We start from the raw sequence: 121896 nt of genomic DNA on the forward strand, positions 1-121896 counted from the left end.
AATTAATTTGGAAGTCTCGAAATTCAACAAAATTCCAAAAGTCAAAATCTTCGTTGCCAATACTATAAATCATTTGTTAAAGTGACCTTGATCAAGAAATTCAATTTATCAATCACAACTGAACATTTAAAGTAATTTCAGCAATTTATGGAAATAAATATTAATTTTAATAAAATCAAATATACATAAATCCTAATTGAAATCACAATTCTTTACTATTCAAAAATCGTTCTTTATCTCACTAACTCTACAAGACTAATTCGAAAGGGCCATATTCGGGGAGATTCTAACTCCCTATGGTCGAGGAGGTCGAATCATTGTGCACAGTACACAACATAATAATGAAACTTCCAAAAAGGTCAATGAAAAACTTAGATCTAACATTTAATAAGAGGAGAATCTAAGCCTGTGCACATACCATGGTATTTAAGACAAAACAAATCTAACTCCATTGTCTCCTCAACAAATGAGAGAGACAGGTAATAACCTAGTCAAGCATCTATAGTGAGATATAAAATAATATCATAAATCTCTTTGTCCTTTTTGTAAGCATAAATCATAACACAATTCAATTCAATGTCAATTTCAATATCCCATAATTTTATGCTCATTACAATTCAAAACAAATTTTATCCATTTCCCATGTCAAGTATATTTCAATCAAAATTTTTCTAAAGCTAACTTTATTCAATTTATGACAAAATGAAATCATAACTAGTTTCATTTTCCAAAACTAAACTCATTCATACTATAACACATTTTAATAATTATTGAGATAAATTCAATATTTGATAAACATAATACAATAAGAAATAAAATCATTTAGTCAAAAGACATATAAAGAAACATAATCAATAAAAACACTAGTTGTGCACAAATCTCTTTATTGAGTAATTTACTCCACCTTTTGGTTTTTCCTTGAAGATCCCTTTCCAGTCTCTTTTTCAACTGAAACACACAATTTACAGTATTTCAGTACCATATCTCATAGTAAATCCATTAATTTATTTCATGCCTACTTAGTTGTAGCCTTAATTTTGCTTAAATTGGTATCATTTGAATTTTGTATTTTAGAGTTACTATTTATTACACTATTCAAGTCAAAATGTTGACTTTTTCCTACTAAATAGGTTTATTAATTCTAATTGCACTCATATACCACATTTTGAGTCATGTTTTTGTTGGCATTGCTTGCCAAATTCAATTCAAAGTCTATTAGGGTTAAATATCAAAATTTCAGTTTTGGGTTACTTGTTTGTACTGTTCCATTGGTCTATCTACAGTGAAATTTTGGCCAACTTTCCTTCATCAAAGTTGTTCCTTAATGTCTCTTCTTAAATTCTCTTTTTGAATCACTCTATTTGGAGTTTTGTAGCTCAAGTTATGGCCATTTTCCTAAGGCTAGCCGGATTTGTATCTACCCATAATTCTGGGCAGGTTTTTGGTTCTGACAGTTTTAGGCAACCTAATTTGGGTGGCAAAATGACTTGGTTATAAGCAGAATTTGGGTTGGTGTTCTTCATGAAAGTTGTAGTACTATGTCATAGATTTCTAATAGTTTAAAAATCAAGTCATTTGGACCTGCCTAGACCAAGTTACGGCCAAATGAATAAATACTCATTTGGTCATTTTTGTACAGTGGCAGTGTGCCAATTCTAGATTTGACCTAATCATTCACTAACTTAGAGTCACTTTCTGGGCATGGTTTCCACATGAAAATTGTGTCATTATGTGTCTATTTTCATTCTCAATTGGCCTCACACCAATTGGATTAGTAAAATTTCAATTTTGATCCCTGAAATGGACCTAGGTCAAACTGCCAGATTGGGACCCCTAACCAATCCGAATTACATTTCATTTCTACTCATTCAAACACATCCCAAATGACTCCAAATGACCATTTCAAACCTCAATTAGGTTCCATTACATCAATTACCAATTTTCTCTAAATTTTTCCCTAAACCCTAAGTGCCAAGAACCCTAATTACGTAATTCATGCAACTAATGAGATTAAAGTGCATAATCTTAATCTACATACCTAATTCAACTTCTCTATCACTTTAATTTTATCAAACTCAAGCAATTTCTACCTCCCTATAGGCTGGCCGAAATTCACTACTAGTCCCCCATAATATTTTTGTTTATATTTTCCATAATTTCTAAGTCTATTCAACTAAATAAACATAAATTTAACTAAAGATCACAAGTTTAAGTCACTAACCTTACTTTGGATTTCAATTCTTCAATTTCTTCACTTTCGTCCTTTCCTTTCTTCTTCAAGCTTCTTTTCAAGTTGCCAAAGTAAGGAAATTCAAGAATTTAGGAGAATTTATGGGAAATTTTTAGGGTTTGTGAAGCTTGAAATCAAGCTTCAATAGAGGTTTTGGAAGAGAGATGGGAGAGAGAGGAAGTGAACGGCAACTATGGTGAGGAAGACAATAATTTTTTCTTTTAATTTTATGTATTTATTTGCTTTTTGACTTAGTAAAAAATTAGAGAAATTAAATTCCATTTTTGACATCATTGGTGATGTCACCAAGGTGATGTCATAAATCTTTTTCTTTTCTTTTTCTTTTTTCCTTTATCTTTCCATAGTTCTTTAATTTAATTCTATTTTTCGAAATTTTTAATTCTCCGATTTTATTGGGTAGTTAGGTCAGGAGTCACCTCTAGGGGTGAATTGACCAATTTGCCCCTCGCCAGTTTGATCCAGTTTGCAAATAATTCAGTGTTTCTTCTGGAACCCTGACCTAATTATTTGATCTGGTTCTGCACCTTTTTCTGTGATTTTCACATTTCCTCTAGCTTCATAATTTTTCTTAGGACTGCGGTGTCATAATGCCCCATACGAATTTAGGGTTTTGACTAATCTCGCAGTCACTTCCCGGTGCGGTCACCCATCGCTGTGACCCCCAGCTCATTTAACCTTTTATGTTCTATTTTTCTGATCTGTATTTAACCTTTTGATAATCACTACTAATTTTCATTCAGGGCTTTTTTAGATGTCTGAAGCATAGTTCTAATGCTCTTAATTGTCCAGACCGACACCGGTCTCCGGAACAGTAATTTGCACAGGACTATGCCTGTAGAGGTGTTACAATTCTCCCCCCCTTAAAAGAAATTTCGACCTCAAAGTTTTGCCCACTGTCAGTCCTTAATCATCCATACGTGTTGTTTTCCCATGTCTCTCTCATCTTTCCATATAGCCTCATAGTCTGAATGATGGGTCCGTAGCAATTTAGCCAATAATATTTACATATCGATTGCTCACCTTTTGTGCCAAGTTTCTTATGAGCTTCTTGTTAGAAGTTAAATTTGAATTCCTTTTTATTCTAAAGGTAAGCAAATATGTGTGCTAATGGATCTACTTTTTCTACGACTTCGTGTGATCCAAGGTAATGAGAACTTAGTTTTCCTTTTCTTATTGAATCTTATGATCTCCATATAGTCCACATTATATTCATATCTATTTATTTTAAGTTTACATAAAGCTCTTAACCATTTGATGCAACCTTCAATTTATCTTGGAATATATTAGTCTTTTCTTACTGTTGTCCTAACAATTATTTTTCTTTGCAATTCCCTTTTAAAATGACCTTGTTGGCCATATATGAAATGCTTATCTCCATATTGGCCATAGGTCCATAACCATTACCTTACCATCTTCATTTATGACCTAGGCCTATATGCCATGTTGCACTGTCTTGTTTGCCTTTTGCTTAACATATTTTGATGTTTACACTTTTATACCATAATAAATATTTTTCCTTAATATCATTCCTCATTTTTACTTTCTATTTACTTCTTTTTCCGTTCCACAACTTAACTTGACTTAACTTTAATTAATTCCTTTCTCAGTTTTATCTTCTTCCTTGACTCGACTGTTGAGTCAAAGTTTAGCACCTCTTATCACCCTTAATAAATCCGCAATACTTCAATATTACTTTGACTTATTTCTTCGACTATTTTAGTCAATACTTTAACTAATATTTATAACGTTTCTTTATTACATTTGCACCAACTATTCTAATTTTTACTTCTACAACTTCTTTCTTTTTTTTTCCTATCAATATTCTATAACTATTTTGCACTGATATGCAATTATTATTTTTTTTTGTGCTAAACTATAATATTTCGATATTCTAACTTTAGAGTTTTAAATCCTGGGTTAGGATTTTCAAACTCATTTCCAATAAGAAAACTTTATCTTGTCATAATTATACCAAAACAAATGCCGTTTACAACTATTATTATCTTGGTATACTATCGGGTAGTACGTAGTTCTACACAATAATCTCAAGTCAGTACTGTAATCTGCAGCTTACAGTACAAACATTAAGAACATTGCATAGTTACTACGATACATCCCAATAGACCAAACTTTACTATATTTTTATCTTTTTCGAATCCACTAATATCTTAGACTTATTCTGTTTACAATATCTATTAATCATTACTAACAGTAACATCTTTGCCATCATCTATAGCAATTCTATTACTGTAACTTACTTTTAGGTCCTCTTGCCTTATTTTAAGTAGGCTCACTAATTAACTTTATAATTTATTGTATGCTAGAAAATTCTTTTCGCTGACAAACTCTTCCAAAACTAATTTCAATTACCCTTATTATCATAATCCTTATCTTAAAGGACTAATAACTGATGCATCAAAATTTATTCCCTTGTAAAGGAATAGCAGCAAAACATATAATTCTAACACTAACATACAAATAAGTAGTGCTGAGGTCAAATAATAACTAATTGTTTCTTTCAAAATTAAGAACTTACCAGTAGCTACATCTGAAATTTATGCTATTTCTCTCTGGCGCATAGTGGACGCTCTGACTGATGCGCTACTATGATTGGGTGGATTCGCTGCGCTTGGATTGCGAGGAGTACCAACTCTATTTCTAGCTTGGCCCTGAACGACAGTCTGTGAACTCCGAAGAGTAGGCTCTAGTGGCCTTACAACACATACCCCCGTGTAACTTGCCACATACCTCACAGACACGGATAGGGTAGGAACTTCTTATTCTTTGCCGATTGGTTCTCGATTGCTTCTACCCTGAAGATCCGCCTCTGTCATATCCATGAGTTCAAGGTTCCTCAAATTCTTTTCTCTTCCCTAAACCACTACTCGAACTCTGACCCATAGGTCTCTCACTCTTCTCTATTTCATACTGCCCTTGTGGGGGTTGAGTCTGTACTTGGGCTTGAACTAACAGACTATCAACCATTTGTTGAAAAAAAGTGGCCATTTGTTGGGCCATTTGCGCAATAATTTGTACCGGTGAAACTGGTACAGTCAGATTTTTAACACTCAGAGAAGCTGGGGACTTCCCTTGTGCCTCAACTGTAATTGGTTGTCCTACTAGTTTATCTCCCCCTTCCATTTCTATCCACAGAATCTTCTTTTCCCGAGATAACCTACATAAGGAGATTTCTCTTTGTTAGTTCATATTTATGATGCAAATGTGCTATATGTATCAAACATTTTAGCAGTTGTATTTACCGATAAAATATTTCAAATTCACAGTTCAAAATTTACTTTAAAACCATTGCTCTGATACCACTAAACATGTCACACCCTACTCCTCCGTAAGGCATAGCATAATCCCGTAGTACATGAAGAAGCAGAAGCGTGAAAAACACAAGTTTATATCATTGAATTCAAAAATTTTTCACCTAGGGTCACATGCATCATGCAATATTCATTTTTATTTATTTAATTTCAATGATAAATAGCATATTAAAACTCTTTTAATATGTTTTGGGATCTATATTTGTCATTTAAGATTTTAGAATTAATCAGATTAATTCATTAGAACCCTAGATTAGATCAAGAACAAGTGCACTAATCTCTTGATGCACTGTAGTGTGTTTGACACCTTTGGGATGTGTCTAGGACACCAGATGTCGTCCCTCTAGCTTGTCCACACCAAGATCACCTATGGCAGTCCTTGAACAGCTTCTAAAGCTTTTTCTATGAATTAGAAAATCAAGTTTTGCCTTTTGAGAGATTACAAATGTAAACAGAACACTAGAAATAATTTCTAGTATTTTTAATTCAAGAGATTGTTTGCTAATCCCTTGGAAAGATGAGAGATGAAGAAGAAGATAAGGGAGAGCAGCCAAGGGTGGTAGCACAAAGAGAAGAATGGCAGCTTGTTATGTTTGTTCTTTCATCCTTACATTTATATAGCTAGGTCACCACTTAAAACCCTTACCACATGTCACCTTCTGATTGGCTCTAGGTTTAATTGACCCAATCACATTATGCCAAGTGTCAAACCTATATTTAATCTTAATTTTAATCATCTTATATGATTAAAAGACATTTGGCAAGCTTATGTGTAGTGTCATGTGTCACCATCTCATGGTGCCACATGTCACTCTGTGAAATGACCAAAATACCCCTGTGTCTTAATTTTGAGTTCTCAATCCAAAATAATTATTTTTCTTCTTCTAATCAATTTATTTTAAATATAAATTAATTAATTAATCTCTATTAATTAATTTTTCATTAATTAAATTCATATTTAAATACTTTAAATATAAATTTAACTTATACTATACATCCAATAACCTAGATTTGGTTTCAAGCTAGGCTAGGGACTTTGCAATCTAATTGCAAAGCAAACCTATTTAATTAATCAATCAAACTCTTCAATTAATTAATTAAATCATATTTAATTTGGTGATTACTTATGTATGTGTGTGACTTACTAGGCTCATCACTAATTGGCAATGAGACATGATATCAACTCTTAATATCATCAGAACTCTTTCTTACCATAAAAGATTTCTCTAAATCATTTTATGCACCTCATAGACCATGGTTAACATCTAGCATAGCATGCCATGGCCACCCAATTAGTAATAAGGTTTACCTTAAATAAACCTATAATCATATGTTACCATGCAGTAGAATCTCTCTATTATAAAATCCTAATTCTAGCTGGAGTCATGGTTTATGTCAAACCCTATTTGCTATGAATATTATGTTCTCTTTTAATTCAGTTCTTGATTAAAAAGATTTTCTCATCATAAACTCTTTTCTGAATAAATCTATCTGTCCTGGCCAGGAACTTGAAACATCAAGAACAATTAAATGAACATAGGATTTTATCCCTATTTACTTAGAGGAACAGATTCCATCTTGATCAACACCTACCTCCATATATAACTAGTAGGAGCCAACATATGCTCATATACCCATACAAAGTACAAGTATGAAAGCAGTATCAAACTCAAACCACCTATATACAAGATAACTGTGCTATCTCAGGTCTAAAGATTATATGCACTGATATGATTTATGACAATGCTGATTTATGATAATGCATTGACAAGAGTAAACTCCATGTGCTTGTCATAAATGTTATTGGTTCGGCCTACTTATCATGTATAAGTGCCTATCATATTTGTTATATGGCATGAGACTCACCATTCCATCTTATTTACATCTCATATGAATAATTTGGGAACAAACATGATTACAATCTTTCTGGATAAGTCATATCCTTATTGTAAAGTATCCTCGATTGTGAGCCTATTTATGATACTTTGTATTAGAAATACTGTCACTCATATTCTTAACAACTTAAGAATAGAATTTCTAACAAAATATCAATAGACCTTTTCTATTACACATAAATATATTATGTAAACGAAAAAGTGAAAATGCATTTTATTAATAAAAATGTACAAGATACATACTAAATGATATGCTCTAGGGCATACTACTAATAATCTCCCACTAGCACTAGAGCCATTCATTATAATATCTTAGACCCATCTTCTCAAGATGTCGGTCTAGCTGAGTCTGTGACATAGGCTTAGTGAATGGATCAGCTGGATTTTCAGCTGATGCTATTTTCTGCATGGCTACATCGCCTCGTCCAACTATTTCTCTGATAATGTGGTACACCTTTCTATGTGTTTGGATTTCTGGTGAGACCAGGGTTCCTTAGCCTTTATGACTGCTCCATTATTGTCTTAGTGAAGTGAAACTGCTGACTCAATGGAAGGAACTACTACAAGTTTTATCATGAACTTCTTTATCCAAACAGCTTCCTTTGCAACATTTGATGTAGCAATATATTCAGGTAGTGGAATCTGCAATCGTACTCTGTTTGGAACTCTTCCAACTGACTGCACCTCCATTACAAATGAACACATATCTAGAGGTAGACTTTCTATCATCGATATCTGACTGAAAATCAGAATCAGTATAACAATCCAATTGCAAGTCTCCACCTCCATATATTAAGAATAAATCCTTAGTTCTTCTCAAGTACTTAAGGATATTCTTGACAGCTATCCAGTGTTCCAAACGTGGGTTGGATTGATAACTGCTAGTCAAACTAACAGCATATACGATATCCGGCCTAGTATACAATATTGCATACATCAAACTTCCAATAGCAGAAGCATATGGAATCCTGGCCATTTTATCTCTTTCTTCAGGTGTCTTTGGAGACATCTCTTTAGAAAGATGGATACTATGTCTCACTAGTAATAATCCTCTCTTGGAATCAAGCATGTAAAACCTCTTTAACACCTTTTCTAAGTATAGACTTTAGGATAAACCAATTATTCTTTTCGCTTTATCTCTATAGATGCGAATCCTAAGAATATAAGTTGCCTCCCCTAAGTCTTTCATAGAGAATGTATTTGACAACCATACCTTTACAGTTGTCAACATACCTGTGTCATTACCCATCAACAGTATGTCATCCACATATAAGACAAGGAAAGTGATAGCACTGTCACTAACCTTCTTATATACACATGGCTCATCCTCATTTTTTATGAAACCAAATGACTTAATGGCTTCATCAAAACGGATGTTCCAACTCCTCGAAGCTTGTTTCAACCCATAAATAGATCGCTTTAGCTTACATACTTTGGGACCATCTTGGGATTCAAAACTCCTAGGTTGTTCCATGAAAATGTTTTCTTCAATTTATCCATTGAGAAAAGCTGTTTTGACATCCATCTGCCAAATCTCATAATCATAGTATGCAGCTATTGCTAATAGAATCTAATTAATTTAAGTATGGCAACAGGTGAGAAAGTCTCCTCATAGTCGATTCCTTGCCTTTGGCGAAACCCTTTTGCTACTAGCCTTGCCTTATAGGTCTCTACCTTTCCATCATAACCAATTTTTCTTCTTGAAAACCCATTTGTTCCCTATAGGTACAATACCTTCAGGTGGGTCAACAAGATCCCAAACTTTATTCTTATACATGGAATAAATCTCGGATTTCATAGCATCAATCCATTTGAAAGAGTCTATATCTGATATAGCTTCTTCATAGGTAAGTGGATCATCTCCATAATTAACTTCTTCATGAGTGGACAACTCTTGTTCTTCTTCATGAAAGAAACCATATCTCACTGGTGGGTGAGATACCCTAGTTGTTCTATGAGGAACAGCTGTAGATGTTTCATTAATAGGTGTAGGTTGACTAGATGGATCTATATCCGTCTGATCTGTTGGTTGGTCAGAATTCTCCAATTCTAACACTATTTGCCTTTCTTTGCCTCCTTCTTGAACAAACTGTTGTTCAAGAAATGTGGCATCTCTACTTACTGAAGGAACAGAAGCATAAAAAAGACAAGTTTATACCATTGAATTCAAAAATTTTCACCTAGGGTCACATGCATCATGCAAGATTTATTTTTATCTATTTGATTTCAATGATAAATAATATATTAAAACTCTTTTAATATATTTTTGAATCTGTATTTGTAATTTAAGATTTTAAAATTAATCATATTAATTTTAGAACCCTAGATTAAATTAAGAACAAACACACTAACCTCTTGATGCACTGCAGTGTATTTGCGCCTTCGAGATTCGTCTTCAGGATACCAGTCCCTCTAGCTTGTCCACACCAAGAACACCTATGGCAGCCCTTGAATAGCTTCTAAAGCTTTTTCTATTATTTAGAAAATCAAGTTCTGCCTTTTAAGAGATTAAAGATGTAAACAGGATACTAGAAACAATTTCTAGTATTTTTAATTCAAGAGATTATTTGCTAATCTCTTGGAATGAATTAGAGATAAAGAAGAAAAGAAGGGAGAGGCAGCCAAGGGGTAGCGGCACCTTTGGGAGCAGCAGCTTATGTGTTTTAATTTTTCATAACAACACTTATATAGCTAGGTCACCACTTAAACCCTTGCCACATGTCACCCTTTGATTGGTTCTAGGTTTAATTGACCCAATCACATTGTGCCAAGTGTCAAACCTATATTTAATCTTAATTTTAATCATCTTACATGATTAAAAGACATTTGGCAAGCTTATGTGTAATGCCATGTGTCACCATCTCATTGTGCCACATATCACCCTATGAAATGATCAAAATACCCTTGTGTCTTAATTTTGAGTTTTTAACCCAAAATAATTATTTCTCTTCTTCTAATCAATTTATATAAAATATAAATAAATTAATTAATCTCTATTAATTAATTTCTCATCAATTAAATTCATATTTAAATACTTTAAATATAAATTTAACTTATACTTTACATCCAATAATCTAGATTTGGTTTCAAGTCATGCTAGGGACTTTGCAATCTAATTGCAAACCAAACCTATTTAATTAATCAATTAAACTCTTTAATTAATTAATTAAATCATATTTAATTATGTGATAACTTGTGTATGCGTGTGACTTACTAGGCTCATCACTAATTGGCAATGAGATATGATATCAACTCTTAATATCATCAGAACTCTTTCTTACCATAAATGATTTCTCTAAATCATTTTATGCACCTCATAGACCATGGTTAACACCTAGCATAGCATGCCATGGCCACCTAATTAGTAATAAGGTTTACCTTAAATGAACCTATAATCATATGTTACCATGCACTAGAATCTCTCTGTTACAAAATCCCAACTCAAGCTGGAGTCATGGTTTATGTCAAACTCCATTTGCTATGAATATTATGTTCTCTTTTAATTCCAATTCTTGATTAAAAAGATTTTCTCATCAGAAACTCTTTTCTGATTAAATCTATCTGTCCTGGCCAGGAACTTGAAACATCAAGAACAATTAAATGAACACAGGATTTTATCTCTATTTACTTAAAGGAATAGACTCCATCTTGATCAACACTTACCTCCATATATAACTAGTAGGAGCTAACACATGCCCATATACCCATACACAGTACAAGTATGAAAGCAATATCAAACTCAAACTACCTATATACAAGATAGCTGTGCTATCTCAGGTCTAAAGATTATATGCATTGATATGATTTATGACAAAACATTGACAAGAGTAAACTCCATGTGCTTGTCATAAGTGTCACTGGTTCGGCCTACTTATCATTTATAAGTGCCTATCATGTTTGTCATATGGCATGAGACTCACCATTCCATCTTATTTATATCTCATATAAATAACTTGGGAACAAACATGAATACAATCTTTCTGGATAAGTCATATCCTTATTATGAAGTATCCTCGATTGTGAACCTATTTATGATACTTTGTACTAGAAATACTGTCACTTATATTCTTAACAACTTAAGAATAGAATTTCTAACAAAATATCAATGGACCTTTTCTATTACACATAAATATCTTATGTAAACGGAAAAGTGGAAATGCCTTTTATTAATAAAAATATGTACAAGATACATACTAAATGATATGCTCTAGGACATACTACTAACAATCTCCCACTAGCACTAGAGTCATTCATTACAATATCTTAGACCCATCTTCTCAAGATGTCTGTCTAGCTGAGTCTGTGACATAGGCTTAGTGATTGGATCAGCTGAATTTTCAGCTGATGCTATTTTCTGCATGGCTACATCGCCTCGTCCAACTATTTCTCTGGTAATGTAGTAGCGCCTTTCGATATGTTTGGATTTCTGGTGAGACCTTGGTTCCTTAGCCTGTATGACTGCTCCATTATTGTCATAGTGTAGTGGAACTGCTGACTCAATGGAAGGAACTACTGTAAGTTCTGTCACAAACTTCTTTATCCAAACAGCTTCCTTTGCAGCATCTGATGCAACAATATACTCAGCCTCGGTAGTGGAATCTGCAGCCGTGCTCTGTTTGGAACTCTTCCAACTGATTGCACCTCCATTACATATGAACACATATCCAGAGGTAGACTTTTTATCATCGATATCTGATTGGAAATCAGAATCAATATAACCATCCAATTGCAAGTCTCCACCTCCATAGATCAAGAATAAATCCTTAGTTCTTCTCAAGTACTTAAGGATATTCTTGACAGCTATCCAGTGTTCCAAACCTGGATTAGATTTATACCTGCTAGTCAAACTAACAACATATGCGATATCCGGCTTAATACACAACATTGCATACATTAAGCTTCCAATAGCCGAAGCATATGGAATCCTGGCCATCTTATCTCTTTCTTTAGGCGTCTTTGGAGATATCTCTTTAGAAAGGTGGATACCATGTCTCACTGGTAACAATCCTCTCTTGGAATCAAGCATGTTAAACCTCTTTAACACCTTTTCCAAGTATAGACTTTGGGATAAACCAATTATTCTTTTCGTTCTATCTCTATAGATGCGAATCCCAAGAATATAGGTTGTCTCCCCTAAGTCTTTCATGGAGAATGTATTTGACAACCATACCTTTACAATTGTCAACATACCTATGTCATTACCCATCAACAATATGTCATCCACATATAAGACAAGGAAAGTGATAGCACTGTCACTAACCTTCTTATATACACATGGCTCATCCTCATTTTTGATAAAACCAAAGGATTTAATGGCTTTATCAAAACGGATGTTCCAACTCCTCGAAGCTTGCTTCAACTCATAAATGGATCACTTTAGCTTGCATAACTTGGAACCATCTTGGGATTCAAAACCCCTAGGTTGTTCCATGAAAATGTTTTCTTCAATGTATCCATTGAGAAAAGCTGTTTTGACATCCATCTGCCAAATTTCATAATCATAGTATGCAGCTATTACTAATAGAATCATAATTGATTTAAGCATGGCAACAGGCAAAAAAGTCTCCTCATAGTCGATTCCTTGCCTTTGGCCAAAACCCTTTCGCTACTAGCCTTGCCTTATAGGTCTCTATCTTTCCATCATAACCAATTTTCTTCTTGAAAACCCATTTGTTCCCTATAGGTACAATACCTTCAGGTGGGTCAACAAAATCCCAAACTTGATTCTTATACATGGAATCAATTTTAGATTTTATACATGGAATCAATTTCAGATTTCATAGCATCAATCCATTTTGAAGAATCTATATCTGATATAGCTTCTTCATAGGTAAGTGGATCATCTCCATGATCTACTTCTTCATGAGTAGACAACTCTTGTTCTTCTTCATGAAGAAAACCATATCTCACTGGTGGGTGAGATACCCTGGTTGTTCTATGAGGAATAGCTGTAGATGTTTCATCAACGGGTGTAGGTTGACTAGATGGATCTATATCCATCTGATTTGTTGGTTGGTCAGAATTCTCTAATTCCAACTCTATTTGCCTTCCTTTGCCTCCTTCTTGAACAAATTGTTGTTCAAGAAATGTGGCATCTTTACTCACCACAACCTTTTGTGATGTAGGCAAATAAAAATAATATCCAAAACTATCTTTTGGATATCCAACAAATCGACCCTTTTCTGATCTGGTTTCCAATTTATCAGTGTTCAGCTTTTTGATATAAGCTGGACAACCCCAAATCTTAACATGCTTAAGACTTGGTTTTCTTCCATGCCATATCTCATAAGGTGTGGAAGAAACTGATTTTGATGGAATCCTATTCAGAATATATAGAGCTGATTCTAATGCAAATCCCCAAAAGGAGATTGGCATATCAGTATAGCTCATCATATTACGTACCATATCTAATAGGGTACGATTTCTCCTTTCAGATACACCATTCAGCTGTGGCGTTCCAGGAGTAGTCAGCTGGGAAACAATGCCATACTCTCTCAAGTATTCATCAAATTCAGTACTCAAATATTCCCCTCCACGATCTGATCGAATAGCTTTAATACTCTTTCCTGTTTGATTTTCTACTTCAGATTTAAATTCTTTGAACTTTTCAAAAGATTCATGTTTGTATTTCATCAAATACAAATACTCAAACCTTGATTTATCATCAGTAAAGGTAATAAAGTAATGAAAACTGCCTCTAGCCATTTCCTTAAATGGACCACATACATTACTATGTATTAGCTCCAAAATATTTTCAGCCCTTAGCCCTTGTCCCACAAAGGGTGATCTAGTCATTTTGCCCTGAAGGCAAGATTCACAAGTTGGAGTAGGCTCAGAGCCCAATGAGGATAGAATCCCTATTTTCTCCAGTTTTGCAATCCTATCTTCTGCAGCATGACATAACCTTAAGTGTTAAATATATTTTGAACTTGAGTTGGTTTTCACCATGGCATTGCATTCATTTAGATCACTTGCATTCATTTTGTGTTTGTCATTATTATCTAAATAATAAATACCTTCATTCATATAACCCGAACTAACATATTTATTTCCAAAATAAATATTGCAAACATCATCTGTGAATTGAAATTCATAGCCATTTCTAGTCAAACTAGATATAGAAATAATGTTCTTAAAAGCATCAGGTACATATAAAATATTATCCAAACACAAAACATGTCCAAACATGTAAAAAGATTTAGATCCTATGGCAAAAGTTTCAACAATTGAACCATTGCCAATCTGGACTCTAACATCTTGAGAACGCAAGCTGCTACTATTTGCTAGTTCATGCATATCATTAGAAATGTGAGAACTGGCACCAATATCTAAAATCCAAGCTGTAGATGAACTATGAGTATCATCAGAATCTAAATAACAAGATATGAACATACCTTCTGAAGGTTTATCCTTCTTGTCCTTCAGAGAAGCGAGATACTCTAGGCAGTTCCTTTTCCAGTGCCCATCCTTCTGGCAGTGGAAACACTTTCCTTTGCCTCCATCAGCTTTAGTCTTCCCTTTCTGTTTAGTTATTTTCTTGGAAGGACCAGGAATCTGAGGTTTCTTTTTCTTATTGCTCTTCTTTTTGTTGGACTTTTCAGTTGAAGAAGATGCAATCAAAGCTACCTCTTTTCCTTTATTGCCCAGCATATTCTTTTGGGCAATAACCAGCATATTGAGTAAACCAGCTAAGGTGCATTCCTATTTATTCATATGGAAATTTGTCACAAAATTCCCAAAAGACTCAGGAAGGGACTGAAGGATCAAATCCGTCTGTAGTTGGAAATCCATGTTGAAATCAAGATGTTCCAACTGCTCAATCAGCCAAATCATCTTGTGGACATGATCCCCAACATTCTATACCTCAGACATCCTCATGCGGAACAGCTGCCTAGATATCTCATACCTAGCATTCCTACTGTGCTCACCATACAACTCTTGTAGGTGAAGGAGGATCTCACTCGCACTCTGCATGTTCTCATGCTTCTTCTGTAACTCATTACTCATGAAAGCAAGCATGTAACACTTAGCTCTCATATCATGCTCCTTCTTGTCTAAAGTTTCATATTCCTCTTGAGTAGCCTCTGGAGGTAAGGGACCAGGAACATTTGAATCTAGAACATATCCTATATGTTCAAGGTTCAGGACAAGTTTCAAATTTCTTAGCCAATCAGAGAGATTAGGTCCTGTCAACCTATTGCGATCAAGTATACTTGCAAGGATATTGGATGGTGGTGGTTGTTCTGTGCTCATTATTATCAGAAAATTAACTGCAGAAAATAACCAGATTAATTAGTAAATGTATCAAGTAATTAACCAAAATGATTATGGTCTTTTAATCAAATTGGTCCTCCCACTAACTTAGCGAATCCTACACTTCCAAAGTAGAAAACGAAAATCTTAGTTGGATGAATTTCTAGTGGGTGATTGAATTCTTATAATTCTATTGATCATCCTCAGGTACATCCGTTATTGGAATTACAATAAACTATAAGTGAGCAACTCCTTGCCCATCACATCTCATGTGAGGTTCAATCCTTTACCTAGCCCCTAATGCTCAAAATCTCAGGTACATCCATTTTTGACTTATCTTGCATTAGTTAAGTTGATACCATTGAGCCAGTAATTATGCAAATAATTTTAATGTCCTTAGGCACATCCAATATCGGCCACCAAACCATTTACATATTTACAACATCTCATGCTTAACAATTATTCTTAAGAAAATCTCTTAAATTAATTGCATCATATGCAACTATTTAAAATTTCTTAAAATAATTGCCCCAATGGAGGGCCCATGTTATAACTACTTTAATTATAGCATTTTCAACTTAATCATTTGTTTGGAAGATTTTATGGTCATCCTAATTACTATTAAGGTCTCACTTTGCACATTATCCATTTAGCATGCATATATCATATAATTGCATACATTCTCATACATCTCATGCATTCATGGATAAGCAGTAAATATGGTATGATCATGGACTTTCTAAGGGATTCAATTCTGAGCCACCAAGAATTGAATCAGGGCATTCCTAGGTGCATTTCATTCATTCATTTTACAAGAGTTGCTGAAGGAGTACATAATCAACACTTGATCTTGAATTCCTCCCACTGGTTCCACCAATGCTCTTGACCTCCTTGAACTTCTTGCAATCCAATATTACATAGTAATCCTTGGAATACTAAGGCGAATTTACAAAAATTTAAATAAATGAAATTACAACCCAAAAATTATAACAAACTTAATAATACATGCCCATAATAAATTAAAATAAATTAATTAATTTACAATCCCAAAGAAACATAAAAGAAATAAATCCAATCACATTGGTCTTTTATGGTCCATGATCATCCATCATGCATATCACTATTTAACAATTAAATAAAACATACATACTTAAATTAAATTGAATATCTCATATTCAACTTAAAAATCCAGATTTGAATATGATTCAAACAAATTTAAAAATTCAGATTTGAATCACTTTCAAACAAATTTAAAAATTCAAATTTGAATCACATTCAAACAACTTTAAAAATTCAGATTTGAATCACATTCAAACAACTTTTAAAATTCAGATTTGAATCACATTCAAATAACTTTAAAAATTCAGATTTGAATATGATTTAAATAACTTTAAAAATTTATATTTGAATCACATTTAAACAACTTTTAAAATTCAGATTTGAATCACATTCAAACAATTTTTAAAATTCATATCTGAATCAAAATTTAATTATGTGATTAAAACACCTAATTAAACAGTTTAATTAGTCATGACCTAATTATGGGCCTTGGAACAAAGCTCGCAAACATACCCAAACAGCCATGCGCATGGTTGAATGAATCAAACCATGCACATGGTGGTGTAGTTCATCAAGCCGCTACCTTTGTTGGTCCAACCAATAATGAAACAATTATCTCATGATCAAATCACACAATTAAATCATATAATCAACAATCTAAATGGCAAACATAGTGGCTCTGATACCAATTGAAGGAGCGGAAGCGTGAAAAATACAAGTTTATATCATTGAATCAAAGATTTTTTACCTAGGGTCACATGCATCATGCAAGATTCATTTTTATCTATTTGATTTCAATGATAAACTCCGCCTAAGTAGTTTGCGCTTAGTCAGTCCCAAGGCTGGATAGAGGAGGAGGGTTGCGGTAGGTGACAACCAGCGTAAAAATTTCGTCACACCTTATGATATGGATTCAAATGATATAAACGTTGGGGCGTCCTCTACTAACGACGCGCTACATTGGAGCCCAGGTGTAGTGAGAAATATGCAAGGGTATAGGGCGTTCACCGAAAGCGACACGCCATGCCGGCGCCCGGGTGTGGTGTTAAGTGAGCAAGGGTTCCTACATCATGGATGGGTGTGGGTAAAGAAGTTAGTCCATAGGACAGATAGTAGAACAGATAGTGGAACAAAATACAAGATAGACATAGAAAACAATAGAAGATATCATAAAAAGAGACTAATTAGGAAGGAGCAGGTTAGGAGGAGGATCAGGGTTGGTACTTGGAATGTTGGATTACATATAGGAAAATTAATGGAGCTTGTGGATACCTTGGAAAGGAGAAGGGTGAATATTACTTGCATTCAGGAGACTAAATGGGTAGGAGAGAAAAGTAAGTAAGTGGGTAATTCAGGGTACAAACTGTGGTTTATCGAAAAAGAGAGAAATAAGAACGGAGTGGGCATAATCATAGACAAGACATTGAAAGACGCAGTAATAGCTGTAAAAAGAGTAGGAGATAAAATTATGCTAGTAAAGATAGTACCAAAAAGAGAAACAATAAATATAGTTAGTGCTTATGCCCCATAAATAGGACTATAAAGTGAGAGTAAACAAAGATTTTGGGAAGATATGGATGATTTAATGCAAAGCATACCAAATGAAGAGAATGTTTTCATTGGTGGAGATTTGAATGGACATGTAGGAGGTGATAGACAAGGTTATGAGAATGTTCATGGAGGTTTTAGTTTTGGAAGTCGAAATAAGGCGAGAAAAAGCATCCTGGATTTTGCTATGGCATATGACCTAATACTAGCAAATACCTACTTTATAAAAAGACAGTCACATTTAGTGACTTTCAAAAGTGGGCAACATAGAAGCCAAATCGACTTCCTCTTAACCAGGAAGACAAATAAAGCTCTATGCAAGGATTGCAAGGTCATTCCAGGAGAGGCTTTAACAAGTCAACATCGGTTGGTGGTCTTAGATGTCAAGTTTAGGAACAATTCAAGTAAGATCAGAAGAAATAGTGTAGCTCGAACAAAGTGGTGGGAGTTCAAAGGAGTAAAGTAAGTGAAGTTCAAAAATGAGCTTCTCGAGTCCGAAGTATGGAAGCTGGATATGGAGGCCAATGATATGTAGATACAGATGGCATCAAAGATTAGAGAAGTAGCTAGAAAAGTACTTAAAGAGTCTAAAGGACATGGACCACCCTCAAAAGAGAGATGGTAGTGGAATGAGGAAGTACAAAAGGCAGTGAAGAGAAAAAGGGAATGGTATAAGAAATTACCTAAATGTGATAATAATGAGGCATATGAACAGTACAAGATAGCAAAGAAAGAGGCAAAAAAGGCGGTTAGTCAAGCAAGAGCATAGGCCTTTGAAAAGTTATATGAGAAACTTGAAACTAAAGAATGGGAGAAAGATATTTATAGATTAGCAAGGAGGAGAGAAAGGAAATGTCAAGATCTCAATCAAGTTTGGTGCATTAAGGATAAAGAAAGAAAAGTGTTGGTGAAAGATGAGGACATTAAAGAAAGATGGAGAAATTATTTTAATGATCTCTTTAATAATAGTCAAAATGGTAATAGCGTGAATATAGATTATAGAACAATAGAAAAGAATGTGAATTATACTAGAAGGATTACATCTTTAGAAGTAAAGGAAGCACTTAAGAGAATGAAAGTGGGTAAAGCCTGTGGACCTGATAAAATACCAATTGAAGTGTGGAAGTGTTTGAGAGATATGGGAGTGGCATGGTTAACTAAATTATTTAATAAGATTCTAAACTCAAAGAAGATGCCTGATGAATGGAGGAGGAGTATCTTAGTACCTATTTTTAAAAATAAGGGAGACATACAATATTACTCAAACTATAGAGGAATTAAACTCATGAGCCATACTATGAAGTTGTGAGAGAGAGTTGTGGAGCATCGACTACGTCATGATACTTCTATCTCTCTCAATCAATTTGGTTTCATGCCCGGTCGTTCAACTATGGAAGCTATTTTTCTCATTAAAAGCTTGATAGAAAAATATAGAGATGTGAAGAAAGATCTACACATGGTTTTTATTGATTTGGAGAAGGCTTATGATAGTGTTCCAAGAGATGTCTTATGGAATGTATTAGAACAAAAGAGGGTATCTATTAGGTACATACAAGTGTTGAAAGATATGTATGAAGGAGAAACTACTATTGTGCGCACGGTGGGAAGGGACACAAGAGATTTTTCGATCTCAATTGGATTACACCAAAGATCAGCCATAAGCCCTTACCTTTTAGTTTTAGATGAATTGACGAAACATATACAAGAGAGTATTCCTTAGTGCATGATGTTTGCGGATGATATTGTTCTGATAGATGAGACACGAGAAGGAGTTAATAGAAAGCTAGAGCTTTGGAGAAGTACTCTAGAGTCAAAGGGTTTTAAGTTAAGTAGAACGAAGACAGAATACATGCATTACAAGTTCAGTGAAGGCCAAACTAGTGATAGGGAAGGAGTTAGTTTGAATGGAGTGGTACTGTCCCAAAGTAATCACTTTATATATCTAGGCTCAGTCCTTCAAGTAGATGGGGGATGTGAGGAGGATGTTAGTCATAGGATTAAAGCCAGATGGTTGAAGTGGAGACGTGCCACGGGAGTTTTTTGTGATCGTAAAATTCCCAATAAGTTAAAAGGAAAATTTTACCGTACAGCCATATGACCAGCTCTGTTATATGGTAGTGAGTATTGGGCACTGAAAGAGTCGTATGCGTCTAAGATAAGAGTTGCAAAGATGAGAATGTTAAGGTGGATGAGTGGCCATATTAGACTAGATAAAGTCCGTAATGAGAGTATTAGAGAAAAGGTAGGAGTGGTGCCAATTGAAGATAAGTTGAGAGAAGGGAGATTGAGGTAGTTTGGTCATGTGAAGCGTAGACATACGGAGGCTCCAGTTAGACAAGTAGAGCATATTAGGTTAGAGGATAGAAAGAAAAAAAGGGGTAAACCTAAATTGACCCGGAGGAGAGTAGTACAATATGACCTAGAAGCATTACACATTTCTGAGGATTTAACCCAAAATCATTTAGAGTGGAGAAAGCGAATCCATATAGCCGACCCCTAAATTTTTGAGATAAAGGCTTGGTTGAGTTGAGTTGAGTTGAATTGATTTCAATGATAAACAGCATATTAAAACTCTTTTAATATGTTTTTAGATCTATATTTGCTATTTAGGATTTTAGAATTAATCAGATTAATTCATTAGAACCCTAGATTAGATCAAGAACAAGTGCACTAATCTCTTGATGCACTGCAGTGTGTTTGACACCTTTGGGATGCGTCTAGGACACCAGATGTTGTCCCTCTGGCTTGTCCACACCAAGATCACCTATGGCAGCCCTTGAACAGCTTCTAAAGCTTTTTCTATGAATTAGAAAATCAAGTTTTGCCTTTTGAGAGATTACAGATGTAAACAGGACACTAGAAACAATTTCTAGTATTTTTAATTCAAGAGATTGTTTGCTAATCTCATGAAATAGATGAGAGATGAAGAACAAGAGAAGGGAGAGCAGCCAAGGGTGGTGGCACAAAGAGAAGAATGGCAGCTTGTTATGTTTGTTCTTTCATCCTTACATTTATATAGCTAGGTCACCACTTAAAACCCTTGCCACATGTCACCTTCTGATTGGCTCTAGGTTTAATTGACCCAATCACATTGTGCCAAGTGTCAAACCTATATTTAATCTTAATTTTAATCATCTTACATGATTAAAAGACATTTGGCAAGCTTATGTGTAGTGCCATGTGTCACCATCTCATGGTGCCACATGTCACCCTGTGAAATGACCAAAATACCCTTGTGTCTTAATTTTGAGTTCTCAATCTAAAATAATTATTTCTCTTCTTCTAATCAATTTATATCAAATATAAATTAATTAACTAATCTCTATTAATTAATTTCTCATTAATTAAATTCATATTTAAACACTTTAAATATAAATTTAACTTATACTATACATCCAATAACCTAGATTTTGTTTCAAGCTATGCTAAGGACTTTGCAATTTAATTGCGAATTAAACCTATTTAATTAATCAATTAAACTCTTTAATTAATTAATTAAATCATATTTAATTTGGTGATTACTTGTGTATGTGTGTGACTTACTAGGCTCATCACTAATTGGCAATGAGACATGATATCAACTCTTAGTATCATCAGAACTCTTTCTTACCATAAATGATTTCTCTAAATCATTTTATGCACCTCATGGACCATGGTTAACACCTAGCATAGCATGCCATGGCCACCCAATTAGTAATAAGATTTACCTTAAATGAACCTATAATCATATATTACCATTCATTGGAATCTCTCTGTTACAAAATCTCAATTCGTGCTGGAGTTATGGTTTATGTCAAACCCCATTTGCTATGAATATTATGTTCTCTTTTAATTCCAGTTCTTGATTAAAAAGATTTTCTCATCAGAAATTCTTTTCTGAATAAATCTATCTATCCTAGCCAGGAACTTGAAACATCAAGAACAATTAAATGAACATAGGATTTTATCCCTATTTACTTAGAGGAACAGATTCCATCTTGATCAACACCTACCTCCATATATAACTAGTAGGAGCTAACACATACTCATATACCCATACACAGTACAAGCATGAAAATAGTATCAAACTCAAACCACCTATATACAAGAAAACTGTGCTATCTCAGGTCTAAAGATTATATGCACTGATATGATTTATGACAATGCATTGACAAGAGTAAACTCTATTTGCTTGTCATAAATGTCACTGGTTCAGCCTACTTATCATGTATAAGTGCCTATCATGTTTTTTATATGGCATGAGACTCACCATTCCATCTTATTTACATCTCATATGAATAACTTGAGAACAATCATGGTTACAATCTTTCTGGATAAGTCATGTCCTTATTGTGAAGTATCCTCGATTATGAACCTATTTATGATACTTTGTACTAGAAATACTGTCACTCATATTCTTAACAACTTAAGAATAGAATTTCTAATAAAATATCAATGGACCTTTTCTATTACACATAAATATCTTATATAAACGGAAAAGTAGAAAAGCCTTTTATTAATAAAAGATGTACAAGATACATACTAAATAATATGCTCTAGGGTATACTACTAACAGTACACCTAATGAATTACCGTACTTCGCTTACCGATAACCCATTAAATATACTATAAGGGATTTTAAAATAATTTTCGTTCATTTAAACTGGTGGGTAAATTTTTTTCACAAATATTAAAACTTTTAATTGATATTAAGTCACAAATCAAATTTTTAGATATTTAAAACTATCATAATTTTTACAAAAATTCTGGCAGAGTACCGGTTGTATTTTGAGAAAACAGTTCTTTAAAACCTGAAAAGAAACACACTTCTAATATTTTTACTCAACCATAACTCCATTTCAAATCATTTCTCAACACAATTCAATCTCAAAAATGTATAAATCATTTGCATTAACTATCTCAATTCATTTCAACCCAAACTCATCATAAATGAAACTATATATAAATTCAAATTCAAGAAGAAATTAAATAGTACATTCATTAAAGTACTAAAATTAATATTACAAATAATTTTCATTTCAATTACACACTAAAATAACATTACAAAAGTTTTTGTACAACTACTCAAATAATTTACATACATATATCAAAATTTATGTACAAAGGTATACCTATGATATACCCAGAGCTAGATTCAATGTGTCTTCAAGGAAGCTTACCCAACTGCTTTATGCTCTTTTCACCTGCAACAACATGCAAAGCTATCGCTGAGTGGTGAACTCAGTGCTGCACAACTATAATTTAAAATGTAATACAATATACATTGACAAAATTATAACAATTAATTTGGAAGTCTCGAAATTCAACAAAATTCCAAAAGTCAAAATCTTCATTGTCAATACTATAAATCATTTGTTAAAGTGACCTTGATCAAGAAATTCAATTTATCAATCACAACTGAACATTTAAAGTAATTCTAGCAATTTATGGAAATAAATATTAGTTTCAATAAAATCAAATATACATAAATCCTAATTGAAATCACAATTCTTTACTATTCAAAAATCGTTCTTTATCTCACTAACTCTACAAGACTAATCTGAAAGGGCCATCTTCGGGGAGATTCTAACTCCCTATAGTCAGGGAGGTCGAATCAGGATTCTAACTTCCTATGGTCGGGGAGGTCGAATCATCGTGCACAGTACACAACACAATAATGAAACTTCCAAAAGGGTCAATAAAAAATTTAGTTCTAACCTCTAATAAGAGGAGAATCTAAGCCTGTGCACATACCATGGTATTCAAGACAAAACAAATCTAACTCCATTGTCTCCTCAACAAATGAGAGAGATGAGTAATAACCTAGTCAAGCATCTATAGTGAGATATAAAATAATATCATAAATCTCTTTGTCCTTTTTGTGAGCATAAAACATAACACAATTCAATTCAATGTTAATTTCAATATCCCATAATTTTATGCTCATTACAATTGAAAACAAATTTTATCAATTTCCCATGTCAAGTATATTTCAATCAAAATTTTTCTAAAGCTAATTTTATTCAATTCATGACAAAATGAAATCATAACTAATTTCATTTTCCAAAACTAAACTCATTCATACTATAACACATTTTAATAATTATTGAGATAAATTCAATATTTGATAAACATAATACAATAAGAAATAAAATCATTTAGTCAAAAGACATATAAAGAAACATAATCAATAAAAACACTAGTTGTGCACAAACCTCTTTGTTGACTAATTTACTCCACCTTTTGGTTTTTCCTTGAAGATCCCTTTCCAGTCTCTTTCTCAACTGAAACACAATTTACAGTGTTTCAGTATCATAGCTCATAGTAAATCCATTAATTTATTTCATGCTTACTTAGTTGTAGCCTTAATTTTGCTTAAATTGGTATCATTTGAATTTTGTATTTTGGGGTTACTATTCATTACACTATTCAAGTCAAAATGCTGACTTTTTCCTACTAAATAGATTTATTAATTCTAATTGCACTCATATACCACATTTTGAGTCATGTTTTTATTGGCATTGCTTGCCAAATTCAATTCAAAGTCTATTAGGGTTAAATCTCAAAATTTTAATTTTAGGTTACTTGTTTGTACTGTTCCATTGGTCTGTCTACAGTGAAATTTTGGCCAATTTTCCTTCATCAAAGTTGTTCCTTAATGTCTCTTCTTAAATTTCCTTTTTGAATCACTCTATTTGGAGTTTTGTAGCTCAAGTTATGGCCATTTTCCTAAGACTGGCCGGATTTGTATCTACCCAGAATTCTGGGCAGGTTTTTGGTTCTGGCAGTTTTGGGCAACCAACTTTGGGTGGCAAAATGACTTGGTTATAAGCAGAATTTGGGTTGGTGTTCTTCATGAAAGTTGTAGTAATGTCATAGCTTTCTAATGGTTCAAAAATCAGGTCATTTGAACCTGCCTACACCAAGTTATGACAAAATGAATAAACACTGTTCATTTGGTCATTTTTGTACAGTGGCAGTGTGCCAATTCCGGATTTGACCTAATTGTTCACTAACTTAGAGTCACTTTCTGGGCATGGTTTCTACATGAAAATTGTGTCATTATGTGTCTATTTTCATTCTCAATTGGCCTCACACCAATTGGGTTGGTAAAATTTCATTTTTGATCCCTGAAAGTTATCTAGGTCAAACTACCAGATTGGGACCCCTAACCAATCCGAATTACATTTCATTTCTACTCATTCAAACACATCCCAAATGACTCCAAATGACCATTTCAAACCTCAATTAGGTTCCATTACATCAATTACCAATTTTCTCTAAATTTTTCTCCAAACCCTAAGTGTCAAGAACCCTAATTATGTAATTCATGTAACTAATGAGATTAAAGTGTATAATCTTAATCTACATACCTAATTCAACTTCCCTATCACTTTAATTTCATCAAACTCAAGCAATTTCTATCTCCCTATAGGCTGGCCAAAATTCACTACTAGTCCCCCATAATAGTTTTGTTTACATTTTCCATAATTTCTAAGTCTATTCAACTAAATAAACATAAATTTAACTAAAGATCACAAGTTTAAGTCACTAACCTTACTTTGGATTTCAATTCTTCAATTTCTTCCTTTCCTTTCTTCTTCAAGCTTCTTTTCAAGTTGCCAAAGTAAGGAAATTCAAGAATTTAGGAGAAGTTATGAGGAATTTTTAGGGTTTGTAAAGCTTGAAATCAAGCTTCAATGGAGGTTTTGGAAGAGAGATGGGAGAGAGAGGAAGTGGACGGCAACTATGGTGAGGAAGACAACAAGTTTTTATTTTTAATTTTATGTATTTATTTGCTTTTTGACTTAGTAAAAAATTAGAGAAATTAAATTCCATTTTTGACATAATGGGTGATGTCATAAATCTTTTTCTTTTCTTTTTCTTTTCTTTTTCTTTTTTCCTTTATCTTTCCATAGTTCTTTAATTTAATTCTATATTTTGAAATTTTCATTTCTCTCATTTTATTGAGCAGTTAGGTCAGGAGTCATCTCTAGGGGTGAATTGACCAATTTGTCCCTCGTCGGTTTGATCTGGTTTGCAAATAATTCAGTATTTCTTTCAAAACCTTGATCTAATTATTTGATCTGGTCCTACACCTTTTGATGTGATTTTCACATTTCCTCTAGCTTCACAATTTTTCTTCGGACTTTGGTGTCCCAATGCCCCATACGAATTTAGGATTTTGACTGATTTTGCAGTCACTTCCCGGTGCAGTTACCCATCACTGTGACACCCGACTCATTTAACCTTTTATATTCTATTTTTCTGATCTGTATTTAACCTTCTGATAATCACTACTAATTTTCATTTAGGACTTTTCTAGATGTCTTAAGCATAGTTCTAATCCTCTTAATTGTCCGGACCGACACCAGTCACCGAAATAGTAATTTGCACAAAACTATGCCTACAGGGGTGTTACATTAATGATTACTAGGATGTAAATTAATATTGAAATTAGATTTTGCTTGAAACAATAGCAGCAATGGGTAATGCCAAGCATCTTGGTATTGTAAGAAAAATTATATTAAGTGATCTATAACGCCTATTATGTTATTTTTTATTTAGGAAAGAATTATTATTATATTATTTGTTCTAATCTTGTATCTGTCTATATTACATATAAAAGTAGAAAGGAGGAGGGGGATATTGTTATTATTTAAGTTGTTTGATTCTATTATTATTTATGAATTTACTGGTATATAGTAAAAATACAATTTGTAAAAAAGGATAAAATGGTAATTTATATTATTTTCTTTTTACTCATTCTCTTTCCAAAGAAGGGAAAATAAACTTATTTTCCTTTCATTCCTCTTTTATTTTCCACTTATCCAAACACAAGGAAGGAAAATAAAAGAGGAAAAATAAAAATTATTTTCCTTCTCTTTTTTTCCTTCCTCCCTTTCAAAATATCCAAACATGGTGTAAGAGTGGATGGACACTAAATCAGTTATCCCTAATTGGTCCAAAACTTTTTTTTTTTTTAATGATACTATTTTCTTCAAAAATAGCTTTAATTTTCTAATCTTAACATTAAAAAAAAAAAAGATACTAAGAGAGTATCAGATTTAGCTATTTATTTTTCACTTTTGACTTAAAATATATTTTTTAATTTATAAGTTAATACTTATTTTTCACTTTTGACTTAAAATATATTTTTTAATTTATAAGTTAAAACTTATTTTATACTTTTGATTTAAAATATATTTTTTAACTTATAAGTTAATACTTATTTTTCACTTTTAACTTAAAATGTATTTTTAGCTTATAAGTTATTTAAAAATAAGTAATTAATTATTTGATAAAATTATTTAAAATTAATTTATAAATAATTTAAATATTTAGTTAAAATATGCTTAAAAGTAAATAAATTTATTAAAATAATAAAAAAATATATCATTAAATATTATTTTTATTAAAATAAAGATAATATTGATATTTAAAAAATTATTAAAATAATATAATAATTTATTTAGTTAAAATATAATTTTAAAATAAATAAATAAATTATAAATACTTTATCTAAAATTTTGATTTATTTTAAATAATTTTTTAATTTATAAATTAAATTAAATAATAATTAATTTATAATATTTTATTTATAAAAAAAATTTTCTTAATTTATAAATCAAACTAAATATGTCTCATATAAGAATGTGTTGGCAAGCCCATGCGATGACACACCCCTGAAAATAGCCGTTGGTATCCAACCAAAGTACGCATGGAACATCTTAAGGCACCCAGCATGATCGACACCTCCAAAAATCAAAACCACTATTACATGCTCCTTTTGTCTTTGTACGGGCCCCACCTCCATCACCGACGGCCGCATACTCTTAACGCGGAACCTATCCTCAATAGAAGCCACGTAATCCTCCAACTTGCTTTCAAATTATCATCAAGTACTTTTTGACAACACGTCATCTAAGTAATATAGCATGTGATTAGCGTTGGAAAATTTTTTTAAGGAAATTTATAATTTGATTTTTAAATTTTATTTCTATTATATTTTAATTTTAAATTTTATAAAATTAATTATTTAATTTTAAATTTTATATTATATTTTAATTTATTCTTTAAAATTTAAAAAATTAATTATTTAATTTTCAAAATTTATTATACCACACTTTAATTTTTATAATATATAAAATAATTTATTTTTTCTATCAATTAATAAAATTTTTATAAATATTAAAATTATAAAAATTAAATTATTTTATTAAAATTAAGAAATTTAAATAATTTATTATCTAAAATATAATATAATATAAAATTTAAAAATTAAATAATTAATTTTATAAAATTTAAAAATTAAAGTATAATATAAGATGAAATTCAATGGCCAATTATAAATTCCTCAATTTTTTGTCACCTTCTTTAATAAAAAAATAAAGGTAGACTTCTGCAAAGCAATTTGCCACTTCGCTTCGCTACATTCTTTAGGTAAAGAGATTCTAACGTATATGTTAAGTTAAATTAATATATATTATTATATTTATTTATAATTTTATAAATGTAAAAAGATAATTAAAAATTAAACCATAATCATACTATTTATTTATTCTTATTTTATTATAAAATAATTTGTTGATTTAGTATACAAATGACGTCATAAATTAAATATGAAAATTAATTTCATAGTACTCTGTTTTAAGAAAAGAAAAATAAGAGGAGAAAAAAATAATGGTAAAAATTGATTTTTCCTTATTTAAGATATATCTAGGAATAGTTAAATGAGAGAAAATAAAATAAAAAAGAAAATTAAATATTAAATATTACTTTAAATATATGTAAATTATTAAAATACTATAAAAATTAAATAAAATAAATTTATTTTTATAAATTATTTAAACATTTTATTAATTAAAATTGCTAATGTTGTCCAGCACAAGAAATAGTCAATTAATTTTATTTAACATAAAATAAAAAATAAATATGTATATTTTATATATAATATTATTGTCTCTCTCTATTTTTAGAATAAATTGACGAGTAATAATTTATTTATTTCATATATTATCCTTAATAAATCTTAAAAATTTAATAATTATCATTATTCAAATATTAAAACATATTACACTTAATTTTACCTTTGCATATCTTACCCCTAAATAATATTAAATTATCATTTACCATAGTTTTATCCCAAACAAAATGTGATTAAAGCCTTTAAATATTAAAAAAAAAATCTTTTCACTTCAAACAATAAAAAATATTAAATCTAAAAATTATAAAAAATTATTATCAAAATTTTATTAAAAAAAAAAAATCTACTCTATCTCCATACAAACTGAAGTGTATAAAGTACAAACAGGGAGCTGTAAGCGTAAACTCCTTCCCCAAAAGATGAAACCGCACAATGACGGTCGGAGCTAAAAATGAAGGTCGGAGCTAGAATCCAATGACAGGTTGAAATGACCTTTCAGCTTATCCCAGTGAGGTTTCTGATATATTTATACATACCTTTTAAAAGGTACCTCCACGTGTCTCAGTCGATCGTAGTCCTTTCGCTGTCTGGTCATCCTCCCCCCTTCGCAGTACGGATGATAACGAGTTAAATTTTCGTGGATATCCGATTTCATCAAATTCAAATAAAATAAATTTAAATAATATATAATTAAATTTAAAATAAATTTAAATTTAATATTTATAATAAATTAAAATTAAATTTATTTATATAAATATTTAATTAAATATAAATTATATATTTTTATAATAATATTTATAAATTTTTATATTTTTTTATTTTATATAAAATAAAATTAAAATATTTTATAAAATTATTGAAATTTTAAAATATAAATTATTAATAAAAATTATTTTTTATATTGATTATTAATTAAAATATATAAAATTAAATAGGTTTGGATATTTACAGAGTAATAATAATAGAGTTTGAAATGAATTTCGAGTAATTAAAAATAAATTTTAATTAAATTTAAAATAAATTTAAATTTTAATAATATTAATTAAATTTAAATTCAGACATAATAATTTTTATAAATATTTTACCTATCGCCATTCATGCTCCTAAACTAGGGGAATTAGAGTTTACACCCATAAATTTTACCATGTTAAAAATGTATACTTTTTTCACAATGATTTTTTGGAAAATATTTTTTTTAAATTAATGAATACTTTTTATTATAGAAAAATTCAATAAATTGCAAATATCTTATACATGAAACTCATATGTTGAAAAAATTTTTAAAATTATTATATAATCATGAAATTACAAAAATCTCTCAAATTTAAACTCATATGTTTACATTAGCGTTTGAGTCTAAATATTATTTTTCTTTGAGCATGTGACATTAATTATTTATAAATATTTATATCTTGATATTATATGATTATTAGATTGTGTTATAATTGTCACAGTTAGATAACCTCATTAAAAAAAAAAGCTTTTTAATAGGACAACAAATTAATAAAATAAATGATAATAAAATGTTTAATTTTACCTCAATAAGTAAGTTTAATTTATTTTATTCTAAATTAGTTTAAATTTTTTAATTTTTAATTTAATCCAAATATTAAAATTTATGGTCCAAATTTCTTAACTTTAATAAAAAAAATAAAGAAATTTATTTTTTTTATTTTAGAGCTAAATTAATTTTAATTGAAACTTCTAGATTAATTTAGATAAAATATTAAAAATAAACTAAATTAAAATTTTCAAATAAATATAAGAATTAAATTCAGCCATAAGTTAATAAATAACACATGATAGAGATTTATTTATAAAAATTAAATAAAAATAAAAGAATTATGAAAAGGAAAATTGATTGAAAACCAATAAAGTATATAAAAAAAAAATAATAGAACATCAGAGAAGGAAAAGAAAAACCTAAGGTAAGAGGAGAGAAGGGAAGGGTTATGCTTTTTAAAAAATATTTTTATTATCATTATTTATTTTAATTTTTTTTAAATAATTTCTTTTATAAGATATTTTATTAATAAAACTCTATGTTATTTAATTTTATTTTCATCTTAAAATTTTCTAATTTTTCTTTGCTCAATAGAAGGCAATTATGGGGGATTAAATGAATTCTTTTTATAATTGTAAGGATTTGTATAATTGAGGGTTTTAATTGAAAACACGTTAATAGGTTAAGGGATTATTTGTAATTTTCAAGAAAAAGTCATTTATAGTAAAAAAAAAAAAGTCCACATAATTTTTTTTAAAAAAAATTATCCATTGAAAGTTTTAGAAATAAAATTGTCCATCCAAAATAAAAAAAAAAAAATCAACTCATTATAATCAATAAAAAAAATTTAATTTTTATGAGTAACAAATCAAAAATTTTAATGCACTTAACATAAATTCAATCTTAAAAAATAATTGTATAACAATTAAATTAAATATTTATATCAAAATTTATACATAATTAATTAAAATTTATATAATAAATATACGAATTTAATTCTATGTATGGAAACTTTGTTAAAGAGGAAAGAAAATAAAAGAGAGAAAATAAGAAAGGAAAACAACAATAATGTAAAAATTATTTTTCTCTCATTATTTGGATATTAGGATGAAAAATTAGGAGGAAAAATAACTTTTTAAACAGTAAAATATTTATTATATTTTTTTATTTAAAATTAAAATAAATAATTATAAAAATAAAAAAGTAATTTTATTTATTTTCTATTAATTTCCTCTCCAAAACAGAGAGAAAATGAATAATGATATTTATTTATTATTTTTTACTTTTTTTTTCCATCATTCTCAAATTTTCCTCATTCTCAAATAAAAACAAAAAGAAGATATTTATTTTTCTTCACAATTTTTCTTCCTTCCTTATTTTCCTAAAACCCAAACATAACCTAAATGTCTTACATAATATAGTCACATCCTAAATTTTTTTTATATAAAAAAAGAGTGCAATATCATATAAAATATACTAGTTTACTTTACTGAAAATATCAATAAATAAATATATTTAATAAATTTTAATAAGTATAATATTATACTAATTTCATTATTTTTTATATGTGATTTAAAATTTTTATAAGTAATTAAATGACGTAAATTATAATAAAATTTTTTATAATTTAAATAAATTATATTTTATCAGAGTAATAGATAATTTTAAATAAATAATTTTTATTAAGTAATAAATAAAAGTGAAAGAGAGATAATATTTATTAAAAAATCATTTTTTTATTTAATTTTATTTTTTCAATGAGAGATAGGCACACAAGACTTAATGATGAAACTAAACACTTGTTAAAACTACAACTATTTTAATAAGGTCTTTGTATTTATATAAATCATATTCGCACACTGTTTATAATCGATGTGAGATCCTGAAGGATCAGTCCCTGAGCACGCTCGATTCACTCGTAGACTTTAATTAGGACCACATCGAGACACTCAGCTTCATCTTTTATTTTCACTCAATATCATATCTTTTCTTTTTTATTGAGAGATAGATACATATATGATTTAATAATAAAAATAAATATTTATTAAAATTATAATAATTTTAATAAAATTTTTATTTTTATATAAATCAGATACATTATTTACGACGAATGTAAGATTCAAATGACCATTTAATTTTAATTTAGAGTTATGGCTTGCAAGTAATTTTAATGTTATTATTACATAAATTAATTTTTTTAATTTAATAATATTAAAATAAAATTGATGCAGATATGGCATGCAGTGCCCCATAAAAGCACCAAGGTTCTGTGTGTAATTCTCTCAGATTCTTCAGATCCTAATTAGACCAAAAGTGAGCCAAAAAAAAAAAAATAAGGAAAAAAAGCAAAAGCAAAAGCACAAACATACCATTCTGGCATTCTCTATTTCTTTTCTCTCTCCACAATTCTCCTCTTTATCTTTCATTTCTTTCTTTCTCTTTGAGGTGAAGAGAGAGAGAGAGAGTGACTGTGTGTATGCTTGATTTGATGCAAATGAAGAAAGGGTTTCTGCCAAACCCATTTTTTGATCGTCACTGAACTTCTTCTTCGTCTTCTTCTTGTTAAGGTATATATGTGTGTTTCTCGCTTTTTAAGCTAATGAATGGCTTTACATTTTATTTTATTTGTTTTACGTTATTTTCTTTACTTTTTTACATGCTTGTGTGTTGTTTTTGCTTTTAAACTCGTAATGTGACTGCTTTTTTGGTAGTTTTCGAACTTTCTTTTCTGTATGGTTCTCGAGAAAATCGAGGGAAAAGAGGAGAAAGGTTTCTAAAATCTCAACTCTGGGGAGCCTGTTACTATTTGTTTGGTTGGTGAAAAAGTTGGCAAACGAAATGAAAGCAAACACTTTGAATGCTCTGTTTTTTTTAGTTAAGTAGGCGATAGGAGGAGTGTTTGGTTGCTAGATGAAATGAAAAATCTGAGGAATAAAGTTCTGCATTTCTTAAGACGTTCCTGCATTTTCTCGACAATCAAACAAACCATTAGTTCACGTTATTCTTCTTACACTCTTTACCTGTGATCGGAATTTTTTTTTTTGATAAAATGTTGTATCCTGCTTTCGTGACTTGGAATTTTTAGCTCTCTTTTTTGCAGAGTTTAAGCGTTCAGATCTGAGGATTTGAAGATTTCTCTGCAAGTAGGCTTGGTAAGGCCTTTCTTTTAAGAGATCTGAAGATATGTTTGTAGTTTTTCTTTTATCAGTGTCAGTTTCGAATTCTTGTTATCTCATTTACACCCTTTTCTCTCTCATAATTATCCGTTAAGGTTCGTTTGCTTCTTTGAATGTTTAGATTACTCTCCTATTTTTCAGTTCCCTCAAGAGTTTAGGTTACTTAGCGTGGCATTTTGTAACGGCTAATTTGAAGTTCTGATTCCTTTCTTTCAGGGTTTTTAAAATCCTTTGAATCCAAACTCGGTTTAATACCTGGATCATCAAAACACCAAACTTTTCAACTTCAACTTGAAAAGATATATTCTTTTTGAGATTTGGGCAGTCTCTCTCAATTGAACCCACAAGATGCAGAGGCCTCCGCCTGAGGAATTTGTATTGAAGGAGACCAAACCCCATCTGGGAGGGGGAAAGGTCACTGGTGACAAGCTCACGAGCACCTATGATCTTGTTGAACAGATGCAATATCTCTATGTCCGGGTTGTTAAGGCCAAGGACTTGCCTGGGAAAGATGTTACAGGTACCTGTGACCCTTATGTGGAAGTTAAGCTTGGAAACTATAAGGGTACCACTCGGCATTTTGAGAAGAAGTCCAATCCTGAGTGGAACCAGGTGTTTGCATTCTCAAAAGATCGTATTCAGGCCTCAGTGCTTGAGGTAACTGTCAAGGATAAAGATCTTGTGAAGGATGATTTCATGGGTCATGTTTTGTTTGATTTGAGTGAGATACCAAAACGTGTACCACCAGATAGTCCATTGGCACCACAGTGGTATAGATTGGAGGATAGGAAAGGAGATAAAGTTAAAGGGGAAGTGATGTTAGCTGTATGGATGGGTACACAGGCGGATGAAGCTTTTCCAGATGCTTGCCATTCTGATGCAGGTTCTGTAAGTGGAATGGATAGTCTTGCCAATATTCGTTCAAAGGTATACCTCTCCCCGAAACTGTGGTATTTGAGGGTCAATGTAATTGAAGCTCAAGATCTCCAACCAAGTGATAAAGGTCGGTATCCAGAAGTGTTTGTGAAGGCTATCCTGGGAAATCAAGCCTTGAGAACAAGAATTTCTCCTAGTAGGAGTATCAATCCTATGTGGAATGAGGACCTTATGTTTGTGGCGGCAGAACCATTTGAGGAGCATTTGATATTGAGTGTGGAAGATCGAGTTGCACCTAACAAGGATGAAGTGTTGGGGAGGTGTGCAATTCCTTTGCAGTATGTGGACAGGAGGCTTGACCACAGACCTGTTAATACAAGGTGGTTTAATCTGGAGAAACATGTTGTTGTAGAAGGGGAAAAGAAGAAAGAAATTAAGTTTGCCAGCAGGATTCACATGAGAATCTGTCTGGAGGGTGGTTATCATGTTCTGGATGAATCAACACACTATAGTAGCGATCTTCGACCTACAGCCAAACAGTTGTGGAAGCAGAGTATTGGGGTACTTGAATTAGGTATCCTCAAAGCACAGGGATTGATGCCCATGAGGACAAAGGATGGTCGGGGAACAACTGATTCGTACTGTGTGGCGAAGTATGGCCAGAAGTGGATTCGTACACGTACCATTATAGACAGTCTCATGCCCAAATGGAATGAGCAATATACCTGGGAGGTTTTTGATCCCTGTACTGTCATAACCATTGGGGTATTTGATAACGGTCATTTACATGGAGGGGACAAGTCTGGAGTGGCCAAAGATGTGACGATTGGCAAGGTGCGAATCCGTCTTTCCACACTTGAAACTGATCGGGTTTACACGCACTCTTATCCTCTCCTGGTCCTGCATCCTAGTGGTGTCAAGAAGATGGGAGAAATTCATTTGGCAGTGCGTTTCACATGCTCATCTTTGCTCAATATGATGCACATGTACTCGCAACCTTTGCTGCCAAAGATGCACTATCTCTATCCACTTACAGTTAGCCAGCTTGATAGTTTGAGGCACCAGGCCACTCAGATTGTGTCCATGAGGCTGAGCAGAGCAGAGCCACCATTAAGGAAGGAGGTTGTTGAATACATGCTGGATGTGGGATCTCACATGTGGAGCATGAGAAGAAGCAAAGCTAACTTTTTCAGAATCATGGGGGTTTTTGGTGGGTTAATCGCAGTTGGCAAATGGTTTGATCAGATTTGTAATTGGAAAAACCCCATCACTACAGTGCTGATTCACATATTGTTTATAATACTAGTTCTCTACCCAGAGCTTATATTACCAACAATCTTCCTGTATCTCTTCCTGATTGGTGTTTGGTATTACAGATGGAGGCCAAGGCATCCTCCTCACATGGACACTCGTCTTTCACATGCAGAGTCTGCACATCCTGATGAGCTAGATGAAGAGTTTGATACATTCCCAACTTCTCGGCCTTCTGATATTGTAAGGATGAGATATGATCGGTTGAGAAGTATTGCTGGGAGGATTCAGACTGTGGTTGGAGATTTGGCCACTCAAGGGGAGAGACTGCAATCTTTGCTGAGCTGGCGAGATCCAAGGGCCACAGCTCTGTTTGTGATTTTCTGTTTGGTGGCTGCCATTGTTCTGTACGTTACTCCTTTCCAAGTTGTAGCACTTCTCACTGGATTTTATTTGTTGAGACATCCCAGGTTTCGCCACAGGCTTCCTTCAGTGCCACTCAATTTCTTCCGACGGTTGCCAGCAAGAACTGATTGCATGTTGTGAGCAAAAAGGGATTTATCTGCATTTCTGTTTAGCATTTTATTGGATTGTTAAGTCAGTGAACAAGACGCAGAAAGTAATGGAGCTTGTTTGCTTTCTATGTTTACCAGCGGAAGTTGGTTCTGGTATGATGTGTAAGCTTCCTCTGAAGGTAGTAGATTTTGTGGATTTTCTGGTCATTTTAAGTTATTTAATAGATTTCCTGTTTTAAGCTTTGAGATTTATGATAATCAATTTGCGAGCATTTGTAATTTTGTAGGTTGTTATTGGAATTTAACCTTTGATGATCATTCTCTGTGCTTAACTACATCTATAGTGGATATTACCGAAAATGAGATTTCTGGTCTCAACCTTCTCATCATTCCATGGGTGGAATAAACAGTATCATATTTGATTTCTTATGGTTGAGGTTCTATGTTGCCTTAAGTTTTAGATTAAGAGAAATATATATTTTTTAAAAAACAACACCTAAATTAGGTTGCTGGTTGATTCTCAAAGCTGTATATTGATATTAGAAGAACTTAAATATTTTTTGTTCTTTTCCACCACACTTTAATGTCTTGTATAGCATCATACCCTGTACAAGCATCTCTTTTTGGAGTACTGTGATTGCTAATCTGCTGATTGAATGTGAACATTGTGCTACTAATATGGACGATGAGAATTATAAATTTGCTGCGCTTTGTTGAATCTGTATCATTCTTTGCTTGTGCCAAGTTGGTTTATTTTACTTGATTAATCATTGGCATTGTTGGACCAACAGAGTTTGCCTGCATCATTTTTCAGTGGTCTTATTATTGTTTTTGTCTGTATGCTTGTTCTTGATCTAGATCAAGATCTAGAGCACATGCTCAAGGCAATATGCAATGCAAGTGAAGATTTTGTTCTTATTTATTTTTCTTTCTTTAAATGAATGAAAATCTTTACTTTCATGTTACTTAGGCTGCCATTAGGATTGTGGTTGAGTTGCTTTTTTGAAAATAATCATTTTAGATATTAGTGTTTTAAATTAATTTTTCATGCCCTTAAATTAATATTTTTATTTTTTCAATAACAGCTTTAAAAAATATTTTCTTTAACATGCAATAAAAGGAAAAGAAATGCAGATGGATGGAAACTTGGAAATGGGATTATGGTAATAAAGCAAAGCTTGGTGCTTTGCAGTTGAAAGTGGTGGAGCTTGTCTGAATTTCAACAACAGTATTTGACTGTTAGGGCGTGTTTGGAGGGTGAAAAAATATGTTGTATTCATTGATCCTTGGAATTTTATGGTTGTTTCTGTATTCTAGGTTTGGTGGGGACCTTATCTTCTGCCTATTCTTCAATTTACCCATCCTTTACAGCCTGTAAACAAGCCTTGTTTCTGTAGGTCTTTTGTCTCTGTCGGTTACTCTGTTTCCTCTGTCTCTCTCTCTCTCTCGGTAATTATTTGTATGCGTTTCTGTTTCTTGGCCTTGCGTTTTACTAGTTCACTTTTCATGGTAGGGGTAAAATAGGAAAATGAGTGTTATTTTTCAAGTGAAGACTAGTGAGTTTGGATGGTGCCCTTCTAAATAACAAGCATCTGAAGGAAAGCAATGGGGGGAGAGGGACCAGATTCAGAATAAGGTAAGGTAGGATAGGGTTTCTTTCTTGCTCGTGACTTCAAATTTGGACCATTTTTGGGACCCCATTTTGCAATTGACATTTGGGTGTGTGAAGCTTTAATTTAAGTGGCTTTAAAATTGGAAGAAGTGGGGACTTTTGATTATCTAGATTCGGTATGTATAGATGGGTTGAATATTCGGTCGATTTGATTATAAATCAAATCGAATTAATAAAATCAAATTGTAAATTGAATTGAACCGATTAATGAGATTAATCGAGTAAAATCAAATTAAATTTTCAATTCTATTGATTTCAATTTCTCGATTTGAATTAAATAACAATGAACAATCCTCGATCAAAGCAATTCTATATTCTTATTTCAAAATGCATAAATGCAGAGTTAAATTAATCATTTTCCATATCCAAACAATTCCAAGCTTTAAGATTCTCCATTAAAACAACAAATTGCTTAAGGTCACTGATGCTGTTGTGAAACTCTTTATAAAAGTGGACTTGTAACGCAAAAGAACACGGGCTGGATTAATTTAGGTAACTCATGTCTAAGTGTCTGTTTGGCATTGTGTTTGGATGTCCAAAATTATTTTTCTGAATAAAAGTATCATTTTAGATGCTGTTAAAAAAATAATTTAAAAAAAGCTATTTTATTATTTTAGTATTCTTATAATTAAAACTTATCATCTTTAATTTTAAATTATTTTTTAATACTCTCTAACTAATATATTTAAAAAAAATAATTTTCTCAATAACAGTTTTAATAGTAATACCAAATAAATCCTAAGTTGAGGGAAATGCGAGAGACTTATATTTCAATGAATGGGTTAAGAGAAAGAATATATTTGACTAATCTCCCTTTTATAAGTACTGGTAAAATTAATTCAACCACAAATTCAACTAAAATTGATTAAATTAAATGGATAGGATAGAATTATTCACATTTTTTTTTTCATCTTTTCATACAAACTATGAGAAAATTCTTCATTATATTGAATTTCTTCCTTTGATTTTTTATTTCATTTTTTCTCCTCTGATTCAAATAGAGGAGTTTTTGATTGATTTTTAATTTTTTTGGTTTCACTGGTCTAGCTGGCCCATTTAAATGAAACTGAAAATGGGCCGAGTTGAAGCCCAACCTTAGATCTTCAAAAATTATCTCAAATTGGCTGAGGGACCCATAGTTATTGGGTTGGGACAAAAAATACTGTTTTTTCTTTAATTATCCATAAATATTAAAATTAAAATAAAAATTATCTATAAATATTAAAATTAGAATAAAAAATAAATTTAAATATATTAATTTTGAAAAATTGAAAAAGAGTTTTTAAAATAGTGAAATTGGCAATGAAAAACGATGGCAGTAAACCGAAACTGTATAAATAAACCTCAACAGCATTTTTTAAATTATAGGTTATTAATAAAAATACAATTTTATAATTATATATTATTGATAAAATGACAATAACTAATATCATTAATAAAAATTTTTCATGTAAATCTCAATGCCCAACAGATCAGTCCCAACGTGTGCCATCCTAGCTGAGCACAAGCTTGCACTAGAAAATGACATCGCCTGATATCAAAACACAACGCCCCTTATGCACACACACACATCACATGCAAAGCCATCGAAGAAATGACACAACATTCGCATCAGCTTCCACCTCTAACTTTGGCCATTGCCACCATTTTAAGCTATCTTCGGTGAGTGCATCCCTTCTCTAGCATTACCACCTCGTTAGCATCCTTTGGCCATTGACAAAACCAAGTTTGGTAACAAAGAGAGAGAGAGATTGAATTAATCCGAAGCCTTCCCCTGTTGATGCATGGCCAATCATCCCTCTTCCCGATGAGCACTCGCGAGTTTCCCCTTACAAGACGAGTCGATCAACGTTACTTTTGCCTCAAACTTCTACTAAATTATGATGACGACGCCTATGTGATTTGACCCTTCAAAGACAACGTATGCACACCATATGTCCCGTGTTCTCACTTTGTCAACTCGTTCATGAGTAGCACATGTTGACATGTGGCCTTATCTTTGCCTGCCTTGTCACCTTTGTGGGCTTCGTCTTGATGTATCCTCAGAAGTTGAACACTCATTCTGATCTATTTTTTTTCTAGGTTTTCTAATCATACTGATTTTTTAAAATCAGTTGCATATGAGAATACTCTGCATAATGTTGACTAAACAATCTCAGCTTTGTGCGTGAGTTGAATTGGCTGACTTCATCACTACTAGTTGATTGTATCACATAGTGTGAAAATGATTCAATAAATGATTATACGGCTCATAGAAAATTAGTTGATTGTACTAAAAATTTGGAAAATTACTATTTATTTTTTATATTTTAATAAAATTAATTATTTAATTCTATTATTTTAAAAAATAAATTAATTAATTTTTATATTTTTATTTTATTTATTCTTTAGTCCTTTCATTCATTTTAATAATTAATTTAAATTTCATTCAGTCTCTGTAATTTAAAAAGTATAAATACATAATTCTCATATTTTTTAATCGTAACAATAATTTTTCTCTTTTTTGAATACAGTAGCTAACAAAATAATTTGATTTATAATTGATGGAAAGACTAAAAAATTGATGGAATAAAAATATAGATACTAACTAATATATTTTTTAAAATAAGAGAATAGTAATTTTCTTTAAAATAATTTACTATAAGCTTTAAAATTTTAAACTTATCTAAATTTTTTGATGCCTATTCAATTTTGAAAATAGTTGCAATTAAGTGAACTTCCCTACATTGAAAAGCAAATACAAATGATCAACAACATTATCAAAGAAAAGCATAAACATATGAAATACATTTAAATAACTTGCACATTATAAATTTAGGGTATTGATATTAACATTACTTAAAAAGTTTTTGGTACTCTTTCTATTAATTCAATTATTCAAGTTGACCATTCTTCTTTTCTTATACTATTAGGATTTCTTTAAAAAATCATATTTGTCTTTTTATTGACTCTCATAAAAATTTTCACATTTTCATTCTCATTCTTATAAGAAAAGGAAAAAAAATGTTTGCCTTTAATAGAGGAAAACCAACTTTACTTTTTTTTTTTTTTATTAATTACACAAGAATCTCAAAGAAATAATTTTAATTTTAATTTTAATTTATCAATTTTAAGGGCTAAACTGAATTTCATGACTTTTTTTTTCCCCAAATTTTATTTATTTTTTTAAACTCCAATGCTGTATATATATTTTTATTCTTTTCATTAGGCTTTTATTGAAGTTTCAACTTGATAAAAGACAAAATTGTTTCCTCCAATGTTGCTTTAAGTTGCTTATTACTAGAGTAAATGATTTAATGTATTCAACTTGATTTTTAATTTTTTTTTTTATATTGGTGAAAATTGTTCTTGATTTCTATGGTGGAGTGCTAAGTTTATTATATGATATAATTGATTTATGTGCAATGAAATTCATTCTCAAACTTTCAACTCTTTTTTTTTTAATTTTTATCAATTGATTTTTTATTTTTCAATTTTTTATTATTAAACAACAGTGAAAGCATATTTAAGTAAAATAAAAAATGAGAATATCATTGATAACAATTTTTTTAAAAAAAATAAAAGATAGTGTTTTAATGTAGAAATTACGAGCTCCTTACGACCTTTACAAGAACTTCGACCACCACTTACTAGAGCTCAATGGTGCAATGGGGTTATCTTTGAAGACAAAATTAGTGGAGTTAAGGAGCCAACTAGTGCTTCCTTTCCTAGTGTTAGCATAATTACAACAATTAGCATGATTATAGGAGATTTATGTAGCATGATTATAGGATATTTATATAGCATAATTACAGCAATTATTATTCTTGTCTAAATTAGCTCATATTCTTATGTATAAATAGATATAATATCTCTGTAACATCCTCCCGGTAGCAACTCCGTACATTCTACTAGGTGATCGGTCGGTCTAGAACGTCCTAAAAATATTTAAACTAAAGTCAGGAACCATAATTAACTCAAATATTAATAAGAAAAATTTAGTAAAAATTTTAGAAATAAAATACAACTAAGTCAAATGAGCCGGTGCCCAAGCGATGGGTAACCCAGAGGGAAGTTGCGGTTCTCGTAACGAGGAGCCCTAGACCCGGGGAAAAAATTATAAAATAATTTTTGAGACTCCAGAGAAGGGTCATTGAGGTTCCTATGGCATTAGAATGCCAAAAAAATATTTAGAAAAATTTTTCAATCAGTACAGACAATTTTGACCCATTAAGCCAAACGGAGGGCATTTTGGTCATTTCGCCTTCAGAGGCGATTTTTGGCCGACTTGTCCAGTTGAGTAAATAATTATTATGATCTACAATATGAATAAATATTGTTAAAAATAAAATTGAAAATGAGTAGAAAAGAAAAGAAAAGAAAATGAAATAAAAGTCATATTTATGACATGAGCATGATGCAATTAAAATATTTTCACCCAACCAAATTTTGACACATCATTATAAACTACTTAAACATGAATAAAAGGAGATAAAAATTGGAAAAAGTGGACAGCCATCTTCATCTTTGGGCTGCAGAAACGTTGAGAGAGAGACACACAACAAAAAAACTCCATGAAAGCTCTTGTTCAAAGCTTGATTTTCCCTAAGCTCTCCACCCCAAAACCCTAAACTTCCTTCACAAAAAATTATCCCTAAACCTTGAGGAAGCATAAGGCAGTAGAAATTTGAGGAAATTTTGAAGTTGGGCAAGTCCAAGTTAGGTCACAAGTGAGGTTAGTGCTTATTTATGCAAGTATTCCTTTTATTTCATGTTAGGAACTTGAAATTGATATGAAATGGTAAATTAAATGGACTAAATTCATGTGTATGTATACCATGAATTTTTGGCAGCCCTAAGGAAGGAATGAATTAGATTGTTTTGATGGACTTAGAGTGAACTAGAGAGTATGTTTTAAGGTATATATATATATGTAAGGAATGAAAGTGATTAATTAAGGTATGTTGTGAACATTTATAGTGGGAATTAGGGTTTTGAGGAGTGAAATTTTGATTTGGCTTATGAAATTGTTAAAGAACATTCTAATGGTCAATTAGTGACCATTTGAGGTAAGTTAATCATAAATTGAAGTGTACTAGAGTATTACAAACCAAAGTGGTAGGCTGCCTAGTGACAGAAGCAGGGAGGCTATGAGTCCAGCTCACTTAGACAGCCATAACTTTGGCTGTGTAGGTCCAATTGGTGTTTGGCCAATTGGACATGAAACTAGACTTATAATGGCACATTTTTGCTGAAGAAACCATGTCCAAAAGACCAAAGCAAGAGGACCAAAACTTGGCCCCAATCCGGATACCCTGCAAACAGCCCCTGCAGAATGACCAAATGAACAGTAACTGTTCATTTGGCCATAACTCACTGTAGATTTGGTCAATTGACCTGAAATTTTTACAGCAACAAGTTAAGACATAGAAAAACAACTTTCATGAAGAAACCTACCCCAAATTATGACCAGAACCTAACCCAAATGGGAGTCACAGTCACTGTTCAAACCTGCAACTCTGCAGATTTTGATTTGAGCAGTAATGTTTGGAGGACTATAACTCTCTCTAGAAAACTCGGATTTAGGCGATTCTTGAACCGATGGAAACCTAAGGTATGGTAGAACATTTCATAAGAAGAAAGTTAGACTAAATTATGAACTTAACTTGATCAAATTACTGACCAAAGTTGGACCAAAATCTGCGGACCCAAAATCTCAGCATGAGCGATTGCACGTGAACAGTAAACTTATTTTGGCCATAACTTGAGCTACAAAACTCCAAATAGAGTGATTCAAAAAAAGAAATTCAACTAGACAAAATAAGGAACATTTTCTATGAAGGAAGTTTTGTCAAATTCCAACAGTAAATCGACCAATGAAACAGTGCAACTTCGGAGCACCAAAACCGAAAATTGGCAATTTTGCCAAAATGACCTAAGCTTTGAGAAAGTGACCAAAACCAACAAGTTTTAAATGAAAAATGTAGTATGTTTGAAGTGCCAAAGTCAATGTATATATTTTCTATGCAAAAGTCAACATTTTAGTTGACTAATGAAGTGAATAGTGACATGAAAACTTGAAATAAGCTTGGAAATAGATTTGGTAATTGATTCCAACAAGTTTTAAATGCAAAATGTGGTACATCGGGAGTGTTAAAACCAATGTACCTATTGTCTATGCAAAAGTCAACATTTTTGTTGACCAATGAGGTGAATAGTGTGACACCCCTTACCCGACTACAGTGTAGCTGAGCAAGTTATGCCACTCAGTGTGCCGAACACTCTATTTTATCTTAATTCATTTTTATTCTTCCTTTTGAATATAACTTATGAAATATAATTCATTTATTGAAATTGTAATTTATTTGAGGTTCCGAAAATTTTAAAGAAAATCCGGCGGAGTGCCGGCTAAAAATGGAGAAAACAGTTCTTCGGAACCTGTGAAAAACACTTCCTATATTCATTTTCCATCATCTCAACTCCATTTATCAAATTCTCAACAATGTTCAATCTCAGTTCTCATTCATCCATCTCATATGATACCATGCATAAATCATAGATAAACATTCACTTTTCCATTTACAACCACACTTTTCATTATTTACATGAATATCAAAATACATTACATAAGTTTCAAATACATATGAGAAAATAAAATCAATTACAAAATACCAAAATGACATCTAGCGTCCTACCAATGCACTGCTGACAGTGAGGTGACACAGACACTATGCAGAACTGTGAACTGCCTTACCGAATTTGTGGTCTACTGGCGCTCTGTCCAATCTTCAGTACCTACGCGTTGCAAAAGCGACGCGCTAAGCATAAAGCTTAGTGGTGCAAATAATAAAATAGAAAGAAATAATATGCAATATAAAAATCATAATTTCTTAGCCATTGTGTTCATAAGAACTGAATAATTACCAACTTAGTGTTTAGTCGAGGGCTAATTACGTTTTATGATATTAACTTCTTCATGAATTTTAAGTTTTCATTGTATTCTATCGTAATCATTCCTGATATTTAGTTTTCGTATTTTCTTCAATAATCAGTTCAATTACAGTTATACTTTTCCATGCCCAAGTAACCTATACTGGACGACTGGACTGGATAACGGATCGTTGGCACTGGACACCGCGGTGCCTCGGGCCGTCATACCATGGGACGCAGAACATCAACCACGTATGCAGTCAGTATGGCTAAAAAGCCATGATATCACATAATTGACATAAAAGCCATGAATACGGGCATAAAAGCCATGGATACGGGCATAAAGCCATGAATACAGGCATAAAGCCTTTCCTTTCGCAGTACTGCTAAAACAATACCCTATTGGCATGCCAAACTATCCAAACCAATCACATTAGGCCTACAAGGGCATTTTGCATTTTTAAGTTTCACAATTTTTGAATTTCAAGTTTTCCTGTCACTATTCATTTCCTTAGTCAACTAAAATGTTGACTTTTGCATAAACAATAGGTACATTGGTTTTAACACTCCCAATGTACCCCATTTTGCATTTAAAACTTGTTAGTTTTGGTCACTTTCTCAAAGCTTAGGTCATTTTCGCAAAATTGCTAATTTTTGGTTTTGGTGTCACTATTCACCTCATTGGTCAACAAAAATGTTGACTTTTGGATAGAAAATATGTACATTGACTTTGGCACTCCAAACATACCACATTTGGTGTTTAAAACTTGTTGGCATTAAGTGTTAATACCATTCCAAAGTGTAACTCAATACTAGCAGAATTTTCAGTTTTGGTGGGTCAACTTCACTGTTCCATTGGACACTGTTACTGTTGGAATTTGAAGAAATGTAAAACATGAAAGTTGTTCCTTATTTTGTCTAGTTGAATTTCTTTTTTTGAATCACTCCATTTGGAGTTTTGTAGCTCCAGATATGGTCCAAAAACCCAAGCTGTCCGGATATGCATTCTGCAGAAATTTACCATATCTACAGTGCATGAACAGTAACTTGAGTCACTTGGTTGAATGGGTTCTGGCCATAATTTGGGGTAGGTTCCTTCATGAAAGTTGTTTGTCTATGTCTTAACTTGTTGCTGTAAAAATTTCAGGCCAATTGACCAAATCTACAGTGAGTTATGGCCAAATGAACAGTTACTGTTCATTTGGTCAATTCTGCAGAGGCAGTTTCAGGGTATCCGGATTGGGGCCAAGTTTTGGTCCTCTTGCTTTGGTCTTTTGGGCATGGTTTCTTCAGAAAAAATGTGCCATTATAAGCCTAGTTTCATGTCCAATTGGCCAAACATCAATTGGACTAACACAGCCCAAGTTATGGCAGTGCAAAGGGACTGAATTTTCAGTCCCTATGCTGCTGTCCTAGGGCAGTTTGCAACCTCACTTTGCAATCTCATTTTTCAGTCCATTTGTTGGTCAATCTACCTAAAATGGTCACTAATTAAACATTAAAGTGTTCTCTAATCAATTCATAATCCAAGTCCACACTTTACTTCCAAAACCCTAGCTCAAATTCAAGATTTTGTACAAGTTACCCTAGTTGACTAACTAACTTATTTCCTTATGTTTATATACTTTATTCATGATTTCTAATTCATTCCAAGTCCATTCAAAAACACTCAATCCTATTTCTCCCTAGGGCAGCCGAAATTTATGGAGTACATATACATAAATTTCATCCACTTAATTTACAAATTCTTGCTAAATTCAAGTTCCTATGCATGAAATGAAAGAGTTTTTGATATATAGTGCACTAACCTCTTGTAGCTTAAATCCAAGCCAACCCAAAACTTCAATTTATTCTCCTCTTTTAGCTCCCAAAATATTAAGCAAGGTTCTAGGGTAAAATTTAGTGTTGGGAACTCAAGGAAATATGGTGGGAGTTTAGGGTTTCATGAGCTTGCCAAGCTCATCAATGGAGGGAGATGGGAAGAGTCACGTTTTGGGGAAGAAGAAGAAGAAGAATGGCTGCTATAATTTGTGTTATTTTGGTCTTCATTTATGTCTTTTAATAGTTTAGTCAAATGGTAGCTTATTTGTGATTGGTCACAATTTGTAAATGACATCATCTAGATGTCATAATTGAGCTTTTTCTTCATTTTCTTTCCTTTCCTCCACTAATCATTTTCAATTTGATTTCTAGTAATGTTTATTAATATTTTATGTTATATTAATTATTTACTCAACTGGACAAGTCGGCCAAAAATCACCTCGGAAAGCGAAATGACCAAAATGCCCTCCGTTTGGCTTAACGGGTCAAAATTGGCTGTACCAATTGAAAAATTTTTCTAAATATTTTCTTGGCATTCTAATGCCATAGGAATCTCAATAACCCTTCTCTGGAGTCCCAAAAATTATTTTATGATTTTTCCCCCGGGTCTAGGGCTCCTCGTTGCGAGAACCGCAACTTACCTCTGGTTACCCATCGCTTGGGCACCGGCTCTTTTAACTTAACTGTATTTTATTTCTAAAATTTTTACTAAATTTTTCTCATTAATATTTGAGTTAATTATGGTCCCTCACTTAAATTTAATTATTTTTCCGGACGTTCTAGCTGTCCGGACCGACACCGGTCACCGGAACAGTAGGATGTACGGAATTGCTACCGGGAGGATGTTACAAATAGTGACACTAAAACTTGAAATTCAAAATTTGAAATTAGAAATGCATCTAGGGGACTTTAAATTGTAATTGGCAATTAATACTAGTAAATGTAAAACTCAAAATGTGGGATCTTGGTGTAATTAGAATTAATATATCCACTAAGTATGAAAAAGTCAACATTTTGGTTGACTAGTAAGGTGAATAGTAATCAAAATGATTAGTAAATTAAGATGAAAACCTAGAACCAATTCTAAGCTTAAATGCTTAGAATTGTATGACAAATGTAGACTATGCATCCTAGTCAAAATTGTTAAAAATGAATTAAGGCCATAAATTTGAAATCCATGAAATGTTTATGGATTACTTGAAACATGAAAAATAAGTCACCTAATTGATGTGAATAGATAGTTAGGGCTTATATGCCCATCACAAATGGAATTCATAAAATATTAGTAACCCAACTTGAAATATAAAATTTGTAATTACATAAGTAGATTCTTGAATGTATAAATGAGAAAAGAAAAATGTTTTGAATACAATGGTATATGTAAACCATTGTTTAGAATTGTGATCAATATGAATAACATAATGAATGGATAAATAAACCATATTAATGTATGAATGAGACATTAGTTCTCATTATTGTAAAGAGGAGAAGTATTTTGAGTACAATGGTATAAATGAATAATTGATGTGAATTGTGATCATATAAATGATCAAATGAATGTATGAATTATGATTGAAATTTATCATGAAATAATGAAGTCATAAAGCACAATATATTAACATTTTAAAATATCAAATGCCCTAGTATACCTAACAAGATTGGTTTGGATAGTTTGGCATGCCAATAGGGTATTGTTTTAGCAGTACTGCGAGAGGCTTTATGCCTGTATTCATGGCTTTATGCCCGTATTCATGGCTTTTATGCCCGATTTCATGGCTTTTATGCCCGATTATGTGATATCATGGCTTTTTAGCCATACTGACTGCATACATGGCGACGCTCAAGGCCCCATGGTATGACGGCCCGAGGCACGCGGTGTCGGTGCCAATGACCCGTTATCCAGTCGATCGTCTAGTATAGGTTACTTGGGCGATCAATTAAAGTATTATTCAATTCAGCTGAGTTAAGTTAAGTATAATGAAAATCCAGTACAATTAAATTAAGTATTGAATGAATAAGCAAAAGAGATTAGCAAAAGAAACATAACAAAAATATAAATTGCAGAACCGTACAGACTTGAAATACAATACAGATAGAATAAATTATATACCTGCTAGTATTACTGAAAAGTTATAAACTAAGCACTTCCAAAGAGGAACAAACTAGTATATAAGATCGTTGATACTAGAAATACCATACCAAATTAAATTGATTCTTGAGTATCTGAATTATCATTTATTTCTTTCTTTACTTGTATATATTATTTCCGGTTATATTATTGCACCACTAAGCAGAAATGCTTAGCGCGATGGAATTACTTCCTCGCGCAGGTACTGAAGGTAAAACGAGATTTTTGGAGTCCAGATCTGCGTATGTCGAAGAGTTCAAGATTGTCACCTCCTCAAAGAATGCATGTAGATAGGGCTCATTTTATACATGTTATGTATATTGTTCATTCCTAGCACATTGTAAATTATTTATATATCTTGTACAAAATAAACTCATGTAATTAACCTATGAATTATGGAAGCTATTCAAAGTAAGTATTTTAGTATGTGAATTGAATTTGAGTTATAATGAGATTATACTTGTGAATATTGAGATATTGAAAATCTAATGAGATTTCGAGAAACTGGATCTCGCATTGAGATACATTATGTTTGAAAATTTTGAGACTATTAAGTTTGAGAAATTGAGTATATATTGAAATTGTCTTTGGTGTTCGTAAGAACTGTTAGTCCAAATTACAGCCGACACATTGTCGGATTATCGTTAAAATTTTTGAAATTTCCAACTTAGTTAGATTTTGATAAAAGTAAAAATAGCCTAAATCTTCAATAAAGTTTTTGAATAAATAAATCAAGGACTGTAATGAAATCAGATAAAATAGAGTGCTCCGGCACACTGAGTGGCATAACTTGCTCGGCTACACTGTAGTCGGGTAAGGGGTGTCACAATCTCTGTAAATAAGACACAGACAAATACACAATCCTTTCCTTCATTACTTGTATTCTTTCTTTTAACATGGTAGCAGAGCCGTAAAACTTTTATTTATAGTTTCTGGGGTCTCTCTTCTCTCTCTACAACCTGTTCTGGTTCATTCTTTCATTCCTGTTATTATACCATTTTTTTTTCCTCCTCATCTTGTTATCAATGGAAAAATATGATATTTCAAAACCTATTGCAACAGTTCTGACTAGTTCCAACTATATTCTTTGGGTTCAAGGAATAAAAAGTTTTTTGATAGGTCGCAAGCTTTGGCGTATTGTTACCGGAGATATCACTACGCCGACAAGAGAGAAGGATGAAACTGATGCAAAATTTGCTGACCGTCTTGAGGATTGGGATAGTAAAAATCATTAGATCATCACCTGGTTTCGCAATACCTCTGTCTCGTCCATCCACATCCAATTTGCTAATTATGACTCTGCAAAAGAAATCTGAGATTTTTTTGCTAATCGATATCAGACCACTGGACTTGCCTACTATTATCAGTTGTGGACTACTCTTCATAATCTGAAACAAGAAGTAGGTCAATTTATGAATGATTTTCTTGCCCAGGTCCAACCCATTTGGAATCAAATATCTCAGACCAAAATCAGTGAAGATCGTCTTCATCTCATTCAAGTTCTAATGGCTCTTCGATCGGAATATGAGGCCGTTCGAGCGTCCCTGCTACATCGAAATCCACTCCCATAATTGGAAACTGCTATTCAAGAGATTATTTTTGAAGAGACTCATCTTAGTTTGGATAAAACTCCTCAATTTAAAACTGCTCTTGCAACTACTCGATCCTCACATCAGAAATCTGGCAATCAACTCTATAAAAATTGTAATTAAATTGGTCATGCTTTTGCATATTATCCTACTATAGAATGCAAATATTGTCATGGTTACGGTCATATTCTTGAACATTGTCCCACACACCCTCCAAGACCAAAAGGAGGGCATTCTAAAATCAAGAATGTCTCAAAGCCTAGATCTTCCTCTGTCACTGCTATTACTGCTACTGAGGGTTCTACTGCCATCACCATGAGTGATCTTGAGGCACTATTCAAATAGGTTATCTCTTCTAATTCTCCTGCTGCCATGTTTGTCACTCCAGGAAATTCTTATTTGCTTTTTGACTCTGCATGTTGTAATCATATGACCACTAATTTTAAATTCTTATCTTCTGCAAAATCTGTATCTTCCTTACCACCAATCTATACTGCAAATGATACTAAAATGAACATCACACATACTGGTCATGTGTCTACCTCAAATCTTCATTTCCCTGACACCTATTATATCCCTAATTTGGCACTCAATCTTATTTATATTGGTCAGTTGTGTGAAAAAGAACTAAATGTTATTTTTTCTCCTCATGGTGTCCAGGTACAAGATCCACAAACGGGATAGATTCTTGGGGAGGGTCACAGAGTGGGTCGATTATTTGAGCTTGCATCTTTACATCTTCCTCAGAGATTTGTGTTTGTAGCTACAATCCCTAATTCCTCCATTTACCAATGGCATCTTCGTCTTGGTCATGCTTCTGCCAGTAAAATTCAACCTTTAATTTCTCATGGATTATTAGGATCTACTAAGTTTGAGTCATTTAATTGTTTAAATTGTCAGCTTGCAAAACAACCTACATTATCTTTTTCTCATAATAATACTACTTCAGACACTCCTTTTGGTTTAATTCATTCTCACATTTGGGGTCCTTCTCCTATTTATTCAATAAATGGTTTTCGTTATTTTGTGATATTTATTGATGATTATTCTCGGTTTACTTGGATATGTTTTTTGAAACATCGATCTGAGTTATCGCAAATTTACTTCAGACACTCTTTTTGGTTTAATTCATTCTGACATTTGGGGTCCTTCTCCTATTTCTTCAATAAATGATTTTCGTTATTTTGTGATCTTTATTGATGATTATTCTCGGTTTACTTGGACATATTTTTTGAAACAGTTATCTGAGTTATCACAAATTTACATCACATTTGCAAAAATGATTAAAACTCAGTTCTTTTGTGACATTAAAATTCTCCGAACAGACAATGCCATGGAATATCGAAATTCTTCTTTACTTTAGTTTCTTAGTCAATAAGGCACCGTTGTTCAACATTCTTGTCCTCACACCTCTCAAAAGAATGGGCAAGCCAAACGCAAGCATCGCCATATTCTTGATTCTGTACGTACTCTTCTTCTTTCTGCCTCATGTCCATAAAAATTTTGGGGAGAAGCAGCTCTTCATGCTATTTATATTATTAACCGTCTTCCTACCTTGGTTCTTCATAATTTATCTCTTTTGAAAAGTTGTTTGGACAACCTCCTGACTATTCCATCCTTAAACCTTTTGGATGTGTTTCTTTTATTCTTTTACAACCTCATAAACATACCAAATTAGAACCCCGTGCTCGTCTATATTGTTTTCTTGGTTATGGCATTGAACACAAAGGGTATCATTGTTGGGATCCTATTTCTAATAAGTTACGCATCTCTCGTCATGTTACCTTTTGGGACAATACTATGTTCTCTTCTCTTTCTAAATTTCATCACTCTGTCAATACTGACTCTCTATTTTTCACTGACTCCTCCAAAGAGCTATTTCCAAGTCCTGATCCAAGTGATTGTGATGTGCTCAATATTAGCCCAACTACACCTGCCCCTGTTGAATCTGCACCAGTTGTTGATCCAGTACCTGCGCCTGCATCTCCTCCTAGCACTACTCTTCGTCGTTCTACCCGTGTAAGAGAAACTCCTCATTAACTTTCTGATTTTCACTGTTACTCTACTATTGCAACCCTTCATGAGCCTCGTTCTTATCGTGAGACAAGTATTGACCCTCTTTAGTAGCAAGCTATGACTGACGAACTTCAGGCTTTAGAGAAAACTGATCTTCCACCAAACAAGACCCCTATTGGTTGCAAATGGATTTACAAAATCAAGACCTTTTCTGATGAAACTATTGAATGCTGCAAAGCTCGCTTAGTAGCCAAAGGGTACACTCAAGAGTATGGTATCGACTATGAAGAAACTTTTGCTCAAGTGGCCCGATTAACATCTATTCGCAGTCTCTTAGCTATTGTTGAAGTTTGTAAATGAAAACTTTTCTAGATGGATGTCAAAAATGTTTTTCTTCATGGTGATTTAACAGAAGAGGTTTATATGCATTCTCCTCCTGGTTATCATTCTCCTCATAAGGTTTGCAAACTTCGGCGAGCCTTACATGGATTAAAACAAGCTCCCAGAGCCTGGTTTGCCAAATTTAGTTCCACTCTTGCTCAACTTGGTTTTCTCTCTAGTCCACATGATTCTGCATTATTCACTCACCGAACTGACAGTGGTATTGTTCTTCTGTTGCTTTATGTTGATAATATGATAATAACAGGAGATGATTCATCTGGTATTTCAAAGTTACAACATTATCTCAATCAGCATTTTGAAATGAAAGACCTGGGTTCTCTCAGTTATTTTTTAGGTCTTGAAGTTTCTCAAAATTCTGATGGCTATTATCTATCTCAAGCCAAGTATGCATCCGACTTACTTTCTTGAGCAGGCATCACTGATAGCAAAACAGTATCAACCCCATTGGAGCTCAATTGCAAACTTACACCTCTTGATGGCACTCCTCTTGATGATCCTACTTTATATCGACAGCTTGTCGGGAGTCTTGTTTATCTCACAGTTACTCAACCTGATATTTCATATGCTGTTCATCTAGTTAGCCAGTTTATGTCTACTCCTCGCTCAACTCATTTCTCTACAGTACTTCAAATCCTTCGTTATATCAAAGGCACTCTTTTTCACGGTTTGCACTTTTCCGCTACCTCCTCCCTAGTATTATCTGGCTACTCTGATGCTGATTGGGCTGGTGATCTGATAGATCGTTGCTCTACAACTGTTTATTGTTTCTTAGATAATTCTCTTATCTCTTGGCGTAGCAAATAGCAAACTGTTGTTGCACGTTCTAGCACAGAATCTGAATATCGTGCTCTTGCTGATGCTACATCTGAATTACTTTGGTTACGGTGGTTATTAACTGATTTGGGTGTCACTCATTCTTCTGCCACAATGCTTCATTGCGATAATAGAAGTGCCATATAGATTTCTCGTAATGATTTATTTCATGAGCGTACCAAACACATCGAAATTGATCGTCATTTTGTACGTCATCATGTTGCTCATGGCACCATATGTTTGATTTCTGTCTCCTCTGTCAGCCAAACCGCTGATATATTCACTAAAACGCATCCTCCCGCTCGCTTTCAGGATCTCTTAAGCAAACTTAAGTTGACACCTGTGCTACCACCTTGAGTTTGAGAGGGGGGGGTGTTAGCATAATTACAGCAATTAGCATGATTATAGGAGATTTGTGTAGCATAATTACAGCAATTATTATTCTTGTCTAAATTAGCTCATATTCTCATGTATAAATAGATGTAATATCTCTGTAAATAAGACACAGATAAATACACAATCCTTTCCTTCATTACTTGTATTCTTTCTTCTAACACCTAGTATGCCAACAGTTAAGTTAGAAGGGGTAATAAAGTGATTCAGACATAGTAAATACTGAGAATAAATGGATTAGGAATTATGGGAGTTAAGAAATGTCTCATACTTGGAACTTATAGAGCATATATATATATATATTTGTCGATAGTTACATGGAAGGAGATCGAACAGGGACATAGCCTCAGGTTCATTGTACCCTTGCCACTGGACCAAAGCCAGGTGAGTTATATATATTTTTTGTGACACCCCTTACCCGTCTACAGTATATCCGAGTAAGCTATGTCACACGGTGTACCGGAACACTCCATTTTATCTTAATTATTTTTATTCTTGCTTAATTAATTTTTATCATAATTTTGAATATAACTTGTGAAATATAATTCATTTAAGTCATTTATTGAAATTATAATTTATTTGAGGTTCCGAAAATTTTATAGAAAATCCGGCAGAGTACCGGCTAAAAATGGAGAAAACAGTTCTTCGGAACCTGATAAAAACACTTCCAATAATCATTTCCAACAATCCCAACTTCATTTCATCAACAAAATCTCAATATGTTTTTCAACAACATTTCCATTTCTCAATCATTCATCTCATATGAAAATCATGTAAAAGTCATAAATAAATATTCACTTTTTCATTCACAAACACAATATCTACTATTTACATTAATACCAAAATACATTACATAAATTTCAATTACACAAAAGAAAATAAAAGTTAGTTACAAAATACCAAAATGAAACCTAGTGTCCTACCAATGCACTGACCATATCTATAATGCAGTAAACAGTAACTTCCACTCTCTTGTTGAATAGGTTCTGGTCATAATTTGGGGTAGGTTACTTCATGAAAGTTGTTGGTCTATATCTCAGCTTGTTGCTGGTAAAATTTCAGGTCAATTGGGTCATTCTACACTGAGTTATGGCCAAATGAATAATTACTGTTTATTTGGTCATTCTGCAGAAACTGGTTGCAGGACACCCGGATTGAGGCAAGTTTTTGGTCCACTTGGTTTGGTCTTTTGGGCATGGTTTCTTCACCAAATTTGTGCCATTATGTGTCTAGTTTCATGTCCAATTGGCCAAATACCAATTGAACCTACACAGCCCAAGTTGTGGCTGTCCAAACAGGCTGGACTTACATCCAAACTCTTTGCTCTCACTAGGCAAAGATACCAAATCAGTTTTCTAATGCTATAATTCACTCCAAGTTATGGTCAATCTCCCTCAAATGGTCACTAATTGACCCTTAGAATGTTCATTCAACATTACATAAACAAAGTCCAAATTTCTCTTCAAAACCCTAATTCCCCATTCCAATTCACACAACATGCATTAGTTAAACACACTAATTCATTATCAATATGTATATACACTTCAAACACCATCTCTAATCCATTCTAAGCCCATCAAAACAATCAAATCCCCACTCCCAATAGGCTGCCAAAATTTAGCTCTACCCTAGCATGCATAATTCCCTTCAAATCCCACAATTTCTTAGCCTAACTTAGTGCCTTAACATGATTATCCAAAGAAAAAAAAAGAAAGATGGCACTAACCTCACTTGTGACCTAACTTGGACTTGCCCAACTTCAAAATTTCCTCAAATTTCTGCTGCCTTATGCTTCCTCAAGGTTTTGGGATAATTTTTTGTGAAGGAAGTTTAGGGTTTTGGGGTGGAGAGCTTAGGGAAAATCAAGCTTGAACAAGAGCTTTAATGGAGTTTTTTTCTCCTCTCTCTCAACGTTTCTGCAGCCCAAAGACTGAAGATGGCTGTCCACTTTTTCAATTTTTATCTCCTTTTATTCATGTTTAAGTAGTTTTTAATGATGTGTCAAAATTTGGTTGGGTGAAAATATTTTAATTGCATAATGCTCATGTCATAAATATGACTTTTATTTCATTTTCTTTTCTTTTCTTTTCTTTTCTACTCATTTTCAATGCAATTTTTAGCAATATTTATTCATATTTTAGATCATAATAATTATTTACTTAACTGGACAAGTCGGCTAAAAATCATCTCTGAAGACGAAATGACCAAAATGCCCTCCGTTTGGCTTAACGGGTCAAAATTGTCTGTACCGATTGAAAAATTTTTCTAAATATTTTCTTGGCATTCTAATGCCATAGGAACCTCAATGACCCTTCTCTGGAATCCCAATAATTATTTTATAATTTTTCTCTCGGGTCTAGGGCTCTTAGTTGCAAGAACCGCAACTTCTCACTTTGTTACCCATCGCTAGGGCACCGACTCATTTAACTTGGTTGTATTTTATTTCTAAAATTTTTCCTAAATTTTTCTTATTAATATTTGAGTTAATTATGGTTCCTCACTTTAGTTTAAATATTTTTCCGAACGTTCTAGCTGTCGAGTCTTGACACTGGTCACCATAACAGTAGAATGTACGGAGTTGCTACAGGGACGGTGTTACATTTTTCTTTAATCAATAGGATTGTGTCATCTGTTAAATTAGTGCAAGTTGGTAATTAGTGAATACCTTAGGCTTTGCCAAAATGTCTTATCTTCTACACTATGTTTGAATAGAGAGAAATAAGAGAATAAAAAAAATTTGAGAGGAAAATAATTTTATTTTTCATTATTTTATGTTGAATTGATAGAAAAAAAAAAAAGAAAATTTGAGAGGAAAATAAATTTTTTTTGTCTACTTCTACTTTCTCTCCAAAATCGGAGGGAGATGAGAAAAAAATATTAAAAATTATAAATATATTCTTATATTTTATAAATTTTTATTTCTAAACATAAAAATAAAATTATAATTTTATTATTTATAAAATAATTTTCCCTCTTATATTTTTTTTTCATTATCTAAACATTATATATATATATATATATATATATATATATATATATATATATATATATATTCTATCATTATTATTATTATTATCTTCTTTAATTTTCTCTCGTTATTTTTCTTCCTCCAATCAAAACAATCCAAACACAATGCTAGACTCATGAGGAAGATGTTAGGGTATACTTTGTTCTACAGTAATTATTGTTTTGCGGAGGTTTACTTTAGGGTGGAGGCTCCTAGGCCATTAAACGTGTGCTCAGCTAGATATGACTTCGAGGGGCAAAGTACTCGTCAAGTACGCGTTACAGCACTCGTTAATGTATTTTTATGTTTTTCTGATATATTGTCAGAGAAATAGTTATAAATCTCAAAATAATTAATTTTTTTATCATAAAATTAATATAAAAAATATTATGCTAATTATAAATATAAAAAATATTAAAGAATACAATCAATATTTTTATTTTTTTTTAACTTGATTTGCCAATACTTATACTCAATTTTAATTGTCAGATTAAAATTCAAATGAAATTTTAATTTATATTTAGTTAAAATCTGAATAAATATTACTATGATATTTAATTTTAGAATACTATTTTTATTATTTTTATTATTTACAACACATAAGTTGTTTTATTAATTTTGTAATTAATAAATTTTAATAAGATAATTCAATTTTCTAAAAATAAAAAGATAATTCAATTTTAATATTGAAAACATGAAATAACAACCCATTAATACAAAAAACTTATTTTTGCACTTTAAAAAATTTTAACCCATTAATAATAATAATAATTTTTTTAAATAAGTTTTTTTTTAGAACAAGAGATAATATAATTTTTATTAATTAAAAAGATTATATTTTATAAACAATTATATTAGAATTTCAAAATTAATGGGTCGGGTCGTAGATCGGATGGGCATGCCCGGCAATATCAAAGATCTGCTGCCATGTCTTATCAGTTCACCAATCCAATCTCATGCACCCACGTCAGACGCCTCTGAATTCACCAATAACACTTTCTTTTCAAATGAAGTAGGACTACCGCTAATGTTTTGGGTATTTCAGTATATAACAAAAATGACAATTTATTTATTTTTTCTAATTTTTATGAGAAACAAATGCATTATGATCAATACAATCGATTAAATTTAAGTGGTTAAATTATTATAAATATTAAAATTATAAAAATTAAAATATTATAAAAACAAAATATAATAGATTAAATTATTTTAGTTTATAATTCATAAATGGTAAATTAGTAAATATTAACAGAAAATTTATTTTATTAACAAAAATATATTTAATAAATTTTTTTATAAAATATATAAAAGTAAACTGCAATTTTTATCATATTTTAAAAATTAAATTGTAAATTATCTTAATATTTGTTGTTGTTACTTAAATTAAATATTATATCTAGACCCTATTTAGTTTAAAATATTCCACTTTAGAAAAATGTAGTTATCAGAAAATATAATTTTATATGACTTACTTTTCAAGAAATATGATATAAGGTCCTATTTGCTATAACATAACCAAAGTTTTAATGTAATTATGATTATATTGCATATTTGATCATACTATTTAATAACACAAAAAATTTTATGTAAAAAAATGACAATTATATAATACAATCACTGTACTTAAAGTAACGTAATAGTCATTATATATAAAATAAATATAATCATGATTATTTATTTTATTTTTTTTTTTAATTATCATTATTGCTGCCATCACTATCCCACATTGTCACTATTATCACTAATACCCTGTTACCACAATTACTATTACTATCACAACTACCTCATTTTGCTGCCACCATCGCCTAACTACTGCTATCGCTGCCACTATCACCACTTAACTAACACCATTACGCAACTACTAATTATTATAACACTAACACTTATTATTAACATTATAAATAAATTAAATATTAAAATGAAAAATGTTATTACATTATACTATTGTATAATACGTTTAGCAAATAGTAATGTAATGCAATATAATCAATTATATCATGCAATTAAAGTTATAATGTAATGTAATAATTATTACATTTCTATATTTAGTTGCAAAATAAAAATATAAATTCTTTAATGTAATGCTAATTTTTATTTTAATATTTAATTTATTTAATAATATTAATAATAAATGGAAATTGTTGCAGTTATTGGTAATTAAATGGTAGTGGTGACTAAGTGATGATAGTGGTGTTGACAATAATTGTGGTGGCAAGGTGAGTTAGCGGTGGTGGTAATGAACAGATGCCGATGGATGTGACAATAAATACATGATAACAGCAGTAATCAAGTAATGGCGGTGGTAGTGATTGTGTCGGTGATGGTGATGATGATAATTGAGTAGAAATAGTAGTAGTAGTAGCAGCAGCAGTGATAGCTAAATAATGGTGATAGTGGTATTAATATTGATAATAAATAAAAAAAATCAAATTAAATGATCATAATTACATTAATTTTTATATGTAATGATATTATTTTAAATATAATTAATTAAATTATGTATTTATCATTATATTATATTATTTTTTTGTATTTTTAAATAACATAATTAAATATGCAATGTAATCATGATTATATTATAACTTTGATTACGCCAATATGCAATGTAATTATGATTATATTATAACTTTGATTACGCCATACCAAATATAACATAAATGTGTTTAATATATAAATTAAGTTTTTGTGATATAATATAAAGTGTAATAAATTGAAAGATAAGATAAATTGATAAATTACATTACTTTTCTTGTATAAATGAAGTAGAATGATCTATTTCTGAAAAATTCGTTTGATAATACCAATCAAATAAAACTATTTTTTAGACTTTCAAAAATTTTTCATTTCTTTTAACTTACTTATTCCACCCAAATGAGGCCATATTTAGGATAAGATTTTCAAAATTTAAATTTGTTTTAAATCTAATTAAAATTTATTATAATTACTTATATTCGTTTCAAATTTAATTATTATTATTTAAAAAATATATAAACTCTTTTAATTTTATAAATTTTAATTAATAATATATATAAATTTTTATTAATAATTAATATTTTAACATTTAATAATTTTATAAAATATTTTAATTTTATTTTATTTATTTTAAATAAAATATATTAAACTTTATAAATATTATTATAAATAAAACTTCAATTTATTATAATTATTATTTTTTAAATTTAAATCTATCTTAAATTCAATGACACCATGCACTGCTAATGCGTGACTCAACCTTAAAACATCAAAATATACGTACTTCTATAACTTCTCGTATGGTAGATGCTCCTCAATAAGTGGCGGTGGCCTGGAGGGTGTCCTCTGTAATTTCAAGCGTCGCAAATGGGCAATTGCGTCATAACGGAAAAAGAGGAAAAAAATGGAGCATCCATTTTGGGTCCGATGGGCATTAAAATCGCCAGGCTGTATCCTCCGGAGATCCACCGGCCACCACCAGCAAGTCAGATCTCGGCCGCTTTTCAACCGTATTCGAATGTAGATCAAGGTTGAAAATTTAATGAACATTGCGAGTATCGTGAGCGGCACCGCCCTCTCCCACCTCACCTTTACTATATTAATAAAGGAAAGAAAGACAGGAAGTGGTCCCCACCCACCATTACCACAAAAAGACAATCTTATCCCTTCCACTTCCTTCTATTTACTATACCACTTACCTACTCTCTCCTCTCTCCCTCTCCTCTTTTCTCTCTCTAACAATACATTTTAGCAATTTATCCTACTCTTTTCTATCTGTCTTTAGAAACAGATTTTTTTTTTCTTGTCAAAAAACAAAAATAAGAAAAATTCTCTCTTTCTATCTCATCATGGACCCACCCCCACCTCAACCAACGTTTCCTCCGCTCCCCACCGCCACCTTCACCACCGTGCCCGGCGACTTCTCAACCATAACTACAGAGACAGCAACCAAAAGTTCAGGCGCCGGTCTTAGCGTCGAAGTTCCTAACAACAATCACATAGCACATGCAGCCAACGCCACCCCCACCCTGACCCAATCTTTCAACCACCCATCATACGCTGATGTAAGTAGCAAATGAAAAAAAAAGGTAGCTTTTGAGTTATTTGAAACCCTAATCTTGATGGGTTTTTTTTTTGGGGTTTGATTTGCAGATGATCTTTGCAGCGATAACGGCGTTAAAGGAACGAGACGGGTCGAGCAAGAGAGCTATAGCTAAGTACATAGAGAAAGCGTACACGGGACTGCCACCGACTCACTCAGCCTTGTTGACTCATCACCTGAAGCGGTTGAAGAGCAGTGGCCTACTTGTGATGGCGAAGAAATCTTACATGCTTCCTAGATCTGACGCCTCCAACGATATTCAATCTCAGTCTGAGCCGAATCCTGTTGCCGGCTCTGGTGCCTCTTCTCTCACTGGGCCTAAGAGGGGTCGCGGCAGGCCTCCTAAGCCCAAATCCATTTCCATTTCTCTTATTGATAGTATTGCTGGTGCTGTGCAGCCCATTGAGCAGCCCAATTATCCTGCTAATACTCCTTCGCCTGTGATGGTTCCTCTCGGTCTTTCTCTTTCCATACAGCCCAATGTGCCTGCTCCTCCTCCCTCCATTCAGTCCAATGTGGCTGCTGCTCCCTCCATTCAGCCCAATTTAGCTGAATATCCACCCAATGCTGCTGCTGCAGCTCAGCTTCAGGCTGACGCGGTTAAGAGGGGCCCTGGGCGTCCTAAGAAGGTGGCCGGACAAGGTACGCCGTTGGTGGCTAAGGGGAGAGGGCGGCCGCCGAAGATTATGTCGATCGGAGCTAAGAAGAGTCCAGGGAGACCCAAGAAGCCTAAGTCTGTGGCTGCTAATGGGGTTAAGAAGGCTCCTAAACGCCTCCCTATGTCTGTTGTTGTTCCTTATGCTACCGGTGCTGCAGTTCTCAATGTGCCAAGGCCAAGAGGTCGCCCGAAGAAACCTCCGGTTTTAGCTGCTGCCGGTGGTGTTGTCGTTGTGCCAACAAAGAGACCAGGCCGGCCACCCAAGGTTGGTGGGGTCGTGAAGCCGAACAAGCGCCCTGGAAGGCCTGTTGGCCGACCTAAGAAGGTAAGTGCTGTTTGTTTGTAGCTTCTTGTGGCTTCATATCTTTGTCGGATATAGACCCTCTCTTTATTTACTAAATAAGAATAGAAATGGTCTCTACAACAGCTTCCTTCCCTCGACAGGGAATAAAAATTGGATCTTTCCCTATTTTATAAAGAATTAAGTGGTAAGAAGTTGTTTGGTGCCTTTGGGATCTTGAGTGGGACAAGAATGTGGTCTGTTTCTAGTTTAGTCTCCATTTTATTTATTTATTTTTATTTTAGTTTCAACAGATCGGTAGCCATTTACTTGAAGGAAAAAAAGAGGAAAAGATAAATATAAATTTATCCTGTAATGATATTGAGACATAGTAGTGTGAGATGGAATTGGAAGTTCCCTTCTAGCATTTATATGTATTATATATATTGCTAAATTGCTAATAATAGAATTGACTTATAATTTTCAATCTTCTCTGTTACATTCTGTTGCACTGTTCATGTTGAATTAATACTTCTCTATGCTTTGCCATTTTGGGAACAAGAATGCATCTCACCAGCAAGCAGAAGCATATGGAGATCTTAAGAGGAAATTTGAATTTTTTGTGAGTCGAATAATTTCATTGCACTTTGAAAAAATTGGAAATCTTTATTTTGTGAAAAACTTACATTTATTGCAAAAAAAAAATTGTTACTTGCAGCAATCAAGAGTGAAGCAAGCTGTTGGTGTGCTAAAGCCTCAGGTAACCAGTGAAACAGCAAATAGTGCTGTTGTAGCAATCCAAGAGTTAGAAGGCCTTGCATCAATGGACATCAATGTGCCATTGAGAAAAGAAGCTCAACCTCCGCATATTCAGAATTAGGATGCAAGTGCAATGGGAGCAAATGTCGAAGGGGCTTCACTGTCTGGATTGAAGAATTGTAAGACGTTTTCTAACATTGATAGATTAGTGAAACCAAAAATTCTGTAAAGAGAATCAAGAATGACTAATTGTTATTGATGTGAAGAAGATGATGTAGCTTGATGTTTAATCAACTGTTGATGCCCATGGACTCTGTTTTGTCTGTACTGAATGAATTAATGCATCTCATTTCATTGAGTTTTTTTAAACAAAATTTGATTTTCTTGAACATGAGTAGCAACTCATGTCTAATTTGTTATGTACTTGGTAGAAGGCTGGTTTTTTACTTACAGGAAAGCAAGCTGTAGACCTGTCTTCAGAATAGAACTTCATTTGCTTTGGTTAGAAGTTCATGATTTAGATGGTTTATCAGCATCCTGAAACCTGAACGAATGAGAAGCAGGCTTATTTTTGAAGCTGATTGTAGAAAGAGAAGGTTCTACTTTGAAAGCAGTAGTGGCAATTAGTGTGTTATGGACTGCTGTGTGATTTTTCTCCTGTCTTTTCCCTTTAGCTGTTTTCATTCTGAAGATGATTTGTGAGGTTTGAAGGTTCTATTTAATGTAACGCATGCTTTAGTCCCAAGAAATTTAATTTGGAATAGATGTTAGAACCTTGTGGGTTTGTGATTCTAATATGCAGGGATCTAAATTATCATCATTTGACGTGTACTGCATTTGTTTTGATGTTGGAATCAGGGAAAGGGAAATTACAAAAAAAAAAGAATCTTGTGGTTTGATCCGTTTTTTTACTTTAGGGTTGTAGTTCATTCTGTAATAAAGTGGTTTCCTTTAGGTTTGGCACTATTATCAAATGGCGAATGGCTCATTCGAGGCTTATTTCAAAACTGTACCGACGGGGAATAAAAAGTTAACTAACCTTGAAGTTTAAATGAATGGAATTCCTTGGTAAATTGAATGAACATTCAATCATTGAATTATTAATCGAATAAATTAAAATTTGAAAGTCTATCAAACATGGGGAGGCTGTTTTGATTCTTCTTATTCCGACAACGTACATGCCGCCTAAATACCTGCGGCTGTGAAGGTCTTTATCAGGTCTCCAAGAGTTCAATAATTGAATGCCCCGCAAGGAGCACACAAGCTACTAAAGCTTTCAAAGGTGATTCTTTGGAGATTTTTCAAGCAACAATGTACGATTCAGTTTGTTAATTTTCATATAGACTAATCCAAAATTTGAATTCCTGTTTTCCATATATCATTTTCGGAATTGGAAATGGTGTCCGCCCCATCCACCGGTGGAAAAATGATAGACAATTTAAGATTAAGTATAATTGTTTAAATATAAAATTTAGATATATAAATTATTTTATTAATATAATAAAATAAAATTTTAAGGATTATTTTATTAATCCAGATACAATGATTTTTCTATGACGTTTGAATTTACAATGTTTTTAATTATTTATTATTTTAACAATTTGATGCATAAAATATACAAAATTTTATTATATAAAATTCATTAACACAGAAAAAATAAATTACTATTTAGTTACTTGGTAATTTTTTATGCCTAAAAGCAAAATATTTTTACTCGTTTTGCCAATTCATGTAAAAATTTCAACAGTAATAATAATCATGGTTTTAATACATACAATTAATAATTAATATATGGGTGAATATTTATATATATTATTGGGTGACAATAGGCAGATGGAGAGAAGGAAAGACAGATGGGAGATGGAAGGTGAAAGGAAAGAGTGTGTGCATGAAATATTCTTAAAATTTGATATCTTCTAATAAATGGTTTCTAACAAAACTAAGCAATAAGCATGGTAGTGTCAAGAGTAGGCAACTCCTACAACATCATGAACAATCAACTCCTACACTCCAAGGTGTATCTGCAACTGCTTGCCATACCACTGAGGAGCACAAATTCAATATAAACCAGTCACGCTATCCATTGTTTTTTTTTTTTTATGCAATCGTAATCACAATTGAAAAAGACCAAAATACCCTTACTTTCTCTTTCTACACGATTCATTTTTCAACTTTACTAATGTTTTTAAACTTTGAAATATTTTGGGTTAATAGTTAAACAAACTATTAATTAAATGAGAGATGGGAGTATTGAAAGCATCCTCTTTTGGAGTGGCTTATACCCTTTTTTTTTTTTCTTGTTTAGGTTTTGTTGAGCTTTAGCTCTATTTTAAAAAATAAAAAAAAGACAATAATTTTTTTTTTGTGATAAACTATTAGTCTTAGTTTATAAGATGGTAAAATCAATTTATAAGTTTAAAAAATAATATTATCTGTTTGTTTATAACATTTTTGCACTTATAAATTAAAAATAATAACAAAAAGCTTCAAAACTAATTTTTTTTAAATTTATGCTTATATTCTCATTTAATTTTTTGAAAAAATTACATCACATATATCATTTATTATCGTTTTTAGTAATTTTAATAATAAATGTACATATAATTTATTTTTTTATTAAATATGTTAACTATTTGTTAGCCAATTATAAGTATTTTAATTAAAATTTTAAATATTTATAAATTTCTATTAGCTTATAAATACTAAGTGCTTATAAATTAATTTTCATAATCATAAGTTAAGTTACATACCATCAAAAAAATAATTTAGGTACTTCATGACATATCAAATTAGCTACAATATAATTTTAAAAAATATGGTAAAGTTTTTTTTTTTTTACAACATACATTTAATATGAAACCACAGTAGATCATTCAAAAAAAAGGAACAACTATAGTTTAGCCATTAAAAAAACACTCATTTATGGAATTTAAATTTACAATTTCTTAATAAACTATAAAAATTATAAATTAAATGTACATAAATCTAAATCTAATAAATATTAATAAGAGGTAATTATTACCTTTATAACTTTTAACCTCTCATTAATTTTTTTTGCATATTTAAAGAGGTTAACTTGACTTTTTACCTATTAATATTTATAGTCTCTTAAAGGGTTAAATATTAACTTTGAGGGATTAGGTTAATAATTACCCTATTTAAATGTTAAAACTTAGGCAAAATTTAACCTTTTACTAATATGAAATTCTAAAAGTTTGTGTGGGAACTCTATCTTTCTCAAGAGTGCTCACAAATTTTTTTTTTCTTATTAAGTAATGCAAGCTTGTAGAAGTATATATAAAACTAATTAATTTTATTGACCTAAAAGGGTAATTGGTTTAATAAGGAAAATGATAAATTACTATTAAATGTCTGTATTTTAATAAAACTAATTATTTAATCTTTACATTTTGAAAAGTATACTATTTAGTTCATAGATTTTACTTCTGTTAAATTATTTGGTATTTTTATCATTTTTTTTTGTTAGTTAAAACTGATCAAATTACTATTTAATTCTTTTATTTTAGTGAAATTAATTAATTAGTCTTTATATTTTGAAAAAATATTTTAGGTAGTATCTGTAATTTGACACTATCAACTATTTAGTCTCACAATTATTTTTTTCTACCTAAACTACCCTAATTCTTTCCCCTTATTTCTCTTTTGTTTTCTCTTATTTTTTTTCCCTCCATTTCTTCTCCTCTATAATCACACACTTCTCTCCCATATTCTTTCTTTGCTTTTATCTTTTGATAAAAATCGTACTAAGTGTCTACACAAAAAGATTAATCAGTTTCTTTAGATTTCAAAATCATTTAGAAAAATTATTTTTCAATATAGAAAACACAAAAATGATGTCCAGAAATTAGAAAACTGAAAAAAATGTAAATTCAAGTTTAGTATCTGCATAGTAAAATTTTCATTTTTATCTAAGGATATATTTTTCAAAATATTATATATTTTTTTAAATATAGAGATCAACTAATTAATTTTATTAAAATATAATGATAAAATAGTAATATTTTTTAAAATATAAAAATCAACTAATTAATTTCTTTAAAATAAAGAGACTAAATATTAGCTTGACTAGTATGAAATAACGAAAAATTTGATGAGTGACAAAATAGTTTAGCTGAAGTAAAATATAAGGATTAAATAATATGTTTTTTAAAATATATAAGAATTAAGAAGTTAATTTCGTTAAAATATAGATATTAAATAATAATTTATCCTAAAGAAAAAAAAATTTTGACGGTAAGTTTACAACACTGAAACTTTTAAAATTTTTATCAAAATAAAATTGAGAATTTTAAAATTTTTTTGAGATAAATCTGAATATATTGAACTTTTAATAAATTCTTTAAAAATAGAAGGGTAATAGTTTTGAGCCCAAGCCTAGCAAATCAATCTCAACGTGTGCTAGCCTAGCTCAGCATTAGTTTGTTAGGAATGATAATTGTTCTGAACTGGATTCAGCATTTGGTCAGTTTATTCTCTTCAACACTGATATTATATTGGGCGAAGACGAAGAGAAGGTCTTCTTACCCTGATTATCCATAACCTGTTCCGATTATAGTATATTAGTATTTTTTTTATTAAAAATTATTTTTTTATGTATTTAAATACTTAAATATTATTATTTTAACAAAAAAAATTATATTATTAAAATTATATTTAAAAATATTTCTAATTTATGATTTATTTTTTAAATAAATAAATTTATATCGTATGACAATAAATTGAAATAAAAAAATAAAAATGAAAAGAAAAAATCCCTGCAAGAAACCAACCCTGCCTTGCTTCCCAGTGGGAAGTTCCCTCCCCAACTCTATAGGGCGGGGATGGGGGAAGTGATTCCCAGCCCTCATGCGCCTCATTGCCATTCTTATAGTTTGCACTGGGGAATGACATTTCTTGATGCCAAAACACAATGCTCCTCATGCACGCACATCTAGCCAGCGAAGAAATGACGCAGCATTCACATCATCTTTTACTTCCAGCTTCGACCTATCATTGCCATCATCATCCTTATTTTCTTTAATTTCTACGATCGAGAATGAGCAGCTTTTATATGGCTTATATGGTTTTACAGATGCGGCCCAAACCCGAGTAATAAAAAAAGTCAAAATTTTTTAGTTTATTGAGTTTTAATCCAATTTTAAAGGTTTGTTTATAAGCTGTTGATTAATTTTGACATAATTTAGTAAAAAAATTAATATTTTATTATTTAATAAAATAAAAATGATAGAATAAAAATATATAGACTAATTAATATATTTTTTAAAATAAAAAAATTAAATAATTAATTTTGTTAAAATAAAGAGCCTAAATATTACAAATTTTTATTAAAAAATTTACTATAAGCTTTAAAATTTTAAACTTATATTAAGTTCTTGTGCCGATTCAAATTTGAAAATTAGTTGGGAAAAAGTTAGCATTGTAAAATAAAACATGAGTGTGAAGTTTAATATATTTTTATACAAAACCCAAGAAAACAAAGTTAAAAATATTGTAGATATATATAAAATAAAAAATAATTAAAAAAAAAATAGAAAACACCTTTGATACTTCTAATAAAAATATCAGTGAACTTGCCTACGTTACCTTGTTAAACAAAAGAGTTCCTTTCATTTCTCTCATTTTTTCGTCTTCATCTAGGGTTCTGACCCCCTTTTTTTGGCACTTTCCCTCCACCCACTTAGGTGGATTTTAGGTAAGTTTGATTTGGTTTTGTAGATGGCTGAGATATGAATGTTGAGGGAATATTGTGTGGTTGTTTTGTTGAGCTCTAGTAATGCTCTATATTTTTGTTTTCTTGTGTTTGCGTAATGTTATTAGAGTTAACTTCCATGGTTGTGTTCCTCTCCATATTTAGTTTTTGCACCTCTTCAGCCATGGGTTCTGGGTGATGACTGAGCCTCGGTGGATTCATTTGTTGAAAAGGCGTGAGGGAGCAGATGTGGGTGGCTTCTCGCGGGGTCAACGTCAGCATGTTTAGCCCAAAAGGCATGATTGGGATGACAAAGAACAGTTACACTTCACTCTTCATTGATTGTAATGCGCTGGTTTTCCTTTACCTATATTTTCATCAGTTCTAGGCTTTTCTACCTTATCTTCCCCTAGCTACTAGGCCATCTTTGGCTTGAAGGTTTTACTACTCATTATGGTAATGCTGGTTACTTTGTTAAGACGAGCAGACGTCGGCAATGCTCTTCCCAGCCATGTGGTGTGGTGTCATCGTAGGTGCTCCTTTTGGATGTACGACCCTGTGTTTTATTGCTGGCCGGATTGTGCTTTCTTCTAGGCTAAGACCTGATTCTTTAGGGTTTAAGTGGTTTTGGCTTTGGGTTTTAACCTTGGGCTAGGGATATGGGTTGGTTTGCTGGGGGTTTTTTGTTGTATCTCCATGAGCCTTGCCCTTACACTTAACTTTGCCTTTTAAAAGGCCTTAATGAACTTTTATCTCTACCTACATTGAAAAGCAAATACAAATGATCAACAACATTATCAAAGAAAAGCATAAACATATGAAATACATTTGAATAACTTGCACATTATAAATTTAGGGTATTGATATTAACATTACTTAAAAAGTTTTTGGTACTCTTTCTATTGATTCAATTATTCAAGTTGACTCTGTATCTTTCTTATGCCATTAAGATTTTTTTTTTTTAAAAAAAACATATATTTTTTTATTGACTTCTCATAAAAATCTTCACATTTTCATTCTTATAAGAAAAGGGAAAAAGTGTTCGCCTTTAATAGAGAAAACACGCTTTACTTTTTGATTAAATTACACAAGAATCACAATGAAATAAATTTATCACAATTTTAATTTTAAATTATCAATTATTGATATGTTGATGAGATTTTTTTATTATTGTTTTAGATATAGTTTCTTTATTTTGATTTTAAATGTTGAGATTGTGATTTGAGACTAGGAATTGAAAGAAAAGAAAAATATTGATTTTTCTTTGCATGTTTACCATGGTTGAGTTCTAAGTTTATCATATGATATAATTGATTTATGTGCAATGAAATTCATTCTCAAACATTCAACTTTTTTATGTTTATCAATTAATTTTTTTATTTTTTAATTGTTTATTATTAAAAAATATTGAAAGCTTATATAAGTAAATATATATATATATATCACTGACGACATTTAAAAAAAAAAGATAGCACTTTTTAATGTAGAAATTATTGAGTTTGATAGTCTTGAGATCCAAGGATATTTGAATGAATGTCTCGTGTAATGAGATTGACAAGGTATGCATATATGAGCTCCTTACAACCTCTACAAGCACTTCGACAACCACTTTTAGAGCTTGAGTATGTAATGGAGTTACCTACCAAACAATAGTAGAGTTAAAGAGTCAAGTGAGGCTTGCCACCTTGGTATGCCAACAACTAAGTTAGAAGGGGTAATAAAGTGATTTAGGCAGAGTAAATACTAAGAATAAATGAATTAAATATTATGAGAGTTAAGAGATGTCTCATACTTGGGACTTATAGAGTATATATATATATGTTTTTCTTAACCTATAGGGTCGTGCCAATGTGTTTGGTCAGTACAAATTGGCAATTAATGAATGGCTCAAGCTTCGCCAAAATATATTCTCATTAGACTAGTGTAGATGATGTTAGGGTAGATTCTGATTTTATAGTGACGGTTGTAATGGGGAAGCCCACTTCAGGCTTGGGGGCTCCTAAGTTTTGGAGCATTAAATATGTGCAATCAAATGTTCAATCTCTAGTCGACTTGAGATGACTTGTTAGATAAAGTACATGTTAAGTAGGCATTAAAGCACTCATTAAGTGAATTTACACTGTTCTAATGTATTAATCAAGTCCGGGGAAGGGGGTGCGAGAGACGAAGAAGATTACTACAAGCATCTTATTTGTTCATAACCACTTTGCCTCTTCTTGAGCACTTTGCTTGTAGGAATGGCAACGCGGCATATCGAGGGCGCAGATCGCTCATCCTGTCTTTGTCTTAGAGGAGTTCAGGTTGAGGCGAGGTATTCCTCGCTAGGCTGTCGAGGAAGGGGAGAGTTTCCTCACGTAGTATTTTCTTTTTATTTTTTAAATTTAATTTATTAATATATAATATAAATTTATTTATTAAAATATAAAATATAATTAAAAATATAAAATTTTATATACTATTTTAACAATATGTTTATATATTTTATTAAAATTATAATATTTAAATATATAAATATATAAAAATGAGATATATTTTAATAAAAAATAATAATATATTATCATACGGCTGAATTGTGAGATTTCGAAGTGAAAAGAAAATTTTTTTATCTTCACTCTATAAAAATTAAAATTATAATGAAATAAAAAAAATTAATCAAATTTCGAGATAGAGTATATCAAGTTCAAAATTTTTTATCATCCCTGTTTACCTGTACGTGTTCTATCATCGAGCTCATTGCATACAGCTTACTGGCATTACTCCCTCCAACTTACGTCTCATTGATAAAGGTTGCAGTTGAGGACAAGTGTCATCATTTTAAAAGTTCTGGTGATTTCTTATTGTACTAGATTTTAAAGAGAGAGAGAAAAAGAAAAAGGAAAACATTCATTTTCCTTAAAAAATCTTTAAAAAAATGGGTACGGTTAAGTTTTAAATTTCTCACTTTAAACAGCCATTCTATGAACTGAGAAAGTCAATCTACACATTAATTACATTCATTTTTAAATTTACTTATTGAGAAATACGAATTTTTAAAAGGCATTTATTATTTTTTATTAAATAAGTTCTGATTTAAGTGAAAGTTTTAAACTCAATTTTGTTATAAATATAGCTATCATACTTTTATTAATTTTATTATTAAATACATGTATTTAGTATATATATATATATATATATATATATATAAATTAATTTTACATAAATTCAATATAAATATTTAATTTAATAATTATTAAATTTAGACTAATGTAAGTTAGGATTTATATTAGATGCAATCGATATATTAGAAACAATAATTTTATGATTATTATTATTTTTTAATTTAAAAAAATCACGGGATGAATAGAAAGGATTAATTATTTAAATGATATGATTTTAAAACATTTTACTGAAATAATGTGAAATTTAAACCATTTACTAAAATAATATAGTGTCATAGAAACAGTCAATTGAAAAAATAATTTCATATTTAAGTATCTAAATAAAAAATCACCAATCAATTGAAATATAGTTTTTGTATTTTTGTGTCAGTGTAGCAGATCAATATTGTTGGCAAAATCATCAATCAAACTGGCAGTTTTATGTGTTATCACATTAGCTGAAGCTCTCAATTTTTAAAACTAAAACTGCCATTTCATTTGATGATTTTAAGAGCAAACTGAAAAGTTACAGTAGAGCATTGAAAGGAAATCACAACAAGATAGGTAAATTTTTTTAGAAAGTCAGAATTCTTATTAATTTAAAATGGAGCAAGAATTTTATACTAAGATAAAATTATCATATTTTATGAAATTAGAGTTATAATATTATAAATTAATTTAAAGCACAATTAAAATCATCAAAAAAGTAATTACACTCATAATAAAAATATAAATAAAAAAGAATTACAACACTCTTCATTTATTTTAAATTATTCATTAATTTTCATTTTAATGAATAATTTTAAAATAAATAATTATATGTTTATTTATTACAATAAATATATATAAAATTAATAAATATAACATAATAAGTTCTATATAAAAAAGAAACTCATATGCATTAATTAAACTAAATATATAAAAAATTAAAGAAATTATTATACATGGGAGAAGAGAGAAGGAAATAAAAACATGATATGAAAATAATAAGAAAATTTTAAAAATTTCATAATCTTCTCTTTATAGTTCTAAAATTTACATTCTTACAAGAGGAAAAGGCACTTAAATTTGCATTGAGGGTTCAATATATTGTTGGGTGAATAAATTTTTTATACTCATGCATTTCAAAGTTTTAATTAATATATTCTGATAAATATTTAAGAAAATATCATTTTAATTAATATATTAATACTGACACACGTTGTTACTAATGAAATTACTCTTTGGATAAATGATTTTATGATTATTAGTTAAATAATAAAATTATTTCTTTAATTAACGTTTTTATATGTAAATATTATATTTATAAATAATTTTTAATTTATATTATTTTAATAAAATATTTTTAAAAATATATTATTTAAATAATTAACCAGAATATAAATTATTTTGTGATGATCCATCAAATCAATCTAGTAATCTAGTGACATAAGAATTGCATGGTAATATCAAAATTAATGGGTCGGGTCCTATATCATATGGGCATGGGCGGCAATAACAAATATCTGCCAAGAAAGCCATGTGCCTTGTCATTCCAGCGATACAATCTGGCGAGCATACATCAGAGACAGCTCTGAATTCACCTACAGCGCCATCTTTTTGGGAAAAAAAAAAGGACCACTGACGTTGTGGGTATTTTAGTATAACAAAAAAAATAATTTATCTTTTTTTTTTATGAAAAATAAATAAATTCCTATTAATAAAATTATTTTTCTATTAAAATTCACAATTAATTAATTACAATTAAAATAATTAAGTGATTTAATAAAAATTAAATATTATAAAAGTAAAATATAATAAATTAAATAAATTATAATAAAAGTAGAATATAATAGACTAAATTATTTCAATTTATAATTCAATAATGATAAATTAATGGATTTTAATAGAAATATTATTTTGTTAATGAAAATATATTTTATGTATTAATTTATTTTAAAAAAATAAAAATAAACTGTAATTTTGTTATATCTTAAAGATTAAATTACAAATTATCCTAATATTTGTTATTATTATTTAAATTAAATATTTACTCTACTTCTCGTAAAACATACTTATCAAGAAATACACTTCTATAAAAGTTAATTCCCAAAAAGTATAATATAAATATATTTAATATATAAATTAAATTCTCACGGAATAATTTACCTTTAACTTGTAAAAGATGATGCTTATAATATAATTTAATATGTATAAATTAAAAATAAATTAATAAATTGTATTATATTTAGTTAGGAAAGTGCAACTCACCATGTTCCACCCAATTAAGTCATTTTCTTTGTATAAGAGAAATAAAATGGTTTATATTCTAGAAACTTGATTTGATAATGTAAATTAAATAAAATTTTTTTACACTTCTCAAAAGGTTTTATTTTCTTAATATACTTACTCCAAATCTGTAACACTCCTAATTTTTAAAAAATTATTTTATATGTAAATATTAATATTTTATTATATTAAAATTATGAAAATTTATTTGGAATTTTTCTGAATTTTAAAAATTAGGTTTGATTTTCTTAAAATAATAAATTTTATTAATTTTTAAAAATTAATTTAAAAATCACGTGACAAAAATGAAAATATATTTAAACTCCAAAAATTTTTCTGAGTTTTTTGAAATTTTTCAAAATTTTAGAGCCTCATTTTGGGTACTAGGACAGAGTAAAAATTCAATTTTGGGTATCCTGAATCGATCTAGCCGAATCAAACCTGATTGGGGCGGACCGATTGAATCGAACTGACTCATTTTCTTTTTCTTTCCCCTTCGCCCCTGTGCCCCAATGCCCTCTCTCTCTCTCTCTCTCTCTCTCTCTCTCTCTCCCATTTTCTCTCCCCTCCTCCCTACTCGTTGGCCGCCACCTCCCCTCCCTTCCCCAGCCTGCCGGTGACCACCCAGTACCCTTCCCCTCCTATGGCCGGAAAACAAGCCTAAAGACGTGTCAATGAGTGCGCGATTCTCAATCTTTCTGTCATGATTTCGGTCGATTCGATCACCAATTGGACCGAGACTTGTCCCAAACCCCTTCCACTCCTCAAGAGTTTTTCATAGACACCAAGAATACCCATTTTCATTGAGCAATTTGTTTAATTTTTGCCCGAAAAGTTTTAACCCATTTCGACTTTTTGGGTTAAATTTCTCCCAAACTGGAAACCTCACAAAAATTCTGAGAGTACTGGCGTGCTCTACTTGACGAGAGCTTCGCAACCATATAAATTTCAAAATTTTTTGACACCAAAATTTCGATGGGTCTCTCAAAATTTGTAATATTTTTCCGAACTCTAAATGAGCTTATTTAATTTTCTAACAATTTTATTATAATCCCTGGTGTTATGGACTTCGTGTAGGAACTTTTGTTTTATGGAAATGCAATCGTTGCTCGTGTTAGTAGTATGCCCTAGAGCATATCATTTTGTATGTATTTTGTACATATTTTATTAATAAAAGACAATTTCACTTTTCCGTTTACATAATATATTTATGTGTAATAGAAAAGGTCCATTGATATTTTGTTAGAAATTCTATTCTTAATTTATTAAGAATATGAGTGATAGTATTTCTAGCACAAAGTATCATAAATTGGTTCACAATCGAGGATACTTCACAAAGGACATGACTTATCCAGAAAGATTGTAATCATGTTTGTTCCCAATGTATTTATATGATATATAAATAAGATGGAGTGGTGAGTCTCATGTCACATAACAAACATGATAGGCACTTATACATGATAAGTAGGTCGAACCAGTGACGCTTATGATAAGCACATGGAGTTTATTCTTGTCAATATATTATTATATATCATATTAGTGCATATAATCTTTAGATATGAGATAATACAATTATCTTGTATATAGGTGGTTTGAGTTTGATACTGCTTTCATACTTGTACTGTGTATGGGTATATGGGCATGTGTTGGCTTCTACTAGTTATATATGGAGATAGGTGTTGATCAAGATGGAATCCGTTACCCTAAGTAAATATAGATAAAATCTTATGTTTATTTAATTGTTCTTGATGTTTCAAGTTCTTGGCCAGGATAGACAGATTTAATCAGAAAAGAGTTTCTGACAAGATAATCTAATTAATCAAGAATTGAAATTAAAAGAGAACATAATGTTCATAGCAAATAGGGTTTGACATTAACAATGACTCCAGCATAAATTGGGATTTTGTAACGGAGAGATTTTAGTGCATGGTAACATATGATTAAAAGTTCATTTAAGGTATTCCTTATTATTGATTAGGTGGCCATGGCATATTATGCTAGGTGTCAACCATGGTCTATGAGATGCTTGAAATGATTTAGAGAAATCATTTACGGTAAGAAATAGTTTTAATGATATTAAAAGTTAATATCATTTCTCATTGCCAATAAGTAATGATCCTAGTAAGTTACACATCTACACAAGCTAATCACCATTTAAAATGTGATTTAATTGATTAATTAAAGAGTTTAATTAATTAATTAAAGAGGTTTGGTTTGCAATAAGATTGCAAAGTCCCTAGCATGACTTGAAACTAAATATAAGTTATTGGATGTATAGTATAAATTAAATTTATATTTAATTTGATTAAATATGAATTTAATTATGAGAAATTAATAAATAAAGATTAATTAATTAATTAATATTTGATATAAATTGATTTAAAAAAGGAGAAATTATAATTTTGGGTTGAGAACTCAAAATAAAAAGTAAGGGCAAATTACTCTTTTCACATGGTGACATGTAGCACAATGAGATGTTGACACGTGGCACCATATGATCTTGCCACTTGTCTTTCCTATGATGGAAGACCGCATGTCATGATTTAAATGGAGCTTGACACTTGGCTTCATAGGATTAAATCAAATAATAACAAGATGGAATCTTGTGATGACATGTGGCAATGGAGTAAGTTAGGATTTGACCTAAGTATATAAAGAAAAGTTATAAAGAAAAAATAACACTCCTCTCTCTTTTCTCTTATGTTGGATGGCAACATGGTGTCTCATTCTCCTCTTCAATTTCTCAATTGATTCAAAGGAAAAACTTTGATTTCCTCTTGAATTAAAATTATTAGAAAATATTTCTAACTCCCAGTACATTCATACAACATTCACAAAGCATAAACCCCATCTTAAAATTGGTTGACAAGGCTCGAGAAGCCAATCTAGGGGCTGCCATTGCAAACTTTGGTGTGTGCTTATGGTGGACAAACTAGAGGAACAACATTTGAGGTCCTAAGAATATCCTAAGAGGCTTCAATTGTGCATCAAGAGGTTAGTACCTAAAAATCCCTCTTTTAGTTAGAGTTTAATTGAATTAAATGTTAATTCATAATCTTTAATGGCAAATAAAATTTTAATGCATGCTAAAATATGTTTTGGTATGTAATTGGGCATTAGAAATTGATTAGGATCATAAGACACTTGGTATGGTACATGTAACCTTAGAAATAATTTTTAAAATTCAAGGTTTTAATGCTCTTTATTCACGCTTTCACTCCTTCAACTCGGGTCTATATTTTTGGGCTAGACAGACAGGTTGCTGGAACAACTTTCAATTTGGGTCAAAGTTATAGTTTATCTCACCATTTTCATATGCCCCTGATGCGTTTCAAACATTAGAATTGACATAGGTAAACCCGAACCTTAAGTTTCTTTAATTACCTAGTGCTAAATTTAGAATAAAAATCTATAAAATATTTGTGAGTAGCTAAAAATTTATAAATCCTTTTGTATTAGATTCATAATGTTGTTAAGGACCGCGAGACCGAATTTGAGAAATTTTAAAGCTCCTTTGAATGATTTATAATGAAATGATAGTTATATGGACTAAAATATATTTTTTTTTAAAATTGTGAGTATTGACTATTTTGGAGGGCCTGGGAGGGGCCATATGATAATAATGAGATGTGGATGTGAGATTTGTGTATTAGAAGTGTTATTTGGATAATTTTACAAGTTGGGTAGGTCCTAGGCATAGGGGAGACTCTGTCGGATTTTTGACAAAACTTAGGATTTGTCTCTTGACTCTTTGAAGTTTTGTTTGAATAAATATTGATAAAATTTTTGATGTAATATTTAGGTGAGTCGGACCAGCCTTCTTCCTCTGCCCAGCCGATGCAGTGATCAACGATTAATTTGTGAGTAGATGTTGATTTTATTTACAATTTTAATATTATTATATATTCAAGGTATGCTCATGCATCACATATAAATATATGTATGTAGCTAAATACTAGGCACATTTTATGTTATATTTTTCTTATTTGCAAAAATGGATGTGGATGTCGCCTTAGGGTAATTTTGAGCTATGTGCCTGTGTCAGCGTGCGTGTGGTGTGGTGTGGTGTGGTGTGGTATGATGGATATGGATAAGACGTGCAAATTAGCTTGAGCTTGTCTTGCTTGGGGCCTGGTCATTTTTGAGGAAGTCGGGGTGAGTACGGCTTTGAGTTGATCTCGCTAACCCTCATAATTGGATTATTAAGCGAAAGTCTAGCTCGAGTTGATCTCGCTGGTAGTTTTTGGACTAAGAGAGCTGTTTAGGGAATCAACTCCCATATGTATTTTATTTGATATGGTACATGTGTGTGTGAGTGCTCCAAATTATTCTTTGTGCGAATATTGCTTGAATTTGGTGAAATTGCTTATCGGTGTTGCATTTCATCCTTAAGGATGCACTAGAATTAGATAGTTATAGAAATTATTTTTAAAATCAATATCTTACTTTAAGAGTCGAACGCTCACTCCTGTTCATCCCATTTTTTCAGGTTATAGGAGAGTTTTTCTTGTGATTAACTTGTCTCTTCCTGCACAGGTCCATTGGTGCCTTATTTATATTTATTGTTGTTGATTGAAATATAGAACTCCGCATGTACCAGTGACATTTTATTTAGCTGAGTCTGTATAAGATTAACTATTTAAATTTTTTAACTTATTTATTATGTATGTGTGGACTTATGGATTTATTTGTTTATGTGGATGAGGGAGCTGGACTCCTAATGATCACATTATATTGATTGAGAATGTTGTGGATGAGCTGAGCTCCACAAATGGTTATATATTGTGATTATAGGTCGGGTGAGTCAAAAATTCCCCGTTGGATGATCTTGGATATGGTTAAACTCTGTCCGGTTATTTTCTTTATTTGGATTTTGAAATTGGGCTTATAGTTTGGGCTTGAATAATGAGACTTATTATTAGTTTGAAGAGCTTTATACTGACCCAAGTCCTAGTGTCGGTCCGATCCATAAATTGAGTTGTGACAGAATCAAATAAGGCCACGATGTACATTGACGATGCATTACTAGTGACTCATAAAAATACCTTTCCTAAAATTAATTAATATTTTCATTATTGAGTCTATCCTAATTCCGATTATTATTACTAAAAAAATATTCAAATCTGTTTTATTTTATACATTTTAATTAATAATCTTAATAAAAATAATTTTTATCAATAATTTATATTTAAAAATTTAATAATTGTGCAAAAAAATTTAATTTAATTTATTTAATTTATAAATAATGTTATTTGAAAAATATATATTTTATAATTAATTATTTGTTTAAACAAATTCTGATAATAAATATATATAAAACTCGATAGTATCGTGTGTCTTATTTATTAAATCAAACTTAGCTCAAATTCGATTACATATCACTCAAATTTATTTTACTAAAATTCTATTAAATATATATCGATAAATATTTGACCTATTATCATTTCTTTGTGCGGCTCAATTTCAAAACATCAAAACATATCTACAGGTAGAAAGATTATAAAATGCTTCTCATGTACATAAAAATACTCTATTTCTCATAGAAAAATAAACACTTTTTATAGTATAAAAATAAATCTCACTTGCTTGTGAGAAATAATAGATATTTATCAAGTACTAGGGGTGAGCAGATTTCAGTTCAAACTGAAAAATCGAATCGAATAAAATCAATTCGGTTCAATTTATTCGGTTTTAAAATTCAATTAATTTAGTTCGATTTTATATTATAAAAATTTTGATTATTTCAGTTCGATTTGATTTTTAAGAGAAAAAATTAATTGAACCGAACAAAAATAATAATTTTATATATTCAAATCGAACTAAATCGATTTTTGAATTGATTTATTTTTACAGAAAAGTTATGAATTATATTTAATTATATATATAAATATTATTTAATTTCATTAATTAATGATTATTAGATTCAAATAAAAATCAAAATTAAATCAAATAACTTGAAAATCAAGTTTAAATTAAAAAATTTATAAAAAATTAAAATCGATCGATTTGAATTAAATCAAACAGAAATAGAACAATTCGATTCGATTCACTTTTTCATTCATTGATTCAATTTCTAAAATATGAAATTTAATTTTCATAATTTAGCACATCCAAAAATCTTTCTGTACATATAGCTATACGCTATAGTTTCTCGTATAATAGATGCTCCTCAAAGAGTGGTGGTGGTCATGAGGGTGACATCTGTAATTTCAAGCGTCGAAAATGGGCACTTGCGTCATAACGAAAAAAAGGTAAAAAAAAAAAGCATCCATATTGGGTCCGAATCGCCAACTGTACTCCACTTCTTCTCCGTCAGAGATCCACCGGCCAGCACCAGCAAAGCCAGATCTCGGCCGCTTTTCCGCCGTATTTGAACGCAGATCATGGTTGAAATTAAATGAAAATAAAGAAGAAAGAAAACGGCCACGCAGTGCAAGTGTATGCAGCGAGTGTCATCGCCCACTCCAACCTCATCTTAACCTATATTGACCGTAATTAATAAAGAAACGAAAGAGACAGGAGGTGGTCCCCACCAATCATTTACCACGAAAAGACAACCTTATCCCCTACACTTCCTTCTATTTACTATACCACTTGCCTACTCTCTACTCTCTCTCTCTCTCTCTCTAACCATACACTTTAGCGATTTAGCCTAGTCCTTTTTCTATCTGTCTCTAGAAACAGAATTTTTTTTTTTCTTGTCTAGAACAAAAATAAGAAAATTTCTCTCCTTCTATCTCATCATGGACCCACCCCCACCTCAACCACCGTTCCCTCCACTCACCACCGCCATGCCTGGTGACTTCTCAACCGTAAATACAGCGACAGCAAGCATAAGTTCAGCCGCCGGTCTCAGCGTCGAAGCTCCCAACAGCAACAATCACATAGCACATGCAGCCAACGCCACCCCTACTGTGACCCAATCCTTCAACCACCCACCATATGCTGATGTAAGTAGCAAAGAAAAAAAAAAGTACCTTTTGGGTTATTTGAAGACCTAATCTTGATGTTAGCTTTTGGGTTATTTGAAGCCCTAATCTTGACGGGTTTTTTTGGGGGGTTTGATTTGCAGATGATCTTTGCAGCGATAACGGCGTTGAAGGAACGAGAGGGGTCGAGCAAGAGAGCAATAGCTAAGTACATAGAGAAAGCCCACACGGGATTACCACCGACTCACTCAGCCTTGTTGACTCACCACCTGAAGCGGTTGAAGAGCAGTGGTCTTCTTGTGATGGTGAAGAAATCTTACATGCTTCCTAGATCTGATGTCTCCAATGATACTCAATCTCAATCTCAGTCTGAGCCAAATCCTGTTGCCGGCTCTGCTGCCTCTTCTGTCCCTGGGCCTAAGAGGGGTCGCGGCAGGCCTCCTAAGCCCAAATCCATTTCCATTTCTCTTATCGATAGTATTGCTGGTGCTGTACAGCCCATTGAACAGCCCAGTAATCTTGCAAATGCTCCTCCGCCTATGACGGTTCCTCTCGATCTTTCTCTTTCCACACAACCCAATGTGGCTCCTCCTCCCTCCATTCAGCCCAGTGTAGCTGCTTATCCAACCAATGCTGCTGCTGCTTCTGCTCCTGTAGCTCAGCTTCAGGCTGACGCGGTTAAGAGTAGCCCTGGTCGTCCTAAGAACGTGGCCGGACAAGGTGCGCCATTGGTGTCTAAGAGAGGGAGGCCGCCGAAGATTGCGTCGATGGGAGTTAAGAAAAGTCCGGGGAGACCCAAGAAGCCTAAGTCTGTGGCTGCTAATGGGGTTAAGAAGGGTCCTAAACGCCTGCCTAAGTCTGTTGTTGTCCCTTATGCTACGGGTGCTGCAGTTCTCAATGTGCCAAGGCCAAGAGGTCGCCCCAAGAAATCTCCGGTTCTAGCTGCTGCCGGTGGTGGTGGTGGTGGTGTTGTGGCAACAAAGAGACCAGGTCGGCCACCCAAGGTTGGTGGGGTCGTGAAGCCGAAGAAGCGCCCTGGAAGGCCTGTTGGCCGACCTAAGAAGGTAATTGCTGTTTTTTCGTAGCTTGTTGTGGCTTTATATCTTTGTTAGATGTAGACTTTCTCTTTATTTACTTAAATAAGAATAGAAATGGTCTCTGCCGCAGCTTCCTAATCAAAATTGGATCTTTCCGTATTCTATAAAGAATTAAGTGTTGAGGTCTTGTTTGGTGTCTTTGGGATCTTGAGTGGGACAAGAATGTGGACTGTTTCTTGTTTAATCTCCATTTATTTATTTATTTATATTTTAGTTTCAACAGATTGGTAGCCATTTACTTAAAAGAAAAATAGAAGGAAAACATTGAAGGGAAAATGCCAGTTTGTTTCAATAGAGGAGGGTTATCGCCATAGAAAGACACAGGGAAAACTACTATTTAGTTATTGTATTTTAATTAAATTAAAAACTATTTAGTTTTTGTATTTTAATTAAATTAATTATTTAATTCTTATATTTAAAAAAATATATTAATTAGTTTTTTTTTGTTAAATTATTTAATTCTTTGGTAAATTTTTTATTATTCACACTATTTAAATTACTATTTAGTTCATCTATTTCTTGTTTTTGTATTATGGAAAATACTATTTAAATAGTATTCCTATTTTAGGGAAATTAATTAGTTGGTCTATGTATTTTGAAAAATATATTCTTAAATATAAAAATTTTACTATATGAAGTTTTTAAAAAAAATTTTCAATTCTTTAGACGTTATTTTTATTTTTCTCTACTTTAAAATAATTTTTCTTAATTATTTGGAAATTTAAGGAAACTGGTTAACTTTTTTATATAGACAGCTTGTATCACAAAATGAAAACAAAGGGAGAATGAGGGGGAGAAGAGTGTGTGCATAGAGAAAAAGAAACATGGAGAGAAAATAAGGAAAGATAAAGAAAGAAATAAAGGGGACATGATTAGGATAGTTTGGGTAGGGTTGTTAGACTTGGACTAGTTATAAAATCGATGAAGGCATACGGTTAAGGGTTTAAGGTTCAACGGTGGTTGAACCGAAATTACTATTAAATAAATATTATAAAATTATTAATAATGATACTTCATTATAATTAATACTTTTATATATTTTATAAATAATTATTAAAAAAATTAAGATAAATTTTAATGTGTAATTTTTTAAAAAATAATTTAGATATTTAATTAAAATTTTTAAATAATAACATTTAATTATTTAAAAAAATTTAAAATTGAAATATTTTATAATAATTTTATCCATATTAATGAAAATAAACATTAATAATAATAATAATAATAATAACAATAATAATAGAAAGATTTTTCAATAATTTAAGTTTACATAATAATATAATAAATTATTAATATCTTTAATTATTAAAATTGCAAGGGAATGAAATTAAAAAAAAGTTAATATATATATATATATATATATATATATATATATATATATATATATAAAAGTGGGAAATTGGGGGAACATTGGGAATACCAACAATACCCTTCATTATTTTTATTATTTATAATTATATAATTTTTTTATTATTTAAATTAATTTTAGAGTTATTATAAATTTAAAATTCTTTGCCTATTTGTATTTAACTTCTACTTAATTCAAATTAAAATTTTGAGAAAGAAATTCATATTTGCTAAAAAACAGTTGTGTTTGGAAGTTTTTTTTAAAAAAAAATTGATCAATTTTATGAAAAATAATTAAGAAATTATAAATTTATGTTTTTTTTCTCAAAAAATTATAAATTTTACTAAGAAATCTTAAATAAGTTATATATATATATATATATATATATATATATATATATATATATATATATACCAAATTTGGATAGAACTAACATCATTTTATGAAGGCTGATTTTTAATTAATTATTAAAATTTATTACTTTATTATAATATATAAATTTAAATTTTAATCCTATTAGAATATATCGTATATAATAATCATGTTTTTTTTTATAATTCTTTTTGTTTTTACTTTTGTAATATTGTAAATAATTTTAGAAAGCAAGTATTTGACGATTATTTGTATATATATATATATATATATATATATATATATATATATATATATATATATATATATAAAGGAATGTTAAGATTGTGAAAAATCCCCATAATAATTTATTATAATGATAATAAAAATTTATTTTATTTTATTTAAAATATTAAAATTTTGATATATGTACTTAATTTCTATTTCACTTGATATTAATTTATTAATTGAAACATAGTTCTATATGAACTTGAATTCTATTTTACACAATATTCATATGTATATGAACTAGATTTAGTGAAATAATAATTTAAATCATTTGAAACTAATTTTATTTAATTTATTTGAAATATTATATTATAATTTATATTTCATTAACTCTCCAAAATATATTATAATTTAAATTTTAAAAAAATAGAATAAAACTAAAAATAAAATTTGAGTAATTAAAAGGAAATTATCTCTTATTTATAAAAAGAAATTTTCTCTTTTCACAATTTTAACATAAAAGATGTTGAGTAATTTAAAAAAAATGTTGAGTAATATTAAAATTAAATTTTTAGTAAAATTAGGATTATATAAATGTAATTTGTTTTTTTTTAAAAAAAGAGAAAGCTAGCTTTCTTTGTTTATAAATAAAAAAATGTTAATTATTGACAAAAATAAATTATCTATAATTTTTTATTAAATAAAATCTTGATAATTCTTATATATTATATCAATGTTTTTTATATATAGATCTTAAATAAGGTTGGTCATTAATTATTTTATTTTATAAAATATAACTATTACAAAATAATAATTTAACATTATAAAATGATTTTTTTGCATGATGCATATTTAAAAATACAAAATATTTTAAACTTAATAAGAATATTCTAAAATTAGGAGTAAAATATAGCAATGGTAATTTGATATAATAATAATAATAATAATAATAATAATAATAATAATAATAAAGGACTAAATTTAATTGATTTATGAAAATAAATATATTATGGTGATATTATATTATATACAATAAATTAATATAAAATTATATATAAACAAATTAAATCACGAGTATGTATGTGCAATGCACGTTTAGCAAAAACTAGTAACTGTGTGTATGATGAATTAGTTTTACCTTTTTACATTAGTTTTAGATGGATTGACGAAACATATACAAAAGAATATTCCTTGGCGCATGATGTTTGCGGATGATATTGTTCTGATAGATGAGACACGAGGAGTCAATAGAAAGCTTGAGCTTTGGAAAAGTACTCTAGAGTCAAAGGGTTTTAAATTAAGTAGAACGAAGACAGAATACATGCATTGCAAGTTCAGTGAAGGCCAAACTGGTGATAGGGAAGGAGTTAGTTTGAATGGAGTGGTACTATCCCAAAGTAATCACTTTAAATATCTAGGCTCAGTCCTTCAAGTAGATGGGGGATGTGAGGAGGATGTTAGTCATAGGATTAAAGTCGGATGGTTGAAGTGGAGACGTGCCACTGGAGTTTTATGTGATCGCAAGATTCCCAATAAGTTGAAAGGAAAATTTAACTGGACAGCCATACGACCGGCTACGTTATATGGTAGTGAGTGTTGGGCACTGAAAGAGTCGTATGCGTCTAAGATAAGAGTTGCAGAGATGAAAATATTAAGGTGGATGAGTGGCCATACTAGACTAGATAAAATCCGTAATGAGAGTATTAGAGAAAAGGTAGGAGTGGTGTTAATTGAAGATAAGTTGAGAGAAGGGAGATTGAGGTGGTTTAGTCACGTGAAGCGTAGACATACGGAGGTTCCAATTAGACAAGTAGAGCACATTAGGTTAGAGGATAGAGAAAAAAAAAGGGTAGACCTAAATTGACTTGGAGGGGAGTAGTATAAAATGACCTAGAAGCATTACACATTTCTGAGGATTTAACCCAAAATCGTTTAGAGTGGAGAAAGTGAATCCATATAGCTGATTCTAAATTTTTGGGATAAAGGCTTAGTTGAGTTGAGTTGAGTATTGTTATCAACGGCGCGCAAGGTGCACCAGGTGCAACCCATAGTGCCTGATGGGTTGCGCAACCCAGGCGCTAAGCGAGCCTCACGAAGGCCATCCACGCCAATACAATCGCTGAAAGCAAATTGAAAAATGGAGGAGGAGGAGAAAAAGAAGAAGAAGAAGAACCTGACTTGATTGTGTCCTCTCTTAGGCTTGTGCTTATCTAATTTCTGATCTGAACTATAGGTATGTTGTTTTTTTTTCTTCTTTTTTTTCCTTTCTTTCTTCCTGCTCTTTACTCCCTCTCCACGAGACTCATTTCCAGCCGGCCCATTTGGGTTTTCATTTATTTTTCTCTTCTATGCTTTCTTTTGCCCATCCTTTCCCTTTCAGAATCTCAGATCTGCAAGAGTTCATGGTTTCATGCTCGCCATTTTTTTTTTCCTGTTTGCTGTGTTCAGAAAGTACCCTTTTTTGATTCTAATCTAATGGGCCAAAGCAATCTTTATCAATAAGAATTGTTGTGTATTTACATTAGAATTTTGATGGATTATTCATATCTTTATTAATTAAATTACAATAAATACATAGTTATTCTTAATGAATTTATAAAATTAGATTTAAATTATTTTAAGTTATGTTTAGTAAGGTATTATTAAATTATACATATAATAAAAATTAAAATTGTCATTTTAATATTATATTTGATTAAAAATAAATTATATTATGCATTTTAATGATAAATTTTACTCATGTATGTAATTTAATTGATAATGATAGTGGTCCAATAAAATAAAAATAAGTAATGAAATAAATGATATATTATATATTTATATGTAATTAATATTATCTTAATTAGATTTGTAGTACTTATAATATAGTTTGTTTTTATGAATTTTTTTTTTTTAAATTTTGCGCCTTACCTTGCTCAGGCATGCGCCTGCGTCTTGAGCCTAAGCTTTAGGTTTCCCTAAAGCCTTGGTGCACCTTGAGCCTTTGATAACTATGAGATATATATATATATATATATATATATATATAAGTAATGAAATAAATGATATATTATATATTTATATGTAATTAATATTATCTTAATTAGATTTGTAGTACTTATTTTTTTTAAGTTTGCGCCTCACTTTGCTCAGGCATGCGCCTGCGTCTTCAGCCTAAGCTTTAGGTTGAGAGAGAGAGAGAGAGAGAAAAAATAATGGTGTAGCTTAGTGGCTTGTTGGCTCAAAAATAATTGTTTGGTCTTGTGTTCAATAACTGTTGCTGCCCATTGTAAAATTTATTTTTGAGTAGATCAAACCGGTTCAAACCTGGCCGGGTTTTCAGTTGGCTGGCTACCCGGTCAGTTCAAACTGGTTTTTTCCAATTCTCATAAATAATGGCTTAATATCTAAACCGGACCAGACCATGGTCCGATTCCGATTAAATCGGTTTAATTTTCAAAACTACGAGGTTAGGTATAAAAAATAATTATGGAACTAAATGGTATAAAAAATAATTATGGAACTAAATAGTTAATTGAGTCAAATTATATAGACTAATTAATGTATTTTTCTAAAATATGGAGATTAACTAATTAGTTTCATTAAAATAGAGTGACTAAATGATATGTTGATTAATATTAATTAACAGAAAAATTGACATATGGGCTAAACAGTTTAATGAAAGCAAAATACATGGATTAAATCGTGTATTTTTTAAAATACAGATATCAAATAACTAGTTTCATTAAAATGCAAAGACTAAATAGTAATTTACCCTAAATATAAATTTATCATGTAGTGATATTGAGCGCAAGAATCAAATGTAGGATATTTAGATATTGTTAGGTCTGTTCACTTGTGGAAAGCTGAGTAATTATCGGAAAAGTTCTATAAGAAAATAGAGTTTAGTGTTTATGTATCCCAATTTTCCAAATAGAGAACTGGTACTCTTTCCTTTAAGATAAAAGTTTTGTTTTTCCAACAATTTGGAAGACAATGACTTTTTTAATCCAAAATTAAATAATTATTTAGAAAAATATTTATTCTCAATGATAAAAAAATAAAATAAAATTAATCATGTTAGTATAAAATAAATGAATAACACATTAAAAATTTTTTAAAATAAAATAAGTTTTTAAATAAATTTTACAATATTTTTTTTAATTATGAAAGATATGAATAATTTTTTTTAATTAGAAAATCATTTTGTATTATTTGCGGGTAAACACATTTTTCTTTGTTTTTCATGGAAAATGAGTTTTTTCTTAGAAAATGAAAAATGGAATACAGAAAATTGTTTTTCACAAGTAAACAAGTCTTAGTATTGTGAGATGGAATTGGAAGCTCCTTTCTTGTAATTATATGTGTTATGAATGTTGCTATATTGCTACTAATTGAATTGACTTGCAATTTGAATTGACTTGCAATTTTCAGTCTTCTCTGTTGCGTTCTGTTGGTTTGTTCATGTTGAATTAATACTTCTCTATGCTTTGCCATTTTGGGAACAAGAATGCATCTCACCAGCAAGCAGAAGCTTATGGAGATCTTAAGAGGAAATTTGAAATCTTTGTAAGTTAAATAATTTCATCGCACTTTAAAAAATATTGTAAATATTTATTTTTTGAAAGACAACATTTTGCATTTATTAAAAAAAAAAAAATTGTTGCTGGCAGCAATCAAGAGTGAAGCAAGCTGTTGGTGTGCTAAAGCCTCAGGTAACCAGTGAAACAGCAAATAGCGCAGTTGTAGCAATCCAAGAGTTAGAAGGCCTTGCATCAATGGACATCAATATGCCATTGAGGGAGGAAGCTCAACCACCGCATGTCCAGAATTAGGACGCGAAAGCAATAGGAGCAATTTAGTTGCAATGTTAAAGGGGCTTCATTGTCAGGATCAAAGAATTGTAAGAAGTTTTCTGACATTGATTGATGAGCGAAAACAAAAATTCTGTAAAGAGAATCAAGGATGACTAATTGTTGTTGATGTGAAGAAGAGGATGTAGCTTGATGTTTAATCAGCTGTGGATGTCCATGGATTCTGTTTTGCCTGTAGGGAATGAATTTAATGCATCTCATTTCATTGAGTTCATTTAAACAAAATTTGATTTTCTTGAACATGAGGAGCAACTCATGTCTAATTTGTTGTGTACTAGAAGAAGGCTGGTTATTTACTTGCAGAAAAGCAAGCAGTAGTTCTTCAGAATAGAACTGCTTATGCTTTTTGGTAGAAGTTTATGATTTAGATAGTTAATCAGCATCCTGAACCAATTAGAAGCAGGCTTGTGAATGCTGTAGTGGCAATTGGTATGTATTATTGACTGTTGTGCGATTTTTCTCCTGTCTTTTCCCTTCACAAATTTTCCATTATGAACATGATTGGTGAGGTTTAAGTTTCTATTTTATGTATTACATGCTTCAGCTCAAGAAATTTAGGTCATGTTATATGAATTATAATGTAATCCTGATTGCATTGGGTATTTGATTTTATTAGTTCGATACCGCAATAAATTTTATGTAATAAAATAATAATTACATAATATAATAAGTTATATATAAAATAATATAATGATTATTATATGAAAAAATAATAAAAATATAATTATTTGTTTAAAATTTTTTTTATTTATTTTTAATACTATTATTACTATCGTGCTCATTATTATTATTATTATTATCTTATTATCATCATCGTTGTAATCATCGTTATTATTTAAATTGTTATTATCATCACTTAATTATTAATCACTGTAATTATTATTTATTTTTTTATTATTTATTGTTAACACTGAATAAATTAAATATTAAAATAAAAATTATTATTACATTACTTATATTTATATTTTATAATCAAATATAAAAATATAATAATAATTATATTATATTTTAATTTTAATTTTATTATATAATTAATTATATTATATCGGGTTTGCGACTCTAATTTGTAATATCTAAATTATCATCATTTGAAATGAAATGAAGTTATGCATGTACTCCATTTGTTTTGATGTTGGAATCAAATTAAATTGAATTGTATTTATGTTGTGATTGTAAATGAATTTAATCCCTCTGGTAGCTTACATTTTGGCCATGCAAAATGGGACTGAATTATTTATTGATAGCTGCCATTTTTTCTTTTGATGATATTTGGAAATTAGGGGTGTTCAAGTTTGATTTGGTTTTGGCTCTTGTAAAGAATGGGAATCAAATTGAAATTCTTCGATATTTTAGTTTGAGTTCAGATTGATTTTTGGTTCTTATTTTGATTTGGTTTAAAATTTGACTTTTAATAGAGAGTGTGAACTTAAATCATCATTTGGATTATGAAGTTGCCATTTAAACTATACTAAAATTATTTTTTTCTTCTGTATTACAATGTATTGAAAAATATTTAAAATTATATCTATAAAATTGATTTTAAATTTAGTTATTTAATTTGATTCAATTCAAGAAGTGTTGATATATTTCTTTTCTACTATTGAATTTAATTTGGAATACTAAAAATGATATTCGGTCAAGAGATGACAATGAGTCAAGTTTTTATGGGTATCTAATCCGATCGAATCTTAATAAGATGAGTTTGGATAGTATATAATCGGTTTCAGGACGAGTTCACATTTAAAAATAATATTTTTATATATTAAGTATCCATTAACCAATCAATTTATATAAAAATTTAATTAAATATAAAATATATATTTTTTATAATAATATTCATAAATTTTATATTTATTTTAAATAAAATATATTTTTAATATTTTATAAAATTATTAAATTTTTAAATATAAATTATTAATAAAAAAATAAAAATTTATGTAGATTATTATTTAAAATATATAAATTAAACGAATTTGAGTATTTTTTTTATAATAATAATTGGGTTTAGGATGAACTCAGATAGTTAATAATAAATTTTAATCATATTTGTAATGAGTTAGAATTTTAGAAATTTTAATCAGGTTCAAGTACGAATATGATAATTCTTGGGGGCATACTATCCATTGTCATCTCGCCTCAATCCTATTAGAAATTCTTAAAAGGGAATGTGTGTGTATATATATATATATCAAATCTAAAAATTCTTAAAAAATAATAAGTTTGATTTTACAGTATAAAAGAAATAAATTATTAATTATATAAATAAAATTTCAGAATCAAAATTTTCAAAACAAAATAAATAGAAATATTACTGTTTAATTAGATTTTTAATCTGGATTTGAAGAGTGATTTTGAAAGGGACTCTTCTTCAAAAGGTTCTTGGCATTTTTCAAAATTCAGAATTTCTACCTATCATTCCAATTCTCCATCCTGTCTATTCTTTGTCCCTTTCGCACCTCTGTATAGAATTTGAATTCCTTTTTTCTATCAATCATTTTCAGAATTGAAAATGGTGAGTTCTCCATGGCCACACCTAAAAACATTTGAATAGATATTTGAATTGAACTGAAATGGAAATAAAGCTGTGCAGGAGGAGTTTATTTCTAGTCTTACAAGGCCAGGGAAGGCAGGCCACCATAATAGGCCAGAAAGGAGAACGAATTGAAGGAGGGATCTTCATTGAATCCTACTAGCCATTAAGGTATAGGATACTTCTATTCAATGTGGTTGGCAGCTGAAACAGAAATCCTGGAAAACAGCTCCTCTTCCAGTTCAATATTTGCTATTTTTAGGACCCCCACATCAAAATTTTTTTACAATTATGTATTCAAAGGCACATATTGGCCCTTAAATTAGGGTTCCGTCCTAATTGAACAAAGCTAACTCATAAGAAAAATTTTCAACTTTCATGCTAAAAATAGCAAAAACTTTATCTCTATTCTCCACTATCCCCTTATCCACAAGAGTTTATAATTAAAATTTTTCATCTCTAAAAGATGCTTCATGAGAATCCTAGCCAAACCTTTTTGCCATTTTCAGCTAGCAAATACTCCCTTGTTCTTTTTATTTGTGTCATTTGGATTTTTCTTTTGTAAAAAATTATTTCGCATTTAAAAAATATAAGAAGTATTTTATTTTTAATTTTATCCTTTATCTCTATTAAGTACAATAAATCTTTATACAGAAAATAATTAGGTAAGATTTTTAAAAAAATGAGCATCTTTAAAAGTTAGTTTAAGGGAGGATGAGTGCCCAAAACTATATAAAGAGCACATTACCTTTATTCCAAACTAATAGAAGATCTTAACAAAAATAAAGAGCAATTTAGTCAATTACTAATATATTTTTATAAAAATAAAATTCTTCAATCAGTTTTTTTTTTAATTATCATACAAAATTTAAATACGACACACACACACATATTTTTATAAAAATAAAATTCTTCAATCAGTTTTTTTTTTAATTATCATACAAAATTTAAATACCACACACACACACACACACACACACACACACACACACACACACACACACACACACGCATATATATATTATACATGCACTCCATTCCTTACAAAACATAAATGGATTTGGATTTGTCTACCTAGTGGCTAAGTTAATTGGCTTTGACAATACCTGTAACACCCCTATTTGCATAGCCTAGTATATTTCACTGTTTCGGTGATCGGAGTCAGTCTGGACAATTAAGGAGATTAGAACCACACTTAAGACAACTAGATAAGCCATAAACACAAATAATTAGTAATTGCCAATTAGTTAAGTGTAAATAAGAAGAACAGAACATAAAAAGTTAAACGAGCCGAGAGTCACAGCGATGGGTGACCTTCTCGGGAAGGACTGCGAAGTCATTTTAAACTCAAATTTCGAACCGTAAAATGTGACGCCGCGGTCCTTAGGACCCTTATGAACACAGTGGAAAAGAGAAAATCACGAAAAAGAACTGTTAAGCCAGTCAAATAATTAGGTTAGGGAGCCGAAAGAAATATTGAATTAGTTGCAAACCGGGATGAACCGACGAGGGGCAATTTGGTCAATTGACCCCAAGAGCTTACTCCTGACTTAACTGTCAAATAAAATTGAAGAAAAGAAAATTTCGGAATCGAAAATTAAATTAAAGAACTAATAGAAAAATAAATAAAAAAAAATAAAAAAGTTAAAAAGGTGATGACATCATGTATGATGCCATAAAAATAATAATTAATATATTTAATTAATTAGATTTTTAGTCTTCCTAAAGACATAAAAACAAAAAGTAAAAGAAAGAAAGAAAAAAAAAAGAGTTAATTCCATCACTTTTATGACATCAAAATGATGTCAAAATTTATTTTTAAATTCCCACAATTTTTTACCCATTCAAATACATAAAGTGAGACCTAAAAGACATAAAAAGAAAAAGAAAAACATTTCATTTTCTGCTCCCAACCAAATCGGCAGCCATCATCCCTTAGCTCCACCATTGTCTCCCTCCATGAAAGCTTGAGTTCAAGCTTCTAAACATCCATCTAACCCTACCTTGCCCCAAATTCTTCCATGCAAACTTGTAAGAGTGACTTGAGAAAGAGATTAAAGAAGGAAAGAAAGGGAATAAGGGAGTGAAGTTGAAGAATTAAAGTTCAAGTGGAGGTAAGCAACTTACTTTGAAAATTATGGTTTCTTATTTGTTTATTTAGTTCAATTAACTTAGATTTTCACTTAAAAATCAAAGAAAACAATTGTTGGGGGACTTTTAGTGAATTCAGCTAGCTAGGGTTTGAGATATGTATGCATGAACTTGATGAATTTAAAGGGTATGTGAGCTTATTGGTGTTGAATGATTATGATAAAATGTCTTGAATTACTTAAATGCAATGAATTAGTGTGGTTAGGGTTTGAGACCTAGGGTTTAGAGGTAAAATTGTGAGAAATTGGTAAATGATATATTTGACCTAATTTGAAGTGGGAAATGGTCATTTGAGACCTTATGAAGAGTGTTAGAGGTGTTTGAATCAAAGCCAAATTCGGAGGGAGTGTGGTCATGCTGCTGGCAGCATGACCAAGTCAACTTTGAAGGATCAAAAATGAAATTTTACAAGTACAATTGGTATGGGACCAATTGAGAATGAAAATAGACACTAAATGACACAATTTTCATTTAGGAAGCATGCCCAAAAAGTGACTAAAACCTAGTGAACAAATTAACCAAAGTTAGAAAATTGCAGGCTGTCCTGTACAAACTGACTAAATGAACAGTATTTATTTATTTGGTCATAACTTGAGTTAGGTAGGTCAAAAAGACCTGAAATTTTACCAGTGATTAGATGAGATATATACCTAAAACTTTCATGAAGAACACAAACTCAAATTATGCCATTAACCAAGTCATTTGGCCACCCCAAGTTGGTGACCCAAATCTGCCAGCACCAAAAATTGCCCAGAATTCTGGGTTGAATTCAATCCGGCAGCCATGGTTCAAATGGCCATAACTTGAGCTACAAAACTCCAATTGGGGTGATTCAAAAAGGAGAATAAACTTAAGATAATAGGAAACATTTTCTATGAAGGAAGTTTTGTCAAATTCCAACAGAAAAGTGACCAATGGAACAGTGTAACCTTAGACACAAAAACTGAAAATTTATCAAATTTGCCTAAAAGACTTAGAATTTGAATAAACAACCAAAACCAACAAATTTAGTGACTAAAATGTGGTATGTGGGTGAAGTTGGAATTCCCATACCTATTAAGCCTTAGAAAGTCAACAATTTGACTTGAATAGTGTAGTGAATAGTAACCTGAAATACAAAATTTCAAGAACGTCGAGTTTAGCACGTTAGAGCTAGGTAAAAGTGAAGTTAAATTTATTTTTGGATTTATGCTAAGTTATGGTACTGAAACACTGTAAAATTGTGTGTTTCAGTTGAAAAGAATACCGGAAAAGAACCCGAGAAACTGAGTCAAGGCCAAGAGGCGACTCGCTTGAGGTTTGTGCACAACATCTCTATGCTTTAAAATTCATTGATTAAGTGAATGAAATATGCATTTTACTTTTGCTTTGAATTGTTGAAAGTATTGTGACCTTATTTATGATGTTATAATTTAAATTGTGAAAGTTACTGTGTATATTTGAAATGACAATGTTTAGCAAATTGTTAAGATAAGTTTTGAAATCACAGTGTCATGACCATATATTTGAACACCTCACTAGCATGACTAGTGGGAGTAATTAGTTTCGAATTTTGATTCCTTCTCTGGAGAAGTGTTGAGGTGTGCCAGTAGAAGAGGATGTGAATGGATATCCATATATTTGAGCTAGCTAGCCTTGTGATGTGATTTCTCTTTAGTCTTTGGCTATTGAGATTCTATTTGTTTCCAATGGCATGATCTAACTGTGGGTTTTATGGAATGTGATTTGATACTTCAAAATGAAATTGTTTAGGATTAAAATCTCATAATGCATGATTTATATTTAATTCTCATGTTCAGTCAAATTTTCGAATAAATGTGATTTAAATTCTGCATAAAGATTATTTTAGTATGTTGTGCACCACTGAGTCCTAGTACTCAGCGATAACTTTTATTAGTGTCACAGATATAGAGACTAGAGGAGCAGCAGACTGAGCTGTTGAGGATTGAAGATCTATCAGCTTGAAGTCATCGGGTATAATTTATACCCTAACTGTAAATATTTCTTTTGATGTATGTATTGCACATAAATGTATGGACATAAATGTAAATATTTCTTTTGATGTATGTATTACACATAAATGTATGAACATGTAAAATAAGTCTTGAGCAGCTTGTACAAAGTTTGTATGAAGTTTGTAATAAAAATTTAGTTTGAATTTCCTTTGATGTAAATTTTATAATGATGTATATATATAAATTGTTTTGTCTCTAATGAAATATGAGTGGAACTATTTTTTTTAATTTGAATGAGATGAATTGCTAGTATTTTGAGGATTATTGAATTTTGGAAATTGAGAAATGTTGATTGTTGAATCTTGAGATTGAGAAATTGAAGTAGTGGTTGAGAAAAATTTTTAGAAGTGCTTTTTACAGGTATTTGAAGAACTGTTTTCTCAAAATATAAACGGAACTCTGTCAAAATTTTTATAAAATTTGCGGAAAAATAAAATAGGCCAAAAGTTTTAACTAGTTTTCAATTTCAATTAAATGTTTTAAATACCTATTAGAAAATGCTCACCACTTAACAAAAGTAAGGAAATTGTTTTAAAATCCCTTGTAGGGTACTTAATGAGTTATCGGTAGGTGAAGTTCAGTAGTTCATTAGGTATTCTACGGGATCATGTTATGCCTTACAGAGGGGTAAGGTGTGACAATACCCGTCTCTCCAAGCATGCAAATAAAGCTATTTATCTACCCTTTCTATTTTGTCTCTTCCTATATATAGGCTCAACACAAGCGTTTTAGCACAATTAAAATTTCTTTATATGATGGATTGATGCTCTCATAATAATATGGATGTACAATTGATTCTAATTAAAATTCGAATTCAAAATATTGCAATTTTGAATATGATTTTAATATTATTTAATTAAAATTCATTGGTTTCTTTATAAATATTATGAGGTTAAATTCGTATCACTTGTCTAACCCATGAGTCTTCTGTAGGAATAGGATTAGGAGTTGATACTTCATCACATATCAAAGCGTAGAAAGGCGAATAATATAGTTTACTATATAAAAATATTAATAGAGAGCCATCACATGGCCAAATTTAGTTGAACTCTATGAAAGCAGGTGTATTTGTATACTTGAATTCTAATATTTCCACTAAACATTAATTAATTTGGTCCTAAGTATGATCATGATGATAGTGCATATACCCAATAAAGAACATTCCCTATTTAAAGGCAAGCAAGATTAGGAATACCATACATATAATTAATTCCTTTGCATTTGTAGTATTTAACCAACCTAAATCATTAAGCAAGTTCAACAATACATTTGTGTGGGAACTAAAGCATAAACAATAGCAAATGTTATTAAAAAATGTTGAAATTAAATAATGAATTACAAAGCTAATTAGATAGTCTGATTGATTTTATTTATCTTTAAGGGTAGGAAGTTGGATAATAATGGATTTAGAAAAAAAAAAATTAGGGTTAATATATAGATAAATTATACAATATATTCAATACACTAAAAATTAGTGCATTCAATATTCATATAAAAGCGGTTAACTCTCAAATATAGGAATATGAGATCCACATCTTTGTGGTTATGCACCACGAGTGCATAATAATGCACTCAATATATAAGGGTTAATTGATTTTCTATATATTCTCAATTAATTGGCCCTCGAACTCCTTCAATTGCAGCCCGAAATAAGAAAAAGAGGATTCAATAATTATATTCTCAATTTTTCTAATATAGGAATATGAGATCCACACCTTTGTAGGTGGAGGTGCACATACACCACGGTACATAATAATATGCTCAATATATAAAGGTCAATTAATTTTCTATATATTTTCAATTAAAAAAGAGAGTTCAATAATTAATTTTATGAGGATTTAATTTAAATAAATATATAAATATATGAAAAATTAAAAAAAAAAAGGAGTTAGTTGACCCCCTCTTTTACTATAATAGATCTGTCTCTAGAGTGAAGAGATCTCGAATTTGAGTATTCTCATCACTTATTATATTATCAATTACAAACCCAAAGAGCAATTAAAGGGATTTAGTATATATGGATAGGAAGTGGCAACCCTCATTCTTAGAATCTCTTTAAAAAATTTTGATGGACTAGTGCATATAAATTGACTTCCTTGAGTGGGTGGATGTTCAAAGCACTTGTTACAATAGCATCCTCTCTTATAAGTCTTCACATTAACTACAACAATTTGCAGCATGCCTGCAAGTTACATTGCCTGATTAACAACTAATTAATTAATTAATGCAAATTTTATTTTGAAGCTTATAGGCTTGATTAATGTATAATTAACAAGGTGTGATTAATTAGTTGACCAAATGTTCAATTTACAAAGTCAACCAAAAAGATAATGGTAATGGGTTGCATCAATATATATATATATATATATATATATATATATATATATATATATATATATATATATATATATATATATATATATATACATATGCATAGGATAGGTGGAGTCAATGGGTAATAAAAATTTCAATCTATATAAGGAGTATTATGTATACATTGAATCTGATCATCATGTCTATGCTTACTCAATCATTGTCATTATTTATAAACAGAATTACTATTAATAATTAGAGAAGTAAACCTTATATATTTCAATGTCTTCCTCAAAGGCACTTTTGATGACATGTATAGTTGAGCTACACATATCATGAAACTAAAATTTTAAGATTTTTTTTTATCCCCAAATAGTTAAATTGATGGCACTGAGAGTCTCTCAATTTAACTAAACTTTAATCTTGTGTGCTATATGATCCATACAAACATGACTTATCATGTTAGAAATCATGTTTACATAAACATGGGAAAATTCAAATCAACTTAAAAAAAAAAAATTTGTAAAATTGTATCAATTTTTTTTCATTCGTAAAAGTGTAGGTAACGAAAGGCTTCCAATTCAGGACTAAACATTTCATCAACTTTATTGACGTAATTACAGTAGAGTTTATAGATCGCTCACTAAAAGAAACAGTTATAATACGAACTCTAAATTTAAGGGTAACACTAATTGAGTGTCAACTGACACTAATAGCTATATTACCAAATATATAGAAAATTCTAACCTAAAAGACTTCAAAGAAGAAAAAGAATAGAACTAAATGAATTAATTTTCCTAGAGTTCCTCATCTTTATTTCTTAAACTTTGAAAATATTACATTAAAATCCGTCTCATTATAATTTGGTTAGATTTCCATTAAGAAGCTTACATGCAATGCCACATGTTAAAAATAAAATAAGAAAAACACCACATTACGAGGGGCTAGCAGTAGAAGAGCTGTGATGATAACTTTTTTATTTTATTTTATTTTTTAACAGTGTAGCATTTTTATATAAATGTCTTGTTGAAAAATTGATCAAATTCTAGCATAAGAAATTTAATATAATATTTTCAAAGTTTAGAGAATTTACGATAATAAAATAAAAATAATTACAAAAGTGAAATGAGACATTAAATAAAAATTACCAAAATAGAGACTATATGATGGAGTGGGATGTGGTAGAACTTACTTGTAAGGATTAAAATACGAGCAAATAATGATAAATTTACTCCAAAACATATATATCATAATTTAAAAATTTTTTAATCAACATATACAACATGATCATGTTGTTAATCCAATTGGGGTAGGTCTGAGGATCATGATCTTGAAAATTTGCTCATTATTTAAACAATAAAATTGGGGAAAAAAATTGAAAATTTGAGAGAGTCAATGGCACACGTTCCTTGTCAAAAAATGTATTATGGTTTTGGTGCACAAATTTCTAGTTAGATTCATTAAGAGCAAATCACGGGCACTCTTTTGCATATGAACTGAAATTTAGGGCTCTTGTTTGGGAAGCATTGTCGTTTTCAGCTTGGAAATGTCCACTCAACAGCCCATGAAAGAGATTAGTTGCTCGTTAATTTTAATTTGAACTCTTTGTATTTAAATTGATTCATTTTAATTTATATAAAATTTAAAATAATCAATCTAATGAGATGACTTTAAGCTAACTTTATTTATATTTTGATCAATTTTAAATTATTAAGTAAATATATTATTTTTAAAAAATTAAATATTTTAATTTAATATGCAACTCATACATGTTGATACCTTTAATAAGCCATTTGTAAGAAATCTATACTTTTTTCCAAAAAAAATAATTTCCTAAATATGTTTGAATTTCAGCACCAAATACTCACAAAGATTAACATAACATATGCTGATTGAAAGAGGGTATAGAGAAAATAAATCGAACATAACTCTATTTTAAAAGCTAACTCAAATAAAAAGAGTTTATATATATATATATATATATATATATATATATACCTCAAATACTTTATTTCAAATCAATATGGGATAACACACGCTTACGTCTAGACATAAATATTTAGAGCGTAATATATATATACGTCAAATACTTTATTTCAAATAAATATGGGATAACACATGCTTACATTCAGACATGAATATTTAGAGCGTAAAATTTGTATACAATGCATAGTTGCTGGTAATCCAATATTAAAACAGAGTAAGCTCTGATATCATGTAGAAAAAATCAATTGGGCAAAAGTCTATTCCAAAAAATAGCTCAAAGGGAGAAAGTTTGCTTAAATTTTATCACTTTGAGATTTTTTTCAATATTTTTAGAGTATATATATTTCTTCTTTCACATAAAAATGAGATTTACTCTATAATATATGAAATATATTATAAATATGTGAGAATATGATACATTCTTGTTTATAATGATGATAATAATAATTGTGTGGATAGCAAGTGGGTGTATTTTTCATTGTTTGATTGGATTTATTTTTGAATTAAACTTGATCGTAATAAAAATGTACATATAATATAATGAAAATGGTTGGTGACAATATATCATTATGAATATGATTTATAAATAGGTGTATCATATATTATATGTGATTGTAAACTATTTTACCTTTGTGGATGTGTTGTGATATATCTAATCTAAATAATTAATCTGTTTTCTTCATATCTTTGAATTCATTTATATATTATAGAGTTGTTTGTCTTTCTCAATTGCAAGGTTTGAAGGGGGATTTAGGGATATTAAATATATATATATATATATATATATGTGTGTGTGGGGGTGTGTGTGTGTGTTAGAATGTGTTTTGTTGAGAAATAAATTTCACTTTATATACATAAAATTAGGAAATTAAGAGAATATTTCGTTCGACTTAGTCAAATTTACTTATAAGTAGAAAGTCATAAATAAATTAGCGTTTTATTTGACTTATAAATTATAAAAAATTGTTTAAAATAAATGAGAAGTTACATGTAACACCCCAAGATTTTAAATTTTATTATTTATGAGTATTTTTGGTATTTTAAATTTTTTAAAAAAATTATAGGAATTTTTTTGAGATTTTTCGGATTTTAAGAATCGGGTTCGATTTTCCGAAAATATAAACTTTGATTATTTTTAAAAATTAATTTAAAGACCACGTGGCAAAACTAAAAATATATTTGGAGTCTATGTATTTTTCTGAGTTTTATGGAATTTTTTCGAAATTTTGTATCCTGAATCGAACCGACCGAATCGAACCGGACTGGATCGGACCGGTTGAATCGGACCGGCCCTTTTCCTTCTTCCTTTTTCTTTCCCAGCGCGTCGTCCCTCCCCTCTTCTCTCTCTCGTTTCTCTCTCCTCCCCTCCCCTGGCCGCCGCCCCCCGCCTCCCTCCCTCCCTCCTCCCCTTCCTCGCAGCTCCCCCCCGGGCCGGCCGCCGAGAGCAGGGAAAAAGCGCGCGATCTCCCTTCCTCCGATCCGCCACCAATTGGACCGGGTCTTGTGTCCAAAATCATCTACTCGGCGAGAGCTTTCCATAGACACCAAGAACGCCGAAATCCATCGAGCGGATTGTCCGATTTTTGCTCGGGAAGATTTTAGCTCATTTCGACTTTTGGGCTAGATTTCTCGAAAATCGTGAATCCCACGAGAAAACCGAGGCCACCAGCACGCTCCATTCGTCGAGAGCTTCGCAACGACATAAATTTCAAATTTTTTTGACACCGTTTTTCGGTGGGTCCCACGGAACTTCACAGTGTTTTTCCGAGCATTTAATGAGCTTAGAAAATTCTGAAAAATTTATGTACTAACCCCCGTGTTATGGGCTTCGTGTAGGTATCCTCGATTCGCGGAAATTCGACGATGGTTTGCAAATTGGAAAAGTCTCCGAATTGGACCGAGGTTTTGGCTAGCCCCCCATTGTCAGACGTCCCGAGTGCGTTCCCGAAGTCAGAATCGGCAAAGGTAAACCCGAACCTTGCTTTTTCATAATTTTCTAGTGTTTAAATAGGATTAAAAATCCATAAAATATTCGTGGTAGCTTAGAAAATTACGATTCTTTTTGCAATAGCTTAGTAATATTGCTAAGGACCGCGGGGAAAAGTTTTATAATTTTTAGAGCTTGTTTGAGCAGTTTTTGCAAAAATGATCAATAATAAGGACTAAATTGAAATTTTGCGTATTGTGATGGATGATTGATTTGATGGGCGGAGGGCTGTGTGATATGATTGAACTGATATATGGATTGTGAATATAGAAGTGCGTTTTTAGCCCTTGTTGGGTAGGTCCTAGGTATAGGGGACTCTGGGATTTCGACTTAGGGCGTACTTGATCTTTTCTTTGTTTGTATTGAGTCAAATTTATTAAATAGATGTAATGTAATTGCCTTCTTCCTCAATTTGTCGTCAAGTTTGTGAGTAAAATATTAATTTTAATTGTAATTTCGATATTATTATATGTTCAAGATGCCCATGCATCACTTATATGCATATATTTATGTAGTTAAACTCTAGGCACGAATTATGTTGCATTCATAATTAATGTGCCATGAATGTTGTTGTGGTAATTTGGAGGCGTTGGCGTGCGTGTGATGTGGTGTGGACTATGGATAGGGCTTGAGTAATGGGACCCGATCCTTCGAGGGTAGTCACGGCTTGAGTAATTGTTGGGACCCTCGATTTGGTTATTAAGTGGAAGTCCGAGCTTGAGTAATTCGGCAGTTGGATTTAAGAGAGTGATAGGGGATCACTCCCATATGTTATGATTGATACTACAGGTGTGTGAGTGCTCCAAATTTCCTTTTGATGTTATGATGTGAAAATATTGTTGATGTTGCATTTCACTCTACAGGTGCATTAGTTCTAGATAGTTATAGAGATTATGGTTAAAATTGATATTTTACTCTCACTCTGTTCAATATTTTTGAGGATTTTATTTTGGTTAACGCTTTTCTCCCTCGCAGTCAATTATTTTGTATAAACTTGGTAAATCTTAGAATTTCCGCATGTGTTAGAAATGTTATTTGATTTGGGTCTGTAAACTAAATTATTATTTTGGGACCAGAAACTTAATATGCTATGCATGTTTGATGGATTGGATGAGGAGAGCTCCCATTTATTATTATGTTGATGAGTATGTGGAGGGTGGTGAGCTCCCAATGGATTGTTTATTGTGTTGGGTGAGTCAAAAACTCCCGTTGGTAAGTCCATTTTTGTTTTCTTGAAATTGGGCCCAAATGGGCCTCGGCATTGGATAAATGAGCAGTTAGGCTTACTACGGGCCTGCTTTAATAGGTTGGGTCGTGACATTACAAGATACTTTACTTGTGCTTGATTTACTTATTTTAAAATTACTTTTTGACAAATAAAAGATTATATTATCCTAATAATTTTTAAAAATATCAACATTATCCTCATTTTAATAACTATAATATTTAATTATATACTTTTTTGGTAATTTCAATTAATTAAATTATTTTTAAGTATTTTTTGATCAAATATTTAAATTATTTAAAAGTTATTTTTAAATAATTTTATCAAATAATTAATTAATTATTTTTAATTTAACTTGTAAGTTAAAAAATATATTTTAAATTAAAAATTAAAAATAAATAATTAAACTAAACACTCTCTAAATTTTTGTATTATAGGAGAAAGAGATGAGAGTATTCTCATTAATATTAATATTATTATTTTTTATGCTCGGCTTTAATTGATACTCGAACTTAAGACCTGAGTTAAAGTTTGTCGGTAGTGTTCTCATCATTTTTTTATGGGATTGTGGACTCAGAAATATTTGGAAGATGAACTTAATCATGCATTTAATATTTGAGGTTCTGCTCCAGAAAGTTTAGACGTCTGCTTCTCCAAAAGTCTGACATTTTCGACCTTGAAGATATAATAATCGCATTTGGAATGACCATTGCATGATGCAAAGGTGAGCGCAAATGATCCACGAAGAAAGAAAGCAGCCTCCAGGCCAGTTGGTGTGCATTTCCTACCACTCCCTTATATTTTTCTCTTGTTCTTGTCCTTTCCTACGTACATTTCTGATGACGATTTACATAATTTGAAAATAATTACTCGTTTTTCTTGCAAAGGAAACCTAACACATAATAATAATAATAATAATAATAATAATAATAATAATAATATTATTATTATTATTATTATTATTATTATTATTATCTATGAATGACTGAATAATTATTGAGTTTTATTAAAATAGTTTAATGACCCTATTCATAATGTCATATTTCACTTTTATAACTTTTATAATTTAATAAATTTAAGCAGTTAAATAAATATTAAAATTAACCATAAAAATTTTGAGTAAAAATTTAGAATTGGCAATAAATATTAGAAGTAGCTGCAAAAACTTTCGCAGCAAATTTAAAATTAGCAGCAAAAGTCCTATTTCACACCATAAACTAAACTCTAACCTTTATTAAAAAAAAAATTAATTACACCCTTAGTACAATTTCTCCTCAATTAAATTTTGATGCTTATTAGAATTTCAAGATTTATTTAATTCTATCTTTTTAAAATTAAGGTGTGAGATGAAACGTTTTAAAAGTTAAGGTATCGTCAGATTTTTTTTAAATATAAATTAAGAGTTAAAATATATGTTTTCGCCTATTTATGAATTATAGAGGGATATACAGAATAGTTCATGTTTTAATATTTTTCATCATAAAAATTATAAGTCTCATAATTAATATATAGGTTCATAATAATTGTCGTATTCTCTATATTTTTATAAGTGAATAATCAATAAGACTATTTTTTATTGATAATTAATAAAATTTTAAAATTAAATTAATTAATTTCTTTTGATATCTATGAAATTTGCGTTTTGGTTTGAAAAGCTAGTTAAACCATCCGTTCTTTTCCAAATTTCTTCTCCATGTGCTTATTCAACAATCACTCAACTTTCCATGATTTTCAACCCTTGAATTTGGATCTTTTGCATTCATAAAGACTATATAACATTTGGGTTTTGTTTGGTTCTCAAGAGAATAAACATATTAATCATTCAATTCCAAACAACTAAACTACCAAATAATTTTGGAAATATTTAGGGTATCCCCATCCCGTTTTGCAATTGAATGAAAGCAATTATGTTAAAGTTCTCTTTATGAATGACGATTCCATTATTTAAACCTGCATGCAAGACTGAGACACAACTACCAAATAATTTAATCACTGATTAGTAATAACAATAGCAAGTGTAATTGATGATTAATATTTATTATCAATTAATTAGCTGCCATCTTAAACAACCGACAATTGCATTCTAAAGAATTTTATGTATTGTGAAAATAAAAGGTAGAAAATTGCATTCAAATACTTAAAACGTATGATAATGATATGTATGATAGTTGAGACTTTTAGTGCCCTATATTATGTAGACAGTTCTGCTTTAATTATCAGTTAATTAACACTTCATTGTCAAAATTTACTTTGTTAATTATCCATCGTCAAAATGTATTTATTATTATTATATATAAAAAAATGTTAAACTTATTATTATTTTTTTTTTCTCTCAACTATGCTTGGAAAACACAGAAATGATAGTGATCTAAGTGTTAGATTAGGCGTGACGAAAGTTATAACCTTAATATATTAAAGACCATGTTTCGGATCGATTCGAACGGCTCAAACACCATATTGCTCACCTGATCGAGTGACAATCCTAATCCAATAAATCATTATCTAAAGTGTTCTATCGTATTTGAGGCTCTTAAACACTAGTTCAATTGGACTTTCTTCAAAATAGGAACTTTTTATAATTACATTCATAGTCTAGACAGAATCCGTCCATACCCGTAAAAGAAGATACTAAGGTATGTTTCTCAACTTCATTTCATTCACTCAATTTCTTGTATAATTTATTGACTTAAATATTAGAGAGATTCCTTAAGTTAATCTACCTTGTATTTTGTTGTTGTTTGCAAATTCATACTTGCAGAGATCTCCAGAATAGCATCAGCAACCTTCCTTTTTTTCAAATAATTATATTAATTTATCCTTTTGCTTAATTTTTTTTAAATAACTGAATTAATTAACCAATTCAAAACGAGATAGTTTGTTGTTAAATTGCAATAAAAATATTAAAAGAAAAAACAAGAGATTGATGTTCTTGCTTGCAACATAGTGTTATACCTTTAAATATTATATTTAGGGATGGTATTTTTTTATTATACTTAGTTTAATAATGCTATTACAAAACTAATTCAGTGAAAAGAACATGTCTATATGCATATTTAAGCCTAATAATTTTTATATTGCATACACATAACTAATTTTTCATGTTAAAGAAAATCATAATTATCAAAGCAGATTTTAATATATATTGTGTAACTTTATACCAGTTAAGTTGAAGATTAGCGAATTTTAATATTTTGTAAATAAATACCGATATAAAAATACAAAGACAAAGTGTTGATTTGTAAATAAAAAAACAAGTGAATTTACATATTTAAATGAATTGGCTTAATAAAAAAATTCTTATTTTTTTTGGAAAATCTATCTCTAATTTGGTATATCACCAGACTATATCTTTGAGTTTAAACTTATTTATTTATTTTGAGATTAATCATATTTTGTTGTATAATTAAACATTATTATTTGATTTATTAAATAAAAAAAATAAAAAAGAGAGTGTTTATATATCCTTTTCTTTGCAGGCAGAAGAGGATCCTTCTGTCGGGAGTGGTTGGAGACAGGAGACTAAAAAATAGTGGGAAGGGTGGGGGCCGGTTCCTATCGGTCCCACCAACCTCTCTGACAAAATAAATCTCCAATCTTCAGCCGTCCGATGGTTGATCTAATGGGAACACTAACCTGACACGTGCCTACGGTCAACGTCCTGTCCGCATTCCCTGGTCGACAGCTGCCTATGGTAATAACTCTGACCCCTTTCGTATTGACCATTCTACCCCTCTTTGTTTTTCCCCTTTATTTACAAACTAAATTTTAAGGGACATCAGTTTCAAAAATCAAGTGGGGTGGCTCTGGTTTCTGCGCTGCAATGGCATAAGTAAGCCTTTCGGATTCATTGGCTATCGCCATAACCTCGCCAGAATAGTCTCGTAAAATCATTCCGAGCCCTTTGGATCCATCTTCGCAATATGGGTATCTTGAAAAAATTTGGAGAAGCCCTAACTGCACTATTTTGATGGTATTGTCGCAAAAAATAAGCCTTATTGATTATCGGTCCAAGGGTGGTGAAGTTCCTGTTGCTGGAAATAAAACCGATTTCTCGCATACCACAAAGCCTAAGAAAGAACCACAAAATTGTCTAATACTTCAGTATAATGATAGCAAATGAGCTTCCATAACAACGATTGCATAGAATGACTGGAGCTAAAGCTCCAAACTTCCTGAATAATAGGACACTGGAGGAATAGATGACCTGAGGTCTCAAGAGCCCCCACTGCTTGCAGAAATTGCAAGAAGTTTACCTTTATTTGGATTGAAGGGTTATGGTAATAAGGGAAAGTAAGGGATGGTTTTAAGGAATTTTTCACTTGTTTTGGTTGAGAGATAGGGAGGGTTTTGGGGATTAAAAAATCCCCCAAAACCTTCCAATTTCTAACCAATCAATTCTGTGGGTTGGAGAGGATTAAAAGAGTTTTTATTTTTTCATTTCCTATATTACCCATATCAATTTTAAAAAATTTTCAAAATATCTATTTTTACTATAAAATAATAAGTTTCATAAAAATGATAAATTTTTAATTTTATATTTAATTTTATCTTCCAATACTATCCAATCAAATAAAATAAGATTATAAAACCTTCATTTATATTACTTTCCTCTCAAATATAAATAAAATTATTATCTTATCTTACCATACTATATCTTCCTTTACCTTACCTTACCTTACTTTATTTTACTAAATCTCCCTTCACTCCATCCAAACAAACCATACACTTATAAAGATTTCACTGCATATCTAAACATATCGAAAGAAATATCTCACATTAATAAGATATAGTTAATATGAACGGGGTCATATGAGTGATAAAAAAAAGGTCGAGTAAAAATCTCTGCTGAGAGCACTTTACTTTATAATAGGTTTCCCTGACACTAGCAGGCCTAATTCAATAGACTAGGAGATACATGTGATTTACTACAAAAATAAGATATACTTAATAATATTAGAGTATTTTTAAAATGATGAAAATTTAAATTTGAATTTTAATTAAAGAAAAAGAAATATATAATGATTTTTTTAAAAATTTGTGAGTATTTTAAAATTATATTATTTTAAAAATTAAATAAATTATCTATATTACATAAAAAAAATTCATTATCTATAAACATATAATACTTATCTAGTGAAATTTTACTTTGAATTTTAGATCATATTTATTGAATATGTTATATCATAGACAGGATAATCATTTAATGAATAGTATTTAAAATTATTTTCAAAAATTAATAGAGCAATCTTCAATTATATATATAATTTATTTTAAACTTATTTTATACATAGATATTTAAAACCCTTAAATGAATTTCTTAATAAAAAAAAGAATTTAATAACAATAAATGACTAGCAAAGGAAATTCTAACTAAAAATTATACATATAAGAAATTGTCAAGATCTAAATCTCTATACAATATTTTTATATTATATATAATATATGCACTTGATTATTATATTACAAACTTAAGGACTATATATATAACTATTTTTTAATATATAATTTGAATGTTCCCCATAAATTTGGTAGAAATTTGTAATTAGGGTTACAAAGAAGATCAATATAGAGTCAAAAGTAACATAAAATTGTGTGATTGCTTAATTTCAAAAAGTTTCATCTTCCATGTTAGACTTTGCCCTATGTAAATACACCTTGTGATAGTACAGATGTGGTTATTAATTTATTATATTTGTTGAAGTTGGACAGTTCCAGAAATTTAATGACAATATTGCACAGTAATTAATGGAACAAAACTTGATAATTACACTTTTATTTACTGGTAACAAATCAGAGTGTATATATTTTTTTAATTAAAAATTGATATATTATAAAAATAATTATGAGTCTTATTATAAAATATAATCGATTTCATTATAAATATGATTTTTTAATTTTTAATTAATTAAATATATAAAATCTTTTAAAAATTTTAATTGAAATTTAAATTTCATAATTTAAAAAAAAATTATTATTATTAAATGGTAAAATGTTCAATTTAGTCATTATATTTATCGAGAAAGTTTAATTTACTTATTTTTAATTTTTTATATAATTTAACGTGAAAATTTTAATTTAAGTTTAATTTAGTTCAAAAATTAAAATTTATGTGCTAAATTTCTTATTTTTTGATTTAAATAAAAAAATTTAGAAGTTTAATTTCTTAATTTTAGAACTAAATTTCTTAATTTAAGCAAAAATTAAAAGTTTAACTTTTTATTTTCTTTATTTTTAAGTTAAATTGAGTTTAAATTAAAATTTTTGAATTAAATTAGATAAAAAATTAAAAATAAATTAAATTAAACTTTCATAGCATAGCATAGGAGTATAATTGAACTTTAAGATATTATTAAATTAAAATTCATTATTATTAAAATAATATTCAGTTTAATAAAGTAGTTTTAATAGTTTATATTTTGAGTTCAAATTTTAATTAAAATTAATTAAACAAAAATTAAAATAAAATAATATTTTTAAAAAATCTTTACATTAACCTCATATTTTCTTGTTCTATATTAAAAAAAGTCTATCCACGTGTTGAAAATAAAATAAAATTACTAGAAACCTGTGGAGGACTAATTAGATTCGTACAACTGACTAAAGATAAAATGACAAAAATAAAAAATAAAAAAATAAAAAAAATTGCTGGTTTTAGTTATCGGATCAGAAGATCAATGTGAAAGAAAAGGAAAAGAATTTGTTTCTTTCCCACGGTAAATAAGAGAGAAGCAGCCAGAAAAGCAATAGAAATGGAAAACAGCCGCCTCAGTGTCTACGTGTAAGTTTGCATGGAAATGTCAAACAGCGAACTCTGGAGGGTATTTCAGTCATTTCATCCCAAAATAAAATTTAGACAGTGAAAAATAAAACCAAATGCGGTTTTCTCCATCTCCTGTAAGAGAAAAGAGAGCAAAAATTGAATAAGATATCTTAAGACCGCTTTGTCTGAATATTTTTGGTGCTCACAAAGTCAGTCTAATTTTATAATTTAGAGAGAGAATAAATAATAAAAAAACAATTTGTCTTTTTATTTCTTTGCATTCAATTCTTTTCCTTTTCCTTCTCCCATCATTCTTTCTTTTCTTTCTTTCTCTCTCTCTCTCTCTCTCCTCTCTGTGTGCCAGCAAGAGAGATGGTCTTGAAAGAAGCAATAACAAGGCGGTTATGCCATTAATGGGGTTTTCAAGGGTGTTAGGAGGAGGAGTTTTTGAAGAAGAAGAAGAAGAAGAAGAGCAATTGGAAGCTAACCTTATACACAGCTCTTTCATGGCTAGTAATAAAGTCATCAATCACTCAACTCAACTAGAACATCAGCAGCAGCAACAACAACAAAATCACCATCATCATCATCATCAACAAGAGCATCAGATACAAGAGCATCATCAACATCAGCAGATTCCTTATGGAATTATGCAATCATCATCAATATCATCCTCAATTCCTGGTAGCTTCATGTAATTTCTCTACTTCATCAAAAACCCAATTATTTTTTTATCAAATCATCAAAAACCCAATTCGATTCACTTCTTCTTCTTCTTCTCTCGTATAATCATTATTTACAAGTTTAATAATTAATAAGAGGTTTATGATACTGCAAATATCTCTATTCTTTTTGCATATAGAATAAAGATTGATTTTTTTTTTAATTGCTTATGCACTTTTGGTGTCAGCAGAACCAAAGATGCTGGAGCTTATGACTTGGGAGAATTGGATCAAGCTCTTTTTCTATATCTTGATGGACAAGACCCTTCCACTGTTCAAGACCAAAGACGTGAACTCTCCCTCTCTCTCTCTTTCTCTCCAGACTTCATTTTTTGTTTCCTTTCTTCTTCTTCAATTTTGCTTTTGTGTTTCTGTTGGGAGATTCTCTTTGGAAAGGGTTGTTTGGGTCACAGGGAAAGCATGCTAAACAGTTTAAATCTGCAGTACTTTTTCTTTGACCAGATCCTTGCACCTGCAAGAAAGAGAGTGGAAAGATTTCCTTCTTTTCTTCCTCTTCTGTTCTTTTTTTCATTTGAAAAGAAATTCAAACTTCCAAGAACAAATTGAAATGTTTATCATCTTTTTTTTTTTTAATTTATTTTTGGTTTCTTGTTGTTTGGAGCTTGGACCATGACATCTAACAAACCTATCATGAATTCCTCGCTAATTTCTACATGTACTACAAAGGGTACGAATAGGGTATGAGTTTTCTTCACCTTTTCCACTTCGCTTCTTTTCATGGCATAGAGCTACAATCGCATGAGGGATTCCTATCCTTCCACTCACGGCTCATAACTCTCTTGCTTTGTCTTCCCTTCCTTTTTCTTGGGTCCCTGTGACTATAAAGAGAATTAATGGCTTTGAGAATTTGTGTATGTGCAGAGAGTTCTGGAATGAGGCCTCCAACTCTGAACATTTTCCCCTCTCAGCCTATGCACGTAGAACCATCGGTAGCAAAGGTATAATCTAACTAAACCGTTAATAGCTTAATTATATATATATATATATGCTTGTTTTCTTGCCTGTGTTTTGTGATACCTAATTTTATAATAATAATAATAATAATAATAATAATAATAATAATAATCTATAATGGGTTTGTTTGGATTTGGTAGGCTAATACTCCAGGATTAGTTTCTTCAGCGACTAGTGGTTCAAAGAGACCATCAGAGCCGTCCATGGAGTTGGCCAACGCAAGAAATGATGCTGCTGCTGCATCTGGGCCTGAACGAGCTAAAGCTATCAAGGTAGCTGGATTAGGAGTACTCATAGTACTTAAAATATTGTAAAAAGACTATGTAATATTTAAATGGAGAATCACCAAAGTCTATGTTATAGCTTATTGAAAACTGAGATTCTCTTGTTTGCAATTTGTATAATAAAATCTTGATTCTTGTTATGGCAGCGCGAAGGTAACCGTAAAGGTCCAACAACTTCAAGTTCTGAGCAAGAAGGACCCAAGACTCCAGACCCTAAGGTGCCTTGTTGTTTTTGTTCACTTTTTATGATATTATTGAAATTTCTGTAGTTCCTTTTCCGCTTTTGTTCCAATGTTGAACGTTTTACCTTGATATTTCTATGCAGACATTGAGGAGACTTGCTCAGAATAGAGAAGCAGCGAGGAAAAGCAGGCTAAGAAAAAAGGTCGGTCCACTTAATATTATTCCTACTGCTCATTATTGTTATTATTATAAATTTCCAAACAATAGTTTCAACCCATAAAATCATGAGTTCTGCTTCTTTTTCTTATTTCATGATTATAGGCTTACGTTCAGCAGCTAGAGTCAAGTAGAATTAGGCTAACCCAATTGGAACAAGAGCTCCAAAGAGCCAGAGCTCAAGTAAGTTTCTGTTAGCTGATCCCTAATTTAACATGCTTTATGTTGGTAGTTTATATATATATATATATATATATATCAAAAGACCTTCTCAAGATCTCAATTTTTTTTTGTTTAATTAGGGTATTTTCTTTGGTGGTGGAGGAAGTCTTCTAGGTGGAGATCAAGGCCCTCCTGTAGGTATCAGCAACATTAGCTCAGGTATATATTTTTATCTCTCTCTCTCTCTCTCTCTCTCTCTCTCTTGGAAGTAAAATAACGAACCATTGATTTCTGGATTTTCATTTTCGGCTGAGTAGATGCTGCAGTATTCGACATGGAGTATACCAGATGGCTGGAGGAGCACCATCGTCTGACATGTGAGCTTCGAGCAGCAGTGCAGGAACATCTACCTGAAAACGAGCTTAGGCTCTTTGTGGACAACTACTTAGCTCACTATGATGAGGTGATGACCCTCAAAGGGATGGTTGCCAAATCCGACGTCTTCCATCTTGTTTCTGGCATGTGGAAGACTCCCGCTGAGCGTTGCTTCATGTGGATGGGAGGTTTCCGGCCATCCGAGCTCATCAAGGTACTCAAAACCCCATACATCTCATTTCTTTATATATGAATTTGAAAAGGATGTTTTTCCATTACAAGCAGCATATGACATTAACAACATGTGCAACAAGAAAATGACTAATTAAGTGTAAATTAGGTCAAGATAGATATAGCTGATGATCAACAGCAAATATTACAACCAACGAGCTTTAGCATAGAGGTAATAGAGCCGTCTAAGGACTGCAAGGTCGAGCTAATTGAAGTGTAATATAAGCAATGATTAGTATGGTGCACGAAAGGCATATATGCATTTATAGGACGTTATAATTGCATGGTGCAAGTTGTCAGTAGCATTGGAAAAGAGAATAAATAGGCAGCAAGAAAACACACAAAAAGATCAATATCAATGAATGACGAAAGGTACCGTGAAGGTTTCTACTTAAGGGTAGAGTTAGGTGTCAATCCAATAAAGTTCATGTCTGGTAATGGAACTTATGGTTATATTGCGATAGAAAAAGGGTGGACAAGAATTGCACGGTTTCTCTACTCCCTGTCTCCTCCCTCTTTTTTTCTCATTGATGATTACGATGCTCTTGTTTCCATTTTCATCTCTTCTTTTGGTTTCTAGTAAATAACACAACATGGTTTCTTGGAAAATAGTATCTATGAGTCTAGATAAGAATTTTTCTTGAAATAAGTGATTGTCTTGTAGCATAAAAGCTTAGGAATTAGCTAATCTAATGCAGATTTTTAATTATTTGCAGATTATACTGAGCCAAATCGAGCCCTTAACAGAGCAGCAAATCTTAGGGATATATGGATTGCAGCAATCGACGCAGGAGGCTGAAGAAGCTCTGTCACAAGGGCTTGAATCTCTAAATCAATCTCTATCAGATACTATAGCTTCTGATTCATTGAGCTGTCCTCCCAATATGGCTAACTACATGGGCCAAATGGCTGTAGCCATGAACAAGCTATCTACACTTGAAGGTTTTGTTAGACAGGTATGATATATAATGTGTCTCTTTCTCTCTATCTCTTTCACTTCCTAACTCCCAAGCTGCTATATTACTTTTCAATCTGTTCATATAGTGGTCCCCATAGGAACACGAATGTGTTCCTATTTTGGGTTGGGAATACCTGCCCCAAACACAAGAACTACCCCATGTTTCATCCTCATGATGCCTGCCTAGTTGCAAATATATGGTATGGACAAATGAAAATTTTTTTCCTAAATCTAATCTACAGTGAACATAAGACATAATATATATATAATATATGGTGAGATTTATATTTAAAATATTTAAAATTCACGTATTTATATCTTAGATTTATAATAAATTGGATTGACAAGTTTTTTCTTAATAAATATTTCTATTTTTGAGAAAATTTTTAAAATATTTATTGAGTTAAGCATAAAAAGATTGACTATTCTAAATAATAAAAAAATATTTTATATAAATATTTTATATATAACAAATAAATATTGATAATTAATTATAATAAAATTTATTATAATCAATAATTTATTATACGATAATTATCTTTTAAAATTTTTCATAAATAATCATTAAACACTAATTGAGTATTTAACTTAATAATATTGAAGATTGTGTTATTATAAATTTATATTTTAATCAAATTTAATAAAAAAAATCTCATTATTATTACTTTCTAATAATGCCCCTAATTAGGAATAATGGATAGGGTAGTACACAGTGGAAGAGTGGAGGCTAAGATACAAGTTTAGAGTCCATGATGATGGTGATTAGATGGAAATAGTTGACGTGGCAGTCTGACAGAAAGGTGGTCCCACAAATAAACATCTGTCAAGCCCATGTTTCTATGATGTCATGGTCGCAACCGTTTGACCGAAAAATGACAAATGCAGCCCATTCTCCATAACTTCCTTTCTGACTGTTGAATACCCCAACCCAACCCCACCAGGCATTCACTTCTTCACTCCTTAATTACCATTCCTCCGAGTTAACTCACCGTGGTCGCATGATTAGAAGCCTAAAGCTGTATAGGTCTCTAACTTGGTTTGATTTAATAATTAAAAATACATTATTTATTTGATAAGCTTAAATTTGAATTCTGTTCTTTCAATTACTCTATTAAAAAATATATATATAATTCAATGAAATTTTTTTATATAAACTTGATTTACCATATAAAATATATGATAAAATTTATTTATCAAAATATTAGTGTTATATATTTATATTTTGAATATATTATATATTACGTTTAAATAAAAATTTTCTTAATTCAATAATATATTTGGGAAGTTAATTTTCTTTCAAGGAAGAAAACTACATATATTGATATTTAATTTACTTTATTTTTTTTCCCACATTGGCACATTGTCAATGACTAACAAGAAGAAGGTTAATTATAAGATTAATTTCTACACTATATTTTGAAGATGTATTGTAAAGTGGGGCCAAATGTTGGAATAATGATAAAATCCTTTGAAAATTAAGAGCTTTGAGTAGTTAGGAGGGAAAAGATTAGAGTTTAATTAAATATTTTTGGGGTATTTTTAATTTAATTAAAAATAAATTAATTCTAATCATAAACTATTAGTCAACATTTTAGAACTTAAATGCATTGATTTTTAGTCAAGATGATTGTCAATTAGAATTCTAATCAAGAAATCAAAGAAATTATATATATGGCTTGGAAAGTCATATGGTAATTATCATAATAATCACATGTAGACGCTTGTAGATTAATTGAGCACATTTTATTTCATACTAGTTGACTTTAATTATGGTGGTTTAAGAATTTACTGTTTTGGTCTAAATGCATGAAGATCATGATCATCTGGGAAAATTCTTAACATAATCACCTATGGAAACTTAGAACCAGAGAATATAGATTGATTGAAATTGACCCATTATACATATAATTTCCAAATTAATTAATTTCAATTTTCTAACATTACTTTTTATAGTTTTGTCCCTATCAATTATCAAACTTGTGGACATTTAGTGATAGTGACACCCTACCATATGTATATCTAAATAATTATTTACTAAAAAATTTTTCTTCCTTAAACTCATTCTATCATAAATTTAAAATATAAGATATATAGTATAGTTCACCTATTAAATAAATGGATCATATATGATGGATTGGGTTTAAATAAGAATTTCCCTATACTTAAAAATTGTTTAGCTTGATTTGATTCAGTGGCTAAAAGTATGTTACTTACTTGCAGGTGTTAGATTTAAGTTCATACTTCTCTAATATTCTTACTAAATTTTTCTTACTTAAATCTTTTATCATGGGCCTAAAATATAATATGAATAATGAAACTTATCTATTAAATATATGAATCACATATATTTATACCTTAAGTTCATAATAGACCAAATTTAAATAAGAATTTCCACTATCCTTATCCCATTTGACAATTGAGACCCTCAAGCATCATAAAGTCATGGTAGATATGGCAGTTTTTAATCTTAAAAATTGAATAATTCAACCTAATTATTCTGAATGTTGCTCTTAAAGTCAATTAATTCAGTCTAAATTAATGCATACAATAAAATAAAAGTAAAAGTAAATGTTGTAAAGATATGTATATTTTCTTTTTCAGTTAATAAAATAGAATTATTTATTGCATACTTACAGGCAGATAATCTGAGGCACCAAACCCTTCATCGGCTGCATCAGATATTGACCACCCGGCAAGCAGCGAGGTGTTTCCTGGCGATCGCCGAGTACTTCTATCGTCTCCGAGCTCTGAGCTCTCTGTGGTTGGCTCGTCCAAGGCAGGAATAGTAGAAAACCCTAGAAACATTATTAGCCACTTTTATATATCTTTATTTAGTATCTCTCTCTCTCTCTCTCTCTCTCTCTCTCTCAATTATTAAAATATGTCTTCGATATTCCTTTTGCTTACTTTCAACAGAGATGTATAGATCATAGACAAAAGGTAGATTAAGTTAAAAGCAGTAGAACTTTCTCTCCCTTTCTCTTGCATTTCTTCTTGGATTATTAGGAAATTCAGAGAAGCAATGATTTGGCAGCTGTTTTTGACTAGAAATTGAAGGAGCAGTAGAAGAGAAGAAGAAGAAGAAGTAGAAGAAGAGGAAGAAGAAGAAGCAGGTGGTTTAATTGATCAAACTTTGTTTTTTTGTTTGGGTTTGTGAGAATAAAGACAAAAGGGGTTGGTTGAAGAAGCCTAGGTGTAGCTTGTAGATCCATGCATTGCTTCTAATTAGGTCATTTCCTTCTGATCAAACTAACCATTTCCAAGCTTTTCACTTTTCATATTTTTTTTTTGGCCTTTTTCGGGTTAAGTTCTTCACAGTAACTAACTTTGTTAATGGTTTCAATTTAAATTTATTTTAATAAAATCATTACTCTTTTATTTTTTATTCACTAATAATCATTTAAATTAAAATTCGATAAAATTTTTAGTAAGACTCTTATATCACAGGTCTTTTGTGGCTTTAAATTATAAAAAATTTATCTCACTATCAAGTCAGATTTAAAAACAAAACAAGAAAAAAATTATTTGCATTTAGTTTAGAGAAAATAATATTTTTTTCTCTTTATAATCTGCTCACAAATTTTAAATCATACTTCATAAAAATAAAACAACTTCAAGTATCTGTAATTACATATACATACATCTACTCTGATTTTATGTAGTGGTTGAAGATATATAGTTCATCTAAAAAGTTTCAGGTTAGAGTCTCTACTCCCCCTAATCCCCTATTAAAAAAATAAATAATTATATATATGACTCAATTTAATACTTTTATTATCTCTGAGATATTCCAAATGAATAAAAAAAATAAATCTTATAATTGATATATGAGGAGATTAAAGTATAAAATCCCTTTACATTTTGTATTTTTAAAGATAGTGTAGACACTATATTTTGGCTCACATTTTGTATTTTTAAAGATAGTGTAGACACTATATTTTGGCCGACCTCCGAAGTTAAGGAACTTTAAAATCGACTTTATTATCTGCTCTCAACCGATGTCCTTCGATCACAAATGGCTTTTCCAAACTCACCGATTGCTCGACCATGGAACAAACAGATCTCACGCTTAAGTTAATTGTTCTTCGACCTCTTGGTCTTTGTTAGATGAGTTCGAAACAATATCCGGTCTCCGGACCATCCGATCTTGCCTATTGATATTCTTCGATCTATCTGTACAAATATTGCGGAACTTTATTTGGCTAATATTATGATCAGGCTTCTCACTTGAATGCTCCAGATTTTCCTTAAAACAAAGTTAAGGTTGCTATCCGGTTTGATGACGATTTCGATCTTAAGAGTTCAAGTCATTGTCAAGTCTTTGCAATTCTAATGTTCTAAAGTTTTACCCGGTATTTGGTCATGGCTTAGTATGATCTTATGCTTACGTTTAATGTTTTTTCGATCTCTTATACTCTGATTAATAATCACTTTCAAGTTTAATGTTCAAATATGTTTAAACAATTAAGTACTCATATAATTTGGACGCTTTCCAATCTCATCAAGAAATTGAACAAAAATGATTTCCATTCATTTCAAAGTAAAATATATACAAGTCATTCAGCAGGTGGATCACCCCCAGCCTGCTCCCCAGGTGCATCATCCGCCCTTCTCTCTCTCTCTCTCTCCGGCTCCTCGTCACTCTCCTCTTCAGCCTCTGGAATGAGCTGGTTCATCCAGGAGAAGTCCTCCTCAGGATAACGCTTCCTCAGTTTGGCTAGGAGATCATTATAAGCATTCATATATGCCCCAGCCTCTTTCGTTGTGCTTTCCTCTTTCTTGACCTGGAGCTCCTCCTCCTTGGCTTGGAGCTCCTCCTCCTTCGCCCGAAGCTCCTCAGAAAAATGAGCGAGATCGGCAGATCAACTAGCCCGGGAGTCTTCAAGTTCCTGCTCCACCTCCGCTATCCTTTCTTTGTGATGCTTCATCCGATCTTCCATTCTGGTGATATAGTCATTAGTAGAGGAGAGTTGAGCTTGTGCAGCTAAGGCATCCTGGACCGCCTTAAGAATCTCCCTCCTTAAAGCATGGGCTTTCTCTCAGATTACATGTTGATTGGCAATAGCCTCTAAACCCAAGCTTATTGTTTGAGTTAGAATATCATCGATGCTCTCCTCTGCCAATCTGTTCTGATCTTCTTGGAAGTAGATAAAGGCGCCCATGACTTTGGCTAAGCTGGGGTTCCCTCGGGTAGAACGATTCCTTTCTAGTGATTGGATCAGGAGTTGAGCGCCCCGAGAAAGCGTCCTAATAGTAGGACCAGAAGACTCCCCTTCCACATTGGAAGGGATCGGAGGAGGCGGAGGAGGCGGAAGTTCGATCTGCTGAGAAGGAGGAATGACAACCTCTACTGGGATCACGCCTCCCGAGGTCGGGAGGGAGCTCGGTACCTCTACCAGCCTCACGAGGAGTCCGAGTAGCAAGAATGATGGCCTCCTTCATCACCTGCACCTTTCGAAAGACTTCCCTCTTTCACTTGCGGCTTTCCTTAGAAGTGTCGCCATCAGCCATACCTGCACAGGGAAGAAGTTAGTGAGTTCGCTAAGATTCAGAGGCTAGAGATATGAATTGTACCAGGACCGAGGTTAGAGAGCTGAAGCTTGTAGTCTTCATCAGTGATCAGCCGCATTATCCACCACTTCAGTTCGGCCATAACCGCATCTAAACAGGAGAATTTATGGGTGGATGCCTGGGACTTTAACTCTTTCACCATGGCGTCTTCGTCCTTATTTAAGGTGATCTTCTTCGGGATCAAAGTGACCAGGTGTTGCCAACTTCGTGGGATACCCTCAAAGCCATTCGGAATTTTGCTCCTCAATATAAAGAACCGGTTCTTCCAGTTCTTCAGTGAAGAAGGGAGATCGGTGAAGAGCCCGCAGTTCGGCTTTGCCTGAAAGAACCAAAACTCATCATCCTTCCTTCGGGCAAACCTGTGCAGCTCAACAAAGACTTTAGCCATGGGCTTTAGTTTCTTAGCTTGGCAGAGACCCCGGAAGGCTACTAAAGTCTGCCAGGTGTTGCCAACTTCGTGGGATACCCTCAAAGCCATTCGAAATTTTGCTCCTCAATATAAAGAACCGGTTCTTCCAGTTCTTCAGTGAAGAAGGGAGATCGGTGAAGAGCCCACAGTTCGGCTTTGCCTGAAAGAACCAAAACTCATCATCCTTCCTTCGGGCAAGCCTGTGCAGCTCGACAAAGACTTTAGCCGTGGGCTCCAGTTTCTTAGCTCGGCAGAGACCCCGGAAGGCTACTAAAGTCCGCCAGGAGTTTCGATGCACTTGAGCTACCAAGACACGGTGGAATTTTAGGACTGCTTTGTAAAATTTGTCTAAAGGAAAACGGAGTCCGGCCTTCAGCTACTCTTCGTATACCATGATAAGATCGCCTTCATCAAAGAAGTGATTGGCCCACAGATCACCATGGCATTTGATTAGCTCAAAAGAGTCGATCCGCAGATTATACTCTTGGCTTATAGATTGGAGATCAGTTTCTCTCAGAACCGAAGGCAGCTCATCAACTGGCAGGTTTCTCTTCTCAAAGACACTCCTCGCCTCGGTCTGGTGGCCGGACCAGTAACCGGAACGATGGCTGTGTTGGGACGTCCTCTTGGCCCAGTCGCATCGCCTTCTTCCGAGGTCCACGAAATATGGAAGGAAAGCGGGCTTGCAGCTCTCTGAACCTCGGCACTGCTCATTTTAGGAAAAACAAAAGAAATTAACCAAGAAAAGAAATCAAAACCCTTACCGGAGTTTGATTGGCACCTAAAAACTTGAGAAAACGAGAGAAAATGCTGAGATTGCTAGAGAAGCTCTGAAAATTACATAAGGAGACAACTGACTCACCTCTCCCCTTTTTATACCCATATGAGCATTAAATGCTCGCGAAGTCCCAAGCGACGCATTGATTAGTGGAACCTACCGCTTCCTTGACACGTCGCAAGAAGGTTCCAGAAACATAATAAAATCGAATAAATGAGATCAGTTAGACAGGGTCATCGGATTGAGCAAACTTCCAAAACCATGGATCAGCTAATGGCGATTCATTTAGAGATCAGATCGGATACACATATTAGAGATCTGAAAATAACTAACGCAATAATAAGACAAACATTTAAACAAAAAAAAAATTATTTCATTTCCAAAAGATCAGATTACATCATTTGGGCGATCTCTAAAGATCAACACTACATCCTACCTAGCTTAAGACTACTCCGAGGTTCAAAAAGCAGGCCTATGTCAAAGTCTAGTCTTGTGGCTGAATCAAAAGATGTGTTTGATCAGAAAGCCAACCATAAATGTTGGATAGATGTGCAGCTTAGATGGGGTGACTATAACTCTCATGATATTGAGCGGAGCCATCGCCGATGTCATCGACCAGAACCGAGCTGCAGTCGGGACGCCTGATGTGGATGGGAGCCAAATAAACTTTAAGAGGCGGTCACCGACATTAAGATTGAAATTAGTAGTCCTCTTGCCCGAGATCGGTCCATCGATTATACCGGTAAACCAATTCGAGATTAGCACGATCGTCACTTTCGATCTTGATCGGTAAATTAGTCCGGTTCCCTCACTGTCATCAGATAATGTCCTCATGATTCTTCGATCACTAGGGTCATAAATTTTCAGGCGAAGGGTGAAGAAAACAGTAAGAAAAAGATCAAAAGCAGCCACCATAATCAGAATTATTACTAGAAAAGCTAGAATTAGAGAAATTGAGCATTGAAAAACTGAAGGAGGAAAATTGAAGTGTGAAGGGGATTTCCCGTAGGTGCATACGTATAGGGCCTGGGCATTTGTTGCATACAGAAACTGAAGTGG

The 121896-nt window shown here is 31.1% G+C and overlaps 4 protein-coding genes across 6 annotated transcripts; all 4 read left to right on the plus strand.

Moving 5' to 3' along the window:
• The first annotated feature begins 33084 nt into the window (after positions 1-33084).
• LOC110652784 (FT-interacting protein 3) lies at positions 33085-36881 on the plus strand. Of its 2 annotated transcripts, none has more exons than XM_058143776.1 (3): positions 33085-33312; positions 33831-33897; positions 34138-36881. In XM_058143776.1, exon 3 carries the CDS (start codon positions 34270-34272, stop codon positions 36592-36594), a length of 2325 nt encoding a protein of 774 aa, XP_057999759.1. In that variant the 5' UTR covers positions 33085-33312; positions 33831-33897; positions 34138-34269; the 3' UTR covers positions 36595-36881. The 2 variants fall into 2 exon arrangements, with proteins under 2 accessions (XP_057999759.1, XP_057999760.1); XM_058143777.1 differs by having other exon boundaries at positions 33846-33897.
• A 24103-nt stretch (positions 36882-60984) lies between these two features.
• Positions 60985-63459, plus strand: LOC110648581 (histone H1). Of its 2 annotated transcripts, XM_021802863.2 has the most exons (4): positions 60989-61350; positions 61439-62371; positions 62889-62948; positions 63045-63459. In XM_021802863.2, the coding sequence occupies exons 1-4, from the start codon at positions 61135-61137 to the stop codon at positions 63204-63206; spliced, it is 1371 nt and encodes a 456-aa protein (XP_021658555.2). In that variant the 5' UTR covers positions 60989-61134; the 3' UTR covers positions 63207-63459. The 2 variants fall into 2 exon arrangements, with proteins under 2 accessions (XP_057999762.1, XP_021658555.2); XM_058143779.1 differs by lacking the exon at positions 62889-62948 and having other exon boundaries at positions 60985-61350.
• A 17369-nt stretch (positions 63460-80828) lies between these two features.
• On the plus strand, positions 80829-89269 carry LOC110648580 (formin-like protein 7). Its single transcript, XM_021802862.2, has 4 exons — positions 80829-81150; positions 81273-82193; positions 88642-88701; positions 88806-89269. Exons 1-4 carry the CDS (start codon positions 80944-80946, stop codon positions 88965-88967), a joined length of 1350 nt encoding a protein of 449 aa, XP_021658554.2. The 5' UTR covers positions 80829-80943; the 3' UTR covers positions 88968-89269.
• A 21014-nt stretch (positions 89270-110283) lies between these two features.
• On the plus strand, positions 110284-117328 carry LOC110648579 (bZIP transcription factor TGA10). The gene is made up of 11 exons (XM_058143780.1): positions 110284-110667; positions 110887-110984; positions 111578-111654; positions 111811-111942; positions 112101-112172; positions 112280-112339; positions 112459-112536; positions 112656-112734; positions 112833-113104; positions 113838-114077; positions 116716-117328. Exons 1-11 carry the CDS (start codon positions 110378-110380, stop codon positions 116863-116865), a joined length of 1548 nt encoding a protein of 515 aa, XP_057999763.1. The 5' UTR covers positions 110284-110377; the 3' UTR covers positions 116866-117328.
• Positions 117329-121896: the final 4568 nt, after the last annotated feature.

This window comes from Hevea brasiliensis, chromosome 3, assembly GCF_030052815.1.
Source record: "Hevea brasiliensis isolate MT/VB/25A 57/8 chromosome 3, ASM3005281v1, whole genome shotgun sequence".
NCBI lineage: Eukaryota > Viridiplantae > Streptophyta > Magnoliopsida > Malpighiales > Euphorbiaceae > Hevea > Hevea brasiliensis.

Coding starts and splice junctions, on each gene's coding strand:
- LOC110648579 (XM_058143780.1), top strand. CDS start 110,378: ATGCCATTAATGGGGTTTTCAAGGGTGTTAGGAGGAGGAGTTTTTGAA. Junction 111,943..112,100: donor AACGAGCTAAAGCTATCAAG/GTAGCTGGATTA, acceptor TTGTTATGGCAG/CGCGAAGGTAACCGTAAAGG. Junction 113,105..113,837: donor GGCCATCCGAGCTCATCAAG/GTACTCAAAACC, acceptor AATTATTTGCAG/ATTATACTGAGCCAAATCGA.
- LOC110652784 (XM_058143776.1), top strand. CDS start 34,270: ATGCAGAGGCCTCCGCCTGAGGAATTTGTATTGAAGGAGACCAAACCC.
- LOC110648581 (XM_021802863.2), top strand. CDS start 61,135: ATGGACCCACCCCCACCTCAACCAACGTTTCCTCCGCTCCCCACCGCC. Junction 61,351..61,438: donor ACCACCCATCATACGCTGAT/GTAAGTAGCAAA, acceptor TTTGATTTGCAG/ATGATCTTTGCAGCGATAAC. Junction 62,372..62,888: donor CTGTTGGCCGACCTAAGAAG/GTAAGTGCTGTT, acceptor TTTGGGAACAAG/AATGCATCTCACCAGCAAGC.
- LOC110648580 (XM_021802862.2), top strand. CDS start 80,944: ATGGACCCACCCCCACCTCAACCACCGTTCCCTCCACTCACCACCGCC. Junction 81,151..81,272: donor ACCACCCACCATATGCTGAT/GTAAGTAGCAAA, acceptor TTTGATTTGCAG/ATGATCTTTGCAGCGATAAC. Junction 88,702..88,805: donor AGAGGAAATTTGAAATCTTT/GTAAGTTAAATA, acceptor TGTTGCTGGCAG/CAATCAAGAGTGAAGCAAGC.